The sequence below is a fragment of the Eubalaena glacialis genome, chromosome 15, assembly GCF_028564815.1.
Source record: "Eubalaena glacialis isolate mEubGla1 chromosome 15, mEubGla1.1.hap2.+ XY, whole genome shotgun sequence".
Taxonomy (NCBI): domain Eukaryota; kingdom Metazoa; phylum Chordata; class Mammalia; order Artiodactyla; family Balaenidae; genus Eubalaena; species Eubalaena glacialis.
In genome coordinates, this window is record NC_083730.1 from 10,530,789 (window position 1) to 10,674,967 (window position 144,179).

A 144,179-nucleotide genomic window follows, 5' to 3' on the forward strand; every position below is an offset into this window, starting at 1 on the left:
GTATTAGGGGAAAATGAAGTGTGGCGAGTAAGGTGGAGGAGAAAAATGATATTAGTGAACATTCTATAATTGTGGGTTGAATAAATTCATTTACTCATACTCTAAAATATCATAGGGAGTTTATATTGAAACAAGGATTGGCATAAGTCAACTTTTAGAGCACTTAGATTTTTGTAAAATACTATGCTAAGTGCTGAGAGAGAAAAACTTCTCCCTTTAAGTCTAAAACATAAGTTCACAAGGCACAGCCCAAATATTAAATTAATGTAAACAAAACTGTCAGTTGCATGCAAAATAAATATATAGTTTTCCCAATTTTTTTCTTCTTATTCCCAAATATTTTATTTTTTTCCAGCATAGTAACCTCTGTAAACATACAATTTCTACTATGTTCGGGAAACAACAACAACAACTGCACAGCTCCGTTTTCCTGTTCGCTCCCTCTCTCTTCTCTGTCTTTCTTTCACCTTCCTTCCGTGATATATAAACATCCTGGCGTTGGATGTGTTTTAAAAGTATTTACGGTGCTTTGTGACCACCTAGAGGGGTGGGATAGGGAGGGTGGGAGGGAGGGAGATGCAAGAGGGAAGAGATATGGGAACATATGTATATGTATAACTGATTCACTTTGTTATAAAGCAGAAACTAACACACCATTGTAAAGCAATTATACTCCAATAAAGATGTTTTAAAAAAAAAAAAAGTATTTAAACACCGGCATGTAGCCTTGATAGTTCCTTTTTTTTTTTTTTTTTTAATTGTTCAAATGATTGATTACGGATGAGCTACACGCATCTTGTTTTCTGTGGACTGTGATGTTTTCCAAGGAAGTTTAAAAATAAATAAATAACACGGAAACTGTTAAAAATGCATTGCTTTGGGGTTTGGAGCAATCATAGCAAAAATGCTTTGGTGGCTGATGTCACGTTATGGACTGGGCTCTTTTCTCCAAGCACAGTCATAAAATTGCTTTGCCATTTTTTTTGATTACCAATAAAAACTGTCAAAGAGCCATGCTCAGAAGTGAGTCGTTAGCTGAAGTCAGCTCTTTTATTTATATTTAATGGACCCACAGTACCTCTAGCATTTAATATGCCAAACAAGATATAAGCAACCAAACAATTATCTGCTACTCTAATGCCATATAATGCTTTAATTATTTTTATTCATGTTCCCAATATAAACCATTTAGACAATTCTAAAAGGAGAAATATTAATCACTTTCAATCACCGATGTTATTCCAGAGAAAATACCTGTAATGCAACAAATTACTATAATATCTGAAGCATAGCAACGTATGTAAGCATTTGTCAATCTAATAAAACTGTATTCATTAAGACATTTAAGAGACTTTTTGGTTGGTTCAGGGGCGTAGAGCGTATGCTGCTAAATTACATAATATGAAGGTTTTCTAATGATGAGTGTGAACACATATAGCATGTGTTCTTAATCATTAGCGTTGGTGGCAAAAATGTTGTCATCCATGACTTATGGGATTCAAATAATGATACAAAAAACAGGGAAGAACAGTGCTAGATAAAACAATGACTTTACAGAGGAAGAAAGAAACTGATGATGTGTCATTTATAGGATTAAAGGGTATAAGTGATGGTGGCGCAGAGCCTGAATGATTTCTTCACTGAAAGAATAACTCATGAAATGCATTGAACAGCTGAATATGTCTATTCAGCATATATCTGAACTGTATTATGATGGCAAAGAATGTCTTTTGCTTCCCTATGAATTCCAAAGAATTGTAGATGCCTAGATGAGGAAAGGGACTTGACACCAATTCAATCTCCATATTTTGAAATCATGGAGGCCAAATAATATGCTTTGTTAAACCATTAGTCTTACTCATTTATAATGTGACCTGTGATTATGTGAAAGCAGGAAAACCCAAGAGGCCAAAAATATGTAGGGTAAAATGCCATTTAAAAGCAAGGGCAGGCTTCCATTGTTGTGATTAATTTTTGTCTCCATCTGTACACTGCACAATGAAACTTTTGTGCACCATCCATACAAATCAGCAAACACACTGTTTTAGTGAAAAGAGCAGAAGCTTTGAACAAAACAGAACAAAAAGTGCAAATCATCAGCCACCGTTGGGCTGTGCAACCTCTTCTCCATCAGCGAAATAAAGCTAACAATACATATTGTACAGGATTCTTGGATGAAAGGAAAGCAACAATGTGAAAAGTTCCTCCACACTCTGGGAATAGAGTACTCTACAATGGTTGGTTCCTTTTCCCTTTTCTTACTACCTTCATACAAAATAAATGTGATTTATCTGCTATCTACTCTAACTGTAAAATTGAGATGAAGATGCTAGTGATTTAAAAATTTGGTTTGGGATTCCTGTGAAATTTAGCACTATTTTTGATTGGAAAATACATTCATAGATGTTTTAAGAACAACTAAGTAGATGAGGGTGAGATTGTGGGCTGGTACGCAGTGTCAAAGGTGGTGAAGCTATTCAGCATAAAATAGGAACATAAGTTGGAGTATCTTGGGCAATCAAGGAAAAAGTGAGTGAGGCAAGCAGTAGAATGGATTGAAAGCAGAGCTGATCGGTCAGCATGCTTTCTGAGATGTGTTCCACTGCCTACCGCAGTATTAATTCTTAAATGGACTATTGATGCATTTTCAGTGCTACCCTCTTGATCAATTCGGCAGCTATGCAATACTTTTTAAAATTTAGCTCTCAACATTTACCAGAATAAAATACTTAATAATTCTTCCCATGGTATAAAGAGTACAAGAAGTATATATTAAAAGATCTGGAAAGAATGTCACAGTGGTTATGGGAAAAGAAAGAGATTAATATCAATATATCAAACTCATATATCTAAATGGTCACTTGATATATTTATTCTAACACGGCCCTAAACAAATTAAAAACAAAAACCCTTTTAATACCAGTCCTCCATATTTGTTGCTATTCTAGTCTTGCCCTTTTGTAAATTATAAATATCCAACCAGGTACTTAGGCTAATAATTCCAGGCTAATTATTAATATCTCTCTTTGTCTCATGCCACATTAAATTCATTGACAAATGCTCTCAACTCTACCACCAAAATGCATCCTATTCCAAACATTTCTCTTCGTTTGAACTGTAACTACCATAGAGCAAAGCAAGTTCTTTTAACCAAGTCTTATAAAATAGCCTCCTCCTCAACCAGAGTAATTCATCTTCTGCAGAGTAGGTAAGGTACTCTTTTGAAAATACAAATTAGATAACATCACTTCCTTATTTGTTCACCTTGATCATGTATGTGACCCTTCTTGCTGTTCTGCAAACATGTTAAACTTGTTTCTGCCTTAAGCCTTTATCCATACTGTTCCTCTTCCTGTAATGATGTTCCCCCAGAATGTGGCTCGAAGGGCTTTTTCTCAACATTAAATCTCAGTTCAAGTATCATTTACTGAGAGAGGATTCTTCTCTGATACAGTGTCTTAAGTGCCCTCCCAATTATATTATATGACCTTATTGTTTTATTATGCATAAAGCACTTGTGACTATCTGAAACAGTCTTATGTCTCTTATTAGAATGCAAACTTTTAGAAAGCAAAGTATTTAAGGCTCTTGCTTGTTGTAGTCTGGATTAGCATGTTAGTCATTTGTGGATACTGGCAGAGGACTAAATACTTCTGGGTCAGAAACAAAGAATTTTATTAATTATGAAGCAGCAAGTATCATGTTTCATCTTGAGTTAATTCCTCATGCTTCCCCGCCCCCCACGTCCCATGAGCGCTGGCAGAGAAGCACAGGTGGGTGTGCCTTACACATAAGGAGTGATTGGCTTGGGCAGTCCATTGGTTTTACAGCCTGCTCTTTGTATATTGCCACTAAAACTCTGAGGAATGGTTGGTGAGCAGTAGTCTGGGCCTCATTCTTGGCAGTCCCAGAAAGAAGATGCAGGGGCATTCAAGGCCCATGGTAGACTGCACCTTGCCAAAATTCATTCCTTAACCTGACAGATTCTTGAATGAACTTGAATTTTCACATGGGTGTATCATATCATTCCATCAGCTACTCTCAGTCTGACCAAGAGAGGCTAGAACCAAATCTACTTAATTTGTTTTTACAGCATGAAGTTAAGGCTGCTATCAACATGACTCCAGAATGAGCAAAATAAGGCCAACCAAATGAGACCAAACAGAAGTATTGAGTTCACCATATCCTCCCCCTAACCCCCAGGCCTAAGGCACACAAACCGTGTACAAGTCCAAAACTGATTGAGCTGAAAATAAGTTTCAGTCTTGCTATGGTCAACGCTCAACCATGATGGCACCCTGATTTCAGAACTGTTCCAACCTCCAGAACTGTGAGAAATAAATGTCTGTTTTATACAAGCCATCCAATCTGTGGTATTTTGTTATAGCAGCCTGAATGGGCTAAGGCAACTCCCGTGAGTCCCTTTTGGAGAGGCTGTCAGCCGGTGGGAAGTTGTGTCTACCTGGTTGGCCTGAGGTTGCTGTTAGGGGAAAGAAAGAAAGAATTTCTAAATTCTAAAAAATCTAAAGTTGAATTTTGAAAAGATTAATTATGTATTTAATAGAAATTTCACTTTTCAGCAAAACCTATTGGGTCTTAAAGAATATTTAATAATTATATGGCATCTGTCCTAATATAAATTATATTGTTTAGTTACCACTATCTCCATATATTTATTTATTAAGAAGTTATAGGTTAAGCTTAGAGTTCTAATCACTATATTTGAACATGTATAAATGTTTCTGAAAATTAAACTTCTGGGAAATCATTTAATCTTTACTCCCAAGAAAGCTACAAGTGCATTTTGCATCTCTGCTGTTAGAATAGGTCACTCTGAATGTATTATACCAATTCTGTATCATGTGTGTAAGGGAGAAAAGGAGGGAAAGACAGAGAGAGAACATGAACATACAAACAAGTTTTCTGAGAAATAAACTGAATGGAATCCATGTCCACTGAATTTACTTTAAAGCCTTTCTTCAGAGAGTTTATATTTATAAAAATGATAATTGCTTATTTGTTTAGAAATAAGAGGCATGCTATTTCACTATTCTTTTTTATTGACGTATAGTTGACTTACAATATTATATTATTTTCAGGTGTACAACATAGTGATTTGATTTTTTTATATATTATGCACCATACAAACTTAGTTCAATATTATCGACCATTTTCCCTGCACTGTGCATTACATCCCCATGACTTATTTATTTTATAACTGGTAGTTTGTATGTCTTAGTCCCCTTCACCTTACTCTGGTTTGATCCCATATGAATAAAGACACTATTAAACAGAGTGCATGTAGAGTACAGGGATAGGATTAGTAGGATGCAAATAAATAGTTAACCACCGGCTCTTTGATGAGAAGAGTATGTACCTGTCTACACATGATTTGATTATAAGTTTTACTAATATAAAGGAAGTGTATCATAAAACTTACAAATGTCAATAAAACATTTATTATGCTTTATTATAAATTCATAAGCCATTTGATTCCTGAATACGTTCACTGATTTTTCCTGAGCACTTGTGCCCAAGTCCAAGCAAGAGTTGCAATTGACAAATGACCATAGCAGTGACGTGAAAGTTGTTTGGTAGTTTCCTTTAAGTGAAAATGTGAAATTGTGAATTTTCAGGTAGACACAACTACCAGGTAGACACAACTTCCCACCGGCTGACAGCCTCTCCAAAAGGGACTCACGGGAGTTGCCTTAGCCCATTCAGGCTGCTATAACAAAATACCACAGATTGGATGGCTTGTATAAAACAGACATTTATTTCTCACAGTTCTGGAGGTTGGAACAGTTCTGAAATCAGGGTGCCATCATGGTTGAGCGTTGACCATAGCAAGACTGAAACTTATTTTCAGCTCAATCAGTTTTGGACTTGTACACGGTTTGTGTGCCTTAGGCCTGGGGGTTAGGGGGAGGATATGGTGAACTCAATACTTCTGTTTGGTCTCATTTGGTTGGCCTTATTTTGCTCATTCTGGAGTCATGTTGATAGCAGCCTTAACTTCATGCTGTAAAAACAAATTAAGTAGATTTGGTTCTAGCCTCTCTTGGTCAGACTGAGAGTAGCTGATGGAATGATATGATACACTCATGTGAAAATTCAAGTGAAAATGAAAAATAAATCCAGCTGTTGAAATACATCTTGTTTGTTAATGGTGTGGACGACTTTCAAATACTGGGAGAATTTTTTCTTAATTGCTTATGCTGTTCATAATATAACAGCTATAGATACACATATTTTCAAATTTAAGCTTAACTAAACACAACTTCTTAACATTTTCTCCATCATATTTTAAGTGTAGATAGTTAGCAAAACAGTAGATCAAGTCTGGTTTATAGTACTTGTCAAGTTCCGGGTATATATACTGACATTGTGGTTGATTTCCAGATAACTAACTGATGTTACTGAATGCAATGTTGAGAAGAAATGTACATTAGCATATCATTTAATAGTATTCTACCATACAGACTCACAAAACGTAAATAATCTCAAGAGCACAAATAACATTAAAATGCAAAAAAACAATTAAATGATGAGCCTTGAGTATTTATTAGCTTTCATTTTAACATAATTCATTCAATTTTAACTTAATAATATGTAACTGTTAATAATGGCTGTTTAACAACCAGCTCACAAAAATTTGTAAAAATTTAACAATCAGCTCCCTCAAACTGGTACAGCCCAGTTCAGTTTACTACTGGGTAGAACTAAAGAAGACAAGCAGAAATGTACATCACAAACAACTTTAGAAATAGTAACTGTGATCTGGGAAAGGGGGAGGATTGGGGAGAAAGTATTGTTTTTAAACATTTGAAAGAGTTCATGTGAGAAAGGAACTGTCCTGATTCTGAGTCTAGGGATTTGTTATTCAATCAATGATGCACTTTAAGAGATATTATCTTCAATTTGATATAAGAACCAACTGAGAATATTTAATCCTTACAAACGTACTGTGGGCAACTGGTTGCAACTGTGAAATGCAGAGAGCTTGGAAGTTGTCATCCCGTACTTACAAGAAGAAAAAACTGAACGAATTGAAAATCAGTGTCTTTCTTTGGATACATCACAGAACCAAGTTCACACAATAAACCACCATCACAAAATCTGGAAAGACAGAGGGATCCAGAGAATCACAGCGAGACCTGCTTACCTAAGGCAGCAAGCACTGGAGCCCTAAACTAATAGGATGCTTCAATGGCAATTTTGTGGATAAAAATGAAAGTAAGAAACTACTGATGGCTGCAATCTTGGAAGGATCCCACACTTTTGTGGGGTTTTCCTCCATGAACAACCAGGTTCTCACAAATTTAAAAAAAGAGAGAGAGAAAATCCCCTATGTCTCTGGAGGGGCAGGGGGAGAGAAGAGTGGTATTGTGGAATATACCCAGAGCTTTCTCCATAACGAAAGTCTTCTTTCCAAGGAAAGGACCAAAGCCTTATTCCAGCTGTGGGAAATGTATCCTCAACTCCAGCACAGTCCAGCCTCCCTCTCTCATCTGAGGGGGTTCAAAGCGGGGAGCTATGTGACTGGAGGAAAACTTAGGAAGGAAGGTAACAGCCCAGAAACACAGACCCATTACAAGGCTGAGAATTTAATCATAAGTTTATAGATCATACCCCTCCCCCACAATCTACCATCTCATTTACAGGACTCCAATATGATAACTGCTGAAAGGCACAGCCTGTGTGTGAGGAGGAATAAAGCCCAAAGTTAAGAAGGGAGATAAAAACAAGGACACCAAAAAAATTTAAAGCCTATGGCAACTTCAGCTATAGCAAAATTTTAGTAAAACCAAACACTTAGCCAGATTAATATAAAACCTCAAACTACCGGCGAATCGAATTAATTTTCTATTACCTGATACAACATGTCTACCTTTCAACCAGAAATTAGAAATCAAGCATGGTAAAAGGCAAGAAAAAAAGAGTCTAAATAGACAAAGCTAGCATCAGAACAAGACTAAGACACAGCGTAGATGTTAGAATTATCAGACAGGGACTTTAAAATAAATGTGGTCGATATGTTAAGGATTCTAATGCATGTTGACTACATGCAATGGCAAATGAGTAATGTAAGCACAGATGTGTAAAGAAGTAAAAAAGAAATGTCAGAAATCAAAAAATCTGCAACAGAATTAAAAATGCCTTTGATGAGCTCACCAGTACTGCACATGGCTAATGAAAAAAGTCAGTGAGCTTGATGAGAGGGCAATACAAACTCCCAAACTGAAATGCAAAGAAAAAAAAAAAAAAAACCCAGTACATTGAATATTTGTGGGATAATATCCAAAGGTGTAATATACACATGAAATCCAACACTGTATAAAACAAATTTTATACTATGACTGAATGGGACTTATTCCAGGAATGTAAGGCTGGTTCGACACTTAGAATTCGACCAATGTAATCCACTACATTAACAGGCAAAAGGAGAAGGAGCATATGACAGTATCAATAAATGCTGTTCCCTTCAGACAGAGAAAAATAAAAGGATGCCCTGCTCACCAGTCTCATTCAGCATCATACTGAAAGTCCTATCTAGTGCAAGAAGACAAGAAAAAGAAAGATTAAAAGAAAGACATGAAACTTTTACAAAAAATTCAAAGGTGACATGATAGTCTATATAGAAAAATTCCAAAAAATTTACAAAAAAACTGCTGAAACTAATAGCAAGGTCGCACAAAACAAGTTTAATATAAAACATCAATTAATTACCTAAATGCAAACAATGAACAAATGGAATTTGAAATGTTAAAAAAAATACCATTTTCAATAGCACCAAGAAAAATGAAATATTTAGGTATAACTATACAAGATATATACAAACTATATATATATGGAAAAAGATTTAATTCTGATTAAAAAAACTTAAAATTATCTAAATAAATGGAGAGAACTTCCATGTTTATGGATTAAAAGATTCAACATTTTCAAGAAGTCTATTAATTCCAACTTGATCTATAGATTAATGTAACACCAATTAAAATGCCAGAAAGATATTTTGTAGATATTGACAAACTGATTCTACAGTTTATAAGGAAAGTCAAAAGATCTAGACTAGCCAACACAATACTGAAGAAGAAGAACAAAGTTGGGAGACTTACATTGCCTGATTTCAAGACTTACTTTAAAACTACTGTGATCAACACAGGATTTTATTGGAGAAAGAATAGACACATATTTCAGTGGAACATAATAGAGGCTCAGAAAGAGCCCCATATAAATATCGGCAACTTAGTATTGACCAAAGATTAAAGGCAATTTGATGATACTGGATATTCTTTTCAACAAATGGTGGTAGAAAAATTGGATGTTTATATGCGAAAAAAAAAATCTAGACACACTTTCACAGAAAAGAATTCAAAATGGATCAAAAATCTAATTGTAAAATGCAAAATAATAAAGCTTCTAGAAGAAAATACAAGACAAAATCTGTATAATTCTGGGTTTGATGATACAACAACAGATGAGCAAGTCATGAAAAATGAATTGATACTTTTAAGTTTATTAAAACTAAAAACTTCTGCTCAGTAAATAACACTATTAAAGGCAAGCCACAGATTGAGAAAATAAATTTACAAAATACATTTCTGAATAAGAGCATACAGCGAAAATACACAAAAATCTTTTAAATAAGAAATTTTTAAAAACTAAAAATAATAAGAAATTTTAATAAGAAGAAATTTTAAAAAATTAAAAGTGGACCAAAGATAATATAGATGACAAGTGTAGTAAAAGATATGCAATATTATTTGCCATGAGAGAATTTCAAAATAAAACAACAATGAGATACCACTACACAACTATTGGAGTGGTTAATATCCTAATACCTGACAATATCAAATGCTGTTGAGAATGCAGACCAAGAGAAATCTCATTCACTGTTAGTGGAAATGCAAAATGGTACAGCAACTTTGGAAGACAATTTGGCAGTTTCTTACAAAGGTGAAAATAATCTTTATCCTATGGTCTAGCAATTGTACTTCGAGGTATTTACCCAGCTGATTTTTAAATTTATGTTCACACAAATATCTGCACGTAATATTTACAAATTTTTTCATAATCAACAAAAACAGCAAGTAACCAAGAGGTTTTTCAACAAGAGAATTGCTCAACAAACTAGTACCTTTGTACAATGTATTTTTATTGTTCTGGGAGTTATTTTTATTGTACAATGAATTATGATTGAGCAATAAATAATGAGCTATCAAGCTGCAAAAAGATATAAATGAATCTTAAATATCCTTTGCTAAGCAAAATAAGCCAGTCTGGAAAGGCTACAAACTGCATGATCCCAATTATAGTCTGGAAAGAGAAAACTATGGATCCCATAAGAGCAGTGATCTTCAGGCATTGGCAGGAGGGTTTAAAATGGTGAAACAAGGGGAATTTTAAAGAAACAATTCTCTATGACATAATTTAATGCACTGTACAATGTGAATGATTCTGAAGGAATGTGGAGGGCTCAGGCTGGGATAGGCAATATCTGTCCTATTAAATAACTTGCATTTGACCTCTATATTAAAAATGATTTGCTCTTTAAGTGTGTGAGTTAATTCCCCTGTACTCTCAAATAAATCACTTTTATTCTAAAAGTTGTCATAAAAATCAAAATAAGTACTTTTCCTTGCTCTGCTTTGATGCAGTTGTTTAGCATGAACATTTTTGGGTAGAGTTTGACTAACATCTTGATATTATTGCAAATTTGCCTTCAGGGATGTATTTCTGAATGGCTGCTTTAAAGAATAAACATAAATTTTCTCATTTGAAAGAACACACTAGATTTGTCTTTTCCTATGTACAGAAAAAATCAGGGCACAATGGAATTAGGCAGATGTCACTCATTCATTAAACATAATCTCAATCACCTTCTCTATTTCTAATTGTAATTTCTTAATTAAGTTAATAGAGACAAGCACTGTGAATGTGCATCTCATGGTGTGAAGAAAATATCACCCACCAAGTAACACGTCCCCTACTGAGGTGATTAAATTAACAGAACTGTAATTAAAGGAACAGAAACTGTTGGTTTCAGAAGCTTTCTCTTGCACAGTATTTCATAAAGTGATTAAAGGCTCTCTTATATGGCCTTAGTATTGAAATAAGTTCTACAACATGGCATTTCGTTAATGTTTATTTACGTGATGGTAACTGCTATAGAAACCGTCCTAGGAAACATCTAAGATACATAGTCAGAAATAAGTCATGCTCACTGAGGTCAAAGTGAAATGGCATTTATATCACCTGACAGCAACAGATGCACTATGATCTGTGTAAAACTTTTTGAGGTTCTTGAATGTTTAATAATAAATATATTTTCCAAAATCGTTGTCTTTCATTTCAGTTTTGCAAAATATTGTATTTAACTCTTTTTGATAGCAGTTCATTGAGGAGAGGCTACACAGTTGAGTATGTGGGAGTTTACAGAGTTTATAGAACAGATTAAATCATAGTCTTTCCAGTAAGGCAAATGAGGATGCTTATTGGTTGAGAATATAGATTACTGTCAAATATATCTGGGTTCAAATATTTGCTCTGATAACTCTTTCTGTTGAGCCCCATTGGAGATGAGCATCTACAAACAATCCCCCCCTCTGCTCACAGGGCATATGCTCCTGTCTATGGTGGCCTAGACCTTCGAATGGACACAAAAATGTTGGCACTAGTCATTCCTCACTGTGAGCAGCCAAATAGGAAGAGAGGTGTCCATTTTTGCATCTAATTCATCCCTTGTCGGCCAGAGTAGTGATGTGGCTGTTAGTTAAGAGTACATTGGCTTTGGCACTATTGAACTGGGCAAACTTGGATAAATCACTTAACCTACCCGAACCTTGTGCCATCTACATGTAAAAGTAAATAACGTTTATGTTTTAACATGGGTTCCCCCCAAAAATCTTAAAGAGGATCATGAGCAGGAATTTTATTTAGGAGGAGATCACAGGAAACAGGAATGAGGGAGTAAGGAGACTGAAACAAGGAATGAGGAACAACCAATAGAAATCGTCGTAAGCAAAAGAAGTTCAACTTCACAAGACTTCTGAGAAAGTTACATCGTGCCTCCCAGAGTTGTCCAACTGAGAAATTGGAAACTGGAAACTTACCTACTCTACTTGCTACACTCAGTTAAATCCCACTAAACTGCAAGACTCACAGTGTGTGCTGAAGGGAGAAGCTGTCAGTGTGCCTCTGTCATTGGCTGTCAGTGTGCAGCTGTCAGTGGCTCTGTAGGAACTGCACACTGTAGCGTTCATTTTTATTGTCCTTATTATAATGATGCTCATTTTTATTATTCTACAATGAATTATATGCTTTGAGACAGATCATCGTCTACACATTCTCTCACATAAATTGAAAATAAAAGACCTTTAATCTGCCAGGTTATAACCTATCTCATATATAGGCTGTGCAGGATGTGAACAAATGGAGATAGTTTATGTCACTTTCTTATCTTATTGCTAATGGCCCTAAAATACCTAATAATCCTTCTTTAATTTCCACTTCTAATTGGCTGTGGTAATCACCTGCATTAAATTAGTCTCGTTTAAGTTTGAAGAACATCATATATCCTGCTTGTCAAAATACCTATATGAAGCCCTCTTATTACTGAATAAAATGCTCCCCCCTCTTCTCTCTCTCCAATCCTCCCTCCCTCCTTCTTCTACCACTGCCCCTGACCCTGCACTGGCTTTGTGAGATCTTGTATAATTCCTAACTACACTATCAATGCAGAAGTGTTGTTGTCTACTCTTCTACTTTCGGCCTTGGGCTATACCATTCTTTCGCTTGTCCCTCTCATAGCACAATCTCAGTCACATGATTTTTTTAAACTATTTTTCCTCTAACCTCTTTCTTTTGTTAATTTATTCTTTCATTCAACTGTATTCCATATATTGTACAAGATGCAGAGTTTTATCCATCAAATATGAAATACTCAATCTCTGTTTAATTATATTCTTTTCCTGGTTCTTTCTTTGGGCAAGTAGTAGATTAATTGCTAATCTGCTTTTATTCTTTTACTTCTAGCATTCTTATTACATTTTGTAACAGTTTTTATATACTAAAAAAAATATTTAGACATGATTTTTTTGATACATATATAAGCAAATAAAGAAAAAAAGACAATGATTACAAAGTTTGAGTGTTTCAGAATTAATAGATGAGACTTTTTTACTTGTACATATTTATTCCAGTGTTCTTGTTTTATTTTCTTGTGTTTCATTGCATTTATTTTTTTCTTTATGGATATTTTTCATGTTTATACATGACTTATACAAAACAAAATATTCAAATCTAAATTATATAACTTGATGGATTTGTATTTCACATCCATGTTAACACAATTCTAAGATATAGAACATTTCTCTTATATTTTTTTGTAATTTTTAAAAATGTATATATATTCAAGTAAATACTTGCATAGTGATATAAACATTATATGTTTTCAACTCTTAATGATCCTAATGGAGTTTTGTTCATTAAAAATTTTATCCAAAATTTTATGCTCCAGTATTTATGCTCTACTAGTTTTTCATAGTATACTTTCATTTAATTTCAACCTGAGTTCAAGTATTAACAGTCATTTACTCATTTTGTATCATGTTTCTCCTTTCAGGTTCTAGGAATGTGGAAAGTTCTTTAAAAATTCTTATCATTGAAAATACTCAAGGTTAAATTTTTGATATACCAATTCCAAGTTCTTTGTTATCAACACTTATTCATACGTATATGATAAAAGTTAATTATTTAAGATAGTAATGCTTGTATTTATTGATTAGAAGTTTTTAAATATTGGTGCTTTTTTCTACAGATACATTAGAAATGATTGGTTATTCCATAATGGCACATATAATCTTGCTAGCTTTCATACAAGATGATTTTTCTAAAAATCCTATCTAATCTAATTTTTAACACTTAAAACATTTTACTGTTACCTCATTACCACCCTCCTCACCCCACACACAAAAAGTTCATTCTTGGCATGGCATCCAAGATAATTTTTTGCCTGGTCTTCAAACTAGAATTTTTGTCTTCTCAAATCTCAGTCAAACAAATGCACCTAACTTCTCAATTAAAATAAATATTTTTCAGTTTTCAGCATATTTTATGTTTTCTTCTTTATATGTGTTTACATTTTATTTGCTGCTCCTTTGGCCACAGATATGCTTTTCTCTTTCTCTCTCTGTTTCTCTCTCTCTCTCCCTCTCTCCCATTTCTTTTTTCTCTGCCTGAACGTAAGATCCAGCTTACAAGTTAAATCACCTGTGCAGCTTCTTTAGACAACTCAAGCTGCCACTTTGGTCTGAGAACTCATGTCATACAATATCTGGCTCAACTGAACATATGCAATATTAAGTTATAATAATTTATTTACTTGACAGCATTTCTAAGAGAATATGAAATAACTAAGGGTGTTCCCATGTCCTAGTCATCTGCATATTCCCAGACGTTCTTGGGATGCAGTATGCTGGCTGAATGAAAGAACAAATGAATACATCCCTGGGTATTAGTGAATTAGGCTGATGTGCCCCAGTGTTATTTTCTGGCAGAATTTTCTATATGGAATGTGTGTTTCCTTCTTAATTTTCCATATAATTTTGAATAAAATATGTATCTAACCATGAAATTGTTTGTGACAAAAAAATCCCTCATCTAAAGTGGGTCATAATAAAACTCACTGTTTTAAGGATGAAAGAAGCAGATTGGAGCTGCAGCATTTCTTGCATAACATTCACTTATGGACTTGTTTTCTAAGTATTTGAATTAATACAAAATGTCCCAAATGATAGAAGATTAGGTTCTCCACATTAGCTAATACTTTGTGAAGTAACAGCAGGCCCAGATGTCATTTAGTTCAAATCAAAGACCTCAGACATTTGGTGAAATACAGCAAAAAGAAGACTGCTTTGATATGCTAATGATTCAATGTGTTATTCATGAAGTGTCGCTCACCCTGTACACTGATAGCAACTCTAGTAGAGAAAACAGTTATTTTACTTTGTTGCACTTAATTTCCATGATTTACCTGAAAAGTGAATATGAATAACGGGAATGCTAATCTTTGTTTTTGGAAAACCAAATTTTCAGGGAAACAACAGACTTTTTTCTTTTTTTCTTAGACCCATTTCAGATTTCTAAAGATATATCACTGTTCATAGAAGTGCAATATATGTTTACACTCCTTACATGATCTTTTGCTTCCACACACCAGTCAATTTTACAGAATGAATGAGTCTAATGCTATACTGTAGACCAATTTCTACTAATAATAGATACATTTTATTGAATGTCTTCTATACTAAGTGTTTTGTGTATATTAGGTTTACATTATGTGTATTATCATAAGAACAATTCTTAGAAAACTGAGACTCAGAGAATATACATAATTTCCTATAGTCACACACACGAAAATGTATAGAGAAAGGATTTAAAATTACGGTGACCTTGTTCCAACGGCCGTTCTTTGAACATCACTGTATTAGTTAGGATGGGCTAACTTTTACTGTAGACTCAAACAACTGCTCAATCTCGGTAAATAGCAAAACAGAAGTTTCTCTCTTGCTTACGTTCTATGTCTTATGTGGGTTAACAGAGGGACTCTGCTAACCAGTATGACAGATTTCCTGCATCACCGCAGCTGTGGGCAGAAAATATGGTAAAAGGCACTCTGGTCCTTCAAGTTTCAGCATGTAAGGAGCACATTTCTGTTTACATGATGTCGACTAAAACAATTCCCATGGTTACCACAAACTCTGAAGAGTGCTGGAGAGTTCAATTTTTCCATTAGCCTGGAAAAAATGAGCTGTAAATATTTGTTAAACTGTATTGATGACTGTGCACCATGTTATGTCCCAAATGCACTCAGAAATACTGTCATATTGGTTCAGATTACTGTATATATATATGTATATACATATATATTCTTATAAACCTGACACAAAATAAAACATCTGATAAGAAACTGTGTGTGAAAAAAAAGAAGTATGTGCAATATACATTTCCAATGTTTCCTAGTAGTGGCCTTTGAATACTCTGTTCCAGTTTCCTTATTTTACCCTCATTTCACTTTTTGCATTTTTTAAAAGTGAAAATTGTTTCTTATTCTATGTTCTCCACATTTCAAATACGGGTGAAAATGTGTTGCCACAGTACCTGCCTTAAAGCTCTGCTTATTCATTTCACTTTTCCGTATATAACTTCCAAGTGTCTCATTCATAACATGATGGGTTTGAGTGAGGACTGCAAACCACACACATGCTAATGCTTCCTGATTTTTGTCAACTTGGCACTAGCACTCCTGTAGAAGATTGGTATATCTGTTTCCTGAAATCTTATTCCCCTGTGGCTTGCCAATGTGAGAAGCACACCTGCAATTTGCAAGGTAGAAGTGAGGAAGAAGTGGTAATTCTTGACCCATCTTGGTAGTCACACACAGCTGCTTGCTCAGACATGGTGGTCCCCATTCACTGGCCGATGAATTTCTGTCACATTCAAGGCAAATTTCACAAAAGCTCTGCAGATTCCAACTTGCTGTCCCAGTTTGTTTACCAGGTGGCCCCATGTGTTCAGACTCGCCTATACTCTCTAGCTTTTCCACCTGCACTGATGTTTGAGTCTGGAATGTTTAGTGATTGTTTCTATGGGACTCAACCCACCCCTTTGCAAATTTCTCTCACAGCTCCTCCCAAATTCTTGTGGATGTCTCATTCCCTCATTGGGCACCTGAAATATGTGCTTTCCAGACCAATCACAACTTGGTACAATAGCCACCTCATTTGAGCCTAGCATGCATGGTCTCCCATACTCAGGCATAACCATATTCTTTATGTTTTTCTCATACTTCTTCTGAAACAGGTTACACTCAAAATGGAATATTTACTGTACAAAAATTCATATTTTCCTCCACTTTGCATTGCAGTCCTGGTTATTGGTTCCTTTCTTGGTGGGGATTTTCCTCATTTCCATTTTTAATTATAGAATTCTTACTAATTTTTCATGAGCTATTTTAAATTCTACCTTGTTCTTGATATTTCCATAATCACTTCAGATAGAAGTAATGACTCTCTTTAGATATTCATAGTCATCTCACATACCTCTTCCTCTTTGCATTATCACATTAATTTTGTCCTTAAAATAATCATATGCATATTTGGTAAGAATAAAAGTGGGAACTAGGATTCAAGATCTCCTGTTTTCATTCTTTGCCTTTCTAGTTTTGTTGTTGTTGGGCTGCAATTTAGGGAATGGTTGTTACAGTGGTTTAGAGTCTTGATTAATGAGAAAAATGTTTGAGATAATAAAATAATTCTGATGATACTTGTCACTTGTTTGATTTATCCCTAACCTAGAAACATACTGTGGTGTCAATAATAGCGATTAGTTATAAAAGAGAAGAAAGCAAACAGTAAACACAGTCAGCCTTTTCACAAGACCTGGGATGAATTCTGAACTTAAAATTATGTCTTTGAGCACAAGTCCCCTTATTTTTTAATGGACGTGACACTTTACAGACCTTAGTTTAGTGGACTCTCAATAGAATTTGACGCTTGTGATCAACTAATCTCTCTCAAAAAACTCTTTTCTTTACCTCAATAACAAGTCTTTGGTCAGTCATTTTCAATTCCTTCCCTAGAATTCTCCTTCCCTCATAAACACTCATGAGTTTAATAATCATTTATTCATACCCTGATGGTACTAGGCCTCCATTCTCCCAACATATATACCTTGATGACTCAAATCTCACAAATGATATGCAGACACCTTAAATTCAAAGGGTACATGTTGAACCCGGACATGGTCTTACTGCAGCATAACTTATTTTAGTAAGGAGCATCAACATTCAAAGTTGTAAAATCCAGTTGTACAAAGGAATCAATCTTGGTGTCTTTTTTTCCCCTCCCCTCAAATAACTAATGACTGCCAAAATATTATAAATTTCACCTTACAAATCTCTCATGAAACTGTCCATTTTCTTTTACCTTTAGTAGAAACACACTAGTTTCCCTTGAAATAGCAACAGTTTTTTTTCCTGTATCTATCCTTCCTCTTTCCAATACATTCTTCAACAAGTAAGAGCTTATGAAAATGCACATTTAAACAGGCCTAAAACCTATAGATGAATTTTCAATTTTATTAAGGGAAAATCTGAATTGGTACCATGACCTCCCAGTGTCTTTATGATTTTTGCTTCCCCAATTTTACCTGATCCCTTACTGGCTTCCCATGTCCTCAAAGCCAACTTTATCTATCTTTGCCAGCTAACATCCAGTTTTACTATAGGGATGTCTTCACTGCTGATATTTCGTGACTACTTCCTTCCTACTTGGTCAGAGCTCTAAACTTTTGACACATGTACACATGGAGAATTTTGCATTATTTTCCACAGCAATATAATAATTGAATTAGTGTGTATTTTATAATAATCTGTATCCTGGACTATACTGCATATATTAAGAGGAGAGAAATCTTGCCGGCCTCATTCACCACCATAACCCTGATGATGAGCATACTGTCTTATACTTGGTGGGCAGTCATCATATGTGTGCTGAGTACATGTTGAAAGTCAGTGCATCTGGTAGTATTTCAATATGTAAAAATTCTTTCTTATTTCCAGGCATTTCTGAACTAGATTGAAAGTTAAGGCTAAATAGTTTGCAGAAAGTAATCTTGATAGGAGCTACCATTCAGAATTAATTAAAATTATTAATCGATTGTTTTAACAAACTTCAATAACTGGCCACAGAAGACATATTTTTTACACGATGGTAAATTTCAGGGAAAAGTTCTGAGTTTCTAAGTGTAAGATAGACATATTGGTTGTTAAATACACAATACATAGGAGATATTATCTTGTTCATTGTTCTCTCCCTAGGGTTTTTCCCAAAGCTGATGAGCTTATTAAAAATCCTTTTTTCTTGGCAATAATCATATTGTTAATGGTTTCAAAAAACCACTGGAGTTTGAAAACTGTTATTACAAAGTGATAATTAAGAGTTCTTTGATAGCTATGTGATTTGAGACATTATTGTTTGAGTGGCAATTTGGATAGGAAGGAATAATCTTCTAACAACCTGACCCACCAAGAGACAGAAAATAACTATGGAAAACAGAAAAATTTTTTTTTTTAAATTGGAAAACCTTGGCGAGTTAATTAAAAACAGGGAGATTTGAAAGGGATTTGAAACTTGCAAAAACTGCCCGAGATAGTTTAAGTTTCTCATTTTGGTGGCTTTCTCTGTACAGCATCTGCATTCACAGTGAGGGAAAGTAAATCACTGATAGGATGGTCTTTCTCACTGGAAAGTCTAAGGAAAGGAATCCAAAGCACATGGGTCACAGAACAGTGAGGGGCAATTCCAGAAAGGAGAAATACAGAGAAAGGGCAGCCCCACATCTGGTGTATAAACTTTGACCAAGTCTTGAGATGACCCCTGAACCACATATACCTTGGGCATCAGGAAGCCAACTAAATGAAGATCTGTGCTGTAACCACTGAAGGTATGAAAGTTTCTAGTTTGAACAAAACCAAGCTACGTGTTTGCTAAAATAAAGCATATACACTCTTTAGAAGAATACAACAGAACCCAGAGTACCCTCAAAATAATGTTCACAATATCCAAGAAGAAATCCAAAATTATCTGATGTACAAAGAACTAGGATATTTGACCAATACTCAAGAAGAAAAATAGCAATTAACATGACTAATCCTCAGATAATCTAGATGTTGGAAACACAAGACAATAACTTTAAAACATAAAAAAAAAAAAACAACTCATCACAGAAAAAGAAAGTATGAAAAGAACAAATTAAACTGGAAATAAACAGCACCTAAAATTTAAAAAATAAAAAGTGTTAGATGGGCTTAGTAACATAATTTAGTTAAGAGAAGAAAAATATATTAAATTTAAAGAGAGATCAATAGAAAGGAGAGAAATTTTTAAAAAGTTAAAAACATGAACATTGCATCAGGTGTATATAATAATATCAAAATTATATGACATATATAAATTTACAAGTAACAGAAGCTCAATGAAATCCAAACATAATATCCACGGAGAAAATCACACGTAAGCACATCATAGCCAAACTGCTGAAGACCAAAAATAACAAGAAAACTCTGAAGACAGCCAGAAACAAAACAATCCACTAAATACTGGGAGAAAAGAAAGTCTTAGGCCAGGGATTACTCATCAGAAACCCTGGAGTCCAGAATATATTGGTACAATATTTAAAGTGAAAAAAACAAAAACAAAAACCCAAAACCAAAAATTGTCAATTTGTAATTATATTTCCATATACCCAGAGTGACTATCCCTCACAATGAAAATATAATAAATACACTTCCAGATAAGAGAAACTAGGTCAATTTGTCAACACCAGACTTACATTAAAAAATATGCCAAAGAAGGTTCTTCATGCTGAAGGAAAATAATACCAAAAGATACTCAGATTTCCAAAAGCAAATAAATATCGGGAATGACAAATGTGTAGATAAATATAAAATACTATTTCTCCTCTAATTTATTTAAAATACATATTACTGTTCAATGTAAAAATTATAATACTGATTTGTGGTCTTGCAATGTATGTAGAAGTAATTTTTTTTTTGATATTGAGTTGTACGAGCTGTTTATATATATTGGATATTCATCCCTTATCAGTCATATCATTTGCAAATATTTTCTCCCATTTAGTAGGTTGTCTTTTTGTTTTGTCAATGATTTCCTTTGCTGTGCAAAAGCTTTTAAGCTTAATTAGGTCCCATTTGTTTATTTTTGCTTTTATTTCCTTTACTTTAGGAGGCAGATTTATAAACAACTTCTTTCATTTCTCCGGTGCTGTTGTATTCATTTAAATTTCAAATTCTAATTGTTTATTAATAGTGTATATGAACAACATTGAATGTCCTACATTGACCTTTTATCCCATGACTTAGTTAAGCTCACTTTATGTGTTCCAGGAGTTTGTTGTTTGTAAATTCTTTGGCATTTTCTATATAGACAATCACATCATTTTCAAATAAGGACAGTTTTATTTATTCCTTTCCAATTTGTATCCCACTTCTTTATTTATGATTTATTGTACCAGCTGGGTTTTCCATTACAATGTTGCACAGGAATGGTAAGAGAGGACATCTCTGTCTTATTAGATCTTAGGTGGAAAATATTTAGTCTCTTACAATAAGTATGATGTTAGCTGTAGCTATTTTGTAGATACACTTTATGAGATTGAGGAAGTTTCCTTCTATTACTACTTTGCTGAGAGTTTTTAACATAAATATATATTGAATTTTGTGTAAAGCTTAATAGATAATCAAGTGTAAACTGTGGTCTTTGATTCTAGCCTGCTTGGGAATAAAAAAAGGTTAAAAAAAAAAAAAAAGGTATATTTTGTGAATAATTGAGGACATTCGAACATTCACTGGGCACCGAATAATGTTTGGGAATTATTTTTAAATTGTTAAGTGTTGTTTGGCAATCTGTTGTTATTTTCTGGTGGTTCATGCTCAGATATTTTATGTGAATATCCTTTTGATCTATAAATGATTCTGAGAAAATTACAGCAAAAAATTAAAAATAGGTTATCAATCAGTGTGTATATGCATGTTTGATGCATTTTCATTTGTACTTTTATGAATATTTGGTCATTATCATTGGTAAAATATAAATATGTATATTTGCCAGGATATCACAATTGTACCCCACACTATCTGGGACATATTTTGTTAGTAATCTCTAAACACTCTAATGGAACATTTTACTGAGTAAGCCTATTTATAAATAAATACATATTTGTGCTATTTGAAACACTATACCTTATATCACTCATTTCTTCTTTACAAATACATTTCACAGACAATTTTTGGAGAAATCATTGCTCAGGAAGTTTTGTACTTTTAAATATAAACAGAAAATTCTAAACATAAGTTACTTTAATTTTTAGGTTTTTATATATACCTATGTATGTACATATGTATATATTATACATACATATATGTGTATAAATATTATATATATATTTAATTTCTTCATGTGTGAAACAGGGAAAATAAAAACTAGTTGTTGGGAATTCCCTGGTTGTCCAGTGGTTAGGGCACTGCGCTCTCACTGCCGAGGATCCGGGTTTGATCCCTGGTCAGGGAACTAAAATCCCATAAGCCTTGTGGCTTGGCCAAAACAAACAAACAAACCCTACTTTTCGAGGTAAGGTCAAACCATGGGGGTCTAAATTAAAAGTCTGTAAATAAGAACCAGTATTTGATAAGAAGAAACTCTGAAGACAAGATATGTAATTAAGCCAAATCATGGTTATGTGAGGTGAAACCAGAAGTAAAAGTCAGGAAATCAGGGCCATGTCAAGAATCACTGTCTATCAAAAAAATGTGTTCAAATTATATCAAAGAAAGAAGATTTTACAGTTTGTCTTGGAGACTATTAAGGGGTTAAAAAATTCTAAGGCAGAGAAGACTGTATTTACACAACAAATACGCATCCTTCCACAGCCTATATTTATTGTATAGTTCCTTTCATCCTGAAGTGCTTCACAAATTGATTTACAAACTTTGTGTATGGCAATCATTTTCATTTCTGAAATGCACCTCATCCGTTATGCATACATATATTTCATTTTATAAATTTCAGGATGTGGCATAGTAATCCCCAACTATCACTTTGAGTCTAAAATACTGTTTTATGGCTTCATGAAAACAACATGACAAATTGCTCACTCTGGTTTCTGTGACAAATCTGTCTTTGCAGTAAGTGGAGCTCTAATTGAAATGTACACTTCAACTTGCAGGCAGCAAAAGACAAAAAATATCAACTGGGGGCTCAGGAATGGATGATGCATTAGTTAGCAGGAAATTTATTGGATTATTACTGTGTATAGAAAATCTATTTAGGTGTTATATGGGGGAAATAAAAAGTGTAGCCTGTGGCCCTGATGATCATAGAAATTAATTTGCACAGACAAAACATATCCACACCTAGATTTCAGTATTTTCTTTACATAGCATGCCAGCACATGTGAGCAAACGTGTTTCAAGCTCAGTTCACAAGTGCTAACTTAGTGCAGTGAGAATAGAGTAGTCAGAGCAGGACTGACAGATTCTTGAAGGAAGTAAATTTAAACCAGGTCTTTATTGGCAGAAAGATTAAAATATTTCTACCATTTACTGGTACATTTATTAATATACACATTAGTACATTGATTGTAATAGCACTGTAAAATTAGTACAATTTCTGTACTTTTCATTTTTCACCTCAGAGGGTGATTCATTCATTTATTCATTTACGTATTCTACTAATCAGCCATACACTCAAACCATCATTTATTGAAAACTTCATATATGTCAAAAAATATGAAAGAAGTCAGTGACAAATTTGGGGAGAAAACACAATCGCCGTCCTCAAGAGATGATTATTAGCATCAAGATAATGTTTTTTACTCTCTGATAATACACAGAATTTTAAAAATTAATATATATTTAAAATCTTATTAGCTAAAGTCTGGTTTATACCTGTTTGTATTTATGAATGTAGAGCAAGCTGAACTGTGTGCACCCCCCATAAAAAATTTCATATGTTGCAGTCGTAACACCCTGTACCATAGACTGTGAGTATATTTGGGAGACAGGGCTTTTAAAGAGGTAAATAAGGTAAAATGAGGTCATATGGTTGAGCCCTAAACCAGTATGACTGGTGTCCTCATAAGAAGAATAGATTAGACACAGACAATACACAGAACGTGTGAGGACACAGTGAGAAGACAGACATCTGCAAGCCAAGGAAAGAGGCCTCAGACGAACTCAAATCTGCAGTCAACTTGAACTTGGACTTCTAGCCTCCAGAATTGTTAGAAAATACATTTCTGTTGTTTAAGCCATACAGTCTGTGGTATTTTGTTTTGGCAGCCCTAGCAAACTAGTACAGTAGGTTACATCAGTATGTAAATAAAGTTCAATATGATTACTTTTTCCAGACCCTTATGCATTAGATTGTTTTTTCAGCAGTTGACAAAATACTACAGAGTGATTAAATTTTTTAAATTGCATTTCTGAAAAGTGTCGTAATAATGAAACCTTTTAATATCATGAAAATATTAGTAGAAATATTCTTTTAAAAGCTGTAGAGGAAATTTTAAGATAGTGTGTTATTTTTTCAAATTGATTTTCATTATGAAACTGGAGGTATACTGCTACAGAAACAATTTTGTCCTCAAGATACAATAAATTACATTTTAAAAGGCAGAGAAAGGGAAAAAGGGAGCCCAGTACCAGGTAAGAAACAGGAGAAACAAGGAACATGGACTGTGAGAAGAAAAAAATTTGTAAAATAAATACCCAAGGAAAACATGAATATAGTGTAATTAATACTTATGATTACTTGTCCTAAAATAACTGGAAAATATATGATAGGAACAACAGAAAAAGATAATTTTCCCTAGATATATTTTACTCTCTAAATACATTCTTCTTTCATTCTTTCCCTGCTTGTATCTGTTTATCTTGAAAACATATCTCTTTTTCTTTACAACTGCCTGAGTATACACAAAGCTCTTTTCTTCTACATGAAGGCAAACATGATTTCAGGTATTATGGGAAATTTGATATATCTGCCATCAAATTTATGAAAGTTAGTATACTGTATACACAATATATATATTCATGAAAAAAATTTATATAATATAATCATACTTATACATATACTTATATAAATGTACACATTATAGAGCTAAACACGCACTTTTTTCTGTGAAATTTATAAATTATTCATTTAATCTCCATTATTATGCTACTAAGAAGATGTTCTTATAGACCATTGAAAGATCTTGCAACTTTCAGAAGCCTGAAAATTTGCTGCAGGTCACAAAAATAATAACAGAACCAAAACTCAAATACAAATTTAGATAGATAGATAAATTGATACAGATTTAAGGAGATAAAGATCTAGATGTATAGACATATAGATATATATTTCTACATAAATGTTTCTTCTTGTGTATTTTCTTCCCATCTTCTCACTTTTCAGTAAAATCAAAGGACGATTTACCCACATTTATAGACTATTAAACAGTATTAGAGAGGATGTCTCTTCTTGTTTACTTTCAAAAGTCCATGCCATATATTTAGTAATTAACATAGATAGCTATAAACTAGCAGAAATTATACCTATAAAAGTAAATTTTGGGCTTCCCTCGTGGCACAGTGGTTGAGAATCTGCCTGCCAATGCAGGGGACACGGGTTCGAGCCCTGGTCTGGGAAGATCCCACGTGCCGCGGAGCAACTAGGCCCGTGAGCCACAACTACTGAGCCTGCGCGTCGGGAGCCTGTGCTCCGCAACAAAAGAGGCCGCGATGGTGAGAGGCCCGCGCACCGCGATCAAGAGTGGCCCCCGCTTGCCGCAACTAGAGAAAGCCCTCGCACAGAAACGAAGACCCAACACAGCCAAAAATAAATAAATAAATAAATAAATTTTTTAAAAAAAGAAAACTTTAAAAAAAAAGTAAATTTTATATTTCTAAATTATTTTTAGAACTTTTCATTATTGAGAACATATTGTGAAGAATATACATATATATCTTTATTTGGCCTTTTTATATTTAGTCTTAAATGCCCTCAATATGAAAAATTATGTGTGTGAGCAAAGGACTCATATGTAAATTACTAAACTATACTGGAAAAATTAGATAAAAAAGATTTAATTAAGCAGAGGGGCGGCTTTAACATTTACAAAGTGTTTGTGAGTTTTAACAAAATGTCTTAATTATTGAGTGTTTTAATAAATATATATGATAAAAGTGGTTCTTTTAAGCTCCTGAAGGGTCTTTATCTATATAATTTTACACGCAACTTTATAAATTTTTCAAAAATCTTATTACTTTATTTTTCTATTTTCTATGTTAGATGTACTTGGTAAACATTGTGCAATTGAAAGAAGTGTTAGAATTATGAAAAAAAGTGTATCTTATTATATATCCAATACATATTTGTGTTCTGATAAATAGAGATCAAATTTTAAATTTATTAATTGGAAAAATTATATATTTTGAACTGTATCAGCCATAAAACACATAATATTTAATATTTTAAATTATGCTTTTACTGACACTTAATCCATCAAAGTGGCTACACTTGGCAAAATGTGTGTGATACGAGGCCACAGTATCTTAGACCTAGCCATCATATTCGTGTTCAGAGCTGAACTTTGGGCCATTAATTCTCTGCCAGGAGCTAATGGTCACTGACCAGGCTAATGTAAGTTTCCACATGACAACAAAAAGATATGACCTTTGATCGGATTAGTAAATCCATGCAGGCTAAGTGAGAAGTGGGCCAAAATGCATATTCTCACAAGTCAGAAAAGGAGAAGTGCTACAAAGAGAAGGGTCAAAATATGTGATAGGGGAAAACTCTTAGGGTGATCATCTGAGTTGAGCTTCAGATAATTTCTGAAGCTTTTAAAACTTGTTAGTTTCTTAGCTTTGCACACTATAACAGTTAAACATGTTGACAGGTGCACAATATATGACACTCTTTTCTCAGTAGGATTCTTATTTCTTTTATATTCATGCATCCTCTTCAAGTAATAATAATGTCAGAAATTACTTGCAGGAGTATCTTTTTACATGTAATTTCAATTTGAATTTAAGAATATAAAAAAATGTGATGTTTACTGATTTACTGCTTCTGAATGCAAGTATTATCCTTATATTTGGGATTGGTGATTCACCTGTATTGCATTAAAAAAGCCATGCCAGGTGGTTAGAGCCATACTAAATTCTGAATCAATCATTGCTCATGCTTTGTCAGCTAACGAATTTGTGTCTCCTGTAGATAAAATATCATAATATTCATTTGGGATCTGCCTCTATAATATTGACAATAAAAAATATTGAAAACAATATCCATTCCTTGAACTTTTTAAAATAGTAAAGTCTAAATTTATATAGTATTTCCCCAGCCCATATATAGTTTTATTCATGTCCAATATTGTATTTTTTCATAATAATAGCCATATTAGAAATGGCAGGTATCAATTGTTTTCTTTTACAGAAGAGATTCCAAGGTATGTGGGAGTAGAAACAAGAAACTTGCTGTTCCATGTGTGAGCTCCTGTTTTTCTTAAAGTCAATGGTAACTAGCTAGTAAAATTCAACAAATTCCCTGGTAAAGTCTTATAAAACACAATGCTTGAAACCTAACTGGGACAGACTCAAATGGGATTAAATTTAGTTGAGAGGTGAGATGATCATTTTAAGCCTTCAGTTGATTCTGATGTACACATTTGGCAAAGAATTAACATATTTTATAATGCTTCATACTTTATAAATGTAATTTGTATTTATAGTTCTTTATAACTTAAATTTACTCCTTAGTTTGTAAATAAAGGTATATGTTGAATTAGACATCAAAATGATCTAATAATCATGCTCCCATTCTCAATGAAAATAATTCAGTTATTTCTTTTGAGGAATTCCATTTGTCCATCAGTTATTCAAAAAGATTTCTCATCTTTCTAGACAAATGACAATATAGAGGTAGTAAACTAATAATGAACATACTAAAAAATATATTTGGATATTATGTGTAAAGAGATCCTACATTGTTATGAATATTTTGTTTATACACTCACAAAAATGTGTATATAAAATAATTACCATTTCCATATATACACAAATATATATCTTCTATTCATATATTATATCTTATTTTCATATTCCACATTTCACAATATAAGGAAGTAATTCATTTTCAAAACATTAGCTTGCACCTAGGTAAAATTAATTTCTTTTTGATAGTAGTACTTTCACCAAGGGAGATGAGTTATATTCATTCACATAACAAGAGAAAATTTAACTCAGATGTAATTCAGTAAATCCAAAAGCTTTTTTAGGTTGTAAAAATTACTAGTTTCCTCAGCTTCCTGACAGGCTTATATAATGAATGGTGATTAAAGGACCACTGAATGAATGTGAAGGATAATAGAAAATGTTAGGTGACTAGAAGAGGAAATTAAAGAGAAATGGAATTGCAGAGAAATCAAAAAGGAAAGGAGAGTGGATAATTAGAGTGAAGACAAATAGCAAAAACTGAGCCAAGAAAGGGGAGATGAAATATAAATTTAGACAGAAATTTCTTAGATTGTGCCCTCAATATGAAGACAAAACTCATTATTAATATGAACCTTGTGACTGAGTCTTCTCTGCTAAAAACTAAATGAGTGGTGTCTCTTCTGTATTTTTAAAACATGACATGGTTATGTAAATAAACCATGATATTTTCCAAATGATAAACTTCTCATTTATGTGATTTAAAATTTCAAATAAATTACATATTTCCAGGAAAATTTAGCTAAAGTAAGAAATGTTTATATTACAAGTTTTAATGTATTTCATTCTTACTATTTGTTTATTTTGGTTATTTGAGGTCAATCTTCATGTGTATCTATGTAAACAGCTTTTGGCAGGAAAAAGCTTTTTGCAGGAAAGAGCTCTTAGTAGGAGGCACCCTTTTGTCTTGTCACTAACCTTAAACCAGGCATCCCCATGCTCTACTCATCTCCGGCTCTATCACACCTTTGAAATCTTTTTGTCAGTTCTTTTTGTAGATCAAAGAAGTAGAAATGAAGAATAAGTAATTAACAGATGACCAGATCCATTCCCTAGCTTCCCCTTCAGTAATCTTGCAATAAACTGTGTGGCCAAACTGTGTGAACAAGGTAACACCTAGAGGAAGATCGCAAGAAGTCGAGGAGCCTTCATGCAGTGGGGGACTCTGACCCCCATCTCAATGATTAACTAAGATTACTTCCCCTCTTCCCTTTAAAATTTTCATGGCTGAGCAGAATCTTTGGAGGTGGTTTTTGGGGACACTGAGTCCACCATCTCCCCAGATTGCCAGCATTCTGATTAAAAGTACCTTTCCCTTCTACCAACATTTGTCTCTTTCTCGAGTATTGATTTTTCGAGCGACAAGCAACAGGACGTGATTTGGTAACATCTAGTTTCTTGCCACTAGCTGGCCAATACAATAACATGAAGAATAAGGCACAACTGGTGAGACCCTAGGCATTTACATTTCAAGCTTTGTAAAATGATTTGTCTTCAGAGCTGGAAATGGAGAAATGAGCTCCATCACTGGATTTAGATGGAAATAAAGTTATAATGATCCATATAATCTACTCACTTCCTCTGGAGTAAGCAAAGAGATATATACTATAATTTTCCAAAGTACTTTTCTAGAACTGACCCTTGAAAACTAAATCAAAGGAATTCCTAAAATTCTCCTATGAGGTGTTTTCACAAAGACATAATAGGACATGCCTATAAATAGGATTCTCAATCATGACATAAAGGAAACATTGCCTTAATTCATCTTGAGACAGAATAAATGAGAGCTGAGTTTTCCTTCAAATAATTTTCAAGAACCTGGGGCTTGAGTGCTTCATCAATTTGAAACAGTGAAGAGACACTTTTAGAACCAATTGGCAACATCAGTAACTGGGGTTTGCTATAAATACGTGAAGTATATCACACAGAAGAGTGATAAAAGTGTTTCCTTCTAAAGTTTCTAGTTCACTGTATTCAAAGCTTAAAATATAGTCTTCACCTATAACAGACAGGACCTCCTGAAAGATGTAATTTTTTAAATTATGAAGCAGTCACTTCCCAGTTATTCCAACCAGGTAAACTTCTACCTTAAGCTCATAAATCCAACAAACTAAATTTCCAGGCTTCCCTGGTGGCAGAGTGGTTAAGAATTCACCTGCCAATGGAGAGGATACGGGTTTGAGTCCTGGTCTGGGAAGATCCCACATGCCGTAGAGCAACTAAGCCCGTGGTGCCACAACTACTGAGCCTGCGCTCTAGAGCCCACGAACCACAACTACTGAGCCCGGGTGCCAAGACTATTGAAGCCCACGCGCCTAGAGCCCATGCTCCAAAGAGAAGCCACCGCAATGAGAAGCCCGCGCACTACAATGAAGAGTAGCCCCCGCTCGCCACAACTAGAGAAAGCTCACGCGCAGCAACGAAGACCCAACGAAGCCAAAAATAAATAATAAATAAACGAAATAAAAATTAAAAAAGAAAAACTAAATTTCTTTTTGACAATCAAAGACAATCCGCATGAGACTGTGCTTAACATTCAAATCTTAAACCAAAAAAAAAAAAATCTTAAACCAAAAGCCATACCTAAACTAGGTTATTTTTCTCTAAAAATTAGGCAATGAGATAAAGTACAGCATTTCTCATTAATCAAACTGTCAGTAGTGAGGACACAGTTCATCTTAAAAATAGATGAGGTTTTTTTCCCCATAATTTTTGCCAAAAATCTTGATTGTGAGTATAAGTTTGAAAGATAGTGTATAATCCATGCTTTTACATTTGAGCATCTCACAACACAACAATGATCATCCTTAGTTTGACTTACAATCCATTAAAGTTTGTGTTTTGTTACCAGAAAATGACCAAGGAAAAATGAGCTAAATGTACTGAACACATTCAGTAGCGTGGATGAACCTGGAAGACATTGTGTTAAATGAAAATAAGTCAGTCACAGAGGAGAAATACTGCATGATTCCACTTATATGAGGTATTAGATAGTCAAACTTACAGAAGCAGAAAATAGAATGGTGTTTTCCATGGCTGCAGGGAGGAGAAAATTAAAAGTTATTCAATGGGTATAAAGTTAAAGCTATACAAGAGGAATAAGTTCTAGAGATCTGCTGTAGAAGGTAGCGCCTATAGTTAACAACATGATATGGTACATTTAAACATTTATTAAGAGAGTAGATCTCATGTTAAATGTTCTTATTACCAAAAAAAAAGGAAAGGGACAGAAATATTTGGAGGTTATGGATATGTTTATTACCTTGCTTTTGGTTATGGTATGATGTGTATACGCATACGGCAAACTCATCAGAGTGTTTATATTAAACATGTGATGCTTTGTGTTCATTTTTAAAATCAATACTTTTTAATGGAAACAACTTGACCAAAAATCTTCCACAGAATTTTGAGGTACATTAAAACAAGTTTTAATGAGAAAATAAATAAACAAACAACAAAAACATTTCTCATATGTTTCTGTAAATCTTTTTTCTTCAATATTCTATTTTATATATGTTACCAGATGAATATCTGAGTATGCCATATGCATGGGCAAAAATCAGATTCATTTATTTAGTCTTATTTTCTTATTTTAATACGTAGCACAACATTCTATCATGTATGTGCTTGATAACATATCGTAAAATAACTGTCACATAAGCAATTTTACTAATGTAGCACAACAATCATATACACTAAATTACATTGGAATTAAGTAATTGAGAGAGCAAAAGAAGTCAAAGCCATAACCAAGGGCCAGCTTTTATTCTGTATTTAGAATTTATTCCGAGTAAGGAAAGAAACCACTGATGCAATTTGAATAAATAATAATTTAATTAATGAATAAAAATAGGTCATGCTCTGATTTCCTTAAAAGACATTTTACGGCCACCACTTAAAATAAGAGGCAATTGCTATAATCTGTTGAAAGATAATCATGGTTTGGACTAGGATTGTTATGGAGGAAATGGAGAAAATAAAATAGATGCTGGATATATTTCTGAGATAGAGCTAATGCCTTCAAATAGTTTGAATCTGGAGAGATAAAAGTCAAATATGTCTCCAGAGTTTTGCCTTGGCAGCTGGACTCAGTGGAGTTGAGAGCCATTGATATAGAGATGTCTATGGGGAGGAACATACTAAAATATGTGGAAAGGAGATTTTAGAAGTTTGAGTTTCAGACACTTTTAATACATTCATGTAGAGGTGATACACTGGACATTAAGGCTTAGAATTTAGGGAGAAGTTCTGGTGCAGGGTTATTTGGTAGTTGTAGTATCACAGATGGCTGAATTATCAAAGCAGATGCACACGGATAACAGATCTAACTCAGCATCAAACTTTCCGAATGCTTAGTGCAAGATACAAGCAAAATGTAGGGAGAATCATAGCCTCACAGTATTAGTCTCTCAGATAGCCACCAACTCAACAGGTGCAGCTTCCAAGACAAAATAAAACAAAAAGCAAAGCAAACCAAAACAAAAAAGCAAAACCAGGTATGTTTCCCACCCTGTGATGAGTTTTGATATTGGAGGAAGAGACTGATACTATGTGTACAGGACAATTTAGCTCCGAGGAAGCAGTTTTAGTTTGAGGTTTCCTGGTTTCTGTACTCCATTCATCACACAGGTAGATAGTCTGCGGCTAACTTCCATTCTCCAGCCAGCTTTGCCCTATACATCTTTTCATTTCAGGTTTATTTTCAGTCATCATTGTAGAGAAATGGCATGTCCTGCTTAAAAAAAAATTCTTAGGTAAGAACTTCCTCAGATATATCTTGAGTCTGTAAATCCCATTGGAATATTTACAAGTAGATTTTGTTGAGATCAGCATTGCCTCTTGCATGCCCAGGAGAGAGGGAAAGAGCTACAGACCTGCTGTTAACTCTTTTGTTCCTGGAGTCATCAGCATGCAGATGATATCTGAAGCAATGGAATTACAGTGACTCACATAGTTATGTTTCCTATCAGAGCAAGAAAGTATGTGTAGTAGTATTCCCTTTCAGCTACTCTTCTCCAGATATAGAGTAGAGAAAGCTTTGGATTCAACTTTTTTTTTTTTTTTTTTACGAATTCAGCTTTTTTAGATTCCACATATAAGTCATATCATACAGTACTTTTTGGTTTCTATCTGACATCTCACTTAGCATAGTGCCTCAAGGTCCATCTGTGTTGTTGCAAATGGCAGGATTTCCTTTTTTCTCATGACTAAATAATATTACATTATATAAATATACCACAACTTCTTTATCCATCAAATATCATTTTGAAAAATAAGAACTACTAAATATGAGTAAAGATATGGAGACAACATCGGTGAAAGAAGCAAGTTAGAAATACTTGGACTGACAGCAGTTTGGAGGGATTTTTTTAGACACGAAAGTCTAAATTATTGATTTAGCTAGAATTAGTGTAGAAACTTAGGGTCCCAGAATTTTCCTCTATGAAGTTAAAGCACACTTTCTTAGTTGAAGAGACTGTTTCATAAAAGCTCACTTATATGGTGACAATCAGAAGGGAATAGGGTTAATATGTTAATATTAAGTATTCAGAATAATGTAAAGTATATAGTAAAAGTTATATAATGGATAATTATTATTCCCCTCATGTCTCAAACAGGATCTAATCATTCTCAGATTATAATTGATGAGCAAATCATTTTAAATAGAAAAATGCCAAATATCCCTTTATTGAAAACATGAATTTATACAGTGACTATAGTCAGTATATGAAGGGAAGGAATACACACACACACACACACACACACACACACACACACTCACATATGCCCATGTGTATAGTATGGATGTATCACAATTGGGTTATCTATTCGTCAGTTGATGGGCATTTGATTGATTTCATGTTTTGGTTCTAATGAGTAAAGTGACTATAAACATTTCACATAAAGGTTTTTGTGATAGACATCTATTTTATTTATCATTGTATAAATGTTATAAATATTTAGAAATGGAATAGCTAGTTTTATGATGTGTTTAACTTCATAAAATACTACCCATTGAAGTTATAATTACATTTAGCAATCTGATGAGTAAAGAATGAATTTCAGTTGCTCCACTCTTCTTACCAGCACTTTTGTCTGTTTTTTTTTTTTTTTTTGGTTGTTGTTTTGGTTTCAAAATTTTGGACATTGTACTAGGTTATGTAGTGGTATCTCAATGTGGCTTTAAACTGATTTCCCCTTATGACTAATTATGTTGAACAATCTTTTCTTATGGTCATGTTTCTCCCAAACACCTTTTTTAGTGAAGCTGTCCAATTTTTATTGGGTGCTGTCTTAATACTGACTTGTAAGAATGCATATCAGCTTTGTGTTTTGTTCATATTTTCTTCCAAACTGTGACTAGTATTTTCAATTTGTTAACATTCTCTTTCAAAGAACATAAGTTTTTAATATTTACAAAGTTGAATTTATCAAAATGTTTATAAATAATAATTTTTATATCCTGAGTTATTGTTACATAACCCAAAGTTGCAATGGGTCTCCTATATTTTATAGATATTTTATAGATTTAAGTTGTATATTCAGGTCTATCATCCATTTATTTTGAATAAGATTCAGTTTCTGTTGCAAAGTAGGCATGAAGGTTTGGGTCATTTTTTTCCCCATAACACTGTTCAATTATTCTAGAACCATTTGTCTAAAAGACTATACTTCTCCCGTTGAGTTTCCTTGGCACCTTGGTCAAAAATCAACTGGCCACATATGTTTGTCTTTATCTTTAGACTTCATGCATAGATCAACACAGTGGCTCTAAAGGAATCTCTTATTTGTTCTATCTACAAGGCCAACCTTATTGGAAATCAGTCAAATAATTTAATTATGTGGGTTTCAGAGTTACACAGTAATTCATTAAGTCTCTCATGTGAATGTTAAGGAAGGAATATGGCCCTAAAATTATAATTCAAAGTTATAAAAGTCTACAATCAGCTAGAGCTAAGAATGTATTCTTTGTACAGAGAGGAAAACTGAAAGAGAAGTTGTGCCTTTTCCATTGATGCAAAATATTACACATCATTGATTACTGATTCTCTATTTGGAATAGAATTCTGTCTTTGATGTTAATTATTAGACACTTTCCTTAGCATAAGGAGCCTGGTCTCTCACTGGGGCTGAAAATCAGTCGTATATGAGTCTAGCAAATATAGAGAAAACATTGTTCAAAAAGTGATGAAGATTTAAGCTAAATATCCTCCAGAAAAGACATGGGGCTGAGAAGATGCAGAGAGCTGAAATGTATGCTTGATTTGTGTTGATTTTACTGTCCTGCCAAAAGAATTAAAATATATTTAAAAGATTTGATCACTCTATGAAATATCTTTGACACTACCACACTATAAAATCTAATAAATGTGACCTAATCAAGAGAAGGAAAAAGTGAGATAAACAAATAAAAAATACCCAAAATATAAGAAAAGATTGGTTATGAATAGCAATGGCCATAGTTATTACCAATATGTTTTACTGGGAAGACATATAATCGCTAGAGTTTGGTCTGGGTTCAAGATTGCTTTACTTTTGTTTATTCTTAAAACTGCTAATAATCAATGCAAAATATATGCAATGTAAAGACACAGGTGTATGTTTGATACACCCCATGGATTCCCTCTTTTCTAATAGAAGGGCACCAGTAATGCCCTTACACTAAAATAGAGGAAATAGCTATGCTCTTCCAGAAGCTCCAGCACCTAATCTAATGCATATTTTCTGAGTCTTAAGTTTTCTATTTAAAATTTTTGTTGTTGTTGTCAGCACTGGGTTAAGTTCTCCTTATTTATACCTGTGAGGCAGGGTCTATGAGGTTTTCATTTCTGTCTACTTAGGTTATCTTTTGAGCATGTCAATCTATACCCTATGATAAGGCAAGGGTGGAGACGGCAAGAAGTTGACACATGCACATTGGAAAAGAAAGAAGTAGTGCCCAGTAGTGGGACTGCTGGGTCATATGGTAGTTCTATTTGTAGTTTTCTAGGAACCTCCATACTGTTCTCCATAGTGGCTGTATCAATTTACATTCCCACCAACAGTGCAAGAGGGTTCCCTTTTCTCCACACTCTCTCCAGCTTTTATTGTTTGTAGATTTTTTGATGATGGCCATTCTGACCGGTGTGAGATGATATCTCATTGTAGTTTTGATTTGCATTTCTCTAATGATTAGTGATGTTGAGCATCCTTTCATGTGTTTGTTGGCAATCTGTATATCTTCTTTGGAGAAATGTCTATTTAGGTCTTCTGCCCATTTTTGGATTTGTTTGTTTGTTTTTTTGATATTGAGCTGCATGAGCTGCTGGTATATTTTGCATATACCCTGAGAAAACCATAATTCAAAAAGAGTCATGTACCACAATGTTCATTGCAGCTCTATTTACAATAGCCAGGACATGGAAGCAAGCTAAGCATCCATCGACAGTTGAATGGATAAAGAAGATGTGACACATATATACAATGGAATATTAGTCATAAAAAGAAATGAAATTGAGTTATTTGCAGTGAGGTGGATGAACCTAGAGACTGTCATACAGAGTGAAGTAAGTCAGAAAGAGAAAAAGAAATACCGTATGCTAACACATATTTAAGAAATCTAAAAAAAAAAAAAAAATGGTTCTGAAGAACCTAGGGGCAGGACAGGAATAAAGATGCAGACGTAGAGAATGGACTTGAGGACACAGGGAGGGGGAAGGGTAAGTTGGGACAAAGTGAGAGAGTAGCACTGACATATATACACTACCAAGTGTAAAATAGATAGCTAGTGGGAAGCAGCTGCATATAGCACAGGGAGATCACCTCGGTGCTTTGTGTCCCCCTAGAGGGGTGGGATAGGGAAGGTGGGAGGGAGACGCAAGAGGGAGAGGATATGGGGATATATGTATACATATAGCTGATTCACTTTGTTATACAGCAGTAACTAACACACCATTGTAAAGCAATTATACTCCAATAAAGATGTTAAAAAAAAAAAGAAAAAGAAAGCAGTAGTGAAAAGGGAAGAAAAATAATTCTGCTGTTGAAGGGCAGGGATCATTCAATATATACTGTAAGAAAAGAAAGAGTTTTACTTTATTATCCACCCTAAAACAAAGAAATATATTTTAATACTTAAATCAAAAGAGGAAGTATACAGTAAAGTTTTCTGAATTGTAAACAAATCTCAATGTAACTGGAACATTTTGACAAAGAATGTATGATAATTTTTCATAATAAACTTTCCAAACTTGATACTTGATAATATGTGAACATCCCTAAAAATGTCTTCTATTTCCTCTGGTGAAAGTGCAATTACAAAATAGAAAGTCAAATCTGAAGTGAATTGCATTGCTTTAAGGAATACAATTTCTACTGTATGTAGTGACATTGCTCCTTTGTATAGGAGGTGGGAGGAGTAATTATCTCAGACTAATTTCAATGCATGACAGTTCAATTAACCAGAGAATATAGGAATTATAGTGTTAATATCCATGGGAAGAAACAAAGTAAAAAACAATGAACAGTCTTATTGTTGAAAAACCAAAGGAAATACCTCTTTGTGACAATGCAGGTGGTATAATACTGCATACAATCAAATTTTTACTGTACAGCATTTTGGAACAAAATTGAATTCTGTCATATATGGTAGTTCATTGTATTATGATCTGCTACTCTCTATGGTGTAGGTAAACCACATTTCCAGATGGCAGAAGTAAATATGGACTCCCCATGATGAAAAAATACAAGGCAATTTTAGTTTTGGCATACTACATAATTGTCGAACAGAAAACAAAGATGGGAACAAAGAGAAATTTTGGAAAGTTTATTGATTGCTTTTATTATTTCCTGCCTCAATAAGTAACACATGCTCATGTGGGATATTTTGGGAAATGGAAATATTTGGAATTCTCAGAAACACAGCAGACATGAAAGAGAAAATTAAAAATGACCCCTAATCACACAATATAGAATGTATTGTGAGTTCATGCAGGTGTCTGTGTTTGTGTGTGGTATCTGTGTATTATATTTGTATATAATATATACAACTCATTTGTATATATTTATCATACATTTGGAACCTAATGAATGCAGGGTTTTACACTAAGTATTTGCTAAATATATCATACAGTGTTTGAAAATGTAATTTAATAGTTAAATATGATGTGATTTTTTGGTAGTACAATACTGTAGTATATTAAACAATCCAATAAGGTAGATAAAAGTATTATCTCTATTTTATAGATGTCAAAATGGAAAAAATTAGTTATACAATATCCCATAGTCTTTCTCGCAGAGTTAGTTTCCTTAATAAACATGCTATAAGATATCTTGAATAAAGTTGTATAACTAGGTCAAACGATATAAAAATTCTTGAACTAGGTCCCAAAGAGATATGTGTACATTTGGTGCAACCAACTAAAAGAAAGTTAAAAATATTAAAAACAATTTGAAGAAGTTTAACTTTCTTTAGTTCAACCAGCCATTTTTATACTTGCTTTAGAGAGCAAAAAAAAAAACCTTTACTTATTTATTCATTTATTATATACTACATGTGTAAATTTTACTTAAGCCTTTTAGGAGCTACTTATATGATAGAAATACTTCTATTTTTTCCTGTTTTGCTTGTTATAATTATCTAATCTCAATATTTAATTTAAATATAAATTTTATTTTGGTATTTTTTCACATAAGAAAAAAATTAATTTTTATTTGGAAAAATTACCAATTATAGTTGTTGAATTCTCCTATTGTTTCTATGTTTAAAAGAATTCCTTTTAAAAAATGGCATTATGTTAAATTTCTGGTGGAGATATGAATTAAAATATCCTTTCAAAATAAAATAAAATGAATTCCTTTTATATTTCAAGATCTTGCAAGAATCTCCTTAGTTTTTTTCTAGGTTTTCACATTCATAGTTAACCATTATTTATCTCAAAAGTAGCTCTGAAGCAAAATCCAACTTTTATATTTTTTCTAAATAATCAATCACTTTCACACAATTAATTGAACAATAATTTTTATCCAATAATTTCTACTATTATATTTATTTAAATATAGAAAGGATTTTTTTCTGAGCTGTTTTTCCTGCTCTACTGTTTGCCTAATATTTAATCTGACAGAAACAAGCCTTTATATATTTTAATACACTATTGGACAAAAACCACATACTCTTTTTTTTTCCCCATTTTCCATACTATTTACTCAAAATTCTGTATATAGAACATGTTCATTTCAACCAAGTGCATTTTCTATATAGAAATATTCAAGTGAGAAACAGAAAATAATACAAAAATGTGCAAAAGAGAAAAATGTAATCATTATTCTATCAATAAACGATAGCTGCAAAAAAAAAATGGTGCCTCAGGATTTGTGAGACAATATCAAATACTCTAACATATGTGTATTTGGAGTCCCAGAAGGAGACTGGAGGAGGGAAGAAAAAGAATACTTGAAATACTATCTGAAAATTTTTCATATTGAATGAAAACTGGAACCCATAGATAAAAGAACCTCAATAAATACCAATAAGAAGTATTCACTCTGTGGAATATCAAAACTAAACTGTTGTTTCTGGTTCCATGCAAGGAAGTAGACATTAGACATATTTCTTCCTATTCTTCCTGCTAAGTACAGTTAACAATTCTGCACATATTATATATAATGTGCAGAATTATATATATATATATATATAGTGTACTATATATATATATATATATATATATATATATAGTGTACTATATATATATATATATATATAGTGTGTGTGTGTGTGTTTGTGTGTATATACACACACACACTATCATATAAGAACATAAAAACACTCTGTAAGTTGAAAAGAAAAAAAAAAGAAAATCGTGGCTTGGAAAATTGGCAACCAAACAACATCAGGGCAATTCCTTCTCTAGGCTTCTTATCTGCCTCATATATCCCAGACTTAGAGCTGAAGAAGCCAGAAAACCAGAAATGCTATTTAGCAGAGAAAAAATAAATTAAAATTAAAAATAAATAAAAGCCTGCTCTCTCTAGTCAAAGGACCAGGAAAGGGGAAATCTATCAAGGCAGAAAATCTTTAGACGATAACTGCCTGACCCCAACAAATACCATGAAAAAACGTGCTACATCCCCATCTCTACCAGCAAAGGCTGAAATGGGGAGCCTAGACTTCCACCATTGCCCAACTGTAATGAGGCATACCTCACTGGTGTGGTATCAGACAAGTCCAAATGGGAGTTGGAAATTCCTTCCCTGCCCGGTGGTAATGAGACTCCCTCCATCCCTCCCAACACACACACACACACACACACACACACACACACACGGTGTCACTGTAGACCATTTAAGACACCTGACTTTCACATCCAACCAGCAGCAACAAGAAACCTCTCTACCCCACTGTCCCACATAGTGTCAGAGGAGCCTGAGTGGAAGCTAGAACTTTCACCACTGCCCAGAGGTTACTAAACCTTCAACCTCCATGTTGTTAGTGGAAGTCACATAGGGAGCAGCAATGGGATGACCTTCCTTCTCACAGCTAGAATATATCAGTAGTGGCTTAGCAGGGAAAGTAGAATTTTACCGCATTCTCCTACTGGGGCAGTGTAAGAGAAGGCTTCCAAAACAAAAGATTCAGTTGAAAGCCACAGTCACATAAAATAATATGCAAGATTTCCAGGATACAGTGTAAAAATCAGTCATTATATCAAGATCCAGGAAAATATCAACTTGGATGATAGAAAGAAAATTTGCAGATGCCAACACCAAGATGACACAGATCCTGGAATTATCTGACAAAGATATTACAGCAGCCATAATAAAATGCTTCAATGAACATGTTTGAAACAAATGTAAAATAAGAAGTCTTAGCAAACAAATAAGTATAAAAAAGCACCAAATGGAAATTTTAGAAGTGAGACATACTATTGCTGAGAAGAAACAAACATAAAACAAAATAAATAAAAAAAACAGTGGTTGGGCTCATCAACACAATAGAGATACAAAGGAAAGACTCATTGGACTAGGAAATACAAATTACCCAACTTGCAAAGCAGAGAACAAATAAACTGACAAAAATATATAGGTAGAGATATCAGGAACTTATGTGAAACCAAAAAAGGATCTAGCATTCATGTCCTGGAGTCCTAGAAGGATGAAAAAAAAAGGGGGGGGGGGGAGGGCATGAGTTTAAAAAGTATTTGAGGAAATAAAGACTGTAATTTTCTCAAACTTGGCAAAAAACATACACCTACATCTTCATGAAACTGAGTGAAATTCCAACAGGATAAAGCTAAAAAAAAAAAAAAAAACCTCACTAAGGCACATCATAATCAAGCTATGGAAAACTGTAAGAGAAAACTAGTCAGTCAATAGACATCAGAATTCTCATCAGAAAACACAGATAACAGGGGGACATGACTTTTTTTTCTAGTGGTATTGAAAAAACAGAGAAATCAAGCAGTTCTTAGATGAAGGATAATTGAGGTTTGTTGCCAGAAACAACCCTAAAAGAATGGCTAAAGCAAGTTTTCTAAAAAGAAAATATAAAATAGAAGAAGGAATATTGGAGCACTATGAAGGAAGAAACTACAACAGAGTAAAACTCTTGAGTACATACAATAGATTTTCTCTTGAGTTTTCTAAATTATACTCAGCATTTGAGGCAAAAATTATAACATCGTTTAATGTAGTTTCCAGTATGTGTAGAGGAAATATTTGAGAAAATATTATTATAAATGGGAAAGGGTAAAGGGACCGAAAGTGAGTTACATTTTATACATTACACTGGTAAAACGGAACACCAGTAGACCGTGATACCTATACCAATGACTAGCAAAGATATACAAAGATACATACTAAAAAACACTATCGATACTTCAAAATGCAATTCTGGAAATGTTTAGTAACACTCAGGGAGGCAGAAAAAAAGTAAGCAGAGAAACAAACAAAAAAGAGAGTACAAACAGAACGCAGAAAACAACACAGAAAATACCAGCTATACAAAAATTTTAAAATATCATTAGTAATATTGAATGCAAACACATTAAATATACTTTTTATGAGACAGAGATTGGATGAGTACATAAAAGAACCTGTCTCAATTATAAGCTGTCTACAAGAAACACATTTCAAATATTATAATAGAGGTAAATTTAGTAAAATAATGGAAAGATTTAACATGTATGTGATAATCAAGAAAAGCAGGAGTATCTACATTAAAATCAAAATTCAGAGCAAAGAGAATTACCACAAAGAGGGATATTACATAATAATAAAAGTACAGTGAGAAGACATAATAATCCTAAATGCATATGCATGAAACAACAGAACTGTTATATGCAGAAACAAACCTTCTAGAAATGAAAAAAGTATATAAACATCCATGATTATAATTTGAGAATTACTTAGCATTTTCCTCAACAGTTGGTAGAATGATCAGTCAATTCATAGTATATAGATAAAAATCATCAAGAAATAGAAAAACTCAACATTATCAACCAACAGTATCTAATTTTCAATTATAACACTCCACCTAACAATAGCAGAATGCATGTTCTTTTCAAGTTTCTAAGGAACATTTGTTAAGACAGTCCAAATCTCTTGCCTTAAAACAAATATCAACAGAAATAAGATAAATAAAGTAATGTGGAAAGTATTCTTTGATCAAAATGGGAAAAGGACTAGAAATCAATAATAGATGACAGAAAAATCTCCTAGAAACTAAACAACATAATGTTAATAAAACATTGTCAATGAGGAATTGTCAAAGGGAAATTTAAAAATATATTAAACTAAATACAAATGAGAATGCATCATATTAAAATGTATTAGGTGCAGCTAATGCAGTGTTGGAAGAGAAATTAATAGCACTGAATACATACATTTTTAAAAAAGGGGAAAATCAAAATAATAAACAAGCTCACACCTCAGGAAACTAGAAAAAGAAGAGCACAATAAACCCAAAGCAAGCAGGAGAAAGGAAACAATAAAGATAAGAATAGAAATCAATAAACTGAAAAGAGAAAAATACTACAGAGAAAAATTAATGAAACACAAAGCTGGTTCTTTGAAAGGATCAATAAAATTGACAAACCTCTAGCAAGACTGACACATGAAAAAAAAAAAAAGACAGAAGAAACAAATTACTAATATCAGGAATGAAACAGGGTATATCACTACATCCCTGAAGATACCAAAAAGCTTCATAATACAATACTATTGCACTCAAGTATACTCAATACTTAGGATAGGGCTCATCAATTGCACTCCTGGGTATTCATCTTAGAAGAACAAAAACTGATATCAACACAAAAAAATCTGAGCTAATTGATGGAGATGAAATTCTTTTAAAATAATCAGTTATTCTATTTAGGCATCTTTTAGTCCTGTGGTAAGACTGGCATTAATCAAATTATCACATAAATATATTAACAACATTAAGTGTAGTATATTCTGTGAAGGAGAAATACATTATCCATAAAGTAATACAATAGGATCAACTGACAAAACCCAGAAAGTAAGAGAATGGATCCTGAGGAAGACATGATTGAATTGATATCTGAAGGAATGTTCAAGAGGTAATATGGTGTATATACACTACCAAATGTAAAATAGATAGCTAGTGGGAAGCAGCCGCATAGCACAGGGAGATCAGCTAGGTGCTTTGTGACCACCCAGAGGGGTGAGATAGGGAGGGAGGGAGGGAGACTCAAGAGGGAAGAGATATGGGGATATATGTATATGTATAGCTGATTCACTTTGTTATAAAGCAGAAACTAACACACCATTGTAAAGCAATTATACTCCAATAAAGATGTTAAAAAAATTTTTTTTAAAAGAGTTAATATGGTGAAGAAAAAGTACCAGAGCAAAATCAATCCCATGGAGAGATATCTGTTCTCTACAATAAAAGTGTTTGAAGCAGGAAGTGTGTGTGTGTGTGTGTGTGTGTGTGTGTGTGCTATATCATACCTCACATGATTAGTTAAGAGACTAATTCAGATAAGAAATAATGGCATCTTGGTCTAGGTGAGGGTGATGGGGATTAATGAGAAAAGTAGATGTATTTCAGAAGACAGGAAGTGAAGAGGAAGACTGTGATCCAGAATCCAAAATTCTCAATAAATGAGTTTGGGCACTGTGTTGATTTCTCAATATTTAGGATATTTTCTGTTTCCTCTGAAGGGAAGAAAAAAAAATCACTGAAAATGTGAGGCACTTTGTACTTCAGAGAACACTGAAGTATAAAGGATTGGGGAGTGCTACAAAATAACCTAAGAACTGTTAATGAAGCAGCTCGTATTTAATTTTACTTTCTGTCTTTTAGCTTTTTGCCAACCATCTTATTCCAAAAATGAGGCAAAATGAGTAGCAATATAACAACTAATACTGTACTACTACTTTCTGCTTAAATTTCTCTCCAGGAACTCAGGGTATTACATAGGTATTATTCTATCAATCTTCACAACATTGCAAATAAGAGCACTGACATTCCAGGAGCACTGGGAAAGAAGAATGAGTATTATAAGTGTGATAATGGTCAACTGAAATGTTAGATTAGTTCTAGTAGCTCAGTGCAAGCTCATTAGGCAAAGGTTTGGTTTAAGAACTATATTTTACTAACTTCGTTATGAAAGTTGAACATTCATATCAATTAATTCACACTCTCTCTCCCTGCCTCATCACTGATTTTAAGAGAAGGTCTTTGATATAGGTCAGGGAATATATTAAAGAATGGAGATTTCTTGGGGAAGAAAAATTTTAATTGATTGATTATTTTCCATGTGTTATTTTCTCCCTTTTTGATGAATTTTAGGACATTCTAGTATCCAGAACACAGAAAAGGACAAATATTATATAGATGTAAGGAAATATTAGTTTAATTTGGGTTTTCCAGAAGCATGTATTAAGATGAGTTTCTCCACGCAAATGATTTATTACAGAAGAATTCTCAGGGGGAGCCAGATAAGGCGGAGGGTAGAAAGCCAAGCCAGAGGGGGGTGTCAGGAAAAGGTCCTTCAGAGGGCAGGCATGAGCTTGCTCACAGAAGAACTGTAGAGAGTAAATTACACCTCATAGTTTACAAGGAAAAGGAGCTGGGATTTCACTGGAGGGCAGTGCCATCATTGGTTAACTGTTGCCCAGGGAGCAGGTGTAGTAGGGAAAGAGGGGCGGAGATATAAACTCAGAGATATATTAGCTCTCTGTGGCTACTGGTGAAATGTCTCCAGGGGCCCAAGGCAGTCTCCTAAAAAGGAAGCACAGAAGCTGGCTTCCTAAAGCATGCTGAACACTGGAGGGGTACAGAAATGGTGAAATGGTAAAATCTCCAAGAATGTGGGCACAGTAATGATATGGTCTGCCACAAATATAACTGATTAAGTGGAATAAGGAAACATAGGAGAACCACCTTGAGAATAATTGAGATTTCTGTAGAAGGAAGCAGAACAAATAAAATAGAAAAATAAAAACAGGAGAGAAAAATACACTGTAAATAGACTCTCAAATCTGTAAATACCAAAAAAAAAAAATCTGTTCGAAGAAAAATAAATAGAAATAATCAAGATTGAAGTGTTCCAACAAGTAATATTTTTAAACTTGCAGCAACCCAAGCATAAGAAGTAGGTCAGCTTCATACGAAAAGTAAAATAAAATATTTTACATTACTTCAGAAATCTTAGTAATATTAGGTGACAGAAGACAATGGAATATACCAGATATCATTCACATGTCAAGATAGAAGAAAGCATTTTCAATTATCTACATAATGTAGACATTTAACACGTAGGAAATCTTTTTGAAAAAGTACCTGAAGATATAATCCTGCCAGCTGAAAAATAAGGCAGAACTTAAATATCACAAAAAGGAGAGTTTTGAAATGAAATGATTGATGGACTTAGGATCTAGGATAAAAAGAAAAATGTATATTTTTATTGAAAAGTTAAAATAACCATATGAACAATGTGATTATTAACTGTTGTATTTTGGCAGAAAAATTACACAATTTAAACTGTTATAAAAGATTCAAACATATTATATAATCCATGAAGAACTTCAATCTGTTAATAACCTCCATGCCACAAAAACAACCCACAGGTCCACAGATCGAGATGGCTACACTGCTGAATCCTAAGAAGCATTTAATGAGAAAACAGTACCAATCCTGTGCAAACTCTTTCAATAAAACGAAACAGAGGCTACACTCCTGAAATCATTTTTTGTGGCTTGCACAAAGCTGATTCAAAAACTGAGCAAGTGTGTTACAAGACATAAATGCTATATGGAGGCTTTTATAATGAATGTAGCTGCCTCAAGAAGCAGAGCATGCAGCTGGGTTTCTGGATTGTGTTGCTCATGAATTTTATGAGCACATGGAAGATTTTTGTTCTGAGTAGAAGTGTGACACCAGCAATCTGTATCAAACGGTGCAGTCAGAATCATCTATGTTTACCTTGGTAGTGGGATGGCATGTTACTAGATTACTAGAAGGAAGGGCATTAGAAGACCAAGTGAGCAAGGAAAAAAACAGTATATGATACATATATATAGTGACTTGAACTCTCAACTCTGAGCACCACTGGAAAAAACAGTCTTGTGTGTGTTTGTGTGTGTGCTGACCTGAGATAACTTACCATGAGTAGGCCCAGTACCTGAAGGTTCAGCTACTTGAGTTGTAAAACCTGTTAAAGGCACAATCTAGTCACGTGTGGTCATTTGTTAGACTCAAATAGGCCCCTAACTTTTGGGATGGGCATTTTTGGATACAAAGAAACAAGTCTAAGAAACTTGAAAACCCAAGTTTCAAAATTAATGTCTGTCAGAGCAAGCCATCCTCTAAGCTAAGGAAACTATCATTTTGATGGGGAAAAAAAAAGAAGAAAAAAAGGGATATTTATTCTTCTCAAGACCTACCACCAACATAACACATTGTTTCTAGAACCAAAACTCAATCTCAGCAGAGACAAGAGAAATAAAAGAACTTTCATATTACTAAAGCCACAGTTGGAAATCGCCTCCTAAAAATCAAATAAAAATTATAATAAGTTTAATAGAAAAGCTCCTGTTCTTCGAAACTGACAAAATATTAGTAAAAATAACCTGTGCAACATTAAATTTATATTTACAAATATTGGTGTATATATTCATTATACATGTAAGCATAATGTGGGTTTTTTTTGTGTGTTTGCTATAGTTTAAAATACTAATCCTAATGTACTTAGAAATTTTGGATCCATAAAAAGCTTTGAATCAAGATCATATTTTTGATTACTAAAGATAATCAATTTCATTAAAAAAGAAAAAAGAATGAGAGCTTCAGAGTATACAGTCATTCTAAAATGAACATTAGAATGACTAGCAAGGAGTCAGAAACAAATATTTGATGAAAATTTTAGTTATTATTAGAAATAAGGAAGAAATAAAGTAATTATTATAACAGAGAAAATCAGGGAGAAATCTATTATGTATAAATTCTTCCTAGGGAAAAACAGCAGTGTTCAGGATGAAACAGAAATTAGAAAATGAGTCTATGGGCTCCTGCTTGACCTTATTGCCTTTTCTGACGTTGGATCTAAAGTTCACGTGTTATGTATCAAAATCCCTGCGTGGATTAAATGGGCAAGAAGATATTACCTTGATGCTGTATGTTACAGTGCATAGCTCTCACAATGACCCATAAATCAGAGCCAGCACAAATTCATTTACATAGAAACAACGCTAAGTTCAAGGACAAAGTTAAGCTGTACTCTCAGTAAAGTCAGGGAGAACTAGAGAAAAAATTGTATATGTCAGTTTACTTATTTATTTTTTTGCTACTGATATTAATAAATATTTTCTAACAATACTTAGATTGTTTGGATTTCTAAAATGGTCATGGATATGTAAATGAAACTTCTATTTTGTATATGCTTCCCTGTCTTAATGGTGATCATTGGCTCAAATATATTAGTATTCTTTTATTAAGGGAAAATTATCATCAATGCATAAACATATTTTATAAATTGATAAAAAATATCGAGACTTTACTTCCATGTGATTGAAATAAATAACAAGCAGAACGTTGCCGGTTTTAAGCTAAATACCACAATAAGTATATATTTTCTTCTCTCAGTAGCTGTTAATATATGAAATAATTTCTCAGGCTTTTGAAATTATTTGATCTGTTTTTTAATCTTTCATGGTATTTTATTTAATATTTATTACACTTCCATTTGTCAATTACTTCAGGAGTAATTTCACTCCATTCCAGTTTGGTTTTGATGTAAGCTAAAAGTGAAAAAAAAAAAAAAAAAGATATAGCTGTTTGTTAGATTATACCACATAGCTTTACAACATAGCTATGAGAAAGTCATGCAGGTTTAGTTATTGTATCTTTAATCTCTGGTGGGCAGGAGTGTATGCCTTATTTGGCTTACATTAAATTCTATTTTGAGTTTTTGCTACTTGAGATAAAAATAAATACTTAAATGGCAGTCCAATATTCAGGAAGCTTTTAACACCTGTTAACATTTGGAGTGGTTCTAGATGATAAAAAACATAGTTTAAAAGTTTAATTAATTTAACTTGGACTGTAGTGGTTCCTGGTGTTGTATCATATATTTAAGTCATTAAGGTTAAAATTAGGTTATTATTTTTTATAAAACCTATACAAATATATCAACTTATTATTGAAACAGATTTACCACAGTTTACTTAAATGTTAAATGTTTCCTTCTGGTTTTACAATGGAAGCATCAGAACAGAATTAAGGATCATTCTACTTTCTGATAATTTTGAAAACATTTAAAATATGTTAATATAATATATCCCTTATTGCTTATAAAGAACAAGTCTTTAAAATGTGTAAGAGTAGATAGGTGATATATACAACGATACTTACAAATAATACATACAAATACATATTTTTACATATATATATATATAAAACCAGAACACTATGGTAGACATCTGAATTGCTTAGCCAACAGCCATCCTATCCCAGTTCAAACAGTGGGCCCTTTTTGGCCTAGGTATACCATGGTAATCATATAGTCTCTGCACATGATTGGATCAGGGTGTCAGGCTTGAGTTTTGGCTACTTACATTATGAGCTAAAGAAAGGATATGTGATATTATTTAGATTAAGGGAGGGTTTTCATGAGAGTTTATGGAAAATCTTTCTTTGTTTCTCTTAATTAAGGTCCAGGGAAGAAAAGTCCTCACTCCCTCAGTTATTGCCTCGTGTAGATATGAGGTCTTGGGTATGAGGGCTGGAACTTCCAAAAGACTATAACAGTAACGAGTTTAAAGGTGAAGCCAAAACAAACAAAAATAAAGGATATCTAAAAGGACCACAAGATAAAAGAATGCAGATTACTAGACTAGATCACTTCTGAAGCCTGCCCAACTCTGAGTATCTGGATATGCATCCAATAATAGGTTTCTTAATTTTAAAAATATTGAATTAGAGCATATATAAATTCCTCATTTTTAAAATTGACATTAGCTTTTTTCTTAATTTCAGCTAAATCTCCTTAACAGATTTACATAGAAATTAAGATAGACATTATTTGACAGTAATCTGGTCTATTGACAGCGAAAACATCTTTCCTCTCACTTCAGTTTAGTTCTTGGAAAACACATGAAATTTTGGTAAAGGCCACCTATAGCAAGCTTCCTCCCAACAAAAGACAAAATTCCTAAAAATATCCATTCCTATTCTTGCTCCATGTATACTCCAAAATTATTATTGAGTAGCTTTTAAGTTGGAATTTATATATTTATTCACAAACTGTATAAATTTATTTTATATTTTGCTAACAAATCCAGCAATAATTACATAGTAATAAGGAAGAATGTATTAAAGTCTAATAAGGAAAGTTTATAGTTCAACAATTCTTCTGCAGGAGAATATTTTTTAAGAAGACTTTATTTTTCAGATTCACAGCAAAGTTAAGTAGAAAGTACAGAGAGTTCCCATATGCACTCTGCCCTCTCACATATAAACCTTCCCCATTATCAAATTCCACATGAGCAGTGCATTTGTTACAATCAATATGTTTACATTGATAAACTGTTACCATCCAAAGTCCATAGATTACATTAAGTTTCACTCTTAGTGTTGTACATCTTATGCGTCCAGCATTATATTATCATATGAAATAGTTTTACTGTTCTAAAAATTATCTATATTCTGCCTATTCATCCCTCCCTCCCCTCAAACCCCTGGCAACCACTGATCTTTTTTTCTGTCTCCATGCCTTTTCCAGTATGTCACATACTTGGAATCATACAGTATGTAGCCTTTTCAGATTGGCTTCTTCCATTTAATAACACTCATTTAACTTTTTTCATGTCTTTTCATGGCTTAATAGCTCATCTCTTTTTAGTGATGAAAATGTTTCTATTGTCTGGATTACTGCTATTGATTCATCCATTCACCTATGAAAAGACTACCTTGGGTGCTTCCAAGTTTTGGAAATTATGAATAAAGCTGCTATAAACATCCAAGTGCAGGTTTATGTGTAGACATAAGTTTTCAACTCACTTGGGTAAATAAATACCAAGTGTGAGGATCGTACGGTAAGAGTATATTTAATATTGTAAGAAACTGCCAATTGTCTTCCAAATTGCCTGTACCATTTTCCATTCCCACTAGCAATGAATGAAAGTTCTGGTTGCTTCATATGCTTGCAAGAATTTGGTCTTGTCAATGTTTTGGATATTCACTATTCTAACAGGTGTGTAGTGGTATCTCATTGTTATTTTAATAGGCAGTTCCCTCATGATATACAATGTTGTTGTGCATCTTTTCATATACTTATTTGACATCTGTACATCTTCTGTGGTATGGTGTCTCTTAAGATCTTTTGCCCATTTTATAATCAGGTTGTTCATTTCCTTATTGCTGAATTTTAAGCATTGTTTGTAGGTTTTGGATAGCAGTCTTCCATCTGATATGTCTTTTGCAAATATTTTCTTCCAGTCTCTGATTTCTCATTCACTTGACAGTGTCCTTCTCTGAGCTGAAGTTTTCAATTTTAATGATGTCTAGTGTATTACTTATTTGTTTCATGGATCAAGCTTTGGTGTTGTACCTAAAAAGTCATCACCAAACCCAAAAGTCATATAGATGTTCTTATATATTATCTTCTAGTAGTTTCAGATTTTGCATTTTTTATTCAGGTCTATGATCTATTTTGAGTTAATTTTTGTGGCAGGCGTAAGGTCTGTGTCTGCTTTCTTTTTCTTTTTTTTTTGGCATGTGGATGTTCAATCATTCCAGGACCATTTGTTGAAAAGACTACCTTTGTTCCATTCTATTGCTTTTCTCCTTAATCAAAAATCAGTTGACTATATTTGTGTGGATCTATTTCTGGACCCTCTATTCTGTTTCATTGATTTATTTTTCTGTTCTTCCTTCCAAACCACACTGTCTTGATTACTGTAGCTTTATAGTAATTCTTGAAGTCTGTATAAAGTATTCTTTACAGTAATTAATCTGTCCTCCAACTTTATTCTTTTCCTTCAATATTTTTGTTGACTATTCTGGGTCTTTTGTCTCTTCATGTAAACTTTATAATCAGTTTTTCAATATTCATACAAACACACACACACACACAGATTTGCTGGGATTTCTATTGGGGTTGCATCAAACCTATAGATCAAGGTGGGAAGAACTGGCATCTTAATATTGAGTCTCCTAGTGATGAAGAGGAGACGTTTTTACATATAATTTTTCTGATATTTTTAAATTCATATCGCAAGGTCAATAAAAATTTACCTTAAAGAGGAACATGATTTCATTTTTCAGACCTGGGACTTTAGCGCCTGGCAAACTTGAATGATACATTTGGGAATGAGTCCAGTAACTAAGTAACTGTCCATGATTCATATTAGAGAATATTGAGAGCAATTTTCAGAAAAACAAAGGTGGACTATGTAATGCAGGTAAGTTTATGTTATGAATTATTAGACAAGATTAACACTTCTATTTTAAATGTATTGCTCCAGCTATGATCAAAAGACACATGGTCTCAGCTACCTTCCCAATATTCTCTTGATAGCCTCTTGTGACGTTAAGTACATCTCATCTTTTTAAAAAATGACTCATTTGGATGCAACAGAGAATAAAATAGAAAGAAGGAATGCAAATAATGTCCAAACTTTAAAACTTATGCTGCAAACTGATAAAAATAATAATTAATATGTATTTATCTTGTTAAAATTGTAGGTGAGATAGATGATTAATGTATGAGTAGATGACAGATAGGTAGACAGATAAATGAGAATTATCAGTAAATATTATAGATATTTGAGCATAGGGATAGAATAGAGGCTTTGAGGATTAACAGTAGTCTCAGATTTTATTTGAAATCAAAGTGGTAGCTTTGATATTCACAGTATGGAGGCAACATTAATTAGTTATATTAAATATATTAAGTGACTTTTCCATGAAAGTTAATGCAAAAATCTTGTTAAACAGAATGAAGAAACAGACTCAGAGGTGAATAACTATTTCATATTGAGGATAGAAATATCCAAAATTGACATATTCATCTATAATAGCAAATAATGGAAAATATTGGTATTATAAACAGGAAATCTTCAGAAAGACCATTTTCTTGCCAAGAAATAATGCACAAAGATATTGTAGTTAAATATGTAGAGCTTACCAATACAAGTGCAAGTTAATCATCTTACTAAGATGATGTTGAATAAGGCATTTGTGATATAAGACAAACCAGATCCAAAATATCAAAAGCACCATTTAACAGATATTTACTTGATCTTCTATCTCACCCTTCCCACTTAGCTAGTATCTACATATATTCTTTACTCTGACACAGATTTTTATCCTCTGTGTGCATTGAGTCATATAATTTTTATTTAATATGGATTCTGAGCCAGGCACTTTAGTAGGCATTGGTCATGAAAAAAAAAAAAAAAGAAGAAGAAAGAAAAGAAAGAAGAAAAGAAATATTCCTTAATTGTGGAAACCCACATCTTTGTTTGGGAGGTAGAGCCTCATTGTCTTTTCAATGAATATAGAAAAATGTGTTTAAATTCATTAACAATCAGGTAATTAAAACCACAGTGTGATAGAGAGTGTGATATTTCACACCCATCAAAATGGAGAAATTATTAAGTCATTTAAAAATGTCAAAGTTTGGCATGGATACAGAGCTGACGAAAGAGTAAATTGGTCAAACCAGTTTGGAAAATTTTTTGGCAAAATCTATTAAAGCTGAGCAAAACATACTATCAAGCACATCACCACATCATAGAATTGTTCTTCTCCTTTTAAATTTGGTAGTAAAAATAAAATCAGAAGTTACTTTTTGCATACTTATATAAATGCTATTAAAACAGCAGTCTATATTTTTACTTTACAATATATTGAAAGTCAGGAAACAAGAGATATTTAGATGTTTATTACATGCCATCTTAATCATTCTCTAAAGTTTATTTTTTGAATATTGCTTTTTGAGTACTATTGCTGTTTTGCTTTCCTAAGACTTTCTGTTTTCTCATTTTAAGAGCATAAAACTTGTGTTCTTTTCTAGCCATTAGGCTTAGAAATTTACCCGATTCTTCCATTCCAGAGAAATCCATTTATCTATCATAGAGATATTATGTCTCATTTTAGTCAATATACAGAATCAGGGAATCAGCTAGTGACTTTCAGGTGGAAATGGTTTAAAATGATACTGATGACCAATAATTACATTTTTAGAAAACATGCCTTATTCAAACAGAGTTGTTGCTCATGCAGAAAAAGCGGAGATCTAATTCTCATGCATGTATGCATATAAGATTATATAGGTATACATGTATATATATAAGAAGTGCATTTAAGAAGTATACATATACATATTCTGTGTGTGCATGTGTGTGTTCTCATTTCATTTATGAATGTGCAGAAAAAATGGTACATAAAATCCTCACAATATTGTCTTAGTCTCTATGAAATTAATATATTGGACAAATATTTCATTTGAGCAAATTCAGAGCGATCAAATATTAAAACATTTACTAATATTCTGAATTATTGGTAAAGAAAATAATGGCATAATAATTTCAAAAAATGTGGAGAAAACTTTCAATAAAATGCAACACTCAATGTCCCAGAAATCTAACAAAATGGAGTCCTTTCTATATCATCATAAAATATTTACCACAAATGTCAGTGCTTTATTGACTATAAAATCAAGAAGCAAATCATGAAAACTTCACCAAAAAGATTTCACCCCATCTGCAAAACTTTAATAAGGAATGTAATTATCTGGGACTATGTGCAGTTGTATAAAAATATTAGTCCTGGTTTAACCATTAATGAATAATAAGACTAAATTGGATTCTAGTTGTATAAAATGTAGTGGGTATATGAGGATTTAATTTAGGTTCTTTTAGAAGGAAGTGGGATTAAAATGTGGGAGATCAGAGAGAGGAAAAAAAATAGGTATTTCTTACACCACTAGACACCATTTTTAAATGATCACAGGACAATACCTATAAAAGGTAAATTAAGGGAGACTTACAAATTGTTGTACTAGTAGTCACCTTAAAATTAGCAGTTGTTGCAGATGGAATTTTATGATGATCTCTAGCATCACAGAAGGAACCCTGGATAATTGTCCTTATCACCACTGACAAAGATATAGAAATGTACACTTATGATTTATTTTAAAACCTTTCCAAATGCCTCATGTATATATCACATTATTGCTATTCTATCAAACATAATCATTTATTTGCTGCATTTTTGCTAATGTATCAATATTAAAGTACAAATTATTTCAGAAAACATTTAATTATAACAACTAGTCTACTTTGCCTTCAAGTTCTTGAATTTTGTCATTCATGATGCTTTCTGTTCCTTTTATAAACTTCATGGATGAATAGTTGTTATGTTTAATAAAAGAACTAATTATTGTGTCCTACATGTATTATTATAAGTAGAACTCATAAAAGTATTCTGAAGAACATGACTTTTACAGATCATTATTCTCTACTATTACTTTATGGTATCTTAGTGGACATTTGCATTTGATTACTAATTTTGTCTCAATTCTTGTGCATATTTAAATATAACTACATCAACTTGGGCTGTATGTATGTAGCACATATATTCATTATTGTTTAGTTCATGATTTTTAACTTTTACTTGTTACAGATTTTTTTTAAAAACTCATTTTTTATATTTATACCTATTTTTTTATAATAGATAAAATTTTATAATAATGTGTATATTTTCTAACTTGGATGAATGCTTTATCTTTTTGATCACCTTTTTATTATATCAAGAATTAAAGGAATAAATAAATAGTTCTCTTTTGATATGGAAATTTCTTTATAAAAGCAATTCTTTCAATATATTAATAAAATCTTCCTTTATCCTATAAACTATTTAGAATTGACTTAAAATGGTCTGAAAATTATTAAATCAATCTGTATCTGTTTTTGAACGGACCACAGTAACCACAGCCAGCCAATTACTGACTGATTTATTCATTCAGTAAATCATCACTGACTCCTTACACTCTTCTAGCACTAGAGTCTGGAGAATACAGTAGAGAATTTTAAAAAGTTATTGCCCTTTTATTGTCTTTATTGAACTTATATTTTAGCTGGTTAGAGAGAAAAAATAGGTTTATAATGTATTGTTAGTAATAAGTGCTATGGTAAAAATAGAGCAGAGACATGACAGATATTTTCAACTAAACTTTTTTAAGGAGATGTCTTCTGAGGAGATGACATTTGAATGGAAACAAGAATTAAGTGAGGATACAAGCATACACATATCTGGGGGCCAAGACTCCTAAGGCAGGATCACTTTTGAAAATTTAGAAAATACCATAATAGAAAGATAAAACTCAATATACTAACAATCACAAACAAAGAAGAAAACGACATTAAATTGTATCATCTACACACACAAGTGTGCTTGAACATTTTTGATTGGATGCCTGGCATTGCGAGTTTTACCTTGCTTGGTGCTGCATATTTTTGTTTTCGTCTCAGAATTTGGGAAATTTGTTCCGGTATACTGTTAAAGTACATGGATATAGTTTGATCCCTTCAGTGCTTGCTTTTAAATTTTGATAGGTGGGAAAAGAACAGCTTTAATTTAGGTATAATTTTGCCCCATTGCTGAGGCTATATCATTCTGAATACTCTATGTCAGGGGTCCCCAACCCTCGGGCCACAGACCGGTACCTGTCGGTTGGTCTTTGGCCCATTAGGAACCAGGCCGCACAGCAGGAGGTGAGTGGCAGGCAAGCGACTGAAGCTTCACCTGTATTTACAGCTACTCCCCATTGCTCGCATTACCATCTGAGCTCCACTTCCTGTCAGATCAGTGGCGGCATTAGACTCTCACAGGAGTGCGAACCCTACGTGAACTGCGCATGCGAGGGATCTAGGTTGCGTGCTCCTTATGAGAATCTAATGCCTGATGATCTGAGGTGGAGCTGAGGCAGGGATGCTAGTGCTGGGGAACGGCTGCAAATACAGATGATCATTAGCAGAGAGGTTTGACAGCACATAGACCATAATAAATTAATTGCTTGCAGACTCTTATCAAAACCCTATCAGTGAGTGGCAAGTGACAATTAAGCTGCATCTGGTGGCAGGCTTCATAGTGGCAAGTAAGTTGATGTACTTCAATTGTACAGCTGCACCTGGTGGCAGGCTTTAGGTCAGAATCCGCCCACCCATTATTTTATTTACCACTTCCATCTGCGCCTCTTTCCTGCACTGCACACTTGTCTCAGTCACGGTTTTGGTAAGCTCACCAGCTAACCCTAGCCAAAATGAGTAAAAAACAAACATTGCTGGAGAGCTTTGAAAATGGGGAAAGACACAATGATGAGACAGCAGAAGGCTCTAAGACTGCCAACAAAAAGAAATCTGCATTTAAAAGAATATACCAAGAGTCCTACTTAAATTACAGGTTCACTGCAACAGGTGATTCACATTCTCCAAGCCCACTTTGTATAATATGTGGTAACCAGCTATCCAATGAAGCCATGAAACTTTCAAAACTGCTTCGCCACATGGAGACCAAGCACCCTGCATTAAAAGACAAGCCTTTGGAGCTCTTCAAAAGGAAAAAGCGTGAACACAAAGAACAGAAGTAATTATTGAAGGCCACCACTTCATCAAATATAACTGCACTGAGAGCATAATTCTTAGTGGCTAACCACACTGCTAAAGCTAAGAAGCCCTTTACTACTGGTGAAGAGTAGACCCTGCCTGCTGCTAAGGACATTTGTTGTGGACTTTTAGGAGAGGCTGCAGTTCAAAAGGTGGCACGTGTCCCTCTTTCAGCTAGCACCATAACTAGACAAATTGATGAAATAGCAGAGGATATTGAGGCACAATTGTTAGAGAGGATTAATGAGTCACCGTGGTACACAATGCAGGTTGACGAGTCTACCGATGTTGACAAGGCAACAATGCTTGTTTCTGTGCAATATATTTTTCAGGAGGATGTGCATGAGGATATGTTATGTGTACTTTTGTTGCCAACCAACACCACAGCTGCAGAACTCTTCAAGTCTTTGAATGATTACATACCAGGAAAACTGAATTGGTCATTTTGTGTCGGTATACGCATGGACAGAGCAGCTGCCATGACTGGATGGCTTTGTGGTTTCACTACTCGGGTCAAAGAGGTCACTTCTGAATGTGAGTCTATGCACTGTGTCATCCATAGAGAAATGCTGGCTAGCCGAAAAACGTCAACTGAACTTAACAACGTTTTGCAGGATGTGACTAAAATTATCAACCACATTAAAGTACATGCCCTTAACTCACATCTGTTTGCTCAGCTCTGTGAGGAGATGGACACAGAGCACACACGTCGTCTCTTATACACAGGAGGGAGATGGCTTTCTAGAGGTAGATCACTGGCCAGAGTTTTTGAGTTACGAGAGCCACTCCAGAGACTTCTTTTAGAAAAACAGTCACCACTGGCAGCACATTTCACTGACACAAAATGGGTTGCAAAACTTGCTTACTTGTGTGACATATTCAACTTGCTCAATGAACTCAATCTGTCACTTCAAGGGAGAACGACAACTGTGTTCAAGTTGGCAGATACAGTGACTGCATTCAAAACCAAACTGGAATTATGGGGGCGACGAGTGAACATTGGGATTTTTGACATGTTTCAAACATTAGCAGAGATTCTGAAAGAGACTGAGCCAGGGTCTTCTTTCTCCCAGCTGGTGCATGATCACCTATCTCAGCTTTCAAAAGATTTTGAGCATTACTTCCCAAACACTGAAGACGCCTGAACTGGGAAGGAATGGATCCACGACCCATTTGTGAATAGCCAGGTGAATCGACTTTGTCCATGCTAGAAGAAGATCAACTACATGAGATCGCAAATTACGGTGGCCTTAAAAGTATGTTTGAGACAACTTCAAATCTCCATACATTCTGGATTAAAGTCACGGCGGAATATCCTGAGATTGCCACAAAAGCACTGAAAAGCCTGCTTTCATTTCCAACATCCTATCTTTGTGAAGCAGGGTTTTCTGCAGCGACAGTGACCAAAACGAGATTACGGAGTAGACTGGACATAAGCAACACACTTCGGGTGTCACTGTCTCCCATCATCCCCAGATGGGACCATCTAGTTGCAGGAAAACAAGCTCAGGGCTCCCACTGATTCTGCATTATGGTGAGTTGTATAATTATTTCTTTATATATTACAATGTAATAATAATAGAAATAAAGTGCACAATAAATGTAATGCGCTTGAATCATCCTGAAACCACCTCCACCCCCACCCTGATCCATGGAAAAATTGTCTTCCACAAAACCAGTCCCTGGTGCCAAAAAAGCTGGGGACCACTGCTCTATGTGATACTGTTTTTCCTTTACAGATGATGGGAACAGACTATTGTGAGCTCTGAGGATTGTTCTTTCTGTACTTTCAGGTGGTTCTTTTCCCTTAGGAGTAGCTTTCCCTTAGCTTTAGGTGGTTTCCTCACTTGCACATACTGATCAGCATTCATCTAAAGACTTGAGGGAAACCTTGTGTACATCTCTGAATCTTTCTCCGCAGCCCTGTCTTCTCCATTACTCTGACACTCAGACGCCAGACATTGTGGCATGCCTGAACACCCAACTTCATCTTCTCAACTCGGGAAAGTTGCCAGGATCCCTCTGGTTTCCTCTTTTCTGCACTTACTGCAGCCTTGAAACTCTCCGTACATGTGACTGCGACAATCACGAGGCACACCATATTTTTCCCCTTTCAGAGTCAACATCCTTGACTAGGAGTTTAAAATGGGTCTCTGTTACTCTATCCAGGATAGAAGTAAAAATTTCTCTCTCTCTTTGTTTTAAGAACGTATCTAACTTAGATGAGCATATCTGAGTTGAAGATTAATCAATCTCTCTCTAAAGGAAGTATAATATATCAGAGAGCATCTTTGATCAATAATTTTCAGATGAGAAGTCAGTTGAGAGACTCTCCTAATCACAAGTGAGGAATGCAGTGAAGTTAAAACATTTAGAGATTGTGAACCTGGTTGCCTTTACTTAGGGTATTGTCCAGGTGATATGACCTTGTGAAAGTCATTTAAACATATTAATAGATTCACTTTCCTTATATTAAAACTGATGTCAATGGAATGAATGGACTCTAGGATCTACTGCATGTTTTCAATTTCAGTATTTGGTGACTAAGGATAAATACATTAGTGTTCGAGACATTAGAATTTATCTAAACTACCACATCCAAGATAAGTTTAATTTCATTTATGTAATGATACATCTGTATTTTTACATAAATATCCCAGGTAATTATTTGGGGGGGTGGGGGTGTTATATCTATTTTCTTCTTTCCCAAGATTTTTGCTAGAAAAAGATGAAAGATCATTTTTATGGATATGCAAAATAACTTCAGAAATACCTAATGAAATTAAATAAGTAGTAGGTATCTGCAATGCAAAATAAAAGATATATCAACTTCCTTCAGGCTATCATAGTGTTAACTTTGGTATTCTCATACTAGCAAGTCAAGTTATAGGGATGAAGACTTGTGGATTTCCGTAAGGTCAAGAAATTATGCTCTGAATACTAGTATTGTCTTACTGTCTACCTTTCTAGGTTCCATTGGACATGTTCTGATCATTAGTGGTCTCAGCTAAGATATTGATTAAGTAGCTGTGACATATAGTGCACCAGGATCTACTACAAAGCACATTCACAAGGATCTGTTACATTAAAGTTGTAGATCATGCTATAAACAAAAGAAAAATTGTTCTGGTTTGATGACTTTCTGTTTAGAAAGGATTAATTTATTAAAAATATATATCTGTGAATCAAAAATAAAAGTACATGGTGAGGTGAATCTTTTGCTGATTATTATGAACTGAATTGTGTCCCCCCGCCAAACTCAGATGTTAAACCCCTAACCCCCAATATGACTATATTTGGAGACAGGGCCTTTATGGAGGTAATTAAGGTCAAATGAGGCCATTGATATGAAGCCCTAATCCTTAAGAACTGGTGCCCTTATAACAAGAGGAAGAGACACCAAAGCTCTCTCTGCACATACAGAAGAGGCCATGTGAGGTCACAGCCAGAAGGCGTCCATCTACAAACCAGGAAGAGAGGAAATAACCAGAAACAAAATTTGCTATCAACTTGATCATGAACTTTTAGCTCCAGATCTATGAGAAAATAAATGTCTGCTGTTTAAGCCAAACAGCCTGTGGTATTTTGTTGTGGCAGCCCAAGGTGACTGATACGTTGACCCATACATTTATTTACATAAACAGTATTATATATAAATCTAATTAGTTATTCTTTTGTAGCTAATTACTAAATGTGTTCTACTTAAAAAGACACCATGAATTCACTGTGGCTATGGAAAATAGTATTTGGTAAATCTTCAAAAATAACAACAACAAAAAAAGGACATGAGCTAGCACACCATGGGAGTTCACAGACAGATGACAGTACTTCTTGATGAGGATATAAAGAAGGACTCCAAAGACTAAGTTGGGATTTGATTTAGACATTGACAAATAGGGAGCATTGTGACAGTTGGATATTGTGGTAGGAGGATTCTGTCAGAGGGAACAGGATAAACAAAAGTTTGGCTGTGAGCAAATAGAAAATATGTTCAAAACCAGCAAGGAACCTAACTGGCATACCTTGGGCTCACTCTCTTTCACAGCAGGGGACAAGTGCTTTATGCATTTGGCGTTTGGCCTACTTCTCTGTGTTTTAGCAACAACAACCATTTAGCACTCACAATCACACAAGCACTAAATATTTCAAAACCAGACTGCACAAGTGGCTATGTATGCCAAAACTAATCAAACTGCACACTTTAAAAATGGATTTTTGTTGTACTTTCTACTTTAATGCATTCTAAATTCCCATATGGACTCAGATGCCTTAGCTTTAGATATGCCTAATTAATAAAACACTTATAATTCTGTAAGTCCTAAATATTAAAAATAAATTAATTACACAATGGATTTTTGTTGTATTCGAATTATACCTCAAAAAGCTGGGGAAAAACATGAAAATCTGCGGATTGAATAATACATATATTGGAAAATTTTAGAAATGACTTATAATGCAAACAAGTAATTTTAAATTGTAACCACATAACCTATAAAATGAGTAAATAATGGCTAAATGATTGTCATTTTAATCTATTGCTTTAGAATGAAGTTTCTATATTGTTAATTAAGAATATAATTCAAAATAAAGAGACCTGAATAATTTGACCTCCAATTTATGATGAATGCAGTTCTAAAAAATTTTTAAATTGTAAAAAAGCAATAATAGTGAAATATAAATTCTAGAAATTTGGTTAAATGAGGTATCTAGGAAAATATAAAGTTAACTTACATAGTAGCAATAAGAATAACAGAAAAGTAATACAGTCCACAAGAGCACTGGTACACCTCTCTTATTTGATGAATGGAAAATGTTGTGCATTCTGTATTTTTGCTTTTTGCTATTTTCAAATTCATGCACATGCTCAAATATATAGTACCTCAAACTCCACATACTTGAATTTATGCTATTATGAACACACTATAAAAATTACTCAAGTTCAATTCAGTTTCATTTTTCTTATCTTAAAAAAAAGAAAAGCATGAAGTCTCTATGGAATGCCAAAATAGGACTTTCTTCTATAATTGTTTACTTTGTGTTAGAGAAGAAAGATGAAGCAAAACAAATAGTGAGAAATTACATTATATTTGCACAAAGTCAAGTTGGAGATCAAAAGAGAGTGAACTTTATCTGGCAAAATGATCAGGGAAAGATGCATTTTTTTTTATATTGGCAGTGTCTTAAAATATAGATGAGAAGTAACAGAAATAAAAAGGTCAGGTTCTTAAGCATTAATATTGTAAATAAGATGAAGTTGGAGCAAAATGTATCCAAGACATAGATGAATGTATACATTTTGGTCAGCATGGTAGTCAGGTTGTGAGAGAATCATGAAACAATTTTCAGAGACTGGGTTGGAGGTAGATTGTGGAGGCTGTTAAATGCTTTGCTGAGATAACTCTATTTAAACTTAAGGACATTAAGATTTATAAAAGGGTTTTAAACAGAGAGTATACAGGACTATACTTTTAAGAAGATTAATCTGCTGATGTGTTTTGTTTTTGCAGGATGAACTAAAAGGGTAATATTTGAAGGAGGGGGGAAAAAAACCCAGGAGACTTCTAAGGTATTTGTAAAAGAACAGGAAAGAACTTCTACTAGGGTAGTAAATATATGGATTTAAAGCCCAAGAGAACCAGATGTGTAAATGTATAATTCATCATGCAAGAAATGCTAGTGAAACTCTTGGTGTGTGAAATATCACAAAGAAAGAAAATGTAGCAAAGAACATATAAAAATTAGAGGCAGAGTCTTCGAATGTAATGATGGTTAGGGAGAATATGGAGAAAGACACAGCAGAAAAGAATGATTAAGGCAGAAATCAAGGAAATCCTCCTAAGCATCTATGTCTCCTTTGTTAAATTTGACATTTGGTAATAGCATCCAGAATAATAATTTGTTTACTCTTTCTTTTATTAAAGATTAAGAATCTTAATAAATCTTAGGTTGCCGGATTTTTATATACCTTCAGCCAGTAACGTACATTCCTGATTTATACTGTATCACTCAAGTTTGCAAAGCTATATTACTATAGGACAAATTATAACACAGTTACCTTGCTTAACTGTAGCTTAGTACAAATCACTAACGTCTTTTAAACTCTCTTCTGAGAACAATAAATTTAAATAAGTCATTGTCATAGCATTAACCTTGATGGATCATAGTAAATACTCTTCCAACAAATGAAAGTATGACAAAGCAAGATGATTTTGAAAGAAATACTAAAATAAATGCTGTTATCACAGAATAAAAGGCAGAGAGTAATCTGACCTAAAATATTGCTGGCTACTACTGGCAGTACACTTTGATTAAAATTTTACTATTTTTTTTTAAATTTATAATTGAATTAAATCAGATTCAGTCAAATTTACTCAGTTCTGTCTTAGGTATTCCAGTCTATAATAATGCAAATTGAATATCTTGGTCATGAAAATTAATACCCTGGATATGCAGGCATTTTGATGATGATTGCTTCAGATGTTTTTGTTTGTAGAATTTTGGTGTTACCAGTTATTTCCAATAGACAAGAAAAATAACAAGAACTAGTTATTATTTATTAACTAAAATGGGGCTGAAAAATGTTGACGTGATTATATGATGATTGGTGACTAGTAAGCTTCTTGCATTTTATGTTATTCTGCTAGGAATTTTTAAAACTAGTACTTTTTAAATTATGATATTTAATTGCATATATTACTAAATATAATGGTATAATATGTATTGAAAATTTCAACTAAATTTGTCTATATTACAAAATCCAAGAAATTTTAAAAGTTTGATGCAGTTAGAAAATAAAAGAAACCAAAAAAATCACAAAAAAGAAAGAAGAAGGTGTATGTGGATCAATAAATTAGTAACCAAGCACTTTTTCCTTCTTGCCTATCAGCATTTGCAAAAGTCCTTGGCCTTCTCAAGATATTGCTGCCTGATAACTACTTGTGTTTTGCCTAACCCAAAAGTAGTTTTTTTGTTAAATACTTTTGTGACTCTCTTTGCTCAAATTTCTAGCAAAGTTTTCAGTCTTTAAACAGCATTGAAACAAATGTGATGACTAAACTTCTCTCTATGGTGGTTGAACTAACAAAATGAAAATGTTTTTATTGAATTATTTCTAAATAATATTACTTTAGAGAAGGGTGATTCTTCCAGTCAGTATAGTCCTCTTATTTCCTTTAAAGATGTTCCTTAATTACATCAATTAAAATGTTAAATATAAGTTCAAATTCATCTAGTATCCACCTAGGAAAACTTAGAATTAAGCTTGATATCTATTCACTTTCCTCTACATCTTGAACAACAGATCTCTTCTGTGTCTAAGATTTATGTAAAAGACTATTTTGATTTTTACAAAATACATGTTGAAGTGTTTAAGTTTATTTTTAAGATTGAATAAATGATTCTAAATTATTTTTCTATTATTGAAATGTATCATCAGATGTATACATCCCTTCTCAATCACTGGGATATTTTCTTTTTCTTTAGAGTAACTTTTCTCCAAATGTTATTTATTTTTTTATTAATCTATATAAAAATCTATTTTCGTAGAAGCCTAAGTGTGTGGTTTTCTCTTCCTTCTACACAGTATCCAGTTAGAAGCTTATAAAATTGCCTTCTAAGTCTACAGCTTACAGGACACATTGATGTCTGAACATGTTGAATTCCCAAATTTCCCTGAAATATCCTTTTTCTCCTTGTCATAGAAGCATAGACATTCCTTGCCTATGGACCACATAATCTCACTTAAAGTAGGTGCCCTCTGAAAGATCTTTGTTCTCCTCAAAATCTATCAGTTTTTGTCCCTTGCTGCTATAAGCCAGCACTTGCAGCTCAGTTTAGCCAGAGAAGAGAAAAATAAACCCTGCTCTGGGAAGAAATGGCCTAGTCACCAAGAAAAGGAGAAGAAGAAGGAGAAGAAGAAAGAAGAAGAAGAAGAAGGAGAAGGAGAAAGAAGAAGGAGGAGGAAGAAGAAGGAGAAGAGGAAGAAGAGAAGGAGAAGGAGAAGGAGGAGGAGGAGAAGGAGAAGAAGAAGGAGAAGAGGAAGAAGAAGAGAAGGAGGAGGAGGAGGAGGAGAAGGAGAAGAAGAAGGAGAAGAAGAAGAAGGAGAAGAAGAAGAAGAAGAGGAGGAAGAGGAAGAAGAAGAGGAAGAAGAAGGAGGAGGCTTAGACTACTCCTAAGGAGTAGGATGTAGGAGGAGGAGGAGGAGGAGAAGGAGGAGAAGTCACTGATGAAAGTTTTGGAAAAGACACCTGCAGCTGGTACCAGGAGTTTGCTGGATGCTACTGAAAACATGGACCCAGTGAAGGTCCTTATTAAACTAAATAGAGAAATCAGAACTGCCTTACATCAGTGTCGAATAAAGGAGCATTCAACTTCAGGAAGTGGGACTATCAGGCTTGATTTATCATATTTGGCCTGAGAACCCACCATCTGATATATTTATTTGGATGGGCCAAGGAACCCCCTATTTTTATGAAAGCAAGAAACAATGCACCATTGAGGAAGGCACCAGGATTCCTGAGAGGTTTAGGAATAGTCTTCCTCTGTAGGCCAGATATTCTGTCACAGAAGTAGGCTCTCAAATAGTAATGGGAAAGATGCCATCTGTCCCTGTTCCAGAATGACAGAGGGGAAATGCATCATTTACCAGTAGGGTCAAGGTGGACATAATTTCAAAATGAGCAGCCAGGCCTGAATGGGAAGCAGGATTTCTTGACCTGCAACAATTTATGGTAGTAGCTGATAGGTCTTGAAGTCACTAGCATTGAGATAGATAAATAGCTAATGACAGTGTTGCTTGATTTATATAAGAAAACAAAAACAAAAACTGGCAGAGAGAAGGTTAATGAGTCAGTCACTACAATGAAAAAGTATGACCTCTTACTCAGTTTCAGATTTAAGTCAAGTTCGCTGACCCAGATTGAAGAAAAGGCCAGATCAGCTTGAAGTGAGATGTTGCAAACCCATAATAAATACACTCAGTGCACATTCCTTCCCAAAGAGATTCTAAAGCTGCTCACCAAGGTAAATGTCACTGAATAAAAGAGAATTCCCAGATTTTCACAGTCTGCTGAATACAGGGACTGATGTGGAGCTGACAATAGGAGACCAAAACTCCATTGTGGTTTTATGATGAGAATGGAAGTTAAAAAGCCAGGTGATAAATGGAGTTTGGGCACAATTCAGCGAATCCTATAGATCCAGTAACTACTGTGGTAGGCAAAATAATGCTCCTTTCCCAAAGTCCTTGTCCTAATCTCTAGAACCTAAGGAACATCACCCTACATGACAAAAGGGACTTATTTATTGTGATCAAATGAAAGCCTTTGAAATAGTGAGATTAACCTGGATTTTCAGTGTGAGCTCAATGTAATTCAAAGAGTCCTTATAAGAAAAAGATGAAGCAGAAGAGTTGGAGTTAAAGGAATGGAAGCAGAGTTAAGACTGATATAAAAGCCACATGTCAATGAATGAAGGAAGCTTCCAGAAGCTAGAAAGGCAAGGAAAAAAATTTTCCCCTAAAACTTCAGAAAGGAACTTATCTTGATATCAGCACCTTAATTTTAGTCTTAATAAGACCCATTTGAATTTCTGACCTCTGGAAATGTAAAATAATAATATTGTTCTTGTTTTAAGATGCAAATTAAGTTACAGTAGCAATAAGAAACCACCTTGCAGTTATTTTATTTTTAACGTATAATGGAATAGATGTACTTAGCAACTGATGGAAGCCAGGGAAAGGGAAAGGAATGCAACAGCTTCAAGCTGTGGTACAAGCTGCACTACTCCTTGGGGCATGTGCTTCAGCATACAGAATGATGGTAGATGTAGGTAGTATGTGGAGGCTCCAGAAACACTGAATTGGAGAATCAACACAGACTCCCTAGGATTCTGTTGAATGGTCATGTCTTCCAAAAGGAGAACTGTTCTGCTTGAAAAACAGCTCAAGACTTCTGGTTTCAGTGACTACATGTAAAGATCTAGGAAGCTGTCTCTCTCATTATGAGAACCAGAAACAGTTGGACAAACTGAAAGGAAGTGACTTTTCTTATACCCATCAGAGCAATGCGTTTGGAAGGCAAAGGACCACCCTGAAATCTGGAGAAGCAGGTGTACCAATAGGGACACTTCAGCTGAAATCTGCTTACCCGAACTGGAAGCCACTGAAGCAATAACCTGCTGGGAACACATAAGTGGTCATTTTGACAAAATGATGGAAGCTGATTGCGGACTAGCATGAAAGTAAGAAACTCCTACAGACACAGTCTTAGGGGAGACCCCACATTTTCCTGGGCTCTCCCTCCATGAACTCCACAAGGTTCTCATGGTGAAAATCTGAGAAAATTCCCTTTAAGGCCCCACAGGGAAAGAGTAAAAATAATTGTGAAACATGCCCAGAGCCGTCTCCACAGCAAAAACTTATGCTCTAGGTGGAAGTAGGGAAAACAAAATTACCAAAATCAGAAATGAAAAAGGAGTCATCACTACTAATCCCATGGACATGAGAAGATTAAAGGAATAGTATAAAAAACTCTATATCTACACATTTGATATTTAGATGATTTGGACCAATTTCTTGAAAGACAGAAACTGCCAAAAGCCATCAAAGGAGAAATAAATAACATGAATATTATTATGTGTTTCAGAGAACTAGGAATAATAATTAAATCCTTCCAACAACAAGGGTGTTCTATAAGCCCCAGGCACTTCTCCAGAGAAGGGGATAGCTGTGTGGGCCATTAGCTGTAATGCTGACAGCAGGTGGGGTATGGGTATGCCAGCCTGTGGAGTGGACCTGGGCAGGACACACACACCGTCTCCTACACGTATGGAGGGGGAGTTGTTATCTCATCTCCAAGGTGCCGTTCAGTTGTTTGAACATTGTGATTGTTTGCAGCTTTGTCTGCTTTCACCAGTGAGAGCCCATGTCATGTTAAAATTTTAAAATCTCCCCTATAGACTATAAAGTGAATACATCAAGGAGACAATGAGATACATAAATCTCAATCTTAAATAAATTCAGGGGAAGAAAAGAACAACGAAAAAACACCGTATCTGTAAGGCAGAAATTATGCCAGATCAGATCCCTATTGTGAGCAATCCTCAGCAGCATTTTCTTTCTTACACACAAAATAATAATAATTCTGGGCACATATTTTCATTTTAAAATTTCTGTGACAACTCTTTTATTTTCTTACAAAGTGTGCAATAATTGTGAATGTCATGCATAGTAGATGACAGAGATGAGGCAATCATCATCTAAGTGACAGCATATCATTTAAAATCAGTGAGATAGTGAAGATATATGTCTCATCTGCAGTGGCAGGGATTTCTGACAGAAGAAAGATGCTTTAGACACAAGTTTTTAAAACATCAGAACAGAAACCACATCTCTTACAATAATGCCAAAATTACAACACACGCTTTAAAAAAGCACATACAGAAGATGCATAATGCAAAGGATTTTGTTATTATTTTGGAAATTGACACACAAAGCAACAAATATATATTCATAAAAACTAACTGTAATCCAACACCAGTTAGAATAAAGATTCTTATTTATTTCTGGGGTAATCTAGTTTATGCCTATTAACAAGATACTATTTAAAAAATCAAGAAAGGTGTTTGCTTCATTTAAGTTACTAAATTATTTATGAATAATGATTTAAAGTGCTTACCTTGAGAGAGCAAAAACAATTGAGAACATCACTTTAGGAGTCAAGGAATGAAACCCCTATATATGTTGTATTATGGGTAATTAACTTCATTTCCTCAATTTTGTCATGATATCCATTAATAGAAATCACAGAGATGGAATAGGAGATTTTACCAAGAGGAAAAATAATTTAAAATCTAGATGAAATATATAAGACTATTTTTATTATTTTAAAAGAAAGATGGGACCTTCCTGGTGGTGCAGTGGTTGAGAATCCGCCTGCCAATGCAGGGGGACACGGGTTCGAGCCCTGGTCTCGAAGATCCCACATGCCGCGGACCAACTAAACCCGTGCTCCACAACTACTGAGCCTGCGCTCTAGAGCCGGCATGCCACACCTACTGAAGCCCGCGCGCCTAGAGCCCGTGCTCCGCAACAAGGGAAGCCACCGCAATGAGAACACGTGCACTGCAATGAAGAGTAGCCCCTGCTCACCGCAACTAGAGAAAGTTCGGGTTGCGCGCAGCAACGAAGACCCAACGCAGCCAAAATTAAATAAATAAAATTAAAAAAAAAAGAAAGATGATGATGATGATGATGATTTTGGCCGTGCAGGGCGGCACGCAGCATCTTCGTTCCCCGACCAAGTATCCAACCCGTGCCCCCTGCAGTGGAAGCATGGAGTCTTAACCACTGGACAACCAGGGAAGTCCCAAAAGAAAGATAATTATTAACAAAAGTACATTCCTCATTTTAATAAACTTTAGTTTATTTCATTATGTTTAAATTATTTCCATGATATGGACCAGGAGACATAGGTGTGGGATAGGTGGGATAGGTGTGCGCAAGATATAAAGCTGATGTTTTTCTTCACCTTTATCAGCTACCAACTAGCTCCAATGTTCTAAATTAAGTGGAGGTCATATTGTTTATTCCTGTAATAATTTTCAAACTTTTTATTAGTTTTGATTAACTATTTTTCTTGCTTACTTAACCAAGGTTTACCTTTTCTTCAGGACTATAGAGTGTTCTTCAAAGATGCCAAATTAATTTTATGGCAATCCTCTGATCAAAGAATATGAAATCTCAAGCTCAGTTTCTAACCAGACAAGCACTCATCCAACGGAATAATAGATACCAATGGGACTCTGGACCACTATGTGGGACAGAGCTAGGAATGCAGCCATGCAGTACTGTTACAGAAGAGAAGTTTGTAAACCTTATCATCAAGTAACCAACCAGTGATCACATACACAAGATAGTAGACCTGGGATTCTCAAACACTGAAAGAACTTCAGTCTTTTGTTCAAGATGAGAGGAAAGGAAGTATGGATTAGCCTTCAGTTAAATTTTAGTCATAACAGCTATTGAAAACATGTGCCATTTTTTAGATAACATATTTTTTGGTATAAAACCCTATTTTTACTCACAACCACACAATATAAAGAAATTTACTAAAAGCATAATATCTTCAACATTTTACTGCAGGAAAAGATAACCACACCGATTTATGTCAACATTATTCTTAAAGACTGTGTATGTATAATACATATACTATATATAATAAATTCAAATATTTTACCATGTTTGAAAGAACCAAAGCATTCTGTTTGTCACAGGTATGACAAGGAAGAAAGTTGAAGATGTACCATCTTTTTCAACTCTTCAGTTTGTTTTGTATGTGTACTGTCTCTATGTGTTTGAGAAGACTTTTATATTTACTCACTATTTTGCCCTAAAATCGTTTTCTGCATTATAACTTGATGTATGAGAACATTTCGTGTACAGGATAATCAAAAGTCCCACAATGTGAAGAAAAGTTTTTGGGGGATAGGGCAAGATGGCGGAAGAGTAAGACGTGGAGATCACCTTCCTTCCCACAGATACATTAGAAATACATCTACACGGGGAACTGCTCCTACAGAACACCCACTGAATGCTGGCAGAAAACGTCAGACCTCCCAAAAGGCAAGAAACTCCCCACGTACTTGGGTAGGGCAAAAGAAAAAAGAAATAACAGAGACAAAAGAATAGGGACGGGACCTGCACCAGTGGGAGGGAGCCGTGAAGGAGGAAAGGTTTCCACACACTAGGAAGCCCTTTCGTGGGCGGAGACTGCGGGTGGCAGAGGGGGGAAGCTTCGGAGCCACGGAAGAGAGCGCAGCCACATTGCTGCGGAGGGCAAAGTGGAGAGATTCCCGCACGGAGGAGCGGTGCCGACCAGGACTCACCAGCCCGGGAGGCTCGTCTGCTCACCCGCCGGGGCGGGCGGGGGCTGGGAGCTGAGGCTCGGGCTTCGGTCGGATCGCACGGAGAGGACTGGGGTTGGCGGCGAGAACAGAGCCTGAAGGGGCTAGTGCGCCACGGCTAGACGGGAGGGAGTCCAGGAAAGGGTCTGGAGCTGCCGAAGAGGCAAGAGACTTTTTCTTGCCTCTTTGTTTCCTGGTGCGCGAGGACAGGGGATTCAGAGCTCCACCTAAACGAACTCCAGAGAGGGGCGCGAGCCGCGGCTATCAGCGCGGACCCCACAGCAACAGGGGCGCAGAGGGAAAAGTGGAGAGATTCCTGCACAGAGGAGCGGTGCCGACCAGCACTCACCAGCCCGAGAGGCTCGTCTGCTCACCCGCCGGGGCGGGCGGGGGCTGGGAGCTGAGGCTCGGGCTTCGGTCAGATCGCACGGAGAGGACTGGCGTTGGCGGCGAGAACAGAGCCTGAAGGGGCTAGTGCGCCACGGCTAGACGGGAGGGAGTCCAGGAAAGGGTCTGGAGCTGCCGAAGAGGCAAGAGACTTTTTCTTGCCTCTTTGTTTCCTGGTGCGCGAGGAGAGGGGATTCAGAGCTCCGCCTAAACGAACTCCAGAGAGGGGCGCGAGCCGCGGTTATCAGCGCGGACCCCAGAGACGGGCATGAGACGCTAAGGCTGCTGCTGCCGCCACCAAAAAGCCTGTGTGCGAGCACAGGTCACTCTCCACACCGCCCCTCCCTGGAGCCGGTGCAGCCCTCCACGGCCAGGCTCCCGGGATCCGGGGACAACTTCCCCGGGAGAACACACGGCGCGCCTCGGGCTGGTGCAACGTCACGCCGGCCTCTGCCGCCGCAGGATTGCCCTGCATCCGTTTCCTTCCCTCCCCCCCACCCGAGTGAGCCAGAGCCCCCGAAGCAGCTGCTCCTTTAACCCCGTTCTGTCTGGGCGGGGAACAGACGCCCTCAGGCGACCTACACGCAGAGGCGGGTCCAAATCCAAAGCTGAACCCCGGGAGCTGTGCAAACAAAGAAGAGAAAGGGAAATCTCTCCCAGCAGCCTCAGAAGCAGTGGATTAAAACTCCACAAACAACTTGATGCGCCTACATCTGTTGAATACCTGAATAGACAACGAATCATCCCAAATTCAGAAGGTGGACTTTGGGAGCAGGATATATTAATTTTTTCCCTTTTCCTTTTTTTGTGAGTGTATATGTATATGCTTCTGGGTGAGATTTTGTCTGTATAGCTTTGCTTTATAATAGCTTTATTTTATTTCACTATATTTTATCCTCTTTCTTTCTTTCTTTCTTTCTATTTTTTCTCCCTTTTACTCTGAGCCGTGTGGATGAAAGGCTCTTGGTGCTCCAGCCAGGCATCAGGGCTGTGCCTCTGAGGTGGGAGAGCCAACTTCAGGGCACTGGTCCACAAGAGACCTCCCAGCTCCACGTAATACCAAACGGCGAAAATCTCTCAGAGATCTCCATCTCAACATCAAGACCCAGCTTCACTCAACGACCAGCAAGCTACAGTGCTGGACACCCTATGCCAAACAACTAGCAAGACAGGAACACAGCCCCATCCATTAGCAGAGAGGCTGCCTAAAATCAAAATAAGGCCACAGACACCCCAAAATACACCACCAGACGTGGACGTGCCCACCAGAAAGACAAGATCCAGCCTCATCCACCAGAACACAGGCACTAGTTCCCTCCACCAGGAAGCCTACACAACCCACTGAACCAACCTTAGCCACTGGGGACAGATACCAAAAACAACGGGAACTACGAACCTGCAGCCTGTGAAAAGGAGACCCCAAACACAGTAAGATAAGCAAAATGAGACGACAGAAAAACACACAGCAGATGAAGGAGCAGGGTCAAAACACACCAGACCTAACAAATGAAGAGGAAATAGGTAGTTTACCTGAAAAAGAATTCAGAATAATGATAGTAAGGATGATCCAAAATCTTGGAAATAGAATAGACAAAATGCAAGAAACATTTAACAAGGACGTAGAAGAACTAAAGAGGAACCAAGCAACGATGAAAAACATAATAAATGAAATTAAAAATACTCTAGATGGGATCAATAGCAGAATAACTGAGGCAGAGGAACGGATAAGTGACCTGGAAGATAAAATGGTGGAAATAACTACTGCAGAGCAGAATAAAGAAAAAAGAATGAAAAGAACTGAGGACAGTCTCACAGACCTCTGGGACAACATTAAACGCACCAACATTCGAATTATAGGGGTCCCAGAAGAAGAAGAGAAAAAGAAAGGGACTGAGAAAATATTGGAAGAGATTATAGTTGAAAACTTCCCTTATATGGGAAAGGAAATAGTTAATCAAGTCCTGGAAGCACAGAGAGTCCCATACAGGATAAATCCAAGGAGAAACACGCCAAGACACATATTAATCAAACTGTCAAAAATTAAATATAAAGAAAACATATTAAAAGCAGCAAGGGAAAAACAACAAATAACACACAAGGGAATCCCCATAAGGTTAACAGCTGATCTTTCAGCAGAAACTCTGCAAGCCAGAAGGGAGTGGCAGGATATACTTAAAGTGATGAAGGAGAAAAACCTACAACCAAGATTACTCTACCCAGCAAGGATCTCATTCAGCTTTGATGGAGAAATTAAAACCTTTACAGACAAGCAAAAGCTGACAGAGTTCAGCACCACCAAACCAGCCTTACAACAAATGCTAAAGGAACTTCTCTAGGCAAGAAACACAAGAGAAGGAAAACACCTACAATAACAAAGCCAAAACATTTAAGAAAATGGGAATAGGAACATACATATTGATAACTACCTTAAATGTAAATAGATTAAATGCTCCCACCAAAAGACACAGACTGGCTGAATGGATACAAAAACAAGACCCATATATATGCTGTCTACAAGAGACCCACTTCAGACCTAGAGACACATACAGACTGAAAGTGAGGGGATGGAAAAAGATATTCCATGCAAATGGAAATCAAAAGAAAGCTGGAGTAGCAATTCTCATATCAGACAAAATAGACTTTAAAATAAAGACTATTATAAGAGACAAAGAAGGACACTATATAATGATCAAGGGATCGATCCAAGAGGAAGGTATAACAATTGTAAATATTTATGCACCCAACATAGGAGCACCTCAATACATAAGGCAAATACTAACAGCCATTAAAGGGGAAATCGACAGCAACACAATCATAGTAGGGGACTTTAACACCCCACTTTCACCAATGGACAGATCATCCAAAATGAAAATAAATAAGGAAACACAAGCTTTAAATGATACATTAAACTAGATGGACTTAATTAATAGTTATAGGACATTCCACCCAAAAACAACAGAATACACATTTTTCTCAAGTGCTCATGGAACATTCTCCAGGATAGATCATATCTTGGGCCACAAATCAAACGTTGGTGAATTTAAGAAAATTGAAATCGTATCAAGTATCTTTTCCGACCACAATGCTATGAGACTAGATATCAATTACAGGAAAAGATCTGTAAAAAATACAAACACATGGAGGCTACACAATACACTACTTAATAACGAAGTGATCACTAAAGAAATCAAAGGGGACATCAAAAAATACCTAGAAACAAATGACAATGGAGACACGACGACCCAAAACCTATGGGACGCAGCAAAAGCAGTGCTAAGAGGGAAGTTTATAGCAATACAAGCCTACCTCAAGAAACAGGAAACATCTCGAATAAATAACCTAACCTTGCACCTGAAGCAATTAGAGAAAGAAGAACAAAAAAACCCCAAAGCTAGCAGAAGGAAAGAAATCATAAAGATCAGATCAGAAATAAATGAAAAAGAAATGAAGGAAACAATAGCAAAAATCAATGAAACTAAAAGCTGGTTCTTTGAGTAGATAAACAAAATTGATAAACCATTAGCCAGACTCATCAAGAGAAAAAGGGAGAAGACTCAAATCAATAGAATTAGAAATGAAAAAGGAGAAGTAACCACTGACACTGCAGAAATACAAACGATCATGAGAGATTACTACAAGCAACTCTATGCCAATAAAATGGACAACCTGGAAGAAATGGACAGATTCTTAGAAATGCACAACCTGCCGAGACTGAACCAGGAAGAAATAGAAAATATGAACAGACCAATCACAAGCACTGAAATTGAAACTGTGATTAAAAATCTTCCAACAAACAAAAGCCCAGGACCAGAAATGCACAACCTGCCGAGACTGAACCAGGAAGAAATAGAAAATATGAACAGACCAATCACAAGCACTGAAATTGAAACTGTGATTAAAAATCTTCCAACAAACAAAAGCCCAGGACCAGATGGCTTCACAGGCGAATTCTATCAAACATTAAGAGAAGAGCTAACACCTATCCTTCTCAAACTCTTCCAAAATATTGCAGAGGGAGGAACACTCCCAAACTCATTCTACGAGGCCACCATCACCCTGATACCAAAACCAGACAAAGATGTCACAAAGAAAGAAAACTACAGGCCAATATCACTGATGAACATAGATGCAAAAATCCTCAACAAAATACTAGCAAACAGAATCCAACAGCACATTAAAAGGATCATACACCATGATCAAGTGGGGTTTATCCCAGGAATGCAAGGATTCTTCAATATACGCAAATCAATCAACGTGATACACCATATTAACAAATTGAAGGAGAAAAACCATATGATCATCTCAATAGATGCAGAGAAAGCTTTCGACAAAATTCAACACCCATTTATGATAAAAGCCCTGCAGAAAGTAGGCATAGAGGGAACTTTCCTCAACATAATAAAGGCCATATATGACAAACCCACAGCCAACATTGTCCTCAATGGTGAAAAACTGAAACCATTTCCACTAAGATCAGGAACAAGACAAGGTTGCCCACTCTCACCACTATTATTCAACATAGTTTTGAAAGTGTTAGCCACAGCAATCAGAGAAGAAAAAGAAATAAAAGGAATCCAAATCGGAAAAGAAGAAGTAAAGCTGTCACTGTTTGCAGATGACATGATACTAGACATAGAGAATCCTAAAGATGCTACCAGAAAACTACTAGAGCTAATCAATGAATTTGGTAAAGTAGCAGGATACAAAATTAATGCACAGAAATCTCTTGCATTTCTATACACTAATGACGAAAAATCTGAAAGTGAAATTAAGAAAACACTCCCGTTTACCATTGCAACAAAAAGAATAAAATATCTAGGAATAAACCTACCTAAGGAGACAAAAGACCTGTATGCAGAAAATTATAGGACACTGATGAAAGAAATTAAAGATGATACAAATAGATGGAGAGATATACCATGTTCTTGGATTGGAAGAATCAACATTGTGAAAATGACTCTACTACCCAAAGCAATCTACAGATTCAATGCAATCCCTATCAAACTACCACTGGCGTTTTTCACAGAACTAGAACAAAAAATTTCACAATTTGTATGGAAACACAAAAGACCCCGAATAGCCAAAGCAATCTTGAGAACGAAAAATGGAGCTGGAGGAATCAGGCTCCCTGACTTCAGACTATATTACAAAGCTACAGTAATCAAGACAGTTTGGTACTGGCACAAAAACAGAAATATAGATCAATGGAACAGGATAGAAAGCCCAGAGATAAACCCACGCACATATGGTCACCTTATCTTTGATAAAGGAGGCAAGCATATACGGTGGAGAAAAGACAGCCTCTTCATAAGTGGTGCTGGGAAAATTGGACAGATACATGTAAAAGTATGAAATTAGAACACTCCCTGACACCATACACAAAAATAAACTCAAAATGGATTAAAGACCTAAGTGTAAGGCCAGACACTATCAAACTCTTAGAGGAAAACATAGGCAGAACACTCTATGACAGAAATCACAGCAAGATTCTTTTTGACCCAGCTCCTAGAGAAATGGAAATAAAAACACAAATAAACAAATGGGACCTAATGAAACTTAAAAGCTTTTGCACAGCAAAGGAAACCATAAACAAGACCAAAAGACAACCTTCTGAATGGGAGAAAATATTTGCAAATGAAGCAACTGACAAAGGATTAATTTCCAAGATTTACAAGCAGCTCATGCAGCTCAATAACAAAAAAATGAACAACCCAATCCAAAAATGGGCAGAAGACCTAAATAGACATTTCTCCAAAGAAGATATACAGATTGCCAACAGACACATGAAAGAATGCTCAACATCACTAATCATTAGAGAAATGCAAATCAAAACTACAATGAGGTATCATCTCACACCGGTCAGAATGGCCATCATCAAAAAATCTAGAAACAATAAATGCTGGAGAGGGTGTGGAGAAAAGGGAACACTCTTGCACTGTTGGTGGGAATGTAAATTGATACAGCCACTATGGAGAACAGTATGGAGGTTCCTTAAAAAACTACAAATAGAACTACCATACGACCCAGCAATCCCACTACTGGGCATATACTCTGAGAAAACCATAATTCAAAAAGAGTCATGTACCACAATGTTCATTGCAGCTCTATTTACAATAGCCAGAACATGGAAGCAACCTAAGTGTCCATCATCGGATGAATGGATAAAGAAGATGTGGCACATATATACAATGGAATATTACTCAGCCATAAAAAGAAATGAAATGGAGGTATTTGTAATGAGGTGGATGGAGTTAGAGTCTGTCATACAGAGTGAAGTAAGTCAGAAAGAGAAAAACAAATACAGTATGCTAACACATATATATGGAATCTAAGGAAAAAAAAAAAAAGGCCATGAAGAACCTAGTGGCAAGACGGGAATAAAGACACAGACCTACTAGAGAATGGACTTGAGGATATGGGGAGGGGGAGGGGTGAGATGTGACAGGGTGAGAGAGTGGCATGGACATATATACACTACCAAATGTAAAATAGATAGCTAGTGGGAAGCAGCCGCATAGCACAGGGAGATCAGCTCGGTGCTTTGTGACCACCTAGAAGGGTGGGATGGGGAGGGTGGGAGGGAGGGAGATGCAAGAGGGAAGAGATATGGGAACATATGTATATGTATAACTGATTCACTTTGTTATAAAGCAGAAACTAACAAAAAAAAAATCTCAAAAAGAAAAAGAAAAGTTTTTCATAAACATTCAAACCGAGTGAGAAAGCTTTACTCATTGAGAAAAAGATAAATATATTGAAGAGAGATAGAAATAAATAATATTAAACTATCTTTTGTGTTAGCTGTAGTTAATCTGTGACTTTTCACAAAATGAAAGAAGATTAAAAACAAGTTCTGAATCAGTTACACATTCTATGAAATTGTATTTTGTCATGCAAAGTGGCTTTCAAGGAGGTATATTAATTTAAACTTAGAGAAGACAAACAAAAATCTATCTCACAGTTTTTTGACCCAAAGAATCCACTTTTTCTGTGGTTATTCCCAAACTTTCTGCACTGGAACTCTTGCTAAGTGTCAAGGTTTCAATGAAAAGAAAATTATCATCAAACTTGACTGATTCTGATGTGGAATGCCTGTCTGAAAATCCATCACACCTTCTAAAAAATGATGCCCACACTTCCTCTTCTATCATCTCAAGTCTTTTTCTTTTCCCTCCCTTGGTTAGTCAATTAACATTCATTATATTGATTTTTATATGGAAATCTGCATTTATTTACTGTCAAATTGGTGTTTCTTACTTATATAAACTTATTTTAATGATGTAGTGGATAACAGTGTAAATTGAATGCCTAGGGTTCACATAGTATGCAACACAATTTTCCTTTCATAATTTTTCCTTCTTTCATTAAAAACCTTTTCACTTTGTGTCAGAATTTTGAGAAATGAATTAAAGTCTTTAAATGAAAGATATGTATAAAATTACTCAGCAGTTAAGTGTCCGAAAAGTGAGACCAGTATTTAAGGATGGATATCTTGTTCAACAGAGAGTAGTGAACGTGTCTCAGCACAAAGATCAAGGGTCAGGAACTGCAGACAAAAGAGGAAGGAAAAAAAGTTTGCAATTGGGGTAAGCAGAATGATGCCAATACCCCCACGTGCAAACTCTAAGAAGTAAGAGGCATGTGCCTGTCACAGGGATCCACACCAGAAACTACCAGATGACCATGATGAAATTCAGAGGTTAAGTGTTCTCAACATTTTACACACTACCTGCTCAGTGCCATCAGGAAAAAGAGAGGAATTATGTGCTGAAAACCAGGGTTTAATAGCAACTCTATAATTTGTCAGAGTTGCTGCAACATGCTGACCTTAGAAGCTCATCACGGCTTACCTAAACTATGACGCTTTCAAAAATTATGATATTCTGCAGGATCGAACGCTCTGGGCTTTTTTAATTTATAAGCAACTCATTTTTGATGGGTTTAATTCTTATGTTGCAATTATATTCAACATCCTCCCCAAACGCGAGCATTTTAAAAACTGAACTTAAAATTTTTTGGTTGTCCAAGAGGATCTGGATTAATGATTTTTATGATTATTTTGCTTTTTGTCTGGTATTATAAGAGGGAATAGATGTTATGTTATCCCTAGGGGTTGAGCATATATTCTCCCAGATTCCCAGCAAAATAAACCTTCTATAATTAGCAGCACTATAACTTTCATGAATATAAAGAAATTCTACGCATATTGTATAAATACATATATGTATAAACATATTTGAATATATAAGTCCAAATAACACTGACTTAGCATCTGTTCAGAGGCTTTCTCTCTTCTTGTCCCCTCACTGCCCTCTACTTGACGTGCAAATCAGTTTCCCGTCTTTGTCTGAGAGAGGCTTTTCTTTGGGGGCTCTCTTCACCTTGTATAAATCTTCTTACTCAAGAATCATCAGGTGTATTTAGATATTTGACTTTCATTTTTGTAAGCTTGAATTACTCATGGGGCAAAAGGAAACTTAGTCTTATTTTCTCCTTCTTATCATTTTCCATTTCCCTTCCTTCTAGCATGTATTAGAATTATTTTTATCAAATTCATTTTTATTTTATTTAATAGTATTATTTTATTTATTTAGTAGCAATGGAGTATCTCATTCTTGATCACCTAATGCAAAAGAATTCCATGCTGTCTCAGGCAATTCTTCACTCCCTGTTTATGCTTGATTAAACTTAAAAAAAATCTTTAAAAGAGAGCAGGCGATTTTCATAATAGTACACGAATACATGCCCTAATATTTGTTGGCAGAATGTTCTCAGTAAAAAGCAACGTCTCAGACTCTCACACGTATGTATCACCCAGACGTCAAGCCTAATACTTATGAAGTTTTTATTCACAACTATTCATCTTTACACCAAGTATTATTTAAAAGTATGTTCCAGATATTGTAACACACACTGGAGATTCAAAGCTAAAAAAGAGAGGTAGTATAAGAGGCTGTGAAATCAATAAGAACACAGATTGGAAAAGTTTTTATATAGTTTTCCAAAATATTCATGTTTTCCAAACTCAATATATAGACATCAAGTAAGTTAAAAAGTGTCAATGTTAGAGTATTTCAGAGAAAAATCTCTTACTAATATATAGTAAGGATGGCTAGGGAATGGGAGAATTAGAAACACTAAAAATAGTCCAAGTGAAAAATGCTGAACACCTGGCTTTTGATATTGACAGTGGGTTAATGAAGAAGACGGAGCAGATCTGATAAATATGTTGGTAACACACTATAGACAAGTGTAGGGATTCAAGGAATTCGGGGGACAATCTAGGAAAACAGGCGAAGTTCACAGCAGCACACACAAGCATTATTGGGTGATGCTTTGACAGCTGTGTGTGGGGGTGTGTGGGGGGTGTCCCTCACAGGAGTCTGTTCAGAGAAGGGAGAACTGGGGGGGTGGGGGGGTGGGGTTGGTCCATGCTACAAAAGGTGAGGAGGGTGAGGGAACTTCCAGGGAGAGGGGAATTGAAAGTTGAAAACGAGACTCATCTGTCTAGGTGATGTCCCTCAGCAGTTTGGTTGGGAGTCTCTGGGTCTCTAGGTCTGAAAACTCCAAAATGCAGTTGCAACTTAGACCCTTGTAACCGCAAAGCCTTATTTTATCAATAGATCACAGATATTGGGTGAGATTTCCCATTATATGAAAAGCAGTCAGGTTTTAAGTGTCAAAACATTTGCCTGTTTGGGCTCTTTTTGAAACAATTGGATGTGTAAAAATTGGAGTTTCTCCATGGTGGGCTTTTGAGCTAATGGGTCTCAGCTGGCAGTGAATAAAGAAATTAGGGGCCATTATACTGAGCATATATAACAACACCTATAAAACTCACTTATGGAACTACAGTGAATACTTGTGGGTGATTTATTAGATAAATAGCCATGTATTATCTAAATACATTTTGCTTTAGAAGTAGGATTTTAATTAATACAAATTTTCTGATGTTATTATTTTATCTTCTCTTGTTTGTTGGCCTTCTGTTTTTTACAATATGCTGTCTATTTGCACATGAAGTTTTTTGGTTAAAACTACCAGTGCTCCAAAATATGCCAATATTTTTTATATTAACTATTTCTAAAATGCAATTTATCAACAATCAAAAAACAATTATTTATATTACATGAAGGTCAAAGTCAGTTATCCATATTAGAGCTTTTATACATACATTCAAATGAATATATATACGTATGTGTGGAGAGAGAGAGGGAGAGGAGAGAGAGAGAGAGAAGCAGATATATATGCATGAAAACACATACACATATGTAAAATTACATGGAATAGCTATTACTTTCAAATTTGTATGGGGCTTATTCTGCTTGTATGTTTTCTTTAGAAAATAAACACACAAAATTTGGTAATTTTATCACTTTGAACATATGTACAAAATTTACATTTTTCTCTAACTTCTGGAGCATATTTGAATATACTCTTTGTATAGTCACCATTTCAATTTTTTGTTTTTCCTCATACAGGGTTTCTGTTTCTGTTTTAATTAATACCATAGCTGAGTAAAAACACTAAGGAATAGCAGAGAAGATAAAGTTGTAGCAGATGTCAAGATAATTTACATTATAAGATTTTCAATTCCAGAATATCTAAGGAACAATTTCTTCTACTCTGAGAATCACATGTCCTAACGCTGAAAGAAGTGGATAAACTAGAAAGATTCTAAAACTGAAATAAATTTAATTGTAAATATGTTGTTTTGCTCTGCCTCATATATCTCTCCAGGTTTGTTGATTTCACAAAATTTTCCTTTAGATTTTAAAGTCACTTTTCCACTAATTAGCAAAATGTTGGAAATCTTGCTGTAGGTGTGATTTACCAAAGTAAAACACACCAGATACAGAAGAATATAGGGAACAGACAAATCTTCTAAGAAACCTCTTATTTACACAGAAAATTTTCTGTAGGAAATAAAATATTTTGGTCACTTTCTCATATAAGACCAATGATACCCTTAATATGCAATTTCCCATTTCCAAAGACAAGGAACTGGCTACAATAATCAATATTCAAATTTCAGTCAAAGAAAATTTTCCCAGAAAGGATAGTAATGATTTTTTGTAATAGAAATTCAAACTACCCATTTAACTCATGGGACCAATATCTTTCTTCCACATAATACTTAAGACATTTTGAGCTTGCTTCAACATTGCGAATTAAAGAGAAAAGCTTGTGTAAGTCAAATGGACCATATGAATAAAGATGTTATTTATAAATGAAGGCAGATGTACTTAGAGAATCCAGAATTTATAAAGACATGCTACTATTAATTTATATACAAGGAAATTAAAACAGAAACAAAATGGTATTGCAAATATTTAATTTCCAACATATAAAAATGTTTTTACCAAAGTTAAGAACTAATGAGGTGTCAACAAAGCAATATTTGTGATGCATTTTTCAGAAAAACTTAGTAAACAGAAAACATTTATCAGGTTGAGGCTCAAAAGGACTTGACAGAAGAGAAAGTGCTAGCCAGAAGCTAAAGAATAATTTTAACAATTACAAGTTAAGAAACAGCAGAAGAAATAGTTGTCCTAAGCTGTTTCTAAATGTCTTTGTATCATATCATAATTTACCACTCATCTAGGAGACAATTAATACCGTAGCTTCAGAGAAAAGAATGCCAATGGTCATGATTGGGGTGCTCAGTCACAAACATGAACTATTTGTCTCACATCTCTACATTTTTATTCGTAAAATACTAGGGTATGTAATGACAAAACATATACATTTGGAGTGACAGTGCTATGTATACATATTGCTAATTTTCATTAAATTGCCCTTATACAGTTAAGGTCAGGAATGCAGAAACTGCTAAAATATTTGTCAGGTTTGTAACTTCAAACTAGTGGAGATTTTACATTTTTGATATTACCTTCAGCGATCCACAGAAAAGATTAATGTATAGTGATGAACTTCCCTTTGTAGGGGTTTGTATTTTCAATTTTGTAGGTGGAATTCAAAAGTTATTTTTAAAATTATACAAGTTAAAATTTTAATGTGTTTGGCTTTCTCTTTTCTTCTAAAGAAAATTATTCACTTGATTTATAGCTGTAAATATCATCTTATCAATGTTTTCATGCTTAACAGTCACATAAATGAAATGACTTATTTTCTTCATGACCTGAACACTAATTACATAGTGAATACTATGGGGAAATATGCATGTTAATAGACACATTTAATTGATTACTGAAAGAGTGTTCTAATATTTTATATATACTCAGAAAATGTATGCAAGAAAAAGGCTCTCAGCAACTACTGTAACATAGTATAAAGAGTTTTTAAAAAAATATTGAGATAATAAATCTCTGTTGAAAACTAAATGGTACACACAGATATTCTTTAAAAAATTAAATGTGCGAGTGAAAGACAGCATGAGAAAAACTATTTCCCGTTATAAAATAAAATTAATATGAAATACTTGTGGTTTCTAGACACTTTTGAGGAGGTGTGTCTTTATAAAAACACTATTACAAATGAATTATCAATACGAATTACAAACAACTAAAATGAATTACAAGTTGTCATCATAAGCACTTATCTCCTCTATGCCTTTTTAAAAAATCGGTCAGTAGTGTCAGAAATATTTCTCCTAAATTTTCCGTAAAACAGCTTCCACTTTGGTGTATAGTTTTAATCTTGCAATTCACTAAAATGTTACACATAATAAATTTTGGAAAGATACCTTATAAACACCATAGCGTCTACTATCATAACAATTTTTCACCAAGTATATGATTTGACTGAATCATATTTATAAATAAATTACCACAAATTTACTGGTTTAAACAGTATAAATTTGTTATCTTATAGTTCTGAAGGTCAGAAGTTTAACACAGGTCTCACTGGGTTAAAATCAAGGTGCTTGCTGGCCTGTATTTTTTTCTAGGTGTTCAGAGGATAATCCATTTCCTTGCCTTTTTCCATTTCTAGAGGCTTCCTGCTTTCTTTGACTCATGGATTTCTTCCTCCATCTTCAAAGCCAGTCTTTCTCATGCTGCCATCTCTCTGATTCTCCCTCTTCTACCTCTTGTTTCATTTATAAGGACCCTTGTGGTTATAATAGGTTCACCCAGATCATCCAGGACAGTGTTCCTATTTTAGTTGTTTCATAATCTTAATTCCATCTGCTACCTTAATTCTCTTTTGCTGTGTAACTTAACATGTTCATAGATTCTAGGGGTTAAAACATGGACATTTTTGGGGTGGCCATTATTCTACCTATCACAAGATGAAATGTTTGGTTATGATGAGTTTTTATATTTTCTACCACCATACCAACTATGGTAACCCCCATGGCATTTTTGTTTGTTTGTTTCAAATTAATATATCCCTGGCCAGCTACTATGAAGCTGAAATAAAAGTGATCCTCTGAAATAGAAAATAATTGGGTAAAAATAGAAATACATACTAGTTTTCAAATGATTTGCATTGAGCACAAGTAAAATGATAAAATTAAAAAAATTGATAGTAGCATTTGGTCCCTCAGGATTAAGTAATGCACATTCTCTAAATATATAATAATGTAAAACCACACTATTGTGTCTAGTATTTTTCTGTATGTTTTTAAAAATATTTAAATCTCATTTTGATGTGGATTAGAGATTGCCAGATATGAGTTACTGGTGCTTTCATGATTTTACCTAATATCATTTTATTTCAATAATTATCCAACTAAATAAAGTATATGTACTAAAATCAAATGACTCCTGAGTTCTAGGAGAAAGTGTAACTAGTATAATACAATTTTGTTTTGTTTTTTTAATAAAGATATTTAGTATCTCTCACAACAAATCGCTCAAGGTCCAGTTGCAGAGTTGATTAAATCATGGCTCATCATCTTCTTCTTCTTCTTCTTCTCCATCATCATCATCATCATCATCATCATCATCATCATCAAAGACCCAGGTTTCATTGATGGAAGCATGTATCACACAGGATGGCTACAGCAGCTCAGACATCACTTCTCTATGCACCAACTTCCAGAGACCATTTTTCAGACACTTTCACCTATACTAGCTTAGAATAATCAGTATTTATCCTATGAAACTAAGGATGGGGTCAACGTTCCCCAAGACACAGAGGACATGGAAGAACACATAACCACAATTTTGGTTCTGTCATCAGGAAAGAAGGAAGAAATGGCTTTGTTGAGGCATTGAGCTTTCTATGATAACCATGGGGTAATAGGAAACAACATGAAAATATGCTCATGTTTTAGTTCCAACATTTATTTGATATTTATTTATATTTTGAGATTTTACTTTGTAACATTTCTAAGTTCATGGTTCTCAGTTTCATTGAACTCAATTAATTATTGAGTTTATATGATGTGCATAGCATGGTGCTTTTCGCAAGAAAAAAAATTATTTTGCAAAGTAGCAGAATGGAAACAGGAGTATATTGATTTTTGCACTTGTGACATTAGGTTTATATACTTCAAAACAAATGGACAATTGGCAAAACATCCCAATAATTTGAATATGGCTTTTAACTAAGGCTGAGTGTTCAGAAATAAAGTCAAGGAATATGCTACAATTATTCTGGTAATATAAGCCTTGTAACCTAAAGGTGATTGGATATCTTTGGGATCTTGAATTATCCAAAATATTAAAGCCACTATTTTGCTGTATATATTAAGCATATGTATATACACTTATATGTATGCTTAATATATATAAACACTGCGTAGGAAAACAAAAACATAACTTCCAAATATTTTCACTCACCTAATCATTTTTAAAGTAAATTATCACATCAAATATATTTATAGAAAATCATCTGTAATATAACTTCCAACACTAGCCCCTGTAAGGACTTTCAAACAGAGCACAGTCATTATATGATCTGTAAAATTTAGAGGCTGTAGCAGCTTAGAAAGGATAGGACATACATAGTTTCCAGAATTTAGGCCCACAGGTGAGTCTACCATAGTCTCTCACACTCAAAATCAAAAGCCAAACCAACTGGTTTATATTCAATCACACAAATTCAGAAACATATTTTAGCTTAATTATAAGAAATTAAATGTCAATACAATGTTAATTCATTAACTTAACATGTTAATTAAATTAAGTAAAATGCCATTTTAATGTAAACAAAACTGTGTAGCTCGAGATCTTACACACATTAACCCATTTAATGCCCTAAACCTTTCTGAGGGGCACTTACACTTGAGGAAAACCATGGTTGACACATCTTGCCCAAGGTCACACATCAACTGAGTTTCAGAGGGCAGATGTGATGTCAGTTGGTTTGGATCCTGAGTTTATGGTCCTGAACATCGTCTTTTTCAATCTGGCTTCGCAGTTTCTTCTCATGCAATAATTTCTGGGATTTTTGAGTCCTTAGCACCACAGTTTTTGTTTAAAATTAAAATTATGTTTAATTCTCTTCTGTGAGAAAAACGCTGGCAGGTTGTAACCTCTAAGATGTGGAAGCCATGAGAAGGCTCAGGACAGACAGCTGACAGAGGAATCCGAAAAAGAAATGCAATAATTGTTTTCAAAATATGGTTTAGGAAACTTAACTAAAAATCCAGACTATTGAACTCTACCCCAGATCTACTGAATTTGTTGAAATCTTCAGTTTATTCAAGTCCACACAAACTCTGAGGCTCCCTGCTATATTTACATTGCTGCTTTGCCTATGGCAGACTCTGAACAAATTCAATGAAATGTGACATCAGTTCTACTTCATCTGAGAGTTGTATGATTAACAACAAAATTAATTCAGTCAGTTTGGGAAAAAACAAAGCCAGACACCATTGCTACCTCAAACTACCAGCTTTTCCGCAGTGAGGTAGATATTCCAAAGCTTGCTGCTATTCACTATATTTTCAGAGCCCAAATCAGAATATTGGGGAAAAAAAAAAAAGAAAGACTAGGGCAAATGGATAAATTCCATGGGCAGGCATTTTTCAAATATATGTTAGATGTATATCTTCAAGTATATGGAGAGGGATAGAGAAATTTGAGACACTTGAGGAGGACTTAGGAACAAGAGTAGATGTGCTTAGGCAATTCTGAAAAACAATAGAATTTTGAAATACTATGTCTCTTCTAAACAACATGATTTAATTTTGCACCTTTGGTCAATATCCATTTACATATGAATTAAACATATTATTTACTTATTTCATTTTTAAATATTTTATTAAAGATGTCTGCTGCAAACTGTATATATAAATCAGATTTTTTTCCGATGGCACTAAATAGAGACCTAAGCCTTGTTTCTAAGAAAACTGCTCACCAAAACATTGCAACAATAATATGTGCATCAAATAAATGAAAATCCTACTGGACTAATAGCTGAAGATTTTTAAGCACTGATGTTTGTCAGCATACAGTCCTTCTCACCACTATAATGTACGTCTTTTACAAAATATATTTGAAATATTTGCTGAGGTTATTTTCAACATATAAACTCACTCAATAAAATCTTGTGATTTTGGCTGTTGCTTCATAATTGAAAAATACCCATAATTTTCTGGACACTATATAGAACAGCAACATGGAAAAAAAATTTGCACACTAAACCTTTTGAAAGGAAATAGCTAAGGAAAAGACAACATAATCGAATCAGAAGATGAGATGAGTGGCGGGAAAAAGAACACTGGATAGAATATAAGTAGAGCAGATATCAAATCCTGGCTCAGCCCCATAGTGTTGTTGGGATTTTATCCTCCAAGGTCCTGAGCTTTTTCTCATATTAGTCTATACATGACTACTAAGTTCACATTTTTTAATCATTCTGAGGTTCAGTATCACTATGGTAAAAAAAGAAAGAATAGTAACTTAAGTGCACAGGATATATTTATTATTCAATCACTAGATGGCAGTAAATGTGCAACTCTGAGGGTGCTCTTCCACATACGCAGGGAAAGCTCAAAGCACAGGCAAGACTATCACTGTTGGACAGCCTGCCTTCAAAGGTTAGCTAGCAGGAGAATATATACTATCATAAAAAATCATTACAGAGTATAAGGAGAATAAAATGTCGTAGCTCAATAATATAGTAAGGAATATCTTCAAATAGTAATTTAAAATACTTTATCTGAGGTAAACAGAGTTGCTACCTTCCCATTGAAAACTTCAAAGAAGAAGTAAATAAAAGCTGTAGATATGGACTTGTAAAAAAAGGATGAAAAAGCACATACCTTACCACACACATATGTTTCTGCTCTGAATACAGTGTGTACACAGGAACTGTGGTAAGGATGGCAAGTAAATTAAAATTGAATTATCCCATTGAAAGCAATTGTATGAGGAATCCTATTCCAATACTTTTAATGTGATTGTGTCTGTACTGTCCATACCAGTACAGTTTTCATAAATGCAACAAGCTTCCCAGCATATCCATGTAATGGATGAGAAAAGGAAATGAGAATTCTGTTAAATAAATTTCCAGTGATATTTCTTGTAAATTCTGCTTTTCATCAGCCACTTATCACTTAACTCATAGCTACATTACTTCAGCAATATAGTCACACAATAATTTTGTCCCTCTGCCCATCTAAAGTATATCTGGCAGAGGGGTGATGATTTAATTGTCATTATTTGTAGATTTCTAAAGTAGAATATATTTTAAAGTATTTTGAAGTACATACATATATTATTTTTCAGAAAATATATGCAGACATCTAAGGTGGATAGATAGGTAGATAGATAGACTTCTAAATCTCTCTATAGCTCAGGGGTTAACACGTATCACATGTTGGCTGAATATTATTGACAAGGGTAATTTTTAGATAGTCAACTGCATTTATCACAGGAATTGTATGTTTGTCTACAATTTATGGCAAGTGAAAAGTTTTGTAGAAAAGAGGTCACAGTCACATGAACTCCACTAAGCATCGTATTTGGTGTGTAGAGACTGGTTGACCAGTTCTCTGTCATTTATATAAGCTCTAGCAACAGGAAGGGGAAACACTTCAAGTTTCCTAATTTTAAGCCTTGCTTGAGTAACATACTGACAATTGTTTGTACAGAAGAGAAAGAATGTGAATGCCTCATTCACAGAAATTTCAACATGATTAACAAAATTTTTTCTTCAAATTAGAAATAAATAACCCCTCTCTAATGTTGCTCACTATGGTCTCAGTGGGTTGGAAGGATATCTTCAGGCACTATTTTAATCACCTGATGAGTTTTTTCAGAATGTTCAGCCCATAGTCCCCAGAATATTTTTAAAGCTTCCTGGATGGGAAAATAGGCAATGAAAAACAAAGGGGACTGTGAAATGTGTGGTTTAATGGGCTTTTGCATTCAGGCTAGCTTCAAATCACCACTCTACCTTTAACTGAGTGACCTTATAAAAGTCATTATATCTCTCTGAGCCTCACTTTATTTTAATTTTGGGCTAGAAATAAGTACCACAAGATTGCTGTGAAAACTAAATGAGGAAATGTTTATAAAATACAACTACAGTACCTGAAACATAGAAATACTAAATAACTGAATCAAGAAATCAAACCATTTTTTCCATGGTGATCATTTCTTGCTGGAAACAGCTAATGAACATTGGGACAGAAAATGTTCTCTGCATTAGATTGAGTGCCACCAGTAAAGCATGTGGAGCTAATTTGGGAATACTGTTCTGGGCCTCAGATAGCGTTCAATAAAGAAGCAGAACTGATTCTCTGCGGACAGGAAATCAATAAGTTTCTTAATCATCAGAAAGGAACGAGGCAGGGATTCAGCCCAATAATGAAGAGTGAACTGACTCCCTCAGAATTCATTCATTCACCATGTATTTATGCCAGAGTATTTTTGATTCCTTAATATAAGCCAGACTTTGTGATAAGTCCTGCATGTCTTAGCTTATTTGATCCTCACGATAACCATATACATTTTGAGTGATTGTTCTTACTGTATCCATTTGGAAGAAAAGAATACTGAGGCTAATAACCTTCAAGTAACTTGACCACATCATCTTAAAGCTAATTCAAAATAGAACCGGTTTGGTCAGTTTTGATACTATAGTACAGTGCGGTAAACACAAGGAAAGTGTTATGTGCCCAGCTATGTTAGAAAAGGTGTATCCTTCCCATAGGTATTGGGTAGAGTAAGCAAAAACTTCCTGGAAGAGGTGATTTATAACCAAAGTCTTGAAAAGTAAGTAGGAGTAGGTTAAATGAAGACATTGGGGTCATGAGATACAGAAGGCGGCTCATGACCAAAAAGAGAGAAACAAAAAGAGAATATAGGAAAAAAAAACAAAAAAAAAAACCCTAAATGATCACTGTTGTTAGAGTGCAGAGCAGAAATTAGAGTGCTGGAGAGGAGAATGGAGAGTGAAGGTGCCAGATGAAGTGGCCTTCAAGCATTTCGGCTGCAGTCGAGAAGTTATCAAAAGGTTTTACATAGGGGAGCAACACGGACAGACGTTTCAAAGGGTACATTTAAGAGGGAAACTCTGTAAGGAGGAAAAAAGAAATTGTGGACAAGTCAGTGGGGTTCAGGTAAGAAATTATGAAGTTTTAAACTAAGGCAGAAAAGTAGAAATGGCACAATGGGGGACATTTGAGCAATAAGAGGAATAAAGGAAAAAGACTCAGTAATAGACCTGATGTGGGGATTTTGAAGGATGAATATCACCATCAAGCAAGTTAAAACACACAGTTCACAGAGGTGATAATGAGTTAGATTTCAGACGTGATGCATCTAAGGTATTGAGGCAAGTTTAGGCATTAGAATTTGAATATATGTTTCTGAAACCCAGGAGCAAGACCTGAGCTTAAAATACACATTTAGAAATCAACAATATTCAGGATATCCCTGGTAGCACAGTGGTTAAGAATCCGCCTGCCAATGCAGGGGACACAGGTTCAAGCCCTGGTTGGGGAAGGTCCCACATGCCGCGGAGCAACTAAGCCCATGCGCCACAACTACTGAGCCCATGCCACAACTACTGAAGCCCACGCGCCTAGAGCCCATGTTCCACAACAAGAGAAGCCACTGCAATGAGAAGCCCGCACACCACAACGAAGAGTAGCCCCTGCTCGCTGCAACTAGAGAAAGCCTGAGCGCAGCAACCAAGACCCAACACAGCCATAAATAAATACATACATACATACATACATACATTTATAAAATTTTTAAAAAAGCAATCAACAATATTCAAATGATACCTGAAACGGATAAATTTCTTGGAATCACTGAATGAGAATATAGATTGTCTTAGAACTAAAATCATGAGGTTTTTGAAATCCCTTTTACCAAAGTAGGAATAAAGTCAATTAAATTTGCATAAAGTGACTTCTAAATTACAGAACGGAAATACTTTTAAGAATAGCTTAAGAAGAGATGGAGGAGAGCAGGAGGTTGAATAGGATTCAGGAAATATAAATAAGAGACAATTTGTCTATAACATGAATGAAACTTTAAATATCATTTTTTGCTTCTCTAGGAAAGAATAATTTCATGAGGAATTTAAGGTGTATTCAGCATCCTTGATTTTATAGAAAGAGTATCTTGGAAAACCTAAGTCAAATGTTTTCCATTAATTTACCCCATGTACCGATTCAGAATATTAGTACTGATAAAATATTCCCTAATTTAACAGAAAACAATCTTACATGATCACATCAAATTATAATGTCAGCATTCACATTTTCTAGTTGTCCTGGCACATTCTCAGTTAAACAAATGTCCCTTTCCTGATATCGTTAGGGGCAATACATAATTTGTTCTTGATTTAGCACTGCCTGCAAATTGCATAATATCTTTTCAAAAATCATTTAATCTTTTTATTTCTCACAATATGACAAGCTTCACCAGTAGTAGTAAGTCTTGCTTAATTAGGCTGTTTAACCCTCTGATAATTTTTAACCATTTTATTCCAAGAAAGGAAAATTGTGCTTGTTATATAACAGGTATTTAATAAATATGTGTTGAATTTTTTACTATACAGCATCAACTATGATATTTAAATTAATATTATTGCTAATTGATTAATAATGATAATATAACCACAGTATATGGGGCATTCCTTGGCTTCAATACTCTCATATTCCCAAGTGACTGTTTGAATTATGCTGGTCAATTTGAACTGGACAACCTAAAAAAAACAGAGACTCACCCCAAAGCCATAAAAACTCTACATCCTACTGGCAAGAATGCGTCCCCAAATACAGTGAAATGCATATATAGGCTTAGTAAAACCAAAGAAAATATAGCCTTTTTGTCCAGAAAGCATAAATACTTTGAAGATACACACACACACACACACACACACACACACACACACACACACACACACATACACATTAGGTATCTTGTTTAACATTAAAGTTATCTGAAACTTACCTTGACTTCAGTAATTTATTCCTCTGAACTCCCATAACAGTTAATACTACATATATAAAACCTTATTTTCTTTATTATATCCAAATTATACATGCCTTACTTCTCACACTAAAGCTGCTGGGTCTTTAAAATAACATATTTTTTCTGAATCATTTTGATTTTTCTCCTTCTTCTTCTTTTGCTCATAGAAGATTTTTAATTAATATTTGTCAAATTAATGAATGTCTCCTGTGATGTTCCATGAAAGATACCAAAGCAAGATTTAAAAAAAAGAATCTATGCACTTGGTAAACTTCCTGATTTTTCTTCTGTAGACTAAATTTACAAAAAACAGCCCAAGGGGGAGCCAAGCCCTTTAATACCAGAAGAGTTAAAATCCATGGACTCCCTGAGCTTCATCAGCTTTATGATAATTTCTGAAGTATCTAGTGTTCAGTTTGGTGGTTTCATTGTTTAACAAATCTTAATTGAGAGAACTCAGTATGCATGGTAGAATGTCATATAATCATGTCATTCTCTGGCCTATTGGGGTAACTGTCTCACCAAAAACTGAGGCACATTTTATATGAGTATCATTCTATGAAGAACATATGCTGATTTCACCTGTTACTGATTACATGGCAAAACATCCTCTTTCTTGGGTAGCCAATAATGACGTGAACACATTCATTCCTTCTATGAGCCAGTTCAAAGAAAATAAATGTTTAACTTAATATTATACAGTTGTTGTTATAAGATCTATTTAGAATTTCTACGTATTTTTCAAATTCCCTTTACCTTACAGAGGAGAGGGGGCAAACATCATTGACAGAGTTTTTAATATGTCTTCAAATTTTAGTTTTCCAACAGGAATATCATCCTTGTCCAAGAAGTCAAGTGGTTTTCTCTTTGGGTTAGTTAATGCAACTCAGAGAAAAATGTTTAAGGCAGTCACCTCCTCTAGGTAGAATTTGGTAAAGGCACTTTCCCTTAACAAGACTCTCCTCTCCACTGCAAATATGGTTTTGCTTCCAATGCAGATTTGCTTTTGTATTAGTAACAAAGAAACCAGTCATCTAAGTAGCCTTCTTATTTCATACTATTAACCCAGACTGAGGACCCTGGAGAATGCCATGGTCTCCACCTAGCAGGATGGTATATTTAATGTCATCAGTGAGCACTTTTCATTTGGTGAGGCTTACAAAGGCAAAGCAAATACATATTACCCAAAAGACTGCGTTATTGGGTACTCATTTAATTACTACCTTTCCAGACTGGATTAATAAAGGCTTCTAGGTGGTGAGAAAAACCATTGCCTTACTGAGGTCATGCTATGTGAGGACTGTGTGTTCAAAACTACTATGTGTTTAAAGATTGTAAGTCTGAACATCACTACCCTGAAGAGAAAACCCTTTACTGAGAGTATGCAATAATACAAATATTAGGAGTGTTGTGTTACATATTTTATTAAATAATTTGTGAAGTTAAGATCTCACAGTATTAAGAAATTCTGATTCCCTAGGGATGGCTTCATGCCCTATCTTCTTTTCGACGTGCAATTTTTATTTGAAGTTCGAGATGAAAGACTTCTTTAATGTTGCCATCAATCATATTTGAAGACTTTTAGATAATGCTATATCCAGTTAAACCAACCTTAAATCACAAGACAATTTTAAAGGTCTTAATATGTTCTCTAAACCTAGTTTTGATTCCTGGTGTGTTTTTTTTTTCTGTCAAATTAAGATAATTTTAGGAGGCATATTTTAAAATATCATCACTTTTCCATGATGTGTGTACTATATAATTATTTCTTTCTAATGCATTAAGAGTAATAACTAGAAATGAATAAGAAAATGTCTTAATATATTTAAACCTCTTCTCCTTATTTAAGTAAGAGAACTAAAATATTTGATCAGCCCATTCATTACTAATATAGTCACAGTTACAGGAAATTCTTTCCAAATTTAATTGCCATATACATTGGCTCAGGGAATCAGATCAGAGGGTTCTTTGCATTTTTTAATAGATAAATCCTGATTTACCATGAATAAAGAAGTTATTATAACAGCCACATCAAATACCATCACATAAATGTTTTATTCCTCCTAACAACCTCATGAGTTAAATAACATTATCTTAGTTTTACTTAACTAACCTGAATATAAAATATACTTAACAATTTGTATGTCAGAACTCAACTCACCTCTGCCTGATTCCATCTAATCTGATTACACACAATTAAATAGACAGATGCATTTACATAGACAGATTATAATTACATAACCTCTAAAATCAAGAGGGATTTTAGCAATATGGACAACTGGAAAGAGCACTTGAAATTGTTAAATCTATGTGTTTTTGTGTGCATATAACCACAAATATGTGAAGATGAGTGTAAAATGAAGCAGAGTCTTAGCGCCTGTGGCATCTGGATTTCCTCTGGCCGTAGTTGGTGTACTTGGAGTGGAAACCACAAGGTCTCAGCCTGAACAGACAAATAGAGTTCAGAATAGCATGGGTGCTCAGATTATGTGAATCGGGGTGAATGTTTCCAGAAGCAGTGGCCACGCATCTGCAATGATACTGCCCCTGAGAAATTTACACAAACACTCGCCGAGCAAGGGCTCAGCCACAGCAGACTGCATGCTCAGAAGACACAAGGCATGGACTTCTGTTAAACTACCCTTGCATCTTCTCCTTTTCTAGATGATGCCCACTTTGTTTACCTTTAATGCCTTTGGATTTGCTAGCTCATCCATCTGGAAGCTCTTCCATCAGATATAACATGACTCGGCTCTTCTGCTCAATTTCATCAATGAGGGCTTTCAAAATTTTTATATGTATCATGTACCCTCACCAAACCATGGACTATGTTCTCCATACAATTTATAAAAATTAATATTTATTTATTTATATATTTGTTCTTTTGTCTGCTTTCCCCAAACTAGACTCTAAATTCCAAGAGTGTGGTCTTTGTGGAAGTTTTACTCATTTTGTTTCCCCAGTGTCTAAATTCTGAGCCATAGCTGGCACTCAGGTAAGGGTAATCACTTGTATTTTCATAGCAAGCCAAATGTATGATTCTCTCTCCCGGGTTGAATGGGGCTGGACTTGGAGTAATGTGCTTGCTTTACGGGGCCAGGGTTCTGGATAATGGGGAAAAGAGAGTCCAAGTTTAGGGCTGGCCTTCAGTTCCTGACCAGGATGGACTGGAGACGCATGTGAAATAATATGGTTCAAAGCAGCAGTTAAGTGGCAGACCAGTGGCCGGAACAGAGGGGCAGATAACAGGAAAAAAACTAGGATATGAGGAATAAATTCAGGGGAAAAAATGCTGGAAGCTATGAAGAAAGTGAAATTCTGCAGAAAGAAGTGGTAATGCAGTAGATGTGAGAGGAAAAACACAAGTAGGTCCAAAACTTACTCATAGAACCAGGCCATAAAGCAACAAAATCTTTCCTTCCTTAGTAAACTGCAAAAGTTGAGGAAAATAGAAAATGATAATGTTTACCAGTATATTGCTTTGTCTATCAAATCTATAACTACTCTTTAAGTTTCATATACCCATAGTATGTGAGGAAGATAAACGATTTTAGGCAGAAAGAATGAGAAAAATTAGATTGCATTGCACATACTCATTAAAATACTGAATTCAATTAATTTTTTGGAAGTCAAATTGTTCACAAGTACTGGAGATAAACGTTGAATTCCAAGTGAGGGTTTTGAAGAGACACAGTCCTCATTTTGTTATCTCTTCATCTAATTATTTCTTACTACACCAAGGGGTTATTGTACAGCTGAAAGGTACAGGCATTGTATGAGGAATTCCACTAGTCATTGGATGTGAAGTAAGAGTGAATGAAATACTTTCAATTATCTAAAGGAGCATTGGTACTCAACAGAGAAAGCCAGGTAATTTGTACAAATTATTGTTATATAACACAGAAAATGCTGGAGTCATAGAAAACTTTAGTGCCTATAAATGTAGGGAATGCATAGAAAAGGCATCCAGGAAGCCTTCAGAGAAAAGGGGAGCATTCAACCTGGGCCTTGAAAGGTGACACTAACATGAATAAGAACATGGTAAGTCTAAAACCTCCTTCACTGTAGCAGAAACACACCCCTATTATCAGCTTCAGGGTTAATGGGAGCAGGGAATAAAAAGTTGAAAGAAGCATTTAAAGTTAGATTTTTATTGTGCCAAGATTTTTTTTTCTTAATAAGAGAAGTTTGTAGATTTTTAATTGTATAAAGCACAACATTTGAAGATCCCTTTACAAATCATTCTCCACTTTTTTGCCTTTTAATATATTTCCTATGAATTTCTCACTCTGAATGCAAAAATAAAACATCCAAATAGCAAAAAAAAAAAAAAAAAAAGAAACCCCAGGTGATATGGACAATGGAGGTGATGCATCATCTGTCAATTACTGCCAAGAAGACTTCCACTCTTATTTTTGAAAATACATTCAAAAGGCCTTTCTCCTCACTAACATTGTAGTAATCTGCCAAGATTTCCCAAAGCCTTTCATCATGCTAATGTCATCATAAAGATGCATTTGATACTGAAAGGAACTTAATGACAAAGAAGTTTGACAGTAAATCTCTACATAACAATTTAAACTTTACAAAATATTTCTTTTTAAAAATTCTCTACTTAAGAACAAGCTAGAAAAAGAATAGATACATGTATATGTATAACTGAATCACTTTGCTATACACCTGAAACTATTACAACATTGTAACTCAACTATACTCCATTATAACATAAAAATTTTAAAAAAAGAAAAAAAAGAACAAGCTAATGTATGTATTTTATATGTTTGGGAACTTTATATTGTTTGAAGTGCCAAATGCATTTCACTTCTTTTAAAATTTAGGCTACAAATATACTCTAGTCCAGTGGCTCTAAAACATTGGAAGAGACTTTTGGTATGACTGGGGGAAGGTGAGCAATCTTAAAAAAATACATCATGTAATTTTGAGCAGTTGGCCCATGTACCTCTTTTTGAGAAATGGTTGGTAATAAATTACATAAAATGTGAAAAGAATTAGATAGTGGAACTCATCTAAGAAGCTAGTTATTTACCAGATGAAAAGCAGAAAGAGCAAGACAGCAATCTGATATATTTTATCAATGTTTAAAATCAAACTGTAATTTCATAATGATATTAAATTTTTTGAAGAATCAAGATACACAAGGGAGTATTCTGTGTGTAGCTAAAGAAAATATGAGTCAGAGAAAAACTAGTTCGTCAGCATCATTATTGAGGGATGAAGGTTTATCACCCATTTCTACTGTGATGACCAAGCATATCCCTGCAGTAGACAACTATTTCAAGAGATGAAAATGGCCATTAAAAGCACACAACTAATTTCTCCTGCCTAGATTATATTTTCCCCCAAATGATTACTTTATAACTTACTTCCATCTAGATTTTTCCATTTTGTGACCATGAGCTTCTTTTATTGTTGCTCTAATTTTCATATTAAATTGATAAGCTGGCATTTTGATTTTCATATCAGCCTCTTATGAATACCATTTGGGTGAGTTAAGCATGAAAACCAGATCAACAACAGAGGCGGTAACAAATTTTACTTTCTGTTCCTACAAATCTCTGAACCAGCCTCTGGATTTTCATGGCCCTAGGAAGGCCCAACAGTCTCATAAGCTAAGTGGTAAACTGTATTCTCCAGCTTGTATTGCTACTGCAGTTTTTAAGACTTAAATTTTCATTTACGTAAATCTCAAATAGCTTATTTTTCTATCATTTGACTTGTATCAGTGCTTCATAATACAAAAGCATGGTCTCTCTTCTCTTTAAATCAGATTAAATGTTTGGAAACCATTTCAAAGACTCTGATAAATTTAGAGATTGTTTTGCTTACCCTACACCTAGTAACAATGTGGAATTGTTTGTATTTTCTGAAATTGTCTGATGTGCTTTGTTCAGTGAAGTTTGAATTGCTAAAGGTATCTCAAGACTTAGTTTTACAGCTTAAACTAATTTTTCAACAAATGATAGCATTCATCATGGTGGCAAATAGCAGTCTCTAGTATTAAAAAAAGAAAGGCAAGAAAATTACCGGATCTTTCTGATTCTAAACAACACCGTGTCTTGGTCAGCCCCTGATGCAGAGCACTTGTGTCAGGGGAATAACCTGTGACTGTGGGTTTTCTCAGGGCTATCTAGTCACTGCAGCTATGACACGACCAAGGTGCCATTTTCCACGGTTGTCTGGATGTTTCATCTCAATGTCCATTTGTGTGAGAATTGATGGCTCTGTAAGTGAGTGGAAAGATCAAGCTGGTTTATAATGCTGTGTCAGTCAAATCTCAAAGTTTAGTAACATTTTAATGTGAGATTTTGCCCTTGGATGAGTGCCCCTTATCAAATACAAGGGAGAGAAAAATACAGTTCAACATGCAGGCCTTACAATTCTCAGGGTGTAAAAGAAAAAGGCACGGGGCCTTAAAAGGCAATGCAAACGCCCTGATTATCATTGAACAAGTGAGACATTTAAGGATGACATAACTCTTGAAATATTAGATTAGTTGAAAGGATTTATTCCATTAATTCTTAGTTAACATTTCATAAAGAAAAAACGATAATTAGCACCAAAATTGTCTTCAATCCCACAAGAAGTTTTTGGCCTTAATACATCCTAACGCTGTGCTGCACAAAGGTTAGTGTTATTTATTTCCATGCTTTCTATGTTTAATAGGAGTCTATTCAATAAAAATTACCAAGAAGACTTTTCTGCTGCTTTCTTTAACATCCCAAAATCAATGACTTGAAATAAGTCCATCTTTTAAAGGCTAAAATGTCTTTTTCACAGATATACTTTTACTCAAGATACAAATTGCCTTTTTTTTTTTCAAGAAAGAACCGTTGTGAATAATGATTTCATTTAAAGGGAAAAAAGTGTTTAAGGACTAAGGATGGAATAATTATAGTGAGTTCAACCCATTTGTAGTGAAAATAATATATATTTAAACAAAACAGAGTTAGAATTTTTAATATGCTGTAAGCTTTGTGACCAAATATAATAAAAATTTATTTAGCAGTACAATTTTCATTTGTATGCCTATAACCCCAGAAGTAAATATTCAAATTTAAATTATACTGTATTAAGTAATTATGCCTATGTCATCCCCCCATTTATGTTGAAATACTCAAAGATAGAAGTTCATTTGCCATTGTATTTCTAGCTCTATTATTCTACAAATTACTCATTAATTCATTAATTCTACAAATTATTTGTGAGTACCTGCCATGTGCTACTTCAAGCATATGCCACAGTAAAAAAAATAATAGTTTTTACTTCCGTAAGTTTTTAATGTGGTACACAGACAAAAATTAAAATCCAGTTAAAAATAGATAAGAAATATGTAATGCTGCTCACAATAAAAGACTTTGTAAAGGCTTTTTTAGAAAACGAGTATATCAAATTCTCCCATGAAAAACCAAAGTTGTGTAATTTTGTTTCTGATATTTAAAAAGGAAATGCAGTGCAAATATGATGACCAACTACATTACAAATACCAGCTTGACAGTTTTTGCTCTTCAATAATTTTATGTAATTTGCAGCTTTTTAGACTATATTATGTAATATTTTATTTTTTTAGTTTTTGGATAACCTCAGGAGAAATGGTAATTATGTTCCTAAAAGGAGAATTTAATTTTAACTGAAAAACTTAAATTACAATAAATGATTGCAACATATTTAGATTTTTTTCTGACATAGTTCTTCCCTGTTACAGTGTGCTCATTCTTTCCTATTCAACACAAGTAAGGACAATGATCCATTGCCATCTCTAATAGGCAATAGTCATTCAATAATCACCGGCTGAATTTAAAGCATATACTGTTATCAAGAAAAAGACAGGTGATTTATTGAATATTATAGTTGGAGATACTTTATACATTATTAACTAAAATCCTTCCTTTGTTCAGATTATTACATTGCAGACCTAAAGGCTTATAAGATTTGCTCATGGTCACCCCTAAGGAGGCCTCTTCCCCTTTGCACAATGTTTCTTAGATTCATCAATATTTTCAATGCATCCCTTGCTCATTCCTCTTGTTGAATAGTATTCCACTGTACGGAAATAACACAGTTTCTTTATCCTTTCAGTTGTGGATGAGCATTTTGATTGTTTCTAGTGCCTAACTCTGTGCATAAATTTGATGTATTAGTTTACCAGGGCTGCCATAAAAAGTATCACAAACTGTGTGGCTTAAAACCACAGAAATTAGAGTCCAGAAGTCTAAAATCAAGATGTTGGCTGGGCCATGCTCCCTCTGCATTAATCTCATTATTTTCATTCCAACTCAAGATATCTACATTTTGTTCTTCCTTCAAATGTCATTGTTTCCCCTAATTCTTTTAATATCTATTCATTAAAAGTCTATGACATTATTCATCACAAGTAAATATATTTTCCTGTTAAAAATTTCTCTACAGCAAAATAACAAATTATTACGAACATCAAGTAGTTAATAATCATGTTCAAAATATAATATCCAACCTCTCTATGATGAGTGGTGCCTTATGATTCTGTATAACTGATATGGCCCCATAACTTTCAATCACTTCAATTTCTTTGACATGAAGCTTAATTCTAAACCTTCTAATCCCTTTCCAGTTCCTTTAAAAGAGAGCTTAAAAGAAATATTAGTACCATAGTTATCTATTCAGTTTCTTATATTTGACATTTTGACTAGTAGACAAAAACTTTTGAAAGGTTTGATTTTTCTCACTTTTTAAAACTTTCATTTGCTATTCATTACTTAAATGAAAAGATTTTTAAAAAATCAAAATCAGTAAATTATAAAAGATGTTTTTAGTGTATAAAAGAGGAATGTTTATATCTTTTCAGTTTTAGGTCAGTTTTTATATTACATAAAATTTTTGCTAAAGGCATCTCCATCTATATCTATTAAAACAAATTAATAACTTATCCTGCTTGTCAGCTTTTTTTTTAATAGTTACATTATGAAACACATAGCAAAAATTATTTAATTCTGGTTACTAATGCTAAATATTAAGCCATTTTTCTAAAATTATATGACAAATCATCATGCTATCATGAAATACATAAATTTCTGAATCAGTTTTATATATACCTTCTGAAGAGACTCAACATTTATATTTGAATTATATGTCCCTTTGTTCTTGTTTTTCTAACCCCAAAGAAATGCAGCTGTTACATTGTTCCTTTTTTATTCAGCCCTTTTCCTGAAATAAAGTTATCTAGAAGTCACAAAGATCGTTCCCCAGATTGTAACTTTTCCCCAGTCCCCAACAGCATAGAAAATGGTAATATCTGCATTTAAATTACTTATTTATTCAACTCATTCATATAAAAGTGTACTAAACCTAAAATTCAGTTCTGGAACACTGCTCTGAACCTAGAGGACATTCCATTTTATGTAGTTTCTCCCACAACTGGTCTCTAGTAACTGTCAAGCCAATAATCTATAGTGTTGCCTTGCAGCATCATTCAAATGCAGCATCTTGTAAAGCCTAATAAGAAACTAGACCGTAAAGAAGGCTTTTCTAAAATGGAAAAAAAAAAAATCCTATTACTATGTGATACTATCTGCCATCCTTTCAAAACATCTTAGCTAAACTGGTTCCCTCTGGCTCCAACGATTGTTTCACACCATCTGTTCTTCAAAACGGGTGCTAATCATTAACATGTAGTAGCCACTTTGGAAACAATTTCAAAATATATTTTCTATAATTTCAAGCACGTTAAATCACACTTCTTCAGTTGGCCAGCCTCTGTAATAAATATATATTTTCATGTATAAAAAATCACTAATTACCAATTTAATTACATTAAGCAAATATCGAGAAGCTATTATATGTGCAGAATTCTGCTATAGTGTAAGAGATACAAAAACAATTAAGATTTGGATCTTTATTAAAGAAACTTTCAAGGCATAGATTATGATGAGACAGAATTGTAATCAAGAAGAAAGAATGTCCTAACTGACTAGTCCAGAATATTGTTATTGCTATATTCAAGGCAGCTTTGTTGCTATTTAGGGAATCAAAGCAAACTTCATAGAGGAGAGAGTATTTCAGCTGACATGGAATTGGAAGTATGTTAATAGTTTAGTTTATAAAAAACAGATATTTAAATTTTAGATGACAGCAATGGTGTGAAAATGGGTGTAGAAAAAAATGAGTTCAGAAAATAAAAATCATCACTGTTTGTGAGTGAAGAATTTTTGGAACAATGTTGTGGAAAAGGTTATTTGTGTGAGACTATAGAGGGATATGAAAGCTATACTAAAAAGACACTTGTATTCTGTGGAAAATGTGTAAACACCACAGGTTACTGAGATTATCCAACCCTTATTTTAAAATACAACTTTCAGTAGGTGAGAGAAGAAATGGATATAAAAGATAACTGAGGCAAGAAGACCATAGTGCTAGTGAGATAAAGTGAAAGTCTGCACCAAGATGGTGATGACATTACAAATACATATTATAGGCATTCCGTGTGTGTCTGTGTGTGTGTGTAAACGAAAATGGTAATTATTGCTCGAAGTATCTATATACACCCTAAATACCCCATTTAACCAAAAGTATTATAGGAATACTAAGGAAAAGCTTTTTTTTTTAATCTGCAGGAAGTTTACCTTCTTTTATGTCTAAAAGCCATGAAATAGAGTGTTTTGTGTCTTTATGACTCTCTGTATGAATGGGTCCCATACAGAGTCATACTCCTTGCCACTAAAAAGTCCATAGTTCCAGAATTGTAATTATATCTCCCTTACTCAACTATATCAAGAGCTGTATATTTCATAATCATATACTCATCCCTTCCTCTTCCTCTCCCATTCACTTAATCTTTTCAATTTATTGCAAAGTCCAATAAATGTTTCCTTAAAAATCTCTCTCAAATAGAATACCACTTTTTTTCATGTTACCATATTAATCTTCCACAGGGGCAAGTGTGTGTGGAGGGGGAAGTAGGAGGCAATGTGGCATTGTGAGTGACATCCATGAAATTTGGTGTCAGGGAAGGGAAAGAAACCTAGTTCCAAGCCCAAGTTCTGCTCCTTTCTAACGGCAACATTGATCTCGATTAACCTCTTTTACCTCGGTTTCTTCTTTATTAGCAGGAAAATAATAATATTCTGTCTCTGCAGCAGTCAATGTCAGACTGCCATTAAAAATGCTACATAACAAATGATACTAATACTCAGTGTTATACCTCCTATGCAGATATTTGTTACTCATTTGTCCCCAAAAGAGCAACATTTCAGCCATCTTAGACTGAAAGTGCCTGCAAACTGCACAGTTGGTCCAGACCTGCTTTGTGTGTCTTTTGTATTTTTTTCCTATCATAACAATTTCAACAAACTTAGAGACTTAAAACAACACAGTTATTATCTTCAGTTCCGTAGGTTAAAAGTAATGGCAGGCTCTGTGTTTCTCTATGGGAGAGTATGATTCTCGACCATTCAGATCGTTGGCAGCTTTTTCAAAGATACAAAGAGTGATTAAGGTAATTCAAACCAAATTTTGTCTTGGAAACAATTCACAGACAGGTACCAAGCAAAATGCGGAGGCTTAATGTCAAGGTTTTACAAGTTGGTATGTTTTACCCTGCTGTTAGGACATTCCACAATGGGCATTTTGCACTCCTACAAACCTTGCTTAGTGCACCCAAATAACAGGGGTTGTATCATTTTTTTCCCCATCCAGAACAGGATCATTTTATGCTGCTGGACATTATGAAAATAAGATAATTATGCAAAAAGGTTGTAAGGGTTCCTGTCTGCCTCTGATTGCCCTCCTGGCAATAAAGAAGGTATTCTTAAGGCTTGTTATAGAATGCAAATTCCTTAAGCTTTTTGTTCTTCAGCTGTGATACTTCCCTCTGCACATGTAGCATCCATCTAGATTCATCACATCGCCATGTGGGATAGGGGAATCGAGTACAAATATTTTGATGCTCCTGCTGCTTGTGCTGTGATTAATACATTTTTATTTCTGACACAGGAATCTCTTGTTTTTTGCCAGCATCCATGGAATTGTGGTAGGTTAACTTAGAATGCAAGGTTATTTTGCTGAGTGTTCTACTGCTTCTAGAATCCCTCTGTATTGTCAAATTTATATGAGTAACATCCCCACAGCAGGTCACATAGATGACACATTGTTATATAATTTTTTTTTTTGGCCACGCCACGCAGGATTGTGGGATCTTAGTTCCCTGACCACAGATTGAACCAGGGCCCACAGGCAATGAAGGCACCGAGTCCTAACCACTGGACCACCAGGGAATTCCCTGTTTTTTAATATTTTTAAAAAATTAATCAACTTCGTTTTCTAGAGTAGTACAGGGAACTGAACAAAATGTTAGACTGAGGATGAAAGAACCAGAGTTCTTGTCTCTGCTTTGTCAATAATTAGCTATTAGATCTTGAGTAAAAGTAAATGTGGTTAATATTCACTGAGTATTTACTATGTGTATGTCATCCTGCTAAGTTAATGTATCATTGAATACTCATAAGTATACCCAAATGGAAGATATGGAAACTGAGGCAAGGAGTGTTAAGTAGTTCACCCTAGTTTAGAAAGCTGGTAGAAAGCAGATGAAATATTTGTATTCAGGCAGTTTGAATCCACAGCTATACTCTTGACCAATGTTTTTTGTATAATGAAAAGATTATGAATGTTGGAAACAGACACACCTGTGTTAACATCTGGGCTTACCACTATCCTACTTGTGGATCTAGGCAAATTATGTAAATTTCTAAGCCTCATTTCCTACAATGGTGGAATATTTAACCTACTTCACTTCACTGTTCACCCAGAAAAGTTTCTATATTCTTAGCATGTTTTCTTAGACTAAATTTATTAGCATATGATACCTATCAAAATTGTATCACTGTTACTCTCCTTCATTTTGACTGCTCTAAATGTGTTCTCAAAGAAACTTTAAAATTAAGAAAAGAACAAATTAAATGTTAAATATCTGTGGATATTTGAGATATTTGATATCTCAATATCAAATATTTGAGAAAAGGGATCCTTCTAATTGAACAAATATGAGAAGATGCTATAAAGCCCCAGTACCTTTAAAACAGGTATCCTGGTATATTCTTTCATTATTATTTAAATACATCGACTTAAAGTAACATATAGTTACATAGTAATTGGCTATCTATTTATTTATTTTAAAAATTAAGCGATCCCTAAAAATTAAGTATTATTTGAGTTTATCCAAATACCTCATGAATAATTATAACAAAGTTTCTTATTGAGCTAAATTGCTATTTTATATATGTAACATTTATTTAATTTCTTCCATTAACATGTTTGAATCTATAGGACGTTTTACCATAATATTATTTATGAACATTTGAAATGCCTACATTTGTTTGTTTTCCTTTTACTTATAACTATATTTAAATATACTTATCTGGATATTAAGAGGGCACATATTAGTCTCCAGCTGACAACTGTCATTATTAAAAGGAAAAAATAAAAACTGATTGTGCTCATGAATATTGTGCTTGACTCAATTTTGAATTAATTATGAAGCCACTGTGAAATGTGCAGATAATACAAGGAAACTCTATACATTAAATAAAGAGAATTTTCCTATTCCCTTCCAAGTTCATTAAAACAACATCCATTAGGCATTAATTTAAAAAAGAATATATCTGCCTTACAGTGTCTTTGAAACAATGAGTGTGACATCCAGTAGAATTACTTGTTATTCAAAGTTTTAAGATATCCAAATTTGGAAACAAACTTTTAGTTTTGAATTACATTACTATACCAAGAATTACACTGCTACTTAGCTAAACATTTTAAAATTTATTCTTAAATGATAAAATTCTAAACTTTGTGTAATAATCCTAGAATATAAGATCTTATCTTTTTATAAGTGTGAACTGTGAATAGTTTCCTTAGAAGAATTTAATTGGTTAAACAAATTTGAGCAAAGACAGGTAAACCTCAGGTTTAATTGGCATACATTCATCTAAGCCCTCCAAATTCTGTAGTCATTACACAGAGATAGTCTAAATATGATTGTACCTAACTGGTAGAAATCTCTTAATGGAAGTTTGGGTTCAAACAGATGCAAATACAAAGCTCAGTGTGGGTGAACAATTTTAATCTATGATATTGGCAAATGCAAAGTGCAAGAGAATTAAAGTCCTAGAGACGGATGTGTCGAAGGAAAAGGCAGGGTCTGAAATCATGATTTAAAAGTGTGCTCAGGGTGTCCTAGAAGCTTCTCCATGACGATGCAAGAATACAAATGGCATGCTTTTAAAAAGTGACAATAAAATGTCAGGAAGACTAGATAAGATTTGTTGGTGTCAAAATACACCTTTGTTAATGGGATCTAGATATTTATGGTGAGAAAGTTTCCTAAGTTAAGCTAAGAAAAGTTCTGTGATTAGGCATGTTTGAAATGCATTAATAGATATTCAAATTATGATCCTTAAGAGGAGGAAAACTGCTCTCACACACACACACACACACACACACACACACACACAGTCACCTCTATGATAACGTGCATGGTATTTAAAGAAGAAGCCTTTATTTTTATACAGAAATAGTAGAAAACAGTAAAATTAAATGAATAATACACAAATAGAACCTGATAGGAATATTTAATTTTGTAGATTCTGACAATGAGATATATTTATTTTTTCTAAACTGTACCAAACTAAACTTTGACTTTGGAGAGAAGTATATATTATTCAATTGAATACTATACATTATTCAATTGAAGGCTTACAACTTAGAAGTTTCTAGGTCAAACTTCTATTTATTTATTTATTTATTTATTTATTTAGTTGCACCGGGTCTTAGTTGCAGCTTGCAGGATCCTTAGTTGCAGCTTGCCCGCTCCTTAGTTGTGGCATGTGGACTCTTAGTTGCTGCATGCATGTGGGATCTAGTTCCCCGACCAGGGATTGAACCTGGGCCCCCTGAATTGTAAGCGTGGAGTCTTATCCACTGCGCCACCAGGGAAGTTCCTCAACTTCTTTTTGATTTAATGTAAGAGGTGAATCAAGGGGAACAGTACTTGAAGAACAGTAACTGTGCAGTCTCATCTTCCTGTGGACTTGGTTTATTTATATGACAAGATCCTGGGCTTCACACCAATGAAATAACAGGATGAGTCTTTTTCAAGGTTTTGGAGAGGATGAGTATACTTTACATGGGGAAATAACATAATTAATTTGTGGCCAGAGAGTAAACCGTGGCAGATTAAAGATTGCCATATATATATATATATATATATATATATATATATATATATATTTGCTACTTTTCTCATTGAGTTTTGGAACCAAATTCTACAAACTGTGAACGTAGGATAGCCTGAGTGACTTGTTTGAACAACAGAATGGTGTAGAGTGATATATGGGACTTCTGAACCTAAGTGATAAGAAGATTTTAGCTTTCACCCAGGCCTTTTGGAATGTTCATCGTTAGAACTAGTTTTCATTCCGCTGGAGGAAGCCCAAGCCCATGCATCTGTGTGCAAAGCTCCAGAAGGAAGGGACAACAATCTTCAAGCTAGTGCCTCCAGCTGAGACATCAGTCAACCACCAGCATCATGTGCCACGTGTGAGCTTCATGGACAGTGGATACTGCAGCTGCATTTGGGCCATTTCTGCTGTTGTTCTGTGGAGGTGAGAATGGCTGCCACCTGAGTCCTTCCCAAGCTTCAGATTTGTGGGCAGAATAAATAATTAATGTTCTTTTAATTTATTACTTTGCAAAGGAGAAGCCACAATGAGCCGCAATGAGGTAGGAGGGGCGCAATCACAATAAAATCAAATCCCATAACTGCTGGGTGGGTGACTCACAAACTGGAGAACACTTATACCACAGAAGTGCACCCACTGGAGGGAAGGTCCTGAGCCACAAGTCAGGCTTCCCAACCTGGGGGTTTGGCAACGGGACGAGGAATTCCCAGAGAATGAGACTTTGAAGGGTAGCAGGATTTGACTGCAGGACTTCAACAGGACTGGGGGAAACAGAGACTCCACTCTTGGAGGGCACACACAAAGTAGTGTGCACATCAGGACCCAGGAGAAGGAGCAGTGACCCCATAGGAGACTGAACCAGACCTACCTGCTAGTGTTGGAGGGTCTCCTACAGAGGCGAGAGGTGGCTGTGGCTCACCGTGGGGACAAGGACACTGGCAGCAGAAGTTCTGGGAAGTACTCTTTGGCGTGAGCCCTCCCAGAGTCCACCATTTGTCCCACCAAAGAGCCGGGTAGGCTCCAGTGCTGGGTTGCCTCAGGCCAAACAACTAACAGGGAGGGAACCCAGCCCCACCCATCAGCAGACAAGTGGATTAAAGTTTTACTGAGCTCTGTCCACCAGAGCAACACCCAGCTCTACCCACCACCAGTCCCTCCCATCAGGAAACCTGCACAAGCCTCTTAGATAGCCTCATCCACCAGAAGGCAGACAGCAGAAGCAAGAAGAACTACAATTCTGCAGCCTGTGGACCTAAAACCACATTCACAGAAAGAAAGACAAAATGAAAAGGCAGAGGACTATGTACTAGATGAAGTAACAAGATAAAACCACAGAAAAACAACTAAATGAAGTGGAGATAGGCAACCTTCCAGAAAAAGAATTCATAATAATGATAGGGAAGATGATCCAGGACCTCAGAAAAAGAATGGAGGCAAAGATCAAGAAGATGCAAGAAATGTTTAACAAAGATCTAGAAGAATTAAAGAACAAACACTTAGAAGAATTAAAGAACAAACAAACAGAGATGAACAATACAATAAGTAAAATGAAAAATACACTAGAAGAAATCAATAGCAGAATAACTGAGGCAGAAGAACGGATAAGTGACCTGGAAGACAGAATGGTGGAATTCACTACTGCAGAACAGAATAAACAAAAAAAAAATGAGGACAGCATAAGAGAGCTCTGGAACAACATTAAACACACCAACATTCTCATTATAGGGGCCCCAGAAAGAGAAGAGTGAGAGAAAGGACCTGAGACAATATTTGAAGAGATTATAGTCGAAAACTTCCCTAACATGGGAAAGGAAACAGCCATCCAAGTCCAGGAAGTGCAGAGTCCCAGACAGGATAAACCCAAGGAGAAACATGCTGAGACACATAGTAATCAAATTGACAAAAATTAAAACAAAGAAAAATTATTAAAAGCAACAGAGGAAAAATGAAAAATAACATACAAGGGAACTCCCATAAGGTTAAGAGCTGATTTCTCAGCAGAAAATCTACAAGCCAAAAGGGAGTGGCACAATATATTTAAAGTGATGAACAGGATGAACCTACAACCAAGATTACTCTAGCCAGCAAGGATCTCATTCAGATTCAATGGAGAAATTAAAACCTTTACAGACAAGCAAAAGCTAAGACAATTCAGCACCACCAAACCAGCTTTACAACAAATGCTAAAGGAACTTCTCTAGGCAGGAAACACAAGAGAAGGAAATGAGCTACAATAACAAACCCAAAACAATTAAGAAAATGGTAATAGGAACATACATATCAATGACTACCTTAAATGTAAGTGGATTAAATGCTCCAACCAAAAGAAATAGACTGGCTGAATGAATACAAAAACAAACCCGTATATATGTTGTCTACAAGAGACCCACTTCAGAACTAGAAACACATACAGACTGAAAGTGAGGGGATGCAAACAGATGTTCCATGCAACTGGAAATCAGAAGAAAGTTGGAGTAGCAATACTCATATCAGATAAAATAAACTTTAAAATAAAGAATGTTACAAGAGACAAGGAAGGACACTACATAATGATCAAGGGATCAATCCAAGAAGATATAACAATTATAAATATATATGCACCGAACATAGGAGTACCTCAATACATAGACAAATGCTAACAGCTATAAAAGAGGAAATCGACAGTAACACAATAATAATGGGAGACTTTAACACCTCACTTACACCAATGGACAGATCATTCAGACAGAAAATTAATAAGGAAACACAAGCTTTAAATGACACAATAGACCAGATAGATTTAATTGATATTTATAGGACATTCCATCAGAAAACAGCAGATAACACTTTCTTCTCAAGTGCAAAAGGAACATTATCCAGGATCACATCTTGGGTCAAAAATCAAGTCTCAGTAAATTTAAGAAACCTCAAATTGTATCAGACATCTTTTCCAACCACAGCACTATGAGATTAGAAATAAATTACAGGAAAAAAAATGTAAAAAACACAAACAAATGGAGGCCAAACAATATGTTACTAAATAAACAAGAGATCACTGAAGAAATCCAAGAGGAAATCACAAACTCCAGAGACAAATGACAACAAAAACACGATGATCCAAAACCTATGGGATGCAGCAAAAGAGGTTCTAAGAGGGAAGTATATAGCAATAGAATCCTACGTAAAGAAACAAAAAAAGTCTCAAATAAACAATCTAACATTACACCAAAAGGAACTAGAGAAAGAAGAACAAACAAAACCCAAAGTTAGTAGAAGGAAAGGAATCATAAAGATCAAAGCAGAAATAAATGAAATGGAAACAAAGAAAACAATAGCAAAGATCAATAAAACTAAAAGCTGGTTCTTTGAGAAGATAAACAAAATTGATAAACCTTTAACAAGACTCATCAAGAAAAAAGGGAGAGGACTCAAATCAATAAAACTAGAAATGGAAAAGTAGATGTTACAATGGACACCGCAGAAATACAAAGCATCATAAGAGACTACTACAAGCATCTCTATGCCAATAAAATGGACAACCTGGAAGAAATGAAAAAATGCTTAGAAAGGTATAACCTTCCAAGACTGAACCAGGAAGAAACAGAAAATATGAACAGACCAATCACAAGTAATGAAATTGAAACTGTGATTAAAAATCTTCCAACAAACAAATGTCCAGGGACCAGATGGCTTCACAGGTGAATTCTATCAAACATTTAGAGAAGAGATAGCACCCATCCTTCTCAAACTCTTCCAAAAAATTGCAGAGGAAGGAACACTCCCAAACTCATTCTACCAGGCCACCATCAACCAGAAAGAGATATTACAAAAAACGAAAATTACAGACCAATATCACTGAATAGAGATGCAAAAATCCTCAACAAACTACTAGCAAACAGAATCCAACAACACATTAAAAGGATCATACACCATGATCAAGTGGGATTTATCCCAGGGATGCAATGATTCTTCAATATACACAAATCAATCAATGTGATACACCATATGAACAAATTGAAGAATAAAAACCATATGATTATCTCAATACATGCAGAAAAACCTTTGACATAATCCAACACCAATTTACGATTAAAACTCTCCAGAAAGTGGGCATAGAGGGAACCTACTTCAACATAATAAAGGCCATATATGAAAAACCCAAAGCCAACATCATTCTCAATGGTGAAAAACTGAAAGCATTTCCTCTAAGATTAGGAACGAGACAAGGATGTCTACTCTCGCCACTATTATTCAACATAGTTTTGGAAGTCCTAGCCATGGCAATCAGAGAAGAAAAAAAACAAAAGGAATACAAACTGGAAAAGAAGAAGTAAAATTGTCACCATTTGCAGGTGACATGATACTATATATAGATAATCCTAAAGATGCCACCAGAAAACCACTAGAGCTAATCAATGAATTTGGTAACGTTGCAGAATACAAAATTAAGGCACAGAAATCTCTTGCATCCTTATACACTAACAACGAAAGATCAGCAAGAGAAATTTCAGAAACAATCGCATTCACCATTGCAACAAAAAGAATAAAATACTTAGGAGGTAAAAGACATGTACTCAGAAAACTATAAGACACTGATGAAAGAAATCAAAGATGACAGAAACAGATGGAGAGATATACCATGTTCTTGGATTGGAAGAATCAATATTGTGAAAATGACTATACTACTCAAAGCAATCTACAGATTCATTGCAATCCCTATCAAACTACCAATGGCATTTTTCACAGAACTAGAACAAAAAATTTCACAATTTGTATGGAAACACAGAAGACCCCGAATAGACAAAGCAATCTTGAGGGAAAAAAATGGAGCTGGAGAAATCAGACTCCCTGACTTCAGACAATATTACAAAGCTACAGTAATCAAGACAATATGGTACTGGCACGAAAACAGAAATAAAGATCAATGGAACAGGATAGAAAGCCCAGAGATAAACCCACGCACATATGGTCAACTAATCTATGACAAAGGAGGCAAGGATATACAATCGAGAAAAGACAGTTCTCTTCAATAAGTGGTGTTGGGAAAACTGGACAGTTACATGCAAAAGAAAGAAATTAGAACAATCCCTAACACCATACACAAAAATAAACTCAAAATGGATTAATGACCTAAATGTAAGGCCAGACACTATAAAACTCTTAGAGGAAAACACAGCAGAATACTCTTCTACATAAATCACAGCAAGATCTTTTTTAACACACCTCCTAGAATAATGGAAATAAAAACAAAAATAAACAAATGGGACCTAATGAAACTTCAAAGCTTTTGCACAGCAAAGGAAACCATAAACAAGACCAAAAGACAACCCTCAGAATGGGAGAAAATATTTGCAAACGAATCAACGGACAAAGGATTAATCTCCAAAATATATAAACAGCTCATGCAGCTCAAAATAAAAAAACAAACAACCCAATCAAAAAATGGGCAGAAGACCTAAATAGACATCTTTCCAAAGAAGACATACAGATGGCCAAGAGGCACATGGAAAGCTACTCAACATCACTAATTATTAGAGAAATATAAATCAAAACTACAGTGAGGTATCACCTCACACTGGTTAGAATGGGCATCATCAGAAAATCTACAAACAACAAATGCTGGAGAGGGTGTGGAGAAAAGGGAACCCTATTGCACTGTTGGTGGGAATGTAAATTGATACAGCCACTATGGAGAACAGTACGGAGGTTCCTTAGAAAACTAAAAATAGAATTACCATATGACCCAGTAATCCCACTACTGGGCATACACCCAGAGAAAACCATAATTCAAAAAGACACATGCATCCCAATGTTCATTGCAGCACTATTTACAATAGCCAAGTCATGGAAGCAACCTAAATGCCCATCGACAGACGAATGGATAAAGAAGATGTGGCACATATATACAATGGAATATTACTCAGCCATAAAAAGGGACGAAACTGGGTCATTTGTAGAGACGTGGATGGACCTAGAGACTGTCATACAGAGTGAAGTAAGTCAGAAGGAGAAAAACAAATATCATATATTAACGCATATATGTGGAATCTAGAAAAATGCTGTAGATGAACCAGTTTGCAAAGCAGAAATAGAGACACAGATGTAGAGAACAAACGTATGGACACCAAGGGGGGAAAGTGAGGGGTGGGCGGTGGTGGTGGGATAAATTGGGAGATTGGGATTGACATATATACGCTAATATGTATAAAATTGATAACTAATAAGAACCTGCTGTATAAAAATAAAATAAAATTCAAAACAAAAAAGTTAATACTTTGCCAAACACAGTATATAAAAGTCACTTCTCACGTTGCATCCACACTGAAATACGCACGTATCCTTCTATTCTGAGGCCTCATATCCCAAGCATTCCCCTGATTTTCTCCTAATCTTGTCTCCAAAGCTTATTCAGGTCTATTGGCACATTTGCAGATAGGTTTACATTCCTACTGAGAGTTCAGGAAATTTTCAGAGCCCCTCAGGCCCGTTATTTAGAGTCTCAGCTCAGTCACTGCTGTTTTGAGGCATGTGGATCTCCTGGCAATCTTCCTGGAGGCTGCCTTTAGGAGCTAGTCGATAATTCCTCTATTCTGAGATTCCCAAACATAAACAGAGGTTGGTTTTTTTTTTTGTTTTTTTTTTTCCGTTCTCCTAGATTCAAGGGCTACAAACTTCATACCCACATTTCAGTTCAGGTTAAGCCTTATCCAATTCTCATTGGCTGGATGAGATTTAACCCTATTTTAGGAAGGGGTTTCTTTCCAAACATCATTCTGCACTACCCCTTTTTCTATGTTCTGAATTTCTTTGTACAAAGTTTCCAAAATTCTCAGCCCATGGGACTGAAAAAAATTATTTGATAAAATTATATTTTGAAGTTGAAACCCCTCCACAGGTAGAGTTTTTTTTTTGTTTTTTTTTAATGCATTGCAAGAGTCTCTTTTAGAACTCAGCATTAGAAAGTAGATCATTTATTTTCAACTACATCATTCTTCACTAGACAGTATATATACAAAATCTTGCTTACTGAATCAATAGTGGGAGCAGTGTCATGGGCACAGGGAAGTAAAGGTAGATCAACTTTGATTTTCACTCAAAATAGTTTTAATAGAAACAATAATAATAGTAATAATAGAGCCTGGCTGCCTTTATAGACAAGTTTATAATAGAACCGCTTTTTTTTTTAAACCAGGAACCAGAGTCTTGCTTTAATGTTATCAGCATAATAATCAAATCACCAGGAATACTTAGAGCCTCAAAAATGTTTTATCTATTTAATTCTCACCCTTACCCCCAAATGTCACTAGCTGTTTGTACAAGTGCAATTACAGGAAATTGCTATAGCAGAAAGATTTTTGGCAATCACCATAAAAAATGATCAATAGTACATCAGGCTGATAGTGGTGTAAACTTTAATGGAAGGAATGAACGTTTGCTATAAATGCTTCTCACCAGACATATTGGCAATTATACAAAATATTTAAACCTCAGTAGGTTGTGAGAAGTAAGCCTAATAGTTTGAACTCCCAGAACCTAAGTATAGTAATATTCAGAATGATATTATGTGAAAATAAACTACATAGTTTATATATTCTATAAAATCTCTCCTTTCTATATTTTATGAAGAGGCTCTTTGCCTCAGTGAATAGGAACATTAAAGCCTAAATTTTCTCCCATCAACTGGGGGTCCTTTGACAAATGGAGGCAGTACTTCTGGAGTTCTTCCAACGATAATGATTAACCAAGACAAGTAAGCAGAAGGTCGCCTGGAAGGTGAGAGCTCATCTATGTAGACATTTCTAATTTCCTTTGGTGTCTCCTATCTCTGCTCTGACATCCCTAATGCTTATACTTTCTGTACTCCCTTTAAGATATCTAATCTCTGGCACTGATATGACTAGACCTTTTTTTTTAATTTGACATCGCAAATAACCAATGGACTAGTATCCTAAGGTAAATTAGTTTCTAAAAAAAGCAACTCTAATATATGTGATGCATTGAAGACACAATTGTGTTTTGGTGAATTTTCTGCTTCTCCTTGACAACTGATGGTCACTATCGAAGAAAAAAAAAAAGAAAATATATGAATGACCCGTGTTCCAGTATTGGCTGATAATCAGATATTTGAAATTTAGAACACATTTTCTTACAGAAATTATATTATCCATAGACTTTTGAAAACCTGTAGGTTATTAGTTTGCCAGGATGAATGTTCAGTGTTGCAGTTTGACCAGTGATTTCTAAGTGCCAAATAGAAGGGAGCCTTTGAATCAATGGACACTTAGCTATAACAGATTGAAGTTTCTAACTCACAAGAAATACAAGGATATTTTTATGAAACTTTAAAAAATACATATTTTCAAATTCATATTTCAAACAGCCAACATGATGTTCACTGATAGTTTTTCTCTTAAAATAAGCATTTATAAATATAATTTCCATTACTTTTAAAACCCTGATTATTTCAATAAATTGGAAAGAGATATAATATTCATTTATTCAAGAAAATTTACCGGAGGCTCCGACTTCGGAGGTCATTCCCAGGGAGAGGACTGGGGTTGGCTGCGTGAACACAGCCTGAAGGGGGCTAGTGCACCACAGCTAGCTGAGAGGGAGTCCAGGAAAAAGCCTGAAACTGCCTAAGAGGCAAGAGACCATTGTTTCAGGGTACGCTAGGAGAGGGGATTCAGAGCACCACCTAAACGACCTCCAGAGATGGGCGCGAGCCCCGCTATCAGCGCAGATCCCAGAGACGGGCATAAAATGCTAAGACTGCTACAGCCACCAAGAAGCCTGTGTGCAAGCACAGGTCACTATCCACACCTCCCCTCCCAGGAGCCTGCCCAACCCACCACTACCAGGGTCCCGTGATCCAGGGACAACTTCCCTGGGAGAACACACGGCGCACCTCAGACTGGTGCAATGTCATGCTGATCTCTGCCGCCGCAGGCTCACCCCTCTGTACCCCTCTCTCCCCCCGGCCTGAGTGAGCCAGAGCCCCCGAAGCAGCTGCTCCTTTAACCCTGTCCTGTCTGAGTGAAGAACAGATGTCCTCAGGCAACCTACATGAAGAGGCAGGGCCAAATCCAAAGCTGAACCCTGGCAGCTGTGCAAACAAAGAAGAGAAAGGGAAATCTCTCCCAGCAGCCTCAGGAGCAGATTAAATCTCCACAATCAACTTGATGTACCTGCATCTGTGGAATACCTGAATAGACAACGAATCATCCCAAAATTGAGGCGGTGGACTTTAGGAGCAAATGTAGACTTGGGGTTTGCTTTTGGCATCTAATTTGTTTCTGGTTTTATGTTTATCTTAATTTAGTGTTTAGAGTTTATTATCACTGGTAGATGTGTTTATTGATTTGGTTGCTCTCTTCCTTTTTTTATTTTATATATACATATATGTATTTTTTCTTTTTTCTCTTTTTTGTGACTGTGTATGTGTATGCTTCTTTGTGTGATATTTCTGTATAGCTTTGATTTTGCCATTTATCCTAGGACTCTTTTTTTTTTTTTTTTTTTTTTTAGTATACTGTTTAGCACTTGTTATCATTGGTGGATTTGATTTTTGGTTTGGTTGCTCTCTTGTTTATTTCTCTTTTTTTAATTACTTTTTATTTTTTTTATTTTTCATGATTTTTTAATTTCTTATTTTAATAACTTTATTTTATTTTATTTTATTTCTTTCTTTCTTTCCTTTTTCCTCCCTTTTCTTCTGAGCCGTGTGGCTGTAAGGTATTGTGCTCCGGCCAGGTGTCAGGCCTGTGCCTATGAGGTGGGAGAGCTGAGTACATCACATTGGTACACCAGAGACATCCCAGCTCCACGTAATATCAAATGTGAAAGATCTCCCAGAGATCTCCATCTCAACGCTAAGACCCAGCTCCACTCAACGACCAGCAAGCTGCTGTGATGGACACCCTATGTCAAACAACTAGCAAGACAGGAACATAACCACACCCATTAGCTGAGAGGTTGCCTAAAATCATAATAAGGTCACAGACACCCCAAAACACACCATCGGATGTTCTGCCCACCAGAAAGACAAGATCCAGCCTCATCCACCAGAAAATAGGCACCAGTCCACTCCACCAGGAAGGCTACACAACCCACCGAACAAACCTTAGCCACTAGGGGAAGACACCAAAAACAACAGAACTACGAACCTGCAACCTGCAAAAAGGAGACCCCAAACACAGTAAGTTAAGCAAAATGAGAAGACAGAGAAACACACAGCAGATGAAGGAGCAAGGCAAAAACTCACCAAACCAAACAAATGAAGAGGAAATAGGCAGTCTACCTGAAAAAGAATTTGGAGTAATGATACTAAAGATGATCCAAAATCTTGGAAAGAGAATGGAGAAAATACAAGAAACGTTTAACAAGGACCTAGAAGAACTAAAGAGCAAACAAACAATGATGAACAGCACAATAAATGAAATTAAAAATTCTCTACAAGGAATCAATAGCAGAATAACTGAGGCAGAAGAACAGATAAGTGACCTGGAAGATAAAATAGTGGAAATAACTACCACAGAGCAGAATAAAGAAAAAAGAACGAAAAGAATTGAGGACAGTCTCAGAGACCTCTGGGACAACATTAAATGCACCAACATTCAAATTATAGGGGTCCCAGAAGAAGAAGAGAAAAAGAAAGGGACTGAGAAAATATTTGAAGAGATTATAGTTGAAAACTTCCATAATATGAGAAAGGAAATAGTGAATCAAGCTTAGGAAGCACAGTCTCATACAGGATAAAACCAAGGAGAAACATGCCAAGACACATATTAATCAAACTATCAAAAATTAAATACAAAGAAAAAATATTGAAAGCAGCAAGGGAAAAGCAACAAATAACATACAAGGGAATCCCCATAAGGTTAACAGCTGATCTTTCAACAGAAACTCTGCAAGCCAGAAGGGTGTGGCAGGACATATTTAAAGTGATGAAAGGGAAAAACCTACAACCAAGATTACTCTACCCAGCAAGGATCTCATTCAGATTCTACAGAGAAATCAAAGCCTTTACAGACAAACAAAAGCTAAGAAAATTCAGCACCACCAAACCAGCTTTACAACAAATGCTAAAGGAATTTCTCTAGGCAGGAAACACAAGAGAAGGTAAACACCTACAATAACAAACCCAAAACAATTAACAAAATGGTAATAGGAACATACATATCGATAACTACTTTAAATGTGAATGGATTAAATGCTCCAAGCAAAAGACATAGACTGGTTGAATGGATACAAAAACAAGACCCATATATATGCTGTCTACAAGAGACCTACTTCAGACCTGGGAAACATACAGACTGTAAGTGAGGGGATGGAAAAAGATATTCCATGCAAATGGAAATCAAAAGAAAGCTGGAGTAGCAATTCTCATATCAGAAAAAACAGACTTTAAAATAAAGACTATTACAAGAGACAAAGAAGGACACTACATAATGATCAAGGGATCAATCCAAGAAGAAGATATAACAGTTGTAAATATTTAGGCACCCAACATAGGAGCACCTCAATACATAAGGCAAATGCTAACAGCTATCAAAGGGGAAATCGACAGTAACACAGTCATAGAAGGGGACTTTAACACCCCACTTTCACCAATGGACAGATCATCCAAAATGAAAATAAATAAGGAAACACAAGCTTTAAATGATACATTAAACAAGATGGACTTAATTGATATCTATAGGACATTCCATCCAAAAACAACAGAATACACTTTCTTATCAAGTGCTCATGGAACATTCCCCAGGATAGATCATATCGTGGGTCACAAATCAAGCATTGGTAAATTTAAGAAAATTGAAATCGTATCAAGTATCCTTTCTGACCACAACGCTATGAGACTACATATCAATTAAAGGAAAACATCTGTAAAAACTACAAACACATGGACGCTAAACAATACACTACTAAATAACCAGGAGCTCACTGAAGAAATCAAAGAGGAAATCAAAAAATATGTAGAAACAAATGACAATGAAAATACGACAACCCAAAACCTATGGGATGCAGCAAAAGCAGTTCTAAGAGGGAAGTATATAGCAACACAATCCTACCTCAAGAAACATCTCAAATAAACAACCTAACCTTACACATAAAGCAATTAGAGAAAGAAGAACAAAAAACCCCCAAAGTTAGCATAAGGAAAGAAATCTTAAAGATCAGATCAGAAATAAATGAAAAAGAAATGAAGGAAACGATAGCAAAGATCAATAAAACTAAAAGCTAGTTCTTTCAGAAGATAAACAAAATTGATAAACCATTAGCTAGACTCATCAAGAAAAAAAGGGAGAAGACTCAAATCAGTAGAATTAGAAATGAAAAAGGAGAAGTAACAATACACTGCAGAAATACAAAGCATCCTAAGGGACTAATACCAGCAACTCTATGCCAATAAAATGGACAACTTGGAAGAAATGGAAAAACTCTTAGAAAGGTATAACCTTCCAAGACTGAACCAGGAAGAAATAGAAAATATAAACAGACCAATCACAAGCACTGAAGTTGAAACTGTGATTAAAATCTTCCAACAAACAAAAGTCAAGGACCAGATGGCTTCACAGGCAAATTCTATCAAACATTTAGAGAAGAGCTAACACCTATCCTTCTCAAACTCTTCCAAAATATAGCAGAGGGAGGAATACTCCCAAACTCATTCTATGAGACCACTATCACCCTGATACCAAAACCAGACAAAGATGTCACAAAGAAAGAAAACTACAGGCCATGTCCTTGAACTTTATATAGATGGAATCGTACAGTGGTTCTCTTTGGGTTGAGATTCACCCATGTAGTTGCTTCAGTAGTTCCAATAGCTTGCATCCATAGTTGATTATTTTTTCATTTCTGTGTATTGTTCTTAATGGACACTTGGGTTTCAAGTCTGGGGCTATTATGAATAAAGCTGCTGTGAACATTCTCAGATTTGCCTTTTGATAGACATAAGCACTCACTTCTCTTGAACATATATCCATGAGTGGAATTTCTGTGTCACAGAGTATTATTACCTTTAGCAGACATTTTTTCTGAACTGATCAAATCAATTTACATTCCCACTGGCAATGTAAGAGAATTTAAATACAGATTCTGGATTGTTTTATAGGTTTCAGTAAAGTTTATTCAAAATGTAAAAAAAAGAAAAGAAAAGAAAAGAAAACTACAGGCCAATATCACTGATGAACATAGATGCAAGAATCCTCAAGAAAGTCCTAGCAAACAGAATCCAACAGCACATTAAAAGGATCATACACCATGATCAAGTGGGGTTTAACCCAGGAATGCAAGGATTCTTCAATATACGCAAATCAATCAATGTGATACACCATATAAACAAATTGAAGGAGAAAAATCATATGATCATTTCAATAGATGCAGAAAAAGCTTTCGACAAAATTCAACACCCATTCATGATAAAAACCCTCCAGAAAGTAGTCATGGAGGGAACTTACCTCAACATAATAAAGGCCATATATGACAAACCCACAGCAAACATCGTTCTCAATGGTGAAAAACTGAAACCATTTCCTCTAAGATCAGGAAAGGACAAGGTTGTCCACTCTCACCACTATTATTCAACATAGTTTTGGAAGTAGTAGCCACAGCAATCAGACAAGAAAAAGAAATAAAAGGAATCCAAATCAGAAAAGAAATAAAGCTGTCACTATTTGCAGATGACATGATACTATACACAGAGACCCTAAAGATGCTACCAGAAAACTATTAGAGCTAATCAATGAATTTGATAAAGTAGCAGGATACAAAATTAATGCACAGAAATCTCTTGCATTCCTATACACTAATGATGAAAAATCTGAAAGAAAAATGAAGGAAACACTCCCATTTACCACTGCAACAAATAGAATAAAATAACTAGGACTAAACCTACCTAAAGGGACAAAAGAGCTGTGTGCAGAAAACTATAAGGCACTGATGAAAGAAATTAAAGATGATACAAATAGATGGAGAGATATACCATGTTCCTAGATTGGAAGAATCAACATTGTGAAAATGACTAGACTATCCAAAGCAATCTACAGATTCAATTAAATCCTTATGAAACTACCAGTAGCATTTTTCACAGAACTAGAACAAAAAATTTCACATTTTGTATGGAAACACAAAGGACCCGAATGGCCAAAGCAATCTTGAGAAAGTAAAACGGAGCTGGAGTAATCAAGCCCCTGGACTTCAGACTACACTACAAAGCTACAGCAATCAAGACAGTATGGTACTGGCACAAAAACAGAAATATAGATCCATGGGACAGGACAGAAAGCCCAGAGATAAACCCATGCACATATGGTCACCTTATCTTTGATAAAGGAGGCAAGAATATACAGTGGAGAAAAGACAGCCTCTTCAATAAGTGGTGCTGGGAAAATTGGACAGGTACATGTAAAAGTATGAAATTAGAACACTCCCTGACACCATACACAAAAATAAACTCAAAATGGATTAAAGACCTAAGTGTAAGGCCAGACACTATCAAACTCTTAGAGGAAAACATAGGCAGAACACCCTATGACATAAATCACAGCAAGATCCTTTTTGACCTAGCTCCTACAGAAATGGAAATAAAAACACAAATAAACAAATGGGACCTAATGAAACTTAAAAGCTTTTGCACAGCAAAGGAAACCATACACAAGACAAAAAGGCAACCCTCAGCATGGGAGAAAATATTTGCAAATGAAGCAACTGACAAAGGATTAATCTCCAAAATTTTCAAGCAGCTCATGCAGCTCAATATCAAAATACAAACAACCCAATCCAAAAATGGGCAGAAGACCTAAATAGACATTTTTCCAAAGAAGATATACAGATTGCCAACAAACACATGAAACAATGCTCAACATCACTAATCATTGGAGAAATGCAAATCAAAACTACAATGAGGTATCACCTCACACCAGTCAGAATGGCCATCATCAAAAAATCTACAAACAATAAATGATGGAGATTGTGTGGAGAAAAGGGAACCCTCTTGCACTGTTGGTGGGAATTTAAATTGATACAGCCACTATGGAGAACAGTATGGAGGTTCTTTAAAAAACTAAAAATAGAACTACCATATGACCCAGCAATCCCACTACTGGGCATATACCCTGAGAAAACCATAATTCAAAAAGAGTCACATACCACAATGTTCATTGCAGCTCTATTTACAATAGCCAGGACATGGAAGCAACCTAAGTGTCCATCGACAGATAAATGGATAAAGAAGATGTGGCACAAATATACAATGGAATATTACTCTGCCTTAAAAAGAAACAAAATTGAGTTATTTGTAGTGAGGTGGATGGACCTAGAATCTGTCATCCATAGTGAAGTAAGTCAGAAAGAGAAAAACAAATACTGTATGCTAACATGTATATATGGAATTAAAAAAAAAAAAATGGCTCTGAAGAACCTGAGGGCAGGACAGGAATAAAGATGCAGACATAGAGAATGGACTTGAGGACACGGTGAGGGGGAAGGGTAAGCTGGGACGAAGAGAGTGGTATGGACATATATATACTACCAAATGCAAAATAGATAGCTAGTGGGAAGCAGCCACAGAGCACAGGGAGATCAGCTCGGTGCTTTGTGACCACCTAGAGGGGTGGGATAGGGAGGGTGGGAGGGAGACGCAAGAGGGAGGAGATATGCGAATATATGTATATGTATAGCTGATTCACTTTGTTATACAGCAGAAACTAACACACCATTGTAAAGCAATTATACTCCAATAAAGATGTTAAAAAAATAAATAATATACATAAGTATTAAAAAAAAAAAAAAAGAATATTTACTGATAACCTGCCATGTGTCGGGACTGGGACTTATTCTAGAAACCAGAAATGCAACTATGAACGGTGCAGGAAAGGCATCTGCCCTCGTGCACTTACATTTTATTTGGTAACCAACAATAAAGACAGGTGATTTCAGAAAATGTTTCCCTGGGAAGTGATATTTAAGTTAGACATTTAATGCTGAGAAGGTACCATCTACGTGAATATACTGAAAATAATGTTCTGGAAAGAATGAATATCTTGCTTGTGTAAAGGTACTCATTTGTGAATGAAGTTCGTATATCCAGGGATAGAAAAGAAAGTATTATTGGAACACCACAAAAAAGAGTATATAAGGTACAAGATGACATTAGTAGGAAGAGTCTAAATCATTTAGGGTTTTGAGGGTCATTGTAAGCAGTTTGCGGTTTCATCTAAATACAGTCATTCGAGAGGTTTTAGAAGATTCCCTTTATTACAAAGCAAGACATTTAAATAGGAATTAGTTGCAATAAATGTAAGGACTATGAAAAAAGGAAAATAAAAGGCAACTACCTCTAAATGCACAGCGTTTTATATATATATATATATGTGTGTGTATATATATATATATATATACATATGTTAAATGATTTTGAGAAAAAAATTCCATTCAAAATGCAACAATAACATCAGACTTCTTATGAAATAGAAAAACGAGAGACATCATTTGCAAGAATATAGAATATCTACTATTTACGGCATCATTCACCATGAATAGCTTTATACTGAAACAGAATGAAAAAAAAAGAAAAATGTCAAGCCTTGTAGTAATTATTAAAAACAGGAATTATTAAAAACAGGAATATGATCCTGAGTTAGGACCAAAAAAAATTCAATAATTTTTTCACATAATTGGATACATTACAGTGGACTGCTTTTTGGTGTCTCATTCTTGGGGTAGTGAGGGCTATTTTGCTTCTTTCTTTTGTTTTACAGTTGATGAATGAAATGAACCTATTTGTGTCATTCAAGAAAAAATTCCCACATCTGTTCACAGGTGGACACTTTTGTGATTGAAATCATGGCTCATTTAAATTGTTGAATATTTTCACATGAGAAAAAAATTATGATTTTAATAATTCATACCAGTAAAACAGATTTAAGGAAACTCATTCTATTGGTGTCATCCTTCTATGCTTAAACAACTTTCCAGAAATCAAATTGATGGCCTGATCCACTTTTGCAAAATGTGGATGATTAAAGAAAATCATCTAATTTCAACCTTTATGACCTAACATTTTTCAGTTCATTTTTCTCAATTATTATGGAGTGTGAGTGAAAAACTGCTAGAGGAAACTATTAAAATGCAGTACAAAAGAATATTAAAAATTACAAGATTTCAGTTTCTGTTCAGAGACAGAGAGCTAGAAAGATGTCATTCTCACCCTTACAAAAAAAGAAGCTGGAAAGACTTCAAGTTATAGATTTGTTGTGAACCCATAGGAACACTGATACCTAAGGGCAAATGTCCATGGCAAATTCTGGATCTGGATCTGAGACTTCAGTGAGACACAAAAATTGAGCATTTGCTTCCCTGTGTAAAAGCACCAAAGGCCCCGTAAAGCCTGGAGGGATGCTGCAGAAAATGTGACTAGAAGTTTTGACAAATTGCTGGAGGGAGAGTGTGGGCAAGCATGAGAGTGTGACACTCCTAGGGAACACAGCATAGAGAAGTTCCCATCCCCTTGCTGTATTTGCCTCCAGGAACCTCGTCAGGCTCTCAGTGGGCTGATCCTGAAGAATCAGGAGAAGTCCCGCCGCCCCACTCTGCCCTACCCCAAATGGTATCAATGCAAACTGGTGCATGAGCAGAACAGCCACTGCTAAAACCACCCAGACACGCTGACCCTATATCCTTAGGCCACTTTTTTAAAGGCAGCAAATTTAAACAAAAATAATTATAAACATATGTTCTCCTAATGGAATTAAACTTTAATAATTGAAAGATATCTAGACAATCTGTAAATATTTGGAAATTAAGAGAAATCCCCTTCAAACAACTATGGGACAAAGAGAAAGTGTCAGGGTAAATTAAAAACAAAAACAAACTTTTGAACTAAATTAAAATAAGGATACAATGTATCAAAATTTGTAAATACAGCTAAAGCAATGCTTAAAGGGAATTATTTTTCACCAGTGCACATAATAGAAAAGAAGAAAGACCTAAAATGAATAACCTAAGCTCCCACTTTAGGAGAGTAACAGAGAAAAATGCATATTAAACCTAAGGGCAGCTGAAGGATTAAAATAATAAAAATTAGAGGAGAAAACAATGAAATTGAAAACAGGAAAATAGTAGAGAGAATGAGGGAAAGAGAAAGCTAGTTCTTTAAATATATAAATGAAACTGATTAAAAACATGAACCACAACACATATCTTACACCACACAGAAAAATTAACTCAAAATCAATCCTAGACTTAAATGCAAAATATAAAATTATAACATTTCTGGAAGAAAATATAGAATATCTACGTGGCCTTAAGTTGGAAATATTAACATGCAAGAAATTATGGAAGTGCACAAAAATAGAAGGATAGGGATGGGTCAAAGGGACAAAGGAATCCCTAATGGCTAAATGTGGAAGTATTTTAGCAAAAATATAAATAACATAATGTCAGATTATAATCCAAAGTATAAAATAAACATACTTAAATCTCTACTGATATAAATAAATGAGCAAAGAATGAATAAATATGGAAGGAGACAAATCCTACAGAAGTATCCCAAATAACATTATACATACTCCCATTTCAGGAGGTAGAAGTTAGCTCTCCACATCCACTGTGTGAAATGGATTTATTTGTAGAGCACAGAAAGGGAAAATTCATACCTTTCCAGGGGAGAAGTCTGGGTCCCACTATTCTAACCACGTGACCAAGTTGAAGTCACCAACCTTGCAGCCTCTCATGAGATGTGGTGAAAAGGGCAAATCACTTCTGTGGTATTCCTTCCAAAGACCCTTAACACTAATCTGATCATGAGTTAGAAACTTTAGAAAAACTCAAATTGAGTAAAATTGAGGGACGTTCTACAAAATATTTGCCAAGTACTCCTCAAAACTGTCAAAGTAAATCAAAAACAGGGAAAGATTCAGAAACTGTCATAAACCTCATGAGGCTAAGTGGACATGATCACTACATGCAATGTTGTATTCTGGATTAGATCCTGGAATTCGGAAGAGTACATTCATGGAAAAAATGATGAATCTAAATAAAGTCCGGAGGTTATGTAATAGTAATGTAACAGCGTTGGTTTCTTAGATTTGACAAAGGTATCATGGTAACGTAAGATGACAACATTAGGGGAAACAAATTCTGCGTGGGGTATACTGAAATTCTCTGTACCATCCTGCACTTTTCTGTAAGTCTAAAATTATTTTTAAAAAAAGTTTATTAGAAAAACAACTACGGCTCTATATTTCCACACTTTAAGTATTAAAACATCTGGAATTGTTCTTATTTTCTATTGATATTGGTATTATAAAACTGAACAAAGTTAAATGACAAATGGCAAGGTTAATATCTAAATTTCATATTGTACAATGCAACATTAGACATAAGAACTAAGATTGATCTAGTCCTGTAGAAGAGAGGTGCTGGGTTTCCTGTTACAAATCAGAGAAGTTACAATTATATATGCTGATTTATTATTTATCTCTTTCTTAAATTTTGAACTTAAAAACTTTATTGGTCAAAATCAAACATATTTGCATTACAGCACATAATATTTGTATGTGTGATACTGTGATTTATAAGAATAAATATATATTTGGTCTTTATACCCTTTCCCCCAACAGAGCTCCTAAAACCTTGGAACTTAAGTGAAGAGAGTGATAAAGGTATTTTGCGTTATGTTAATGAAGTGAGTTTGGGATCCACCTAAGGATGGAGCTGGTTGCTAGAAGAATGAACCTTGTGATTAGAGAGTTGGAACTTTCAGCCCCACCCTCCCTGACATCCAGGAAGTGGGGAGGGGCTGGAGGTTGAATCAGTAACCAATGGTCAATGGTTTAATTAATCATGCCTATGTAATGAAGCCTCCATAAAAGCCAAGAAGGACAGGGTTTGGAGAGCTTCCAGATTGATGAACACGTGGAGATTTGGGGAGAGTGGTGATTTGGAGAGGGCAAAGAAGCTCTGTGTCCTTTCCCCATACCTCCTTCTGTGCATCTCTTCCACCTGGCTGTTGAGTTATATCCTTATATAACACACCAGTGACTTAATAAGTAAAATATTTCTCTGAGTTCTATAAGCTGCTCTACCAAATTAAATCAACCCGAGGAGAAGGGTGTTGGAATCTCCAATATATAGCTAGTGGGTAAGAAGCTTAGATCATAACCTGGGCTTGCAACTGGCATCTGAAGTGTGTGTGTGTGTGTGGGTGTGGGTGTGGGTGTGTGTGTATTGGGGGTTTGGGAGGAGTCTTGTAAGACTGAGTCCTTAAACTGGAATCTGATGCTATCTATGGGTAGTTAGTGCCAGAATTGAGTTGAACTGAGCTGGCCACATAATCAGAGAAGTTAGCAGCCACCTCAAGTGGCCAAAAGAGGGGGCAGCTGAACAGACCTGGCACTGGGGCTCCCCAAACTGGTAAATGTCTTTTAGTATAATGTGTATCAAAGAAACACTGGAGTTGCCCCCATGAAAATAAAGGTGAGAGAGAAGATCACTCCATCTGAGAAGGGCAGAGGGGATTGAATCGAGCACAGTGCAAAAATTGAAGACATTTTATTCCCCTAATTTTTTTTTCTTACTATAAATCAAGAAATGAGATCATTAGTGAGAATGAGATATGTAGTTAGGAGTTTAGGATCTTGGGAGAGTAAAGCTAAGGAGAAATATCTTTTGTGCTATTTAGAAGAGAAAACGATTTTTTTTAACCTAATAATATGGTAATAGAGAAACAGATAATTCTCAGTCCTGGAAATAAGTGAGAGGTATAAAATGTGAGCATAACTTCTTATAGGTCTGCTTGCTTTGCACCTTAGGAATCTCAGTTTTGCTTTATATATTTTTTTAACATCTTTATTGGAGTATAATTCCTTTATAATGTCATGTTAGTTTCTGCTATATAACAAAGTGAATCAGCTATATGTATACATATATCCCCATATCCCCTCCCTCTTGCGTTTCCCTCCCACCCTCCCTATCCCACCCCTCTAGGTGGTCACAAAGCACCAAGCTGATCTCCCCGTGCGATGCAGCTGCTTCCCACTAGCTATTTTACATTTGGTAGTGTATATATGTAAGTGCTACTCTCTCACTTCGTCCCAGCTTACCCTTCCCCCTTCCCGTGTCCTCAAGTCCATTCTCTACGTCTGCGTCTTTATTCCTGTCCTGCCCCTAGGTTCATCAGAACCTTTTTTTTTTTTTTTTTTTAGATTCCATATATATATGTGTTAGCATACGGTATTTGTTTTTCTCTTTCTGACTTACTTCACTCTGTATGACAGACTCTAGGTCCATCCACCTCACTACAAATAACTCAATTTCATTTCTTTTTATTGTTTTATATTTTTATTTGTTTTCTGTCCTTCTAAGTTCCCACAGTAACCACCAAACTTTTTTCTTTTAAGTCTCTCATCCATAGTAATGGGTAAGAGACTGTGGAAACCAAACACCAAAGTCAAAGCAGAAATTGCCACTCCATAATCATTTACTCTTCAAAGGCTTAGCCAAGCAGTCCTGCACCACAATCAGCAATAAAAATGTTCAAGATTGACGGTCTTAATTGTGAAACAGTACACAAGTCCTTGGAGCAATGAAAAATGCCATAGTGTTTTTCAAGTAAAACAAAAGGGTACTTTCAAATCAAATTCCATGTAACTCATTTAAGAAGTTTCCTCCAAGAAGAGTACCTTTAGAAACAAAAATCACAGGATACCTTTCTAATTTCTCATACACCTAATAAATATTATTAAAAATATTTTTATGAGATAGTCTTGATATTTTACTGCATAAAGTGTGTTTATGGGACAGTACCAAAATGTCTAATAATGAACTATCGTAGTAGTATTTGACTTTGAATAGCTCAAATTGTGGCCATTTAAATCAATGCTTTCTGAAGTGTTGTGCACACACCTATAGGAAGATACAAAACCATGACTGAGGTACAGAAAGGAGATATTATAAGCTTTATACCTGTATACATATATATGTTTTATATTTATATAGGTAAATATATATAATCTACAAAGAAAAAATAGGTTTTTGTAATGTATGATATATAGATTCCATCTCATACTATCATTTGGTCCTAATGTATCAGTGTCCTGATGGAAATACCATGGTGCAGAGAGGATGAGCATGGCCTTTGAGGGGTTTTTTCAATGTAAGTGTTTTGAGATATATTTTAATTAATTATATCTTATTAAATAGAATATTATCTAATTTAAGTTGAGTTAACCATGAAAAAGGGATGAGTTTTATGAGGGAAAAATAAGTATTACTAGAAAACCTCGGACTGGAACAAGTATTAAAAGTATAAATGAGAAAGTATACGTCAGAGCTGACATGCTTCTACTTTGACTATGTACCTGTACTTTTAAAATATTTGTGTGCAGAATATTAAATATTTTAAATAAAATCACAGATGTTGTATAATTTTAACCTTCATGTTCCTCTATACATTTCCAAGAGAGGTATATTTTTATATAGACAGAATGCAATTATCATATTTAACTAAAAATAATTTATTGATATCATGTAATCTCCCACTGATGATCAAACTCCACTGATTTTCTCGAAATTACATTTTTATACGTAGTTATTCAAGTCTGTATCTAAAACAATTCCACACGTGACTTTTTAAGTCAGTTTTATATAGAGCTTAGTATTTGTAAGTTTCCTGAACTATGGTTTAATATTTTTTATCATTTTTAATGAAAAATTCTTGGCAAGTATTCTTCAAATGTGGCACCTTCCCCATTCTCTCTACCCTCTCCATCTTGAAACCCAATTACAAATGTATGCAACATTTCCTCTATGTCTTTTTTTTTCTTTCTCTTTTGTATTTTTTTATCCTTTTGTCTTGCTGTGCTTCAACCTACATTTTCTGATCAGTCTTTCAGTTCTCTAATCCTTTGTTCTGTTGTTCCTAAACTACTGTTAAACCCATCTATTTAATTCTTAATTTTACTTCCAAAAGTTCTGTTGTATTCATTTTTATACTTCATTTTTATACTGCTTATATTTTGAAACTCTCTTTATACATATTAATCGTATTTGTTTTAAAGTCCCTAATAAATGCAATATATTAGTCTCTTTGTTTTGCATCTATCTTCTATGCTTTCTAAGCTTATTTTCTGAGACCCTGTGACAAAAGACATTCTAGAAAAACACCTATATTTTATCACTGCGAAAGCATCATTCTGAGTGAAAAAAGGAACTGATTTTTTTCTATTCTATTCACATTGTTTGAAAGATTGATATGGACAATTCTAGGAATGTTTGATGCCTATTTAATGATGCATGTATATCCCATTCTTTCACCTAACAGTTTAGTTTCTATTATGTTACTTTAATTCTAAAGTATTTTACCCATATTTTATAATTAAATTTATTCAATGATCAACATCAGACATTTTACTACAGATACTCCATCATCATATTGTTGCTTAGAACTTTTCCACAAGTTTTTTTGTTTGTTTTTTTGATTGTTTTTTCCCCAAGATGAGAACAAGGATACAATATTACCTGAGTTTCTACATGGTGGGAAAACACTTTTAAAATAGATTTTCCCAATATTCACTTTCCATATTTTAAGCAATTATTCTTTTTGTATGTTTAGGGATGTTTTTACAATTATAACCATTTCTATTTTTAATCTCTCCTTTCATTGTTGTCTGGTGACTTCCTTATTTTTAGCTGAAGCTTTGTTCTACAGTCCTATGACAGCTACTGTCTCATTATTATTTATTTTTGAAAGGAAGCCTTCTTTCTAAGAGCAGACAAATATTAATGGAGAATATTAGGAAATGTTAGGAAAGTGAATATTGGAATATAAGACTGATTGAACCATGTCTACTGTCTGTCTTTTGCACCATCACTCTGTCCTGTGGATATGGCTCTCAAAGGACTAGCAAGAGAAATATGCAGATAGTAGTGAAACTGCACATGGCCCAAGTACTACATCTGCAATTTAGGGTTTAATTTTATTTAGCTGACCGAGAGTAGCAGTTGCAAAGTTGATTGCTTACTCAACTTACCTTCTCTATCCAGTTAAACTGAGTTCTCCCCAAAGCAGACCCTGGGGCAAGTATATGGGTGCAATTAGTTAATTAGGCAGATTATCTCTGGAATCATCTATAGAGGAGTGAGCATGTGAGAGAGGAAGAGAAAGAGGCCATTATAGACCACGTGGTCAACAGAAGCTCCTGCAGGCAACTCTGAGGGACAGTGTAGAAAATACCTCAGAGTTATCTCAACAGAGGGGCAAGTCAGCTAAGACGTCACACCAAATCCCTTCTTTCACTGGCTGCTCTTAGGAAGCATTAACTTTGTAGTATTGATAATTCCAGCTTATATCAAGCATGCTGGGCGAAGACCCTTGGACACTCACATTTGGCAGCCATTGGGTCTGGAAATAGCAAAAACTGAGGGGAAATGGTGTGGTATTAACAGCATATGCTACAGGGTAATATCTAACATCTTGTAAAAATTGTTTTTCTGTTGATTATCTTGGACCCTTTCCCCCCTATCTTTCACAAGCATAAACAGAGCTCTAAACCATCACTATGATGTTGCAGATCTGGAACCTGTGGTTCTAGGCAAGGTAGGCATTAGTTTGGTCCATAACAATGTGCACCTATTCTAGAAGACCATTCAGCAATGGCTGAGAATTTAATAGGCTTTCTAGGAAATTGAAGCTATTTTGCTTTTTGTTATATCAAAGACGAAATGTTCTTCCCATCTAAAAATGTATTTGGTGTTAATCAAATGTATTGAAATACAGAAACCTATTTTATCATCATTAATAGGAAGCCTCTTACTTTAGCATTGGAAAGAAAGTATATGCTTCCTTTTGAGGTTTGTTTTCAATGCCTTAGAAATGGAATACGTTGAAACACTTGAAAAATGAAATTGCTGATGAAAAATATTTCTGAAAAGTATTTGGGTATTCTATTCTCCACAATCTGATAATTAAACTGATAATTCAGATCAGAGAGTATACTGAAGTTAATATAAGGTTTTCTGAATGCATCTACCTAGCTATAATTTTCATAATGAGACATATGATAGTGGTTAGTGTTCAGTCATGATTTAACAGGAAATTTTATGGTTCGTGACTTATACATCTCCTTTTTAGAGAAACCCAAAGGAAAAGGATTTGCTCCAAGAACCCTTAAAACAGTTGTATACCAAGCAAAAGTAAATGACAGGTGTGCATATGTGGCCTTGAACATTTGAAATCTTAAAAGATTTATTCTTCTGAACCTGAAAAAGTATTGCTTATGGGATTCCGGTAATTTATATCTAGCATAGTTCATAAAGGATAGCATGATATCTAAACTTCCCACATTCTTTTTATTTGAAAACAATTATATTTCTTAACAGTTTTTCCTTATCTTCTCAGTCTCGTAAAACATACATATTGGCTGGTACAATCTTTCAGCAAATTACAGGAAAAAAAAGTGTTCTTATAATAATGGCTAAATTTCACTGAATACTTTATATTTTCCAAGTTCTAAATCTTGCAGGTATATTAATTTATTCAATTCCTAAAAAAACCTTTGGAATTAAGGACTAATATATCATCCCTAATTCTTAGATGAAAAAACTGAAGTACAGAGACATTTCACAACTAATAAGAGTCGGTTATGACTCCAACTGTGGCCCCAGGGTACAAGCTCTTAGCCATTATAATGCCCTGTCCCCAAAGACATTAAAATATCAAAAAATATAGTTTTATATTTAAGTACCTAAGAGTAGTAGGCTGATTTTGAGAACAAATAGTAGACTTTTCCATCTTCACGTCTTTTTTTCTTTGAATAATAAGCTTGAAAATAGTTTTCAAAGACAAGGAGGAGACTTTCTGAATTAATCATCTTATTTCACAAAGTCTATCAAATTTAGCATTTGATAGTAATTGTTTTTGAAGAAAAGAAAACACATCAAACCTGAGAACAAGGAGAGTAATAAGTAACTATCAATTTGATGAACATTTGCCAACCCTTAGTATATTTTGAATATTCTGAGTATATCTTGAGTATAGGCATTCAAGTGAGATTGATTATGGCACCAACCTAACTTTACAAAGTTAAAATAATATATGCAAAAATCTAGAAAAAGATATGATTTATCATTATAATATAAAATAGTTAATGTTGAGTTACGATACAGACAAGATTTATCCAGTAGACTTTCCTATGGCAAAGGAAATATCCTATGTACCTGGGCTGTCCAATATGGTAGCCATCAGCCATAAATTGCTTTGAGCAACTGAACTATGACTAGTGCAACTAAAGTCCTGGATTTCATGATTTCATAGAATACACTTAATAGTAAAGATATGCTTAATAAATATTTAATTAACTGAGATTTGTATTCAGCAACAATATATTATCAAAATGTAAAAATATAGTTACGAGTGTTCAAAATCATAGCAGCAAATGGCTAAAAATCACAAGGTTATCTAATATAACTTAGAACACTAAAGTTCAATTTATATTTCTTGTGAGCAATATGTTCATAATATATTATGATAATGTGAGGACAACATCAAACAGTAATGTGTGCTATAATCCCATTTTTTTTAAAAAAATGAAAGGAAGGAAGGAAAGAAAAGAGAGAGTTGACTTCTCTGGATATTTTATGCAGCTGGCAGATTAATTTTCTATTGCTGTGTAACAAATTACAACAAACTTAGACTCTTAAAACAACACCCATTTACTGTCTTACAGACCTCGATTTCTTGCTGGCTGTCACTGAGCACTGCTCTCAGCTCCTGGAGGCCGTCATATAACGTGATAATATATTTCTCCAAAGCCAGCAGAAAACTTTCTCTCTAAATTCCTCTCAGTCTCAGTCAAAGACAATGTGTCAGTGGCTGATGAGCCAGGCATCCCTAAAGCTAAGAGAGTATAATGACTCAGTATAATGACTTGAGTGGACTGAAACATTTCAACTTTGCTTAATTGAGTCAAAGCTGGCCACTGTGACCAATGAAAACAAAAGTAAGTAAAACATTAGGCAATGGTGCATGTCTGCCCTCTCCCTCTGCACCCACCCCTAATCCTTTCTTCCCTCTCCATCACTACCTGATCTACTTTTTAACAAAAATGGTCATTAGTTGTGGGATTGAGGTCTTCCTGCCCCAAAGCACGACTGAAGGTCATATGTACACATCAAAGTATGCTGGGGATTTTCAAAAGGGGTAGGAACACAAACTGTTACGGTTGTGTTGAGTATGGGTGCCCAAATCTCTATCCTAGCCATGGAAGAAATCCATGGAAGAAATATTATTTTTTTAATTGAGTCTATTTTTCCAAAATATTTAATGCTCCTCAAACATATGCTGTCAATGACAAGAAAATATTCAATTTCTCTAATAGATTTCATTATGCTCTGTCTAATTTCATAAGGATAGATCCAGAGTCTGTAATATAATTTTTAACTTTATTTCATATTTTAAATTTTTGGGTCAATTTAAATTTCTTAGGGGCAGTTGTACAAAATCAGGATATTAAATTTACTATGTAATTTGTAGTATCAAATCTTTATATTTTGCCCAGTGAAGAAAAATTAGTCATATATGTTGTAAAAGCATGCACAAAAGCATGTAAAAGCAGAATTACCCTGAATAAAATAGCACAGTAAGAGATTTATGTTTCAATTTCAAAGTGGTATAGAAAGAATAAGAACATAAATTTAGACTAAAGTTTCTCTACTGTTATTCATGAGTATTTGACCAAAACAAATCAAATCAAATAAAAAAGAAATAAAATTACCAGAAAAATTATCTTTATTTACACACAACTATATGTAATATTATGTATTGCATCTTCTATTCTCTGGAATGTTTCCCATTCAAACCGCAGAGCTTTAAATTGGTAATGATTAAAACTTTTCTCTTTGCAAGATTTGTAAACAATTTTATAATCATTCTAACGATGGCTTAAAAGAATTATTTGCTTTCTAGCAGTGACAATAGCATAATGTTTTCACAGCACATAGTACTTTCTATAATGATCCTGTAGGAATGTAGAAAACAATTCTACTTTGCTGTTATGTATAATCAAAGTTGGTGCAATTTACTTCTACACCATTCTGCTATAATTATCTTTCTGGGTAATATCAACTCTTAAATTTAAAGAGTTTTTTTTTTTTTTGAGTGAAAGAGGATGAGATAAATAAAAAAATAAAATTATTCCATTGCAGCATGTCATCAAACATCCAGAAAAATTATAAATCATTTGAATTACCTAAGGGTTTTTAACTATTCAATCCTTGACTCAGGTTAAGTTCTTAATAGATGTTTTTTAAAGATTTGAAATAGTTTGATCAAATTTGAAGACATTTGATGAAGTTTTAAATTATTTTATACAGATATTTATGTAGAATTTATAAAGTCATCACATTTGGCTTTTGTTTACTTTTTTAATTTTTATTATGAGATGACTTCAGATTTGTAAGAAACCTGCAAACATAGTACAAAGAATTTCCATTCACTCTTCATTTAGATTTTACAAATGTTACCGTTTAATCACATTTACTTTATCATTATCCATGTACATATGTATGTATGTATTGATATGTATGTATATAAATATGTATGTATATATCTGTCTAAAGCTTTATATACACACATTTATATTTATACAACATATTATACACATATATGTATTTTTTCTGAAACTCTGGAGAATCACCAATGTAATGTCCCTTTTCTTCTGATTTCTTTAGGATATATTTCCCTAAAACAAAGAAATTCTCTCATGTAACCACAGTACAATTATCAATATGAGGAAATTAATACTGATCTATACAATTATCTCATCTACAGAGTATGCTATAATTTCATGGGTATATCTGGTTCAGTTTGTTAATTTGGGGCAGGAATATAACAAAAGTGATGTTATGTTCTTCTCAGCACATCAAAAGGTACAGATGCCTATTTGTCTATTACATGAGATGCTAATTTGGATCACTCAGTCAAAGTGGTGCCTGCCAGTTTTCTCCACTGGCCAATTTACTCCACTGCAAACTTATGGTTTCCCACTCTGTTACTATATACACAAGTTTGAGACCTTGTAAATATCCTGATTCTTGTCTTTTTTTTTATCCTCTAGTTTTAATATCCATCGATGACTTTTGCCTGAAACTATGAGTCCTATGGAGGATTGCTAAATGGTGATTTCTACTTCCATTAACACTCTATTAATTATGGGCTAGAATTCTACTGTAAGGTAGAACTTTCCCTTACCCAATTTACTTATGTATTTATTCATTTATATATATTAAAATTATTTTATACAGATAACTTATGTAGAATTTATAAAGCATCATATTTTTAATTTATCACTTTTCAAATTTTTATTATGAGATGATTTCAGGTATATAGGAAACCAGAAACAGAGTATAAAAATTTCCATATATTCTTTATACTCCACATATTCATTTATGTATACCTGTGGTATTCACAATTTCCAATTTTAATCAATGTGCTTAATCAATTACTCTCATCATTTGCTCAGTTTGTTGCACAGTTGGTCAACAAGAGTACCTTCACGTTGACTCCTTTGACATTCCCTCAATATTCTTGGAATATTATTATTTTCCCAACATGATGCCCAAGGCCAGTTTCCCTCCCCAAGCTTTGGGATCAGATATTTCTCTAAGGAACTCTGTTGATTATTGCAGAGTAGTATTTGGAAGCTAAGGTGTGGGTGGTACGTGTGCTCGTTTCTACTGGGAACAACTGTTTCCTGCCCACTTAGCTTAGAGAGAAAAGGGAGTGTATCTTTATCTATAGAGATGGATAGACATGTGTGTGTATATATATATATATATATATATATACATAAAAAAATGCAGAAATGTATAACACACTCACTAATACACATCTCTGTTTCTACAACAATCTAAGTATGTATATTAAACCCTATGGGTTCTATTATTCCAGTCCAACACCACAGGATTTATTCTATCCTCTCCCCTTTCAATATTGGTAATTCCCTTTTCTGCCATTGAGAAACCTGGCTTTTATTATCAACAATATATTTATTGATTTGCTCAAGTTTAGAATATAAAGAGTTGCAAACTCTTTATATCATATCACTATGAAAAAAAAAGCTCCTTAACCATAATATAATACTGTTTATAGTTCTTTTTGTCTTTAATTCAGATTATATTTTCAACATAGTGTGTTCAAAATTACTTGGGTTAGTTCTCCACGTATTTTATCAACACTGTTGTATTTCTCATTTGTAATTCAGTTATTATTTTTCTTATTTTTATTGCTCTTGTGATCCTCCACATCCTTACTGATTTTTATTTACTTATTTATTGAGTATATGAAACAGCATGGTTCCAAAAATAAAAAATATATACGAAAAGGTGTATTCAATGTTATGCCTCCCCTACCAGCCTTTTTATCTTGTTCCTAATGCCTATCCTGTAGATAAACAAACTTATTAGCTTCTGGTTCATTCTTCCTTTTGTTTTTAGGTGCCCAAATAGGCAGCCATATGAGTAATTTTTATTTCTGTTTTTTAAAACAAAATCTAGCATACCAGAGATGCCATGGAATCTCTCTCATTTCTATTCATAGACATCTTCCTAGTTTTTATAGGTACATAGTACTCCACTGTATGGATGCACCATAGTTTATGCAGCAATTCCCCTAGGTCTGTACATTTATGTTGTATCCAACATTCTGGAATTAAAAACCGTACTGCAGTAAATACTATGTTAATTTTATATTGTTGAAGGTTTATCTTCAAAGTAAATTTCTAGATGTGCCCTTGCTGTGTTAAAAGGAAAATGTATGTGTAGTTTTATTAGCTATTTCCACAGTTCTCTTAATAGTAGTTTTAAAATAAATACACAATCCTCTTATCAGCTGGGTAATCCTTTTATCAATCCTCTTTCTAGAGCACAAAGGCATATTCCATGCTTGCTCTTCATAGAGGCCTGAAATACCTCACCACTTTTTTAAAAAACCTATATATTTTTTCAAATTTTGTGTCACAGCTTCAGTTCCAAGGTGTTCCAAAATGGCAGAAGCTATATCTTATTCATTATTTTTAATACCCCAAATACCTAGCAGCGTGGCTTCAAAATATAGACATTTCTAAATAAATTGATCCAACATGGAAGGACATTATTCAAATCAGTACATTTTCCTTCAGGCTTCTTGGTCCTCAGGAGAAAAATATATGTCTACCTCTAACTATATCTGAGTTATAATGGAATTAGAAAATATTGTTAAATGAATGAAAACAAGAACACTATCTAAACTTGCAGATGTATGCTGTCCAATTTGAAATCTTACTACAAAGCTACACTAATCAAGACAGTGATACTGCCATGTGGACAAACAGACAGAATAGAGAGGTCAGAAATATAAACTCACACTGATGTCCATTTTTTTACACGTAAGGTGCCAAAGCAATTCATATGGGAGAAGACAGTCTTTTAGAATACACTTGGACAACTGGATATCTCTATGTGTACTTAATTAATTTTTAGAGCTAGATACCACATACCATACCAAAATATAATTTAAAATAGATTATAGACCTAACTGTAATATATTAAAATTCTGGATAAAAACATAGGATAAAATATTTCTGACCTTGATGTAGGCAAAGATTTCTAGATATGACATCAAGAGTAGAATATATATTAGATAAATTAATAAGTTGCACTTTATGAAAATTAAATAAGGTGGCCCTTCAAAAGATACCAACTAAATATCTATTTATTTATTTATTTATTTATTTATTTGGCTGCACTGGGTCATTGAAAAGAAAAAGAATAGATGAGAGAAAATATTTGCAAATTATATTAGGTGAAGGTCTTGTTTTCAGAATATGTATAGAACACAAACCCTGTAAAAGTCAAAGAAGACATATAAAAATGCAATAAAAAGTTGAAAAGATATTTTGAAAAAGAAAAGATATGAACAGCTACTGAGCAGAAGAAAAGATGCTCAATATTGTCCTGTCATTAGAAATATGCAACTCAGAGCCACAATGAGATTCCCCTGCAGACCTATTATAATGGCTATAGCCAAGAAGTGATACAATACTAAATATGGATGAGAATGTGGAGAAACTGGAACCTTCTTATATTGTTGGTATGAATGTAAAATGGTCCTGCTACCATGGAAACAGTCTGGAAGTTTCTTGAAATAGCAAACATAAATTTAACAATGTATAATTCAAGAATTCTATTCCTTGGTATCTACCCAAGATAAATGAAAACATGATATATCCATACAAAGATTTGCACATTAATGTTTATAGTAGCATTTTCAATAACGTTCAAAAGTGAAAGCAATTCGCACATCCATGAATCCATTAACTAACTGGTAAGAGATAAAATGAGGTACATGTATATGTGTATACTCTACCCAAGTAACTGTAGAGACACAAAGACTCATTTGGGGAACAAGTATTCTTTAAAGGAGGGAGAGAGTGGCCTGAAGGGCAGAGAACCAGGAGAGCGTCTAGTCTGAGACTCCCTAACAACAGGGCTCTGTACACCTGATGCCACACCCCACACAACAGTGTGAGGGGATGATATGACGAACTCCATCCAATGAGGGTGAGCCTGGGCCACAGGCATTTGTGTGTTAAGTGACTGGAGAAAACCCAAAGGCCTCCATCACCCCAGACCTCCCTGAGGAGGCCTCCCTGTGCCATGAAGCACAGGACTGGCCTGGAATCCACTACGTTGTCACCTTCCTACTGCCAACCTAAGGGGGCCAATGCCTTTTGGCCCCATTATATGATACTCTCTCCCAGGACCTAATCCACTAGTTTGGTTAAAAATTGAGAACATGGTAAAGAGTACGAACTATAGTAACAAAGTGAACCAGTAACAAAGAAAGATTCTTAAGAAAGTGAGTGGGTATAAAAGTCATATTACATAAGGAGTGATTAACCTAAAATTAAGAAAAAAGCCACCACAAGAAGAAAGAATAAGGGGAGGAAATTGAAACAGTGACAGTACTAGTTTAAACTCCACATCAAAACTTTGCAAATATTACTTATAAATATGTCACTTAAAATAGCAAGAAAGAGTGACTAATAATCTAAGCAATTAAAATATTTCCCTCTTTATTTTTGTCACCATACTACTTTCACTTCTTTTAACAACTGTCAACATAGTGCTTAATAAATTGGTATAAATATTTGTAACAGGTGGAAATTAATCAGGCATCATAAAATTTTTTTAAAAATAGAAGCAAGCAACCTAGTTTTACACAAAAAACATAGGAAGATGTAAATAGCATGGTGCCTTTATTTGTAGTAAATGGAGGGCCTTATAAGAAAAAGAGAGGTGTATTTATTTCAATAAAATAATTTGAACAATAATACATTGGTAGTATTAAAAGAAAATCATCTAATGAAAAACTGAAAATGAAAAACTTTTTAATTTACAGAATATTTGGGAATTAATCAACACTCAATGAGAACTTCTAGAACAGAAAGAAATAATCTTAATTGAAGTTAATGGCATTGTTTATAGCTGATATAATGAACTTTTAATATGTTAAACATATCTGGATAACCCTATTTCTATCAAAGCTTAGCTTCTAAAACAGGGGACAGATTATAGTCAGACATTAATGATTTTCCAATCACGATTTCCAATGAATTTCTCTCTCTTCTTTAAAAAAAAAAAAAAATCCTGTCACAGAACGCAAGTTCACGTGCCCGACGCACAGTGAGGTCCAACAAACCAGAACATCAAACTTAGGAGTAGAGAAAGTTTTATTGCAGGGTCATGCAAGGAGAACAGGTGGATCATGCCCCCAGAAAACCCCAAACTCCCCAAAAGGTTTCAGAAAAGCATTTTTAAAGGCCAGAAGAGGGAAGGGGGTCTCAGGGTAAGTGATCATCTCGTGCACAATTCTCTGGTTGATGGTGAGGTAACAGGGCAGTTAACATTATCAATCCACAAGCGCCAGAAGGTCTGGGGGGCTACTGCTCATGACATCAAGTAGTTAATTTCTTCCATTTGGTGGTGTTTTTAGCAACAGAAAAGCTCAGGAAATATCCATGAGATACTATTAACTTGGTACTTCAGAGAAGAGCTACAGCAGAGGATATGGGGAAGGGATCTGTCTCAGGAAGGCCCCATAGGGTCCTATTCAGATTACGTGACTATCACCAACTACTGAGATTTCTGAAATTTAAACCAGATTTATTTCTACAGGCAATTACCTATTGTTACTACATGAACTATTTTGATCACTAGAATATCCCCAATGAAATAGTACATTTATAAAATACTTCATGAAAAATTAGCAAATAGATTGAGGGCATTTGCATTATTTCATCCATACCACATAATATGAGACTAAATAGTTTGGGATTATCTAGACTTTGATGTATTTTTCTTAGTTGGCATACTTCTGTAAAATAATATTTAGGATATTTTTGGGTAAAAAATTAAAATATCAGATTAGCAATGCCCAATTTTCTTTTTCTACCTCAAAAAACAAGAGATAGTCTTTTTTTTGAATTGGAAATGCTTTCTTTTTATTAAAATTATTTAATACACTTTAGAATAGTTTCAGATTTACAGAAAAATTTAGATAGTACAGGGAGTTCCCATATGCCCTCTACCCAGTTTCCTCTATTATTAACATTTACATTAATATGGCATTATTTGTCACTATTAGAGATAGTCTTATTTACTATCCTGTACACAAAGTGCTAGATCTTTCTTTTCATTTCCATTATGAAATTTTATCTTAACTTTAGTGAATAGCAATATCTTGGGCTAAATTTTATCTTAACTTTAGTGAATAGCAATATCTTGGGCTAAAGCTTGAACCTGTATGTACTTGTTTTAAAAATAAGAAAACAAATGGCAAACTCCCGTAGACAATTCTTCTTTAAAACAAATTCCTGCTGATACAGCACACAAATAACCATTAGATATCAGTGGACCATATTGACACGACATGGATCTGTTGTGTAAAGCAACAGAAAGCTCTGTACAAGGCAATTTATATAATGGGTTCATGCTATATGATGCCAAGCAAGCCACAGGAACAATTACATTAGGAACTTTTGGTATGATTTTTCAGGCTGGAAAAAACGCATTAAAACGTTTTCTTTAGTCATTTCTGAAAATATATGTCTAATGTATGTGGCAATTCTTATTGAAATGGGTCATAAATATACAGTGAGACTTAAAAGGAATTAATAATTATTTAGCCATCTGTTAATGAATTAGTTTGTGTGAGCTGAAAGAAGAGTAGAAAAGTACAAATGATTCTTTTCATGACATAAAATTCAGGATATCTTGAAATTCCAGGGATTTTACTGTGAAACAATAGAGGAAACATGAATTTTCCTACCACTTAAAAATAAATATAACTTAAAATGTTCAACGTGGCAATGAGATGTTGTCAGATCTGAATTCTAGTGGTGTAAGTTTATACATTGCTATCCATGGACAGTAGTAAACGCAAGTGAGTTAGGTGATTTCTTCAATGGACAATCTGCTGGTAATACAGTTTCTTGTAAAATAATTGAAGAAAAAATAAAAATAAAGCAAAAAATGATCCTACTAAATTATTAACTGAAAAGAGATTTACTTTCTTAAAAAACAAAAAAGACACTAATTTCTTTAAACAAGCTTACAATTAATATGACTTGTTCTAAAGGAAAAATTATTTTACATGACTTTTATTTGTCCTAATTGTTAGGTATATGTGCTTGCGTAATTTATAAAAGGCAGTTGGCCAAATATAACAAGGAGAAGTCCCAGGTCTTTTTGAATTTTTCTCTATCAAAATATTAGGAAAAAACATTTAAGCCTTTGTGTTTCTGTTTTCTTAATAGTAAAATGGACATTAAAGTAAATGATTGATAACCTTCTTTCTCATGTTATTATTGAAATTTCTAAGATTATATTAACCTGATTATTCACAATAATATTAATCCATCGACAAATATTGGAGATTTTTGTATTTATCTCCTACGGAAATATTTTTTAATTCATTCATTGATTTATTGACTCATTCATTCATCAAATGTAAGTTTAGCACATATTTTTATACTAAATATTGTGTTAACCAATATGGATAGAGAAATTAAAAACAACTTCTTTTCAAGGAGCTAATAAAACAGAAAAATATATGTGGACACTGTGTTTAAGTGCTGACATAGAAATAAGCATGTAGTGGGATGGAAATAGTCCAGAGAAGTAGCTAAAGCTACTTTTTTTTTTTTTTTTTGAAGTTATGGAAGGCTTCTTGAAGGAATGGGTAGAAAAAAGAGTTGGCATTTTTTTTTCTTAGAAATAATACCTGTTCCTTCATTATATAATATAAAATCTAGAAATCTATGCTTAATCAAAAACTTCTGTGAACTAGACTTTGAGAATAGTCAACAGTCTTTGAACAGAGTAAAAATAAAATGATTATTCTCCAAATAAAAACAAAATTGCATTTCTTAACATTCTTTTAAATAATAATGTCATTAATCTCAGATTCATTAATAAATCAATGTTAATATTTTATCCCATGTTATATACAGTTTGCAATCTGAAAATAAAAGATTTTTACTAGATGACCTTTATTCATTA